Here is a 113,039-nt window from a genome sequence, read left to right as displayed (position 1 = left end):
TAAATATAAATCTGGGCCCCTTCTGTACAGTAGTTTCGATTTAGGGAAACCATCAGGTCTGCAACAAAATGGACAAAGTACCAAAACGGCTGCCTGGTGGAAGAGGTACAGTGATGCCAGTGCACAGAGGGGGGCAACTGCCTCTGTGCTCTCTCTGTCCCTGGCTTTAGCAGCATTTTGCAGGTGTCCACCTCCCCCAGATGGTATCCTGAGACCAGGGCATGAACAACGTGTCCTGGTCTTAAAGTTTTGGGGAAAGTTTATAAAAAATAAAATAAAAAGCCACAGTGAGAGGACTTACCTTGTTTTAGTTAGAGATCCAATATGGCCGATGCCAACAAGATTCTAGAGTAGGAAACCTGGCTGGTATATTAATTAACATTAATACCATATACACACACACCACTGTCAGAAGTGTAGAAAAAAGAGGACTTGATACTGAACAGAATTAAGGCAAAATGTACTAGCTAGTGGTTGGGTATTCATGCAACAGCATTGAATTCATGCTCTTTTCCAATTTGGACAATCAAAACAGCGAAGTTGAGAGATTAGGTGCTCTGGCCAAATTCCTACATGTAATATTTAGACAGAGTAAAATTAGCCCTGGTACATGGAATATTTTACACCCTGCTGTGCAACCTTTTAAATCCTTTATCAGTATCTCACTTTTTATCAAAAGGGTTGTCAACGTCTGTTCTGTGGGGATATTTTCCTAGAAATAATATAGTACATATATATTCCTTATTTTCAGTATTATTGGAAGGGAAATGCCCCATACTGCTCCACCAACTTGTTACATTTGTATTACAATGTACAATATGTCTTTGAAATGATTATTTAACAGTCTATTCTTTTGATTCATCGAATCCCAGTGCATGACATTTATTATTCAGGCGTCTTCCTCCTAAGTATCAATATGCATGTCAATTGGATAAGAGACATTTAACAATTATTTCTGTAGTCTCTCCCTAATGTTCAGGTGCTAACCATGAGTTGCTGCCTAGAAGAAATCACTCTAAGGTTAAAGGTTAAACACTTTTCATACAGTGCATTCGTAAAGTATTCAGACCCTTTCCCTTTTTTTCACATTTTGTTACATCACAGCCTTATTCTAAAATTGATTAAATCGTTTTTCCTCAATCTACACAAAGCAATAACTTTTCTTGAGGTGCAAATTTATTTTAAATTTTAAAAAACAATACCTTATTTATACACCTTTTCAGACCCTTTACTATGTGACTGGAAATTGAGCTCGGGTGCATCCTGTTTCCATTGACCATCCTTGATGTTTCTTCAACTTGATTGGAGTTCACCTGTGGTAAATTAAATTGATTGGACATACTTTGTCAAGGCACACACCTGTCCATATAAGGTCCCACAGTTGACACTGCACGTCAGAGCAAAAACCAGGCCACAAGGTCGAAGGAATTGTCCATAGAGCTCCAAGACAGGATTGTGTCGAGGCACAGATGTGGGGAAGGGTACCAAAACATCTCTGCATCATCAAAAGTCCAAGAACACAGTGACCTCCATCATTCTTAAATGGAAGAAGTTTGGAACCACCAAATCTCTTCCTAGAGCTGGACTCCCGGCAAAACTGAGCAATCGTGGGAGAAGGGCCTTGATCAGGCTGTTATCGCTGTCCAAAGTGCATCAGCAAAGTACTGAGTAAAGGGTCTGAATACTTATATAAATGTAATATTTCAGTTTTAAATGTTTTTATAATTTTGCGAACATTTCTAAAAACCAGATTTTGCTTTGTCATTATGGGGTATTGTGTGTAGATGGGGGAAGGGGGATTCAATCCATTTTAGAATAAAGCTGTAACGGAATAAAATGTGGAAAAGGTCAAGGGGTCTGAACACTTTCCAAATGCACAACATGCAGTTTGTACATGAGCAAATGAGGCCTTAGAAGTTAACAGCTTTCGAGACTCATAAACTCAGCAAAAAAAAGAAATGTCCCTTTTTCAGAACCCTGTCTTTCAAAGATAATTAGTAAAAATCCAAATAACTTCACAGATCTTCATTGTAAAGGGTTTAAAAACTGTTTCCCATGCTTGTTTAATGAACATGCACATGTGGAACGGTCATTAAGATACTAACAGTTTACAGACGGTAGGAAATTAAGGTCACAGTTATGAAAACTTAGGACACTAAAGAGGCCTTTCGACTGATTCTGAAAAACACCAAAAGAAAGATGCCCAGGGTCCCTGCTCATCTGCGTGAACGTGCCTTAGGCATGCTGCAAGGAGGCATGAGGACTGCAGATGTGGCCAGGGCAATAAATGGCAATGTCCATACTGTGAGACGCCTAAGACAGGGAGACAGGACAGACAGCTGATCGTCCTCGCAGTGGAAGACCACATGTAACAACACCTGCACAGGATTGGTACATCCGAACCTCACACCTGCGGGACAGGTACAGGATGGCAGCAACAACTGTCCGAGTTACACTAGGAACGCACAATCCCTCCATCAGTGCTCAGACTGTCCGTAATAGGCTGAGAGCGTCCTGGACTGAGGGCTTGTTGTAAGGCAGGTCCTCACCAGACATCACCAGGTAACAACGTCACCTATGGGCACAATCCCACCGTCGCTGGACTAGACAGAACTGGCAAAAAGTGCTCTTCACTGATGAGTCGTGGTTTTGTCTCACCAGGGGTGATGGTCGGATTCGCATTTATCGTCAAAGGAATGAGTGTTACACTGAGGCCTGTAATCTGAAGCGGGATTGATTTGGAGGTGGAGTGTCCGTCATGGTCTGGGGAGGTGTTTCACTGCATCATCGGACTGAGCTTGTCATTGCAGGCAATCTCAACGCTGTGCGTTACAGGGAAGACATCCTCCTCCCTCATGTGATATCCTTCCTGCAGGCTCATCCTGACATGACCCTCCAGCATGACATTGCCATACTGCTCATTTTGTGCCTGATTTCCTGCCAGACAGGAATGTCAGTGTTCTGCCAATCGAAGAGCCCGGATCTCAATCCCATTGAGCACGTCTGGGACCTGTTGGATCGGAGGGTGAGGGCTAGGGCCATTGCCATTAAAAATTCTGGGAACTTGCAGGTGCTTTGGTGGAAGAATGGGGTAACACATCTCACAGCAAGAACGGGCACATCTGGTGCAGTCCATGAAGATGCTTGTCTCTGTTACTTTTTTCTGTTAATCACATGTCTGTGGAACTTGTCTCAGTTGTTGAATCGTGTTATGTTCATAAAATATTTATACTTGTTAAGTTTGCTGAAAATAAATGCAGTTGACAGTGAAAGGATTTTTCTTTTTTTTTTTCTTTTTTGCTGAGGAGTTTATGTAGCCTTTAGTTGGTATTATGCCATTGTAATGAAATTCTCAATAGCGGGGGTTTGATGGGAACTTGGAGCCATTAGCTCTCACAGCATAGGTCTGTCTGTCTGCCGAAATGAATGGTAGACATTATGCTTGTACTAAATTATGTTGTGTTACTGACATACTTCAAATGCTAATAGCTTATGTATTTAGTACAATAGTTACTGCCTCAATACTGTCGTAATTGTTAAGCGATAATTTGTCTTGTGAGCCTTCTCCGAAATAGCTTTGAGCTTGCTGAATGGCTGTCTCAGAGAATAAGGGATGATATACTGTAGGAAATCTGGTGTCTGGTCTCTCTGATAACTACACCGTATCATGACATAAACAGCCCCCCCAAAAAACACAGCTGTGTAGCATCTGACAGCTTGAAGCCTGCCTTCGCCGGATTACAAAAACATCTCAAATCCACACCAACTGTGTGTTTGCCACAGAAAACATGATGTACATAATTGTCACGCGTAAAAGGAAGAGCTGTTGGTAACACTACTTCAAGCTAACCGGTATAATTGTACTTTTTTAAATTACTTGTTATAAGCACGCATGAGCTTTTTTATTTCTTATTACAAGGGTTACAATATGTTATGGCTTTTTATGAAGTATATTTTCAACTTGCTCACAATTGCTGTTATTTGTCCATTGAGATAAAATTAAGACTTTTTATAAGGGGTCATACGTGCTTATGACAAGTCTTACAATTAATTATAACCGCATCATAATGCATTATACCTGTCAAGTCTAAAGTGTTACCGAGCTGTTCAGTTCAGGAGGGTGCCGTACAGCTGGGCCTTGGTAAGACTGTCCTTCCTGTTAAGTCCTGTTCCTGTGCTTCCAAATTTTTGGTGGTGTTGAGAACTCTTCCTGGGAATAGCTAGGCTCAGGCTGGGCCTCACTCTCTCCCTCTGGTAGTGTTGCTGCTGCAGACCGGGGGCTTCCAGGGAGCTTTGGTGGTCTAAGGACTTGGCCAAGCTGTTGGGGCTCGCATCCACATGCTCCTTGTTCATGGTCACCCGTGCCGCTCCAGCCGCCCCGCTCTCCTTGTCCTTCAAGCTTCCTGAGAGGAACTGGCTGCACTCTGAGTCCTGGCTGTCCTCCTTGGCTCTGTAAAGGGGCTGGGGCCTGCCCCGCAGGCCCATGCTGGGGTGTTTGGGACTGGGTGAGAGTCCGCCACCACCGACTGCAGCGGCCAAGCACTGGTCCAGCACATGGCTGTGGAGAGAGACGTTCGCGTCCCCCTCCTGGAAGGTGAAGTGCTGCTCGGAAAAGCTGTAGGGAGACATGCGGCCCGGATTGCAGTTGTAGGAGTACGAGTTGATGTCCTCTACACTCAGCTGCCTCCAGCTTCCAGACAGTTCTTCTTCGGTGGGGACACCTATGCTGGCCTGGCTGTCCGAGCGCTCCACCGCCCGGGGTCCTCCTACACCCTGGTCTGAGCCCTGGCTGTGCAACGATGCTAGGTGTGGCGAGTGGTACGGCTCACTGCAGCCGCAGGACGGCGTGTGCACGTATGCTGGCGAAGAGCCGCCACCGCCTTTCGCCGGGTTGGGGGAAGGGAGCATCGCCATGTGCTGGAAGCTGTGGGACTTGGGGAAGAGGCTGAGGCTGGGAGGGCTGTCCTTCTCATAAGAAGAGGTGCTCTTGTGTTCACCGTACCCCCCATCCCGCCAGTCCATGTAGAGAGCCTGGTGGGAGGAGGACATGGCGCTGCTGGTGCCGCCGCCGCAGCCTTCCCCTCCCTTCTCCTCCTCGGAAGCCTGGCTGAAGCTGGAGTAGGAGCTAGAGAGCGGCAAGGAGCCCACAGTAAACTCTCCGTGGAAGGAGGGGGCCCTGTGTTGGGAGAAGTTACCTGAATGGAAGGCCACCTCCTGAGGGTTGGAGTTCTGGGCCTGAGGGAAGAGATCTTTGGGGAGGCCGTGGACCTCTACGCTCTGCCTGCGCTCCTGCCAGCGCCCGGGGCAGTAGAGGGCCGTGTCACTACAGTACAGGTCGGCAGTCCGGAAGGCGGTACGGCGCTGAAAGATTTCACCGACCACGCTATTGGTCACGAAATCATAGTCATGGCCCTCGTCCACCAATGGCTGGGGGCTGGTTGAGTGGGTGACTGGGCAGCTGCTGCCCGGCTCGGGCTTCTCTAGCACCTTGGCGATGACGGCGGTGGGCACAGCATCGGAGTAGGATGAGTGGCACAGTGCCATTGTGACGTCGCAGCCGTGCTTCTCTATGTGGGAGCTCACCCGCTCCTGGAAGTCAATGGGCAGCTGGAAAGAGAGAGAGATCAGGATGGTGAGGAGAAATTCTAAGAGAGGAAGGAAAGAAACCTGGATAGCCAAACAAAGGAAGAAATGGGAGTGAATTTAAGAGATGGATTCAGAAATTACAGCAATCAATAACAGAGGACTACTACTGCTCTAACAAAGTAATGTTTAAGCGATTCTTACCAGCATAACTTTCTCTACAACAAAGCATTCCTAAAAATAGACTGCATATAGATTCATACAATGCTGACAACCACTATCAAATCTCCCCATACATATTCACAACCACGCAATTATCGAATGCTTGCCACATCCACACAGCTGTTTTTGTCAATGCTGTTCCCTAGACTCCAATCTAGAGTTTGAATTTAGAGAAGTAAATTATTATTGTGTGTTTACTTAGACTAGCTCGGACACCCGTTGGGACCCTCTCTAATGAACTTGTCAGAACTTTGCTGATCACAACCCCTCCATTACTGTGCTTTGGCCCTTCTTTTTCTAATTTCTCAGTTTGAATTCAGATCAATTCTTGCTGTAGATTAACGTTGAAAATGTAACTTGGCCACTCAGGAACATTTAACTGTCTTCTTGATAAGCAACTCCAGTGTAGATTTGGCCTTGTGTTTAGGTTATTGCCCTGCTGAAAGGTGAATTCATCTCCCAGCGTTTGGTGGAAAGCAGACTGAACCAGATTTTCCTCTAGGATTTTGCCTGTGCTTAGATCCATTCCGCTAATTTGTTAAAACAATTACCATCATACCCATAACATGATGCAACCACCACTAATCCTAAAAATATGGAGAGTGGTTTAACAACTTCAAAATGCTCTAAAAGGGATATTCAATGTCTGCTTATTTTTTTGGACCATCTACAAATATGTGCCCTTTTTGGATAACCTCCCTGGTCTTTGTGGTTGAGCTGTGTTTGAAATGAAATGCTCGACTGAGGGATCTTACAGATGTGTGGGGTACAGAGATGAGGTAGTCAATTAAAAAAAATGATGTTCAACACTATTATTGTGTCCATGCAATGTATTATGTGTCTTGTTGAATACATTTTTACTCCTGAACGTATTTAGGCTCCTGAACGTGTTTAGGCTCCTGAACGTATTTAGGCTCCTGAACGTATTTAGGCTCCTGAACGTATTTAGGCTCCTGAACGTATTTAGGCTTGCCATACCAAAGGGGTTGAATACTTATTGACTCAACACATTTCAGATTTTCATTTGTTATTCATTTGTAAACATTTCGAAAAACAATTCCACTCTGATATTATTGGGTATTGTGTGTAGGCCCTTAATAAATAAATAAAACAATCACCGGGAGCAGCTTCAAATTAAATTAGACCAGTGGCTCAAGGTCTCCAGCTGAGAATAAAACAAAATCTAAAATAGCCACTGTTGTTTTTTGTTGTTGAAAATAGACACCAATCAGAAAAAATACCAGTGTTTTGAAGTATGGAGCTATTTGTTTTGTTGCAGCCTTGCTTTCCCCATTTGAGAATTGAGTGGAAAAGTAGGTGAGACTGCAGGGTTAATGAGTCTCACTCCAACACGCTGTTTTCAGCAGCTTTCCCGAGGGGCTCCTCTGTACACTATACATTTTCTCTGGCTGGGTAGCAGAGTTAAGTCCCAGTGAAAATCATACAGCATCCCTTTGGTCGCACTCGGCTATATTCATCGCTGCATTTGTGATGGATTCGTCAATGCTCTGGAATTGGTCACTTTGTCGACTCGAAAGGAGGAATGTGCTTTCAAAAGCCAATCACTGTTATTTCATCGGCGTGTGATTATGGGGAGCCGAATGAGTCCGCAGCTGTGGATGCTGATATCCTACAGTACCTCAATAACTCTGTCAATTTCATACCATAGCTGCATTACTACTTCATCCATATATGCGTGACCTTATGTTTAAAAGGTAGTCCCACGTCTTTTGAGGATTTTTTTTTATTATGAGGAACTGTGAGGATATTTCTCTCTCTCATACCTCACTTCCTTACTCCCCTTCGAGTGGACTAGATGTTGTCTTAGGCGGTTTTGCACGGTGAAATCAACCGGGGAAATAATACGTGGGGCTACTTGTTAGTGTGAGTGTAGAGCAGCGCAGAACTCACCTCGGATAGCTTGTGGGCTCTGTGGTGTGACTTGGAGCACTGGAGGAGCTGCGCTGCCAGGTTACAGTCCTTCCTGTAAAGGTCCTGGGAAATGGAAAAGATTAAACACTGTTGAGTCATAGGTTGGGTTGCCATGCAGACTAAGAAGTGTATCAATTGTAATGGGAGTAACTGACCAACATTTGTTTCAAATAGGTTGCTACATGTAATGACATGGTATTACTACAACCAAGTAGAATGGGACCAAACAGTCATTTCAGCATGTGGCGTTGCTAACCTACCAATGCTTGACAAACAAAAAAGAATGCCCCCCCGAAAAAAAATATTCCAGATTGATTTCTACATCCTGAAGCTGTTTTCCCCCTCAATCCTCTAGTGACAACCCCAAATGTTTACTCCAATTTAAAGCTCTGAGGGTCTAACACTTTGGGAGAACCCAATCGAAGTAACAAACACATCATCGGCCACGGAACAAATCCATCCACCCAGAAAATAGTGTTTGTTTTTCTCATCAGGCCCCTGTGGCGCTGACAATGGCATTAATGATCCGCAAAATCGTATTAACTCTGAGGGACTTTTTTTCAATTGCAATAAAGCTCTTCACTGTAATTTCATTACGGGGCTTCTGAAATGGGCTCTTCTCCTCTGATCTAGAGGCTAGGCTAGTAAAGCTTCCTCTCTGTCAGTCTGTATCCATGCTCTCGCTTTCCCACTGCAACTCCTCTGTGACACAGCAAACTCTGACAGCCCTCTCATAAACATCAAAGGCATTTCTTTGACAGCTTCAATTCTCCTTCTAGTTAACCGTGTGCAATTATTTTTTCTCACATACAGAACAATTGGGACTGTGGTAGTTTGAAGGCAGCACAAAGACCTGTCTCATCCAGTCATTGATGTCTCAATGTCAGCCATGTTGTTTTCTCTCAGGACTCTGATGTGAAGAAGTTCCATGCTAACTGAGAGAATAGCTTTTGGCTGCAACCAGAGGGAAATGGCTAGCTGTGAAAGCTGTTGCTAACAGAAGTAGGTACAGCAACAAAAAATAGGTGACAAAGACACATTTACCGTTCCACCCAACTCTTCCTTCCACATCTGTAAATGCAGCCAGAGTCAACCTAATGACTTATTTGGTCTTCCTCATATCAGTTCGCCATCTCCAATTAATTCAAAGCATTCCCTTATGACAAAATGTCTGCCTACTCCTGCTAACAGATAAAGTTCTCCTGTAAAGACCTCATTCTGACCCCAATCAGCCTCCCTGGATTCAAGGGGATTCTCATCATGCCCAATGGCTCAGATGTGTCTAGCTAGCACAGCAGCCCTGCAGAGAGCTAGGTAGAGTGTGAAGCTAGGCAGATGCTTGGGGATTCACATCAACAAGACTAAGACCGTAGATTGACACAGTAGGTCCCCAGGGCCAAATCCAGACTCTAGCTTTAAACCTGCTTACAGTCTCAAATCCCCTATTGATTTAGGAGTAACTACTGTACACAAGAGTACAAAACATTATGAACACCTTCCTAATATTGAGTTGCACCCCCCTTTTCCCCCAGAACAGCTTCAATTTGTTGGGGCATAAATTCCACAGGGATGCTGGCCCATGTTGACTCCAATGCTTTCCACAGTTGTCAAGTTGGCTGGATGTCCTTTGGGTGGTAGACCATTCTTGATACACACAAGAAAATGTTGAGTGTGAAAACCCCAGCAGCATTGCAGTTCTTGACACACTCAAATCAGTGCACCTGGCACCTACTACCATACCCTGTTCAAAGGCACTTATCTTGCCCATTCACCCTCTGAATGGCGCACACACACAATTCATGCCTCAAGACTTAAAAATCTGTATTTTAACCTGGTCTCCTCCCATTCAGCTACACTGATTTGAAGTGGATTTAACAAGTCACATCAATAAGAGATCATAGACTGACTTGGTGAATTCAGGTGAAAGCTATGTCAAGGAACGAGCATGTACTGTATGCTGTGTAAAAGTAATTTGCCACCTTTTTGCTACAACGACTCCAACCAAACGCTTCCTGTAGTTGTTGATCAGTCTCTCACGTCGCTGTGGAGGAATTTTGACCCCCTCTTCCACGCAGAGCAGCTTTAACTCCGCAACATTTGTGGGTTTTCAAGCATGAACTGTTCATTTCATGTCCTGCCACAACATCTCAATTGGGATTAGGTCTGGGATTACCACCACCATGCTTGACCGTTGGTAGAAGGTTCTTACTGTGGAGTGCAGTGTTTTGCTTTTCGCCAGGCACAATGGGACCCATGTTATCCATGAATGAGTTGAAGCAGTGCTGCATGTAAGAGTGGGCCAAAATTCCCCCACAGCAGTGTGAGAGACTGATCAACAACTACAGGAAGCATTTGGTTGGAGTCATTGCATCTACAGGTGGCCAAACCAGTTATTGAGTGTAAGGGGGCAATTACATTTTCACACAGGGGAATTGGGTGTTGCATAACTTTGTTAATTCAATAAGTAAAATAAGTACAAAACATGTTTTATTTGTGAACTCAGGTTCACTTGATCTAATGTTAGGTTTTGGTTGAAGATCTGATAATTCAGTATCAAAAATAGATACTTTTTCACGTGTCTCTCTCCAGACAGTACATTCTTTGAAGTGCTACTATCAGCACAGGTTTTTATGTTGGGTTCATGTTATAGGTGGCACACTTGGCAAGGCCGCCACCGGCCATTGGTCGTCTAATTGGCCGTTTAGTTGTTTCAGTGATTCCCCGATGCGCAACGACTGGCTTATACAGTATACTCACGTTGTCTCCCCTGAGCTTTTCAATGGTGATCTTGGCCTCCAGGAGGTGATTGTTGAGGGCGATGATCTCCCGGCTCAGCGCTCTTTTCTTGTCCTCATGGTGCTGGGACTAAAGGAGTGAAGGGAGCGCGAGCGGAGGAATTGAAAGACCAGGAAGAGAAAGGAGAGTGAGAAGAGGTGTCGAGCAGTCAGTCAGCCAGTCAGTGTTCCTGCTCTCTATGCCAGTAGCAGGTCTTAATTAAAATAAGACTTCACTGGCCAGTGCCCAAATAAAATCAATTATTCTGCCAGGGGGTTGGGGGGGGGGCATCGATCATAGTCCTGAGAAATTAAAGCGGTTAAAGCAATGGTCAATGTTTGACACCTTAGTATTTCCAGAGATTTAGCCTCAAACAATTACATGGCAACAAGATCCTTTCCCCCTTCACCCAATAATTGTTAATCCCCTGTTGGGGGATTAGGATTTGAGAAAGGATGCATCATTGAGTCTCCACCGCACAAGGGTCACGATTTATTTTTGAAACACGGGGGTGGGGGAGCCGTTTTAATAGAAGTCAATTATTGTCGGTTCAAGCAACAGGTTGGCATTGATAGTCAAATCCATTCTGTAAATCTCTCATTAATCTGCTCTGGCATGTTGCTTTGGCGGTCTCATTCAGGCACATTATGTGCAGCATTGTAATCACTTTTCACTCTGGGGGAAGGTGAGTCTTGCTATATACCCCCATAGGAGACTGACATGAGTCTCCTCCTGACACGAGTCTCCAAAGCTACTAACGCCTTGTCCCTGGCTTTTTTCAGAGATTTTCACATCCCAAAACCACCTCTCACAAAACTAGCCCTTCCTAACGTGGAATGGGTTTGTAAAGTTGCCAGAAAGGTATTGAGCGTGTCCACTCCAGGGAAGGTGGAAATTGTAAAAATGTGAGTTGTAGCCAGTACATGTAACTTGAATTTGAATGACTCACTTCAACTGTTTCTTGGGTTAGTTGAATACCCTAATCTGCAACCTGTTTGGATTGACATTCTGCCATGGGCTGATTAACATCCGAATATTAGAAATAGTCTAGAGGTTGCCCATAGATTAAAAGAGTGAAGGATATTATAGATTTGCATATGAAGACTGACATGGTCATATACCATCTTGGCAGTACAGTTTGAGGCTTTATTTAATTACAATTGTTGGGGTTGAGAGTGAGTAATGGCCTCCACACGTACAAGCACCTTTGGAACATCTACATTTGAAAAAAAGTCTAAATCAATTAAATATACACCATCACAATAAATCCATTGTTTATTTTAGGCAAGTTTAAAGAAACATGATGATGTGAAGAACATTTATTTCAGAAGAACAATATGAGTCGTATTACTGTACGTAATCTGGCTATGTGCCTTGCCGCAGGCTGTAGGCTTGTTCATTTAGCAGACAAGATATGTTTCTAAGTCCCGTGCCATTAATTTAATACTATATGCTTTTATAGTAAGAAGAATATAATTTTTTCCCAGTCTGGAGAGAGTGAGAGTGTGCATATGAAGTGGCCAGTAGTGGAAAAAGTACCCAATTGTCATACATGAGTAAAGAAAATGACTCAAGTAAAAGTGAGTCACCTGAGTAAAAGTATTTGGTTTTAAATATACTTAAGTATATTGACTCCTGACTGGCGTTGTGGTGGTAATATGGTCACCGCAACAGACCTAGTCATGGCCATCCAGTGACTGACTTGAAAACTTTTTTTGTTCCCCATAGAGTCGACAGTGAAGCCTACTGTACATTCATCCACATCCAGCCAAAGTTAGATAATTTGATGTGCCAATGCCTCACACAATGGGGCAGCAAGGCAATTTACAGAGGTTAGAGAACTTTTTAAATCATAGACTGCAGAATACGACTGGGCTTATGTGAATATTGGAAAATCAAATTTGTACATGCAGATGCAATCCTTGTCCCTCACTTTAGCCTCGATTTGGAGATCAATTGTGTTTTGCAGTGTGTTCTTATTATTTATTTATTTTTATATCCCCCTGCCTGTCTGTCTCCACTGAACTGCTGTCTTCACCTGGCAACAAACGGAGCCCCCCCCCCACGAGACGCAATTACTGTATACTAGAGTTGGGGAAGGGGAGAGAGAAATACAAGATTTACATGCTTCTGAGAAAAAATACAATTTGTAACCTGAAAAAAAGGATATCAGCCTCTCAAGAAATAAATAACTACCTGCTCAAAAGTTTTCAATGATCAATCTGTGTAAAATTCTCTGAAATGCCTACAAGTCTCTAAAGGATAGGGCTGGCCATATGTGACTTGAAAGCCAATTAATCTAAAGTTTGATGTGCTTCAACTAAATATTTTAGGTTTTCTTTATCTCCTTTTCCCTTCTGGCCCCAGTTCAACTCTTAGGGTGAGAGACAGTATCTTTTGAAGAAGCTTTAGTTCATGTCTTTATCTAGCTCAAGTTTGATTGCTGTTTGAGATTTTTTTTACATCAATCCGTGACAAGCCTGGCTAATGGATAACGGGTAATGCATGTTGGGTACGTGCTGAGAAAACTAGCAAGACCATAATAAACGGCTCTCTATACACCGGATGTGTACCAAACTCACTAAAAGTGGCAGTAATAAAGCCTCTCTTGAAAAAGCCAACACCTTGACCCAGAAAATATCTTTTTTAAATGAATAAATTAAAATCGGCCTATATCGAATCTCCTATTCCTCTCAATTTTATCTGAAAAAGCTGTTGCGCAGCAACTCACTGCCAGCCTGAAGACAAACAATGTACACAAAATGCTTCAGTCTGGTTTTAGACCCCATCATAGCACTGAGACTGCACTTGTGAAGGTGGTAAATTACCTTTTAATGGCATCAGACTGAGGCTCTGCATCTGTCCTCGTGCTCCTAGACCTTAGTGCTGCTTTTGATACCATCGATCACCACATTCTTTTGGAGAGATTGGACACCCAAATTAGTCTACACAGACAAGTTCTGGCCTGGTTTAGATCTTATCTGTCGGAAAGATATCAGTTTGTTTCTGTGGATGGTTTGTCCTCTGACAAATCAACTGTATACCTTGTTCCTCAAGGTTCCATTTTAGGACCACTATTGTTTCACTATATATTACCTCTTGGTGATGTCATTCGGAAACATAATGTTAACTTTTACTGCTATGCTGATGATAAACAGTTGTACATTTCGATGAAACATGGCGAAGCCCCAAAATTGCGCTCGCTGGAAGCCTGTGTTTCAGACATAAGGAAGTGGATGGCTGCAAATGTTCTACTTTTAAACTCGGACAAAACAGATGCTTGTTCTAGGTCCCAAGAAACAAAGAGATCTTCTGTTGAATCTGACAATTAATCTTGATGGTTGTACAGTCGTCTCAAATAAAACTGTGAAGGACCTCCGGCGTTACTCTGGACCCTGATCGCTCTTTTGACGAACATATCAAGACTGTTTCAAGGACAGCTTTTTTTCCATCTACATAACATTGCAAAAATCTAACTTTGTCCAAAAATGATGCAGAAAAAATAATCCATGCTTTTGTTACTTCTAGGTTAGACTACTGCAATGCTCTACCCTCCGGCCACCCGGGTGAAGCACTAAATAAACTTCAGTTACTAGCTGCTAGAATCTTGACTAGAACCAAAACATTTGATCATATTACTCCAGTGCTAGCCTCTCTACACTGGCTTCCTGTTAAGGCAAGAGCTGATTTCAGGGTTTTACTGCTAACCTACAAAGCATTACATGGGCTTGCTCCTACCTGTTTTTCTGATTTGGTCCTGTGGTACATACCTACACGTACGCTACCGTCACAAGACGCAGGCCTCCTTACTGTTGCTAGAATTTCTAAGCAAACAGCAGGGCTTTCTCCTATAGAGCTCCATTTTTATGGAATGGTCTGCCTACCCATGTGAGCGACGCAGACTCGATCTCAACCTTTAAGTCTTTATTGAAGACTCATCTCTTCAGTAGGTCCTATGATTGAGTGTAGTCTGGCCCAGGAGTGTGAAGGTGAACGGAAAGGCACTGGCGCAACAAACCGCCCTTGCCGTCTCTGCCTGGCAGGTTCCCCTCTTTCCACGGGGATTCTCTGCCTCTAACCCTATTACAGGGGCTGAGTCACTGGCTTACTGGTGCTGTCCCTAGGAGGGGTGCATCACTTGAGTGGTTTGAGTCACTGACGTGATCTTCCTGTCTGTGTTGGCGCCCCCCCCCCCCCCCCCCCTTGGGTTCTGCCGTGTTGGGAGATCTTTTTGGGCTATACTCTGCCTTGTCTCAGGATGGTAAGTTGGTGGTTGAAGATATCCCTCTAGTGGTGTGTGGTCTATGCTTTGGCAAAGTGGGTGGGGTTATATCCTGCCTGTTTGGCCCTGTCTGGGGGAATCGTCAGATGGGGCCACAGTGTCTCCCGACCCCTCCTGTCTCAGCCTCCACTATTTATGCTGCAGTAGATTGTGTCGAGGGTACAGGGTCAGTCTGTTATATCTGGAGTATTTCTCCTGTCTTATCCGGTGTCCTGTGTGAATTGAAGTTCTCTCACTTACTCACTTACTCACTCACCTGAGCCCTAGGACCATGCCTCAGGACTACCTGGCCTGATGACTCCTTGCTGTCCACCTGGCTGTGCTGCTGCTCCAGTTTCAACTGTTCTGGCTATGGAACTCTGACCTGTTCCCCGGACGTGCTACCTGTCCCAGACCTGCCCCTGCGGTTTTCAACTCTCTAGAGACAGCAGAAGCAGTAGAGATACTCTGAATGATCATCTATGAAAAGCCAACTGACATTTACTCCTGAGGTGCTGAACTGTTGCACCCCCGACAACCACTGTGATTATTATTATTTGACCCTGCTGGTCATCTATGAACATTTGAACATCTTGGCCATGTTCTGTTAATCTCCACCCGGCACAGCCAGAAGAGGACTGGCCACCCCTCCTTCCGTGGCCTCCAACTGCTCTTAAACGCTAGTAAAACCAAATGCATGCTTTTCAACCGATCGCTGCCTGCACCCGCACGCCCGACTAGCATCACCACCCTGGATGGTTCCGACCTAGAATATGTGGACATCTATAAGTACCTAGGTGTCTGGCTAGACTAAACTCTCCTTCCAGATTCATATCAAACATCCCCAATCAAAAATCTAATCTAGAGTCTGCTTTCTATTCCGCAACAAAGCCTCCTTCACTCACGCCGCCAAACTCACCATAGTAAAGCTGACTATCCATACTCAGCAAACTGGAAGCAGTTTATCACAATGCCATCCGTTTTGTTACTAAAGCACCTTATACCACCCACCACTGCGACCTGTATGCTCTAGCCGGCTGGCCCTTGCTACATATTCGTCGCCAGACCCACTTGCTCCAGGTCATCTACAAGTCCATGCTAGGTAAAGCTCCGCCTTATCTCAGTTCACTGGTCACAATGGCAACACCCACCCGTAGCACGCTCTCCAGCAGGTGTATCTCACTGATCATCCCTAAAGCCAACACCTCATTTGGCCTCCTTTCCTTCCAGTTCCAGTTCTTTATTTATTTACTTGTCTGCTCTTTTGCACACCAGTATCTCTACCTGCACATGACCATCTGATCATTTATCACTCCAGTGTTAATCTGCAAAATTGTAATTATTCGCCTACCTCCTCTTGCACACAATGTATACTCTTTTTTTCCTACTGTGTTATTGACTTTTTTATTGTTTACTCCATGTGTAACTGTGTTGTTGTCTGTTCACACTGCTATGCTTTATCTTGGCCAGGTCGCAGTTGTAAATGAGAACTTGTTCTCAACTAGCCTATCTGGTTAAATAAAGGTTAAATAAAATGTACAAAATAAAATAGCTTGGGTCCTCTCTAGGTTTATGGCCTTTCTAGAGTTTTTCCTTGCCACCTTTTTTTTAACCTTTATTTTACTAGGCAAGTCAGTTAAGAATAAATTCTTATTTTCAATGACGGCCTAGGAACAGTGGGTTAACTGCCTGTTCAGGGGCAGAACGACAGATTTGTACCTTGTCAGCTCGGGGGATTCGAACTTGCAACCTTTCGGTTACTAGTCCAACGCTCTAACCACTAGGCTACCCTGCCGCACCTTGCTTCTACACCTGCATTGCTTGCTGTTTGGGGTTTTAGGCTGGGTTTCTGTACAGCACTTTGAGATATCAGCTAATGTAAGAAGGGCTTTAGAAATAAATTTGATTTGAAGAAGCTTGGTAAACAAACAAAAATGCAGAACGGTGGCAACAATAACCCAATTTGGTGAGCTGTATGTTCTGTGATGCCTATCCCCTAGGTTTAATTTACACTTTTCATTGAAAAGCATTGACTAATGAGTGCACTGCGAATAGCACATTGAGAAATGTATGGCTCAGAAAACAGGCTCTTCTGGCACACTGGTGAGCATGGCAGAAAGGCAGCACACCCTGATGAGAACTCTAATTAGACTAAGAGTGTCAGCACCGCTCACTGCAGTGCCAGTAGGGCCGGGAGCTGCCTGCTTAGCCGGGATCTTGAAAGGCACACACACCCCTGCTTGTGTGCAAGCACACACACAAACATCTCCTTGATCACAAGAGCAATATTACCCTCAAGGTGCCATACTGTATGTGAATCATTCATTAGCTGTTAGCTATTTCGCCCCCAGATCGTGTGTGGTGGCTTTGGACGACGACAACAACAACACTAACAAAAACAACAACCACTCCAGGGGCCTCAGCCCCAATAATTACCTTGTTCACTGGTGTCATGAGGAGGCAAGCTAACCCTTCCTCATAGAACCAAGGCTTCATTAAGCTTTCCACTCTATTCTGATGGGCTAATTAAAGTAGTCATTAGAGTACACATTTGTTCTGGGGGCCTTGTATTCTACTAATCTATATACAGTTCAAAATGGTATTTTACGAAATACTATTTTGATCTATGTAGAGCTAGAAAAGTGTTAGAAATAGTTAAGGTACAGTTAATATAATATTTAATATGGTTCAGTGTGCTGCTGGCTGGGCAGCACTAGTTCAGCACCCCGCAGAGGGCCCTTTCCTCTGGCCTTCGCCCAAATGGCTTTTCAGCACTGACCGGGCAGACAGCTCCACAGCTCTGTCAACACTGGAGTCGCCACAGCCAGGGTCCAGGGAGGGTTTTTCACTGACCATGTGACCTGACCAGGTTACACTCTGGGCCGTAGTTGAGTAACATGGTCTGAAACAACTCTTGTCCCGATGCAAAATAATAGAAACCCTTGTGGAAACCTCCCACTCTATTCTCTTACTTGGTTGTTTAATCGTTTGGTTTGTAGTTTTTTTTCTAATGATCTTCCCTGTAGTTTCTCCTCCAGAACTTTTTAATTGCATGATTTGATTGAACCTCTTTATCACATAGTGTCTAAGACCATTTCCTGCTCGAGAAATATTTTGCCCTTAAAATGCCATTTCGAGACATCAAAAGGAATGGCGATCACAATGAGGCATGCTTCTGACGCAATCCTGTACTACTTCCTGTCATGAATGGCGATTAGTTACACCAAGGTCCAAGGAAGCTAATTCCTTTGAAAAGCCAACCACTTAAAAAAAAAAATAATAATTACATGACTGGAATACAGTAGAAGTGTGTGACAGAATATGATTCAGGATACATTTTGTGGCTGTTGTCTTTTGTGACAATGCAATTCTGATTACTCAGACGTGCTAAAGAGCGATGGGTGAAGAAACAGCGAATAATACACAAATACTGTAGAACTGGTGTAAATAATATACAGTACTTTGCCTGGATCAATGTTCGAAATTTGTCATATAACGACATGTAATAGATAGGCTATTGGTTTTCTTATACCTCAGCACCAATGGATATAATAGGCCTACAAAACATGTAGCCCACAAATAGGCATATCTAGGGTTAATGTTGAGACAATGTTGTATGAACAGTGTTATCACCACAATCTCTTGCCTGAGGCAATCATCTTAATCATCTAAGAAGAGGTGGTTGGGAAAATACATTAATTTCACAGTCATATTCTATTAAAATGGCCACGGAGAATCAGCCATTGACTCAAACTTCTGTTTTGATGAGATTAAAAATCTCTTTTTAATCATGATACAGTCATACAGTACGTCTTAAATATGGACCTGGGGCCTGACCAGGGACTCCTCTTGAACAGTAATGACAGTGTCTTTGGGGTCTGAAGGAGGAACGAATGGAAAGGGGAGCTCTTGTCAGGGGAGATTGGGAGAGATATGCCCAGAAAAAGAAGTTGTAGTAGTTTTCTAACAAGGTTCTATCAATTTGGACATGGATTGCACTCCGTCTCTGATCATGTAATTGCTTTTAGAGTGGTGAGAGGGGCCTCTCACCAAGGGAGACCGCATGTTCGGATCAATTATACTGGAGTTCTCATCTAAGATCTCAAACCACAGACCACATAGCCGATCACCAAGAGAGACAGATCCACCCCAATTCAGGGGGGGTATGGAATAATCAATATACCCATTCTTAGGTGTTCTTACTTTTAATATTTTCATGATAGCTGTTCTTGTTATAATTTTTACTGTTTGGCCTATGTTATATTGGCTCTATTTTACAAAACAAAGCTGGTGAGCCTCTTAGCAGTCTGTCGCACACGTCTTCAAACAAACACACACACACTCACTCACTCCTATAGCCCATCTGTCCGAGCTCCAATTACAGGGGCCAAGGTGCCTCAGAGCCGTGTGTGTGCAATTACGTAAGTGTGTGCGTGAGATTGTGTCAGATGCTCGATCAGGTTCTGGTGGGAGATATATAAGGAAAATATACTAGCGAGACTAACAAAGTTTCAAACCCCCCCTAAACGGAAGATCTCAGACAAAGCTCCACCCCTTCCAATAACGTTCTGCTTGAAATCATTGCTTGAAATCACCCCCCCCCACGTTAAGTACCATCTTCACCCAATCCTGATAAGTCAAAATAACCAGTGACGGGAAACCAAAGCACCAGAACTACGGTTGCTCGTTAGTCGTTGCATTCAGCAGTCTTTTGACAGACGTGACGCTACCATTTCTGTTATGTAGTCTCTCCATGAGGGACCAGGGTGTGTGTGATGTACGTATGCAGGCACGCTTGCGTGTGTGATGCTATGCTCCTATGTGTTGCTTAGTGAAACAGAGTTGGGGCTTTCCCCTTTCATGCACTGATGCCAGACCCTGACCAACAGGTCAGCCTTATCAGCAACATTCATATTCCAAAGCCTTTTTTTTTATCTTAAAGGATATGAGACATTAAAATAACTCCATTGTAAATGCAACATAAGGTGCACGGCGGAGGTGTAACTATCAAGACATCGACTTGACAACCATCATTGAAATGGTTGCAGGGGAAGTAAACGTGATTTCTCAATTCACTGGAGTGTGGTGCAATGGAGCTGCACCCCAGGCTGCCCTAAATAGAGCTTATTCCTTAGATGCTGTATTCACCAGGGACCCCAAGGGTGCCACCGGAGTGGCCGGTGGGGAGCGTAGAGCAAACCTCCATCCACCTCCTACATTATTTATGAGAACAAAGTGAGAGCTGAGGTACTTACAGGGAGCATTAGGACGCAACAAATCTCTCCCTGCAATGTCAATAGCAACATCTTGGTAATGCCCCTCCGCCACAACTGTGAAGAGGTGGAGACTCTTAGGAGTGAAGAAGTGCTTAAGGGACAGGACTTTATGGGCACACTAGGTGATGTAATGTAACACAGAGTAATGAAGGTAGGAATGCCATTTTAAGGTTGAAATGTTGCCAATTCAAATGGTCTTCTCGCAGGTCTCGGGAAGATTCCAGGAGACCTGAGGGTGAGCTGCTGTTTCTGAGTTTCTTCGTTGACACCAGTATAGACTGTCAGAGGCAGACACAATGCTGTTTGGGAGTCTCGCAACAAACTGCCAGGAACAATAGAGTTGTTTTTAGGTAATTTCACTGTACACCGGCTCAGTGGAGTCGAATGTGAAGGATGGCGTTACTTCAGTTCTGCTTGATTGAGCTTAACCGGCGGAACAAATCAAAGTGTTAAATGTGAAAACATTGTATAGTATTGGAAGTGGGTGTCAGCGGAGTGTATGGCTGAAGCAGCAGAGTGTATGGCTGAAGCAGCGGAGCGTATGGCTAAAGCAGCGGAGCGTATGGCTGAAGCAGCGGAGCGTATGGCTGAAGCAGCGGAGCGTATGGCTGAAGCAGCGGAGCGTATGGCTGAAGCAGCGGAGCGTATGGCTGAAGCAGCGGAGCGTATGGCTGAAGCAGCGGAGCGTATGGCTGAAGCAGCGGAGCGTATGGCTGAAGCAGCGGAGCGTATGGCTGAAGCAGCGGAGTGTATGGCTGAAGCAGCGGAGTGTATGGCTGAAGCAGCGGAGCGTATGGCTGAAGCAGCAGGAGCGTATGGCTGAAGCAGCGGAGCGTATGGCTGATCAGGTGTCTTACTGTCCTGTGCACCTTGTCCTCCAGGTCTTGATTGATCCTCTGCTGAGCTGCATAACTGCTCTGGATCCTGCAGGACAGGAAAGAGTACACATTGATGAAACATAGTCTCGAGTATGAATATGCTTTCAAAACCAAATAATTAATTGCCCTTTAATTCAAGATGATGAATATGAAAATCGAAAAACAGTTATTTGAATTTCAAGATCATTCAATGGATATATCTGATTTACTGTACTATACTGTACAGTACTTTTTAGATGTGAATCCTCACAATTGAAGCATGGAGAAACGCATTTCATGTGATGAAAGCAGAATTTTTTTTAGGAGAGAAAAGGTGATGGAAAATGCAGAATCAAACCCATAGGACTTATGCATGACTCATGAATGAGCTGAGGATTTTGGCAACATTTCAGCACAGGTCGAGGTGTGTTTCCCAGCACAAAACACTGTCTGGTCAACTTCCAAAACATTAGTGGGATTAATGGAATAAGCTGTTCTTTTACCTTCCATTAGTTAAATCATTACCCGCATTAGGCTACTATCTCTGTCAGCACACAGTGCTTTCTGCATGTTATTATCACTGGCCCCAGTCTCTTGGGGGTTTGGATACAAGCATTTGGAGATTCATTGTAAAAAATGTCTGTTATAGAAGAAGACTGTGCTTTCGAAGTGGATTTGGAGGTTATATTTCAGGCTGCTCAACAATGATTGATCTCATAACACGTTCTATATATATATATATATATATATTATATTTCTTTCTTTCTTTGTTTCCTGTCAAGTTATATTGTAGGCCAAAAAACATTTGGTATTGCAGGGAGAGACCGGGGACAATTGTAACACGGGTTACAGAATAAACAACTCCAATTAGAAGCCACTTAGAAAGGTGTTATTCAATGAGCCGATGGTTCGTGTCTTTACAAACATGACTATGAAGATTTTGAAATTCATGAATCAAGTGATTATTGATCTGTGGAACATTCTCCATATATCTAACATACAGTAGATATTTGTTATCAGTAAGATAAGGTATTTTGATGAATATAGTTCATGACAATAATATATTTTTCTTCTTACAAGCCTTTAATTAGTATACTTGGGGTTAGTTGTAACACAGTGTTACAACTTACCCCTTACCTAAAATGATATAGTATATAGACAAATTAAGATTTTTACCTAAATGTTGGCAGTGCAACTAAGATTACACCTTAGAAAAAATAATGTTGAATGCTTATACAAAATATGATTTTTAAATATAGCATGCCTAAAATATAAAATAACAATATTCTGTCAATTTAGTGTATTTTCATCCAAATATATCAGTTTCAAATCTTAACATTGTTGAATTACTACTCATTTGTACTATTAAAGATAATGTCCAATAAACTGTTTCAACTAACCCTGCTATTGGGGTTAATTGTAACATCGGGATTTCTTTCAGACTTGAGGCAGAACTGTGAAAAAGCCACATTTAGCACAGTTCTCTGAATGTTACTATTAGTTAGCAGACAAATGTACATTTTGAAATCTCTACATCACAGTGTTAAATGTACATGTGATTTTTAAAACAACTCTAAAATAGGTTTCAATTCTCCCGTCTCACCTTATTCATTGGGAATATCAATTACTTTAAGTCAGAAAATGTGACCTTTAAAAAAAAATAAATAAATAAATAAAAATATTTGTCTCTGGTGAAAGGAAAAGCCACAGTACTTCTGTTGTAAATGACTTACATTTGAATTAATACTGGCTTTTGATCATCTTGCCCTGCAGTAACACAGATGATTCGGCTAATTATGGTCCGGACTGAAGACGTTGATTAGTTGAATCAAGGTGTGTTCCTGCCTGAGACGACTCACCCTGAATTTAATTCCACTGCTCTATCGATCGCTACATACATTAAGTCTGAGACTGCCATCCTAGAAGTCGTTTGTCTGACTTCGAAATGAGGGGTACAAAACAAATTCATCAGTGATTGGATCGTCTCTAACAAATCTAACCAATCAGAGTATCAAAGTTCATAACTTCCTTATGTAGTAACCAATCAGTTTCTGGGACCAACCAGAATGTGTTCGCATTATAGAAATTGTTGGGGAGGGAGAGAAATCCAGACTAATCTTGGAAGAAGAAAAATCAGTTGGCCAGAGCAATGTGGAAGGGTAGCCAGGCAATGTTACTGCAGGGATAGGATCATAGACAATAGTTGTAGAACCTTGCATTAGATTATTCCCAATGCAGACTCAGTTTAATTAGTCGATTTGTAAATCCATTGACTCATTAGGTTGAAGTGAAAGATGGCATAGTCACGCTTTGTTAGACACAGGAGCTCTGGTAAGAGAATAAAGATGGCATAACGGGACTGACATGGAGTAACGGGAAGGACATGAGGTATAAGGAACTGACATGGTGTACCGGGACTGACGTCATGTAACAGGGCTGACATACCTGCGTAGTTTGTCAGTGAATTTCTCCAACTCTTCTTGGGCTCGACGGAGTTCCGTCTCCAGGTACTGACGGGTGGAGTCAAACTCAGACTCCACCATCTCTAGTTTGTGGGTGGTGTAGGACAGGCGCTTGTGAAAATCATCCTTGTGATCATGTAGAGAACTAGACAGGAAGTAGAGTGACGGGCAGACAGACAGGGTCAAAACAGCTCATGGTATCATGAGGTCTTCATTTAGGCTGTGCCCAAACTGCTGAATATTCTTTTAGATAATTGAAGTGCATGACGAGACATAATGTACATTAGATATGAATGAACTAAACAACATTTCACAGTCATTTAGAAAAATAATATATAATTTATTATCTACGCATGTATCAATATACAATATGTAATCTACATATCAACTATCTTCTGAAATTGTGACTAAATTCTCAAAAGGTACTAATTGTTCACAGTACTGTTGCATAACCTGAACACAGTCAGACTTTGATAAGAGCAAAAGAGAGAGGTATGAAATGGAGATTAAATCTAATCTAATCTTAAATCTAATTGTGAAAAGTCCCAGCCAAGGAAGGCCTGTGGGTATGTATTGACAGATGGAGGCTCGAGCGGTAATGATCTTCCATTGATAGCTACAGTGGGGAGAACAAGTATTTGATACACTGCCGATTTTGCAGGTTTTCCTACTTACAAAGCATGTAGAGGTCTGTAATTTTTATCATAGGTACACTTCAACTGTGAGAGACGGGATCTAAAACAAAAATCCAGAATATCACATTGTATGATTGTTAACTAATTAATTGGCATTTTATTGCATGACATAAGTATTTGCATGACATATTTGCATGACATAAGTATTTTATTGCCTTGTGCAGGTCTACAATTGTATCCCTGATGTCCATACACAGATCTCTGGTCTTGGCCATTGTGGAGAGGTTGGAGTCTGTTTGATTGAGTGTGTGACAGGTGTCTTTTATACAGGTAACGAGTTCAAACAGGTGCAGTTAATACAGGTAATGAGTGGAGAACAGGAGGGCTTCTTAAAGAAAAACTAACAGGTCTGTGAGAGCCGGAATTCTTACTGGTTGGTAGGTGATCAAATACTTATGTCATGCAATAAAATGCTAATTAATTACTTAAAAATCATACAATGTGATTTTCTGGATTTTTGTTTTAGATTCCGTCTCACAGTTGTAGTGTACCTATGATAAAAATGACAGACCTCTACATACTTTGTAAGTGGGAAAACCTGCAAAATCGGCAGTGTATCAAATACTTGTTCTCTCCACTGTATAGGGAACCAGGGCAGCTCACAATGTAATGGTGAGTCCCATTACACACATCTCCATGTCATCACTGGCAAACCAGAAATAGATTCTGATTCTATCAAGATACAATGCCATAAGGGGTTTGTGGGAAGAGGGATATGACTGGGGTTGCTCAGTTGGTGAATAAGTTTGTTCTTATAAAGTACTGTATTATACAGGAGAATACTGACAACCGCTGGAGAGTTTCTCTAACGTGCAAACGTTTTTCTTTGGTAAATGATAGAGTATGTGTGCGTGAGTGCTTGCGTGTGTGTGAGAGAGAAAGATACACAGACAAAGAAAAAGAGAGAGGCTGGAAATAAAGTAGGTCGTAAAGGGAGCGTAGAACAGGGATCAGTTTCCTCTGGGGATTTCGAGGAGACTAACAGCGCCTTGCAAAAGTATTCAGACCCCTTGGATTTTATTTTGTTACAAAGTAAATATAGTTGTTTGCTTAATTATTCAGTCCTTTTTTTTAAGTAAGCCTAAATGAGTTCATTTGTAAAATGTGGCTTAACAAATCACATAATAAGTTACATGAACTCACTTTGTGTGATTTTGTTTTGTTTTGTTTTTACGACTAAACCTCTGTCTCCCATACATACAATATCTGTAAGGTCCCTCGGTCAAGTAAAGAAGGGCAGTGATTGGTAGATGGGTAACAATAACAAATCAGACAATTGGATATTTCTTTAAGCATGGTCAAGTTAATAATTATGCTGTGGATGATGTATTAAACCACCCAGACACATCAAAGATACAGTCATCCTTCTGAACTGAGCTGCAGGACAGGAATGAAACTGCTCAGGAATGTTACCATGAGGACATTGGTGATTTTAAAACTGCTACAGAATTCAATGGCTGTGATGGGAGAAAACTGATGGATTGATCAACAACATTGTAGTGACTCCACAGTAATGACCTAAATGACAGTGAAAAGAAGAATACGAATATAGAGAATAAAACTATTCAAAAACATGAAGAAGAAAGGAATAGGGTTTTTGGTCTACTTGCAAAGCCTTGTGTTTGGGAAAATAACAACACATCACTGAGTAACTGCCTCCTTATTTTCAAGCATGGAGATGGCTGCATCATGGTATGGGCATGCTTAACATCTGCAAACACTGCAGAGTTTTTCAGGATAAAAAGTAACAGGATGGAGCTAAGCACAGGCAAAATTCTAGAGAAAAACCTGCTTTGATCTGCTTTACAGCAGACTGGGAGAGGAATTCACCTTTCAGAAGGACACATCTACACCGGATACTTACCAAGAAGACAGTGAATGTTCCTGAGTGGCCAAGTAACAGTTTTGATTTAAATCTGCTTGAAAGTCTATGGCAAGACATGGAAATTGCGGTCTAGTCATATTCCCCAACATCTTGACAGAGCATGAATCATTTTGAAAAGAATAAATGGCCAAAATGGCACAATACAGGTGTGCAAAGCTCCTATAGACTTAACCAAGAAGACACAGCAGTAATCAATGCCAAAGGTATTTCTAACGTGTATTGACGCAGGGAGCTGAATACTTATGCAACTACTATATTTTAGTTGTTACATTTGTATTCATCTTATATAAAGAACGTGCTGTTTGACATATTTTGTGTAGATTGACCAAAAAAAAATACAATTAAATCCATTTTGATCCCACTTTGTAAGACGATAAAATGTGAAGAAATCCAAGGGGTCTGAATACTTTTGCAAGGCACTATAGATTCTGACTCCGAGACAGTACCCCTGTAGAGGTTCAATATCAAGCTGCACACTGATCTCATGTCATAACAGTCCGAGGACAGCCCACTTTAAGGGACCATGTGACTTTCTCACAAACTGGTTGGCTAGTTTTGTTCGATAAATTCCTTTATATCCAAAAAAGTCAGTTTAGTTGGCGCCAATGATATCAGTAATCCACTCGTTCAACTTGCATACAAACGGATCCAAAGTTACCGGTAAAGTTCGTCCAAGCAAGTCAAACGATGTTTCTAATTAATCCTCAGGTACTCTAATATCTAAATAAATTATCATATTTAAGACGGAGAATAGTATGTTCAATAGGGAAGATAAATAATGAAGAGTGCGCACCTTATTCACGCTCCAACAAGACTACTTTTCTAATGAGAGACACCTTGTAGTTTTTCCAACTACTTGCTCATTTCTCAAAAGACAAGCCTGAAACCCTTTCTAAAGACTGTTGACATCTAGTGGAAGCCATAGTAACTGCATGCTGGGTCCTATATATTTGTATTTCCCATAGGCTAGCACTGAAATGTCCTGTGACCTCAAATAAAGAATATTCAGGATGGATTTTCCTCTGATTTTCGCCTGCCATATCAGTTCTGTTATACTCACAGACATTAATTTAACAGTTGTAGAAACTTCAGAGTGTTTTCTATCCAATGCCACCATTATATGCATATCCTAGCTTCTGTGCCTGAGTAGCAGGCAGTTTACTTTGGGCACGTCAGTCATCCGAAATTCCGAACAATAACCAGTCCCCCAAATTTGTTTTAATGGGGAGAAGTATGTCTATAATAAAGCGATGCTCTGCCTTCTGAACAACACTATCAACAAGTCAGGTCCTTGACTACTGTTCAGTCATGTGGTGAGGTGACACAAAAAAAGGACTAAGGAAAATTGCAATTGGCTCAGAACAGGGCAGGACAGCTGGCCCTTGGATGTACACAGAGAGCTAATATAAATAATATGCATGTCAATCTCTCCTGGCTGAAAGTGGAGGAGAGATTGACTTCATCACTACTTTTATTTATGAGAGGTATTGACATGTTGAATGCACCGAGCTGTCGGTCTAAACTACTGGCACACAGCTCAGACACCCATGCATACCCCACAAGACATGCCACAAGAGGTCTCTTCACAGTCCCCAAGTCCAGAACAGACTATGGGAGGCACACAGTACTGCATAGAGACATGAGTACATGGAACTCTACACCACGGCAAGTAACTTGAGCAAACAGTAAAATTAGATTTTAAAAAACAGATTAAAAAAGCACCTTATGGAACAGCAAGAACTTTGAAGCAACACAAACATTTGCACAGACACATGATAACATGATAACAAGCACATATACATGGATTTAGTACTGTAGATTTGTATTTATTTTTTGTAGCTGGGACCCTTGGGATTGCAAACAGAGGAAGATCTTGAAAGGTAAGTAATTTATTTAATCGCTATTTGTGATTTTGTAACGCCTGTGCTGGTTGAAAAAATATTTTGATGTGGGGAGCTGTCCTCAGATAATTGCATGGTATGCTTTCGCCGTAAAGCCTTTTTGAAATCTGACGACGTGGTTGGATTAACAAGCAGTTAAAATTTAAAATGATGTATGACACTTGTATTTTCATGAATGTTTAATGTTACTATTTTTGTATTTTGAATTTTGTGTTCTGGAATTTCACCGGATGTTGTCGTAGGTGTCCTGCTAGCGGTTCATGCACACAAACAGGGAGAAGTGTCACGCCTTGGTCTTAGTATTTTGTGTTTTCTTTAATTATTTGGTCAGGCCAGGGTGTGACATGGGTTTATGTTGTTGTATTTCGTATTGGGGTTTTTGTTTATTGGGATTGAGTAGGGGTGTTGTATGGGCTTGGCTGCCTGAGGCGGTTCTCAATCAGAGTCAGGTGATTCTCGTTGTCTCTGATTGAGAACCGCATTTAGGTAGCCTGGTTTCGCTTTGTATTTCGTGGGTGATTGTTCCTGTCTCTGTGTAGTTTCACCATATAGGCTGTAATTATATTTCACGTTCCGTTTGTTGTTTTGTATTTTGTAATTGTTATTTCATGTATCGCGATCCTTCATTAAAGATCATGAGTAACCACCACGCTGCATTTCGGTCCGACTCTCTTTCGACAAACGAAGAACGACGTTACAAGAAGGTCCCTCTTTGCTGCTATAACAGCCTCCACTCTTCCCGGAAGGCTTTCCACTAGATGTTGGAACATTGCTGTGGGGACTTGCTTCCATTCAGCCACAAGAGTATTAGTGAGGTTGGGCACTGATTTTGGGCGATTAGGCCTGGCTCTCAGTTGGCATTCCAAAGGTGTTCGATGGGGTTGAGGTCAGAGATCTGTGCAGCCCATTCAACTTCTTCCACACCGATCTTAAATCAAATTTTATTTGTCACATGCAACGAATACAACAGTGAAATAAATGTTTACTTACAAGCCCTTAACCAACAATGCAGTTAAGAAAAATAAGTGGTAGTAAAAAATAACAGCTAGTTAAAGAGCAGCAGTAAAATAACAGTAGCGAGGCTATATATAGGGGGTACCGGTACAGAGTCAATGTGCGGGGGTACAGGTTAGTCGAGGTAATGTGGGACAATGCAAATAGTCTGGGTAGCCATTTGATTAGCTGTTCAGGAGTCTTATGGCTTGAGGGTAGAAGCTGTTAAGAAGCCTTTTTTTTGGACCTAGACTTGGCACTCCGGTACCGCTTGCCGTGCAGTAGCAGAGAGAACAGTCTATGACTAGGCTGGCTGGAGTCTTTGACAATGTATAGGGCCTTCCTCTGACACCGCCTGGTATAGAGGTCCTGGATGTCAGTAAGCTTTCCCCCAATGATGTACTGGGCCGTACGCATTACCCTCTGTAGTGCCTTGCGGTCGGAGGCCAAGCAGTTGCAATACCAGGCGGTGATGCAACCTGTCAGGATGCTCTCAATGGTGGGGCTGTATAACTTTTTGAGGATCTGAGGACCCACGCCAAATCTTTTCAGTCTCCTGAGTGGGAATAGGCTTTGTCATGCCCTCTTCAAGACTGTCTTAATGTGTTTGGGCCATGATAGTTTGTTGGTGATGTGGACACCAAGGAACTTGAAGCGCTCAACCTGCTCCACTACAGCCCCGTCGAATGCTCAGTCCTCCTATTCCTGTAGTCCACAATTATCGCCTTTGTCTTGATCACGTTGAGGGAGAGGTTGTTATCCTGGCACCACACAGCCAGATCTCTGACCACCTCCCTATAGGCTGTCTTGTAATTGTCAGAGATCAGGCCTACCACTGTTGTGTTGTCGGAAAACTTAATGATGGTGGTGGAGTTGTGCCTGGTCATGCAGTCATGCGTGAACAGGGATTACAGGAGGGGACTGAGCATGCACCCCTGAGGTGCCCCTGTGTTGAAGATCAGCATGGCAAATGTGTTGATACCTACCCGTACCACCTGGGGAGGCCCGTCAGGAAGTCCAGAATCCAGCTGCAGAGGGAGGTGTTTAGTCCCAGGGTCCTTAGCTTTGTAATGAGCTTTGGTGTTGAATGCTGAGCTGTAGTCAATGAATAGCTTTTTCACATCGGTGTTCCTTTTGTCCAGGTTGCATCATCTGTGGATCTGTCGGGGCGTTATGCAAATTAGAGTGGGTCTAGAGTTTCTGGGATAATGGTGTTGATGTGAGCCATGACCAGCCTTTCAAAGCACTTCATGGCTACTGATGTGAGTGCTACGGGCCGATAGTTATTTAGACAGGTTACCTTAGAGTTTTTGGGCACAAGGAGTATAGTGGTCTGCTTGAAACATGTTGTTAGTACAGACTCAGACAGGGTGAGGTTGAAAATGTCAGTGAAGGCACTTGCCTGTTGGTCAGCGCATGCTCGTAGTACACGTCCTGGTAATCCGTCTGGCCCAAGGGCCTTGTGAATGTTGACCTGTTTGTAAAGGTCTTACTCACATCGGCTACGGAGAGCTTGACCACACAGTCGTTCGGAACCTCGAAGCGAGCATAGAAGTAATTTAGCTCATCTGGTAGGCTTGTGTCCCTGGGCAGCTTGCAGCTGGGCTTCCCTTTGTAGTCTAATAGTTTGCAAGCCCTGCCACATCCGACGAGCATCGTAGCTGATGTAGTACGGTTGAATCTTAGTCCTGTATTGACGCTTGCTTGTTTGATGGTTCGTCTGAGAGCAAAGCAGGATTTCTTATAAGCGTCCGGGTTAGAGTCCAGCCTCTTGAAACCGGCAGCTCTACCCTTTAGCTCAGTGCGGATGTTCCCTATAATTTATGGCTTCTGGTTGGGGTATGTACGTACGTTCACTGTGGGGACAACGTCAATAATGCACTTATTGATGAAGCCAGTCACTGATGTGATTTCCTCCTCAATGCCACCGGAAGAATCACGAAACATATTCCAGTATGTGCTAGCAAAACAGTCCTGTAGCTTAGCATCTGACACTTTCTTTATTGACCTTTCACTGTTGCTTCTTGCTTTAGTTTTTGCTTGTTTTTTAAATGTTATTTATTTTACCTTTATTTAACTAGGCAAGTCTGTTAAGAACAAATTCTTATTTTCAATGACTGCCTAGGAACAGTGGGTTAACTGCCTGTTCAGGGGCAGAACGACAGATTTGTACCTTGTCAGCTCGGGGGTTTGAACTTGCAACCTTCCAGTTACTAGTCCAACGCTCTAACACTTAGTGCCAGCATCGGTTTGTGGTAGTAAATAGATGGCTACAAAAAATATAGATGAAAACTATCTTGGTAAATAGTTTGGTCTACAGCTTAACATGAGATTCTCTACCTAAGGTGAACAAAACCTTTAGACTTCCTTCATTTTAGATTTTGTGCACCAGCTGTCGTTTACAACAACAAGAAACAGACCGCCACCCCTTGTCTTACCGGAGGCAGCTTTTCTATCCTGCCGATGCAGTGTAAACCCCCGCCAGCTGTATTTGTCCCACGTCGTTGTTCAGCCACAACTCGGTGAAACATAAGATATTTGTTTTTAATTTCCGTTGGTAAGATATTCGTGATCATAGCTCGTCTTTTTTGATTGTACTTTGGCTAATAGGACTGACGGTAGAGCATCGTAGCTGATGTAGTACATCGTAGCTGATGTAGTACTCACTCTGTCGGATCCTTACAAGGCACCCCGACATATGTCCCCGATATCTCCGTCTCTTTCTCCTGGGAATGACAGGGATGTGGGCCTGGTCGGGTGTCTGAAGTAAATCCTTTGCGTCCGACTCCGTTAAAGAAAAAATCTTCGTCCAGTACTAGGTGAGTCATTCTGTCCTGATATCCAGAAGCTCTGTTCGGTTTTAAGAGACAGTGGCAGAAACATTATGTACAAAATAAGTTACAAATAACATGAAAAAACATGCACAATTGGTTAAGAGCCCATAAAATGGCAGCCATCTCCTTCGGCGCCATTCAAGGAAATCTCGACAAACCATTTATGTATAGACCTTGCTTTGTGCATGGGGCATTATCATGCTGAAACATGTTCCTTCCCAAAACTGTTGCCAGAATGTCATTGTATGCTATAGCGTAAATTTTTCCCTTCACTGGAACTAAGGGGCCTAGCCCGAACCGTGAACAACAGCCCCAGACCATTATTTCTCCTCCACCAAACTTTACAGGTAGTGTTCTCCTGGCATCCGCCAAACCCAGATTCGTCCGTCGGACTACCAGTTGGTGAAGCATGATTCATCACTCCAGAGAACGCGTTTCCACTGCTCCAGAGTCCAATGGCTTTTAACATTTTCATAAGTATTCAGACCCTTTACTCAGTACTTTCTTGAAGCACCTTTGGCAGCATTTACAGCATTGAGTCTCTTTGGGTATGACACACCTGTATTTGGGGAGTTTCTCCCATTTCTTCTCTGCAGATCCTCTCAAGCTCTGTCAGGTTGGAGGGGGAGCTGTGTGCTTAAAGGTGTTGTCCTGGAAGGTGAACCTTCTCCACAGTGTGAGGTCTTGAGCGCTCTGGAGCAAGTTTTCCTCAAGGATCTCTCTGTACTTTGCTCCATTTATCTTTGCATCAATCCTGGCTAGTCTTCCAGTCCCTGCCGCTGAAAAACATCCCCACAGCATGATGCTGCCACCACCATGCTTCAATGTAGGGATGGTGTCATGTTTCCTCCAGACATGACGCTTGGTATTCAGTCCGAATAATTCAATCTTGGTTTAATCAGACCAGAGAATCTTGTTTCTCATGGTTTGAGAGACTTTTAGGTGTCTTTTGGCAAACTCCAAGCGGCCTGTCATATGCCTTTTTACTTAGGAGTGGCTTCTGTCTGGCCAGTCTATAATAAAGGTCTGATTGGTGGAGTGCTGCAGAGGAACTCGAGAGATTTATCAGCCAAACATCTTCCATTTAAGAATGATGGAGGCCACTGTGTTCTTGGGGACCTTCAATGCTGCAGACATTTTTTGGTTAACTTCCCCGGATCTGTTTCTCAACACAATCCTGTCTCCGAGCTCTACGGGCAATTCCTTCAACCTCATGGCTTGGTTTTTGCTCTGACATGCACTGTCAACTGTGGGACCTTATATAGAAAGGTGTGTGCCTTTCCAAATCATGTCCAATCAATTGAATTTAACACAGGTGGACTCCAATCAAATTGAAGACACATCTCAAGGATGATCAATGGAAACAGGATGCACCTGAGCTCAATGTCGAGTCTCATAATAAAGGGTTAGAATACTTGTGTAAATAAGGTATTTCTGTTTTATATTTTTAATATATTTGCACATTTCTAGAAACCTGTTTTCACTTTGTCATTTTGGGGAGTGAGTCCATACAACTTATTATGTCATTTGTTAGGCCACGTTTGACTTCTAAACTAATTTAGGCTTGCCTAAACAAAGGGAGTGAATACTTGTGCAATGACTATATTTTCATTATTTAATTTGTATTAAGTGGTAAACATTTGTAGAATTCTATTTACTTTGACATCATGTAGTATTTTGTATAGATAAATGACAAGAAATGACAATTCCTTCTATTTCAATCCCACTTTGTAACTCAATAAAATGTGAAAAACTTTCAAAGGGGTGTACACTTTCTATAGCTCTGTACGTACCTTTTTGAGGTGTTTAAAAAAATATATTTTTATTTATGATTTGGCAACAAATACAAGTATAGGAGTCAACAACATCATTTGGGTTTGAGTTAACGGAATATGAAGTTTCAAAAGTGGAATTTTCGCTGAACAGTTACTTTAATAATCATCAACAGCTGCATCCACAAAATAACAACATCCTATTGAGCATCGATGACCTGGCAAGTTATATAGATCAGCATTACAATATCCCGCGTATGGAACCTATGGTGTGTCTATTCATCACTCTCCATCTGAACTGACTGGGGTTGGGATCAGTGGAGGAGCTTGAAGAAGATGCCTAGCTAGCGTTGCTAACCTTGTCACAGTGCCCCCTGGGAGTCGTAGGTAAAAGGTCTGGTTGGCTAACTGTGAGATGGAGCTGAATAACAATAGCGACAGGCTGCTGCTTTCCTAATATTTTTACTTTATTTATGGCTAATGTTGGCTGCATGATTTACGATATGACACTAAGATAGGAAAAAGAGGAGCTTGAAGGGTGGGAGGTGATCAGACATCTCATATCCACTGATTTCTCCAACACTGACTTTCTTAACACTGATTTCTCCAACACTAATTTATCCAACACTAATCTAACACATTTTCTCCATAACTGATTCACTTAACACTGATTTTCTCTCCTTCAAACTCAAAGGAGACCGTGATGAATCTGTAGCAACTCTAATTCCCCACAGAGTTCAGACACATCTTTAGCAATTGGCTTCTAAACATCCTCTAAAATGAAAGATAAACTTCAGGCTGTCAATAATTCACTATGACAACAGTTGCAAGGGATTAGAGGCCTTTATGTGCAGGCTTGTCCTCACTCCAGGGATCTCGCCTATGACGTTTCACCTTTGCATGCTTTGACAGTTATTACAGAAAAACTCTCCACTAATGATCGCTTTTAAAGTGGTTGAGAGCATAAACAAATTTGAAATACTAAACAAACTTTCAATCCCATTAATCCCACAACAAACTCTTTTAGATGAACACTTCAAGTGTCAATTTGTGACTCCACAGAGTATTCAACATCATTCAGATAGCATCTTATTGAGAGAACGGCACAAACAAAATAGGCAGAGATACTGTCAGTGTCTAGCAATTTACCCTATAAACGATCCAGCTGCAGGCACCCATTAACCTGATAAAAACATGACAATGAAGTTATAGATATATGTGGGGAAGCGTTATCACTGTGCTTTAAGTAAATACCGAAAGTGCTGCAGTAACACTTCATCGGGGCCTTGCAGAACAGAGTTGCTGTACTACAGCGAGGCAGCAAAATGAATGTTCGTCGCCTGTCTCTTTCGCTCCAAAGACACCACTATTTTCATTTTTTTTATTTTTTTTTAATCTCCCTTTCACACTGCCTGCTAGAAAACAAAAAGGAGCCGGGATACACACTGAACACGGTCGGTCGCTAGCTGTGGTCTTCTCTCTAACCCTCAGAGAAAAGTTGCTGGAGTGAGGAATTGTGCCTGTGGCTAGCCGCCCCCCTCTTTACTCTCCGGTACTATTGTTACTCCCTCCCTGTGTGTATGACATTGGACCTGTAATCCAATACCTCAGGGGAGTTAAGAGAGGACTGGGCCTACGACATAAGACACCTCTGATGCTGGAGGATGTAAACGAACACAAGGTATGTCTCCACAGTCTTCAAAGGGCCCATGTTTGCAGCCTAGTCGTACTCCTGAATACATGTGCTACTCAACAAACACACCCTGAACAAAATATTTGTTCAATTGTCATACATTCTAATTTCCCACCCTCCACAGCACAGTAAACACATTTTCACACAACACCTTTGAGCATTCCTTCCCCTCAGAGAAAGGGGAAGATAAATGATCCTTAATTCTGCTGAACATGCGCTAAAGGTCACTGCAATGCGACATCCATCTTTAGTGTGGTGCCTAGTGCCAGCGTCAGGAGGCTATTTAGTGCCTTTGAGTCATGGATGGTAAGATAGAGATACCTCCGAGATACATTACTTTATGAGCTAATGGAGGTCTGCAATTTTAATTACTACAATGTAATGTGATCACTCCTTATAGGCTAGACTGTGTGGACCTTTCAGGGAAAACAGCATGGTCTGTTAAAGTTTTAATCAAGGAACCAGATCCACCACGTAATAACTACAAAATGCACTGGAGGAGTAGCCGTTCCACTTTACAGTGTATAGTATAACAGTTGTCGGTACTAGGTTATAATTTGTACTTACATTGTGAATGTACCTATGAGAACAAACCAAAAAAGTACATGCAACTGGTGTACATCCAAGCTTCTCCTATGTAATCCTCAGTGTGCGCCACCAAAGGCGATAAGGGCAAGCCAATGGTAACGGAATTGACTGAGACTCAGATTTGTCACCTTTTAAAATGTATGCCAAACAAAAACGAATTATTTCCTCTAGCATTTTGCTTGTGCTTAGCTCCATTCTGTTTCTTTTTTTTATCCTGAAAATCTCCCCAGTCCTTAAAGATGACAAGCATACCTATAACATGATGCAGCCACCACTATGTTTGAAAATATAAAGAGTGGTACTCAGTAATGTGTCGTATTGGATTTGCCACAAACATAACACTGTGTATTCAGGACAAAAAGTAAATTGCTTTGCCACGTTTTTCCAATATTACTTTAAACAGGATGCATGTTTTGGAATATTTGTATTCTGTACAGGCTCCCTTCTTTTCACTCAGTCAATTTAGTAATGTAGAGTAACTACAATGTTGTTAATCAATCCTGAGGATGTAGTGATCACAATATAGTAGTCATATCTAGGAAAAGTTCCAAAGGCTGGGCCTAATATAGTGTATAAGAGGTCATACAATACATTTTGTAGTGATTCTTATGTTAATGATGTAAATAATATTTATAATAATAATAATAATAATATCCTTCTGGTCCTTCTGTAGCTCAGTTGGTAGAGCATGGCGCTTGTAACGCCAGGGTAGTGGGTTCGATCCCCCGGGACCACCCATACGTAGAATGTATGCACACATGACTGTAAGTCGCTTTGGATAAAAGCGTCTGCTAAATGGCATATATTATTATTATTATTATTATATTATTAAATAATATTTGCTGGTCTGTGGTGTGTAATGAGGAGTAACCAGATGCTGCACTTGACACATTTATGAAATTGCTTATTCCAGTTACTAATAAGCATGCACACGTTAAAAAAATGACAGTAGAAACTGTTCAATCCACTTGGATTGATGAGGAATTTAAAAAAATGTATGCTTGAGGGATGAGGCAAAATGTATGGCAAATAAGTCTGGCAGCCCAATCGATTGGCAAACATACTGCAAATTAAGAAATCATGTGACTAAACTAAATAAAAATAAACTATACTATGAACCAAAAATAAATTATATAAAGAACAATAATAATAATAATAGTAAAAAGCGAAAAAAATTACATTATATTTTCAGAAAAAAGGCAAACTCGGCTCCATCATTCATTGAAGCAGATGGCTCATTTATCAAAAAAAACCACTATTGCCAACTACTTTAATGACTTTTTCATCGGCAATATAAGCAAACTTTGGCATGACATGCCAGCATCAAATGCTGACACGACATATCCAAGTATATCTGACCAAATTATGAAAGACAGGCATTGTACTTTAGAATTACAGTTGAAGTCAGAGGTTTACATACACCTTAGCCAAATACATTTCAACTCTGTTTTTCACAATTCCTGACATTTAATCCCAGTAAAAAGTCCCTGTTTTAGCTCCGTTGGGATCACCACTTTATTTTAAGAATATGAAATGTCAGAATAATAGTAGAGAATTGTTCATTTCAGATTTGATTTATTTCATCACATTCCCAGTGGGTCAGAAGTTTACATACACTCAATTAGTATTTGGTAGTATTGCCTATAAATTGTTGAACTTGGGTCAAACGTTTCAGGTAGCCTTCCATAAGCTTCCCACAATAAATTGGGTGAATTTTGGCCCATTCCTCCTAACAGAGCTGGTGTAACTGAGTCAGGTTTGTAGGCCTCCTTGCTCGCACACGCTTTTTCAGTTCTGCCCACAAATTCTCTACAGGATTGACGTCAGGGCTTTGTGATGGTCACTCCAATACCGTGACTTTGTTGTCCTATTTTGTGAAGTGCATCAGTCCCTCCTGCAGCAAAGCACCCCCACAACATGATGCTGCCACCCCCGTGCTTCACGGTTGGGATGGTGTTCTTCGGCTTGCAATCCTCCCCTTTTTCCTCCAAACATAACGATGGTCATTATGGCCAAACAGTTCTATTTTTTGTTTCATCAGGTCAGAGGACATTTCTCCAGAAAGTCCGCACTTTGTCTCCATGTGCAACTGCAAACCGTAGTCTGGCTTTTTTTATGGTGGTTTTGGAGCAGTGGCTTCTTCCTTGCTGAGCGGCCTTTCAGGTTATGTCGATATAGGGACTCTTTTTACTGTGGATATAGATACTTTTGTACCGGTTACCTCCAGCATCTTCACAAGGTCCTTTACTGTTCTGGGATTGATTTGCACATTTCGGACCAAAGTTTGTTCATCTCTAGGAGACAGAAAGCGTCTCCTTCCTGAGCGGTACGATGAATGTGTTGTCCCATGGTGTTTATACTTGCGAAATATTGTTTTTACAGATGAACGTGGTACGTTCAGGCATTTGGAAATAGTAGAGGTCTACAATTATTTTCTGAGGTCTTGGCTGATTTATTTTGATTTTCCCATAATGTCAAGCAAAGAGGCACTGAGTTTGAAGGTAGGCCTTGAAATATATCCACAGGTACACCACCAATTGACTGAAATGATGTAAATTAGCCTATCAGAAGCTTCTAAGGCCATGAAAACATTTTCTGGAATTTTCCAAGCTGTTTAAAGGAACAGTCAATTTAGTGTATGTAAACTTCTGACCCACTGGGATTCTGATAGTGAAATATTCTGTCTGTAAACAATTGTTGGAAAAATGACTTGTGTCATGCACAATGTAGATGTCCTAACCGACTTGCCAAGTTTGTTAACAAGAAATTTGTGGAGTGGATGAAAAACGAGCTAATGACTCCAACATAAGTTTATGTAAACTTCTGACTTCAAAATGAGTGTGGAAGAGGTGAAAAAAATATTGTTGTCTATCAACAATGACAAGCCACCAGGGTCTGACAATCTGGATGGAAAATTACACGGGGTGTGCCTACCGTGGGGAGCATGTGACTGGTCAGGCACCGTGTTATGGGGTGATGCTCACGGTGTCTCGGTTGAGCATTCACAGGCCGGTGTGCTCTGTGCCAGCGTCCCGCATTTGCCGGGTGGAAGTGGGCAGGATTATACCCTGATGATATACCCCGCTTGCCTGTCGAAACGTTAGATACTATATTTTTTGCATCTGAGCTTCTAGAGTGTGCGGCTCTCCTTTATTTTCAAGTTTTCTTCTCCGCTAGCCAGCACCTCGCCTAAATAGGCGTGCATTTATTTTTCTTCTATGAAGTAGGCATCCAACCAGAATGGGTTGTGCCAGCTCTGCGCTTGAGACCCCCAGTGCGACTTCATGGCCCTGTGTATCTGAGGCCCGCCCCACACACCAGGCCTCCGGTGTGTCTCTCCAGCCCGGTGAGTCCTGTGCCTGTGCCCAGAACGAAGCCTCCAGTGATGATCCATGGCACGAAGTCTCCAATGATGGTCCATGGCAAGAAGCCTCCAGTGATGGTCCATGGCAAGAAGCCTCCAGTGATGATCCATGGCACGAAGTCTCCAGGGAGGAGTCATGGCAATAAGCCTCCAGCGACGGCCTCCAGCCCCGAGCCTCCAGAGACGGCCTCCAGTCCCGAGCCTCCAGAGACGGCCTCCAGCCCCGAGCCTCCAGAGACGGCCTCCAGTCCCGAGCCTCCAGAGACGGCCTCCAGTCCCGAGCCTCCAGAGACGGCCTCCAGTCCCGAGCCTCCAGAGACGGCCTCCAGTCCCGAGCCTCCAGAGACGGCCTCCAGTCCCGAGCCTCCAGAGACGGCCTCCAGTCCCGAGCCTCCAGAGACGGCCTCCAGTCCCGAGCCTCCAGAGACGGCCTCCAGTCCCGAGCCTCCAGAGACGGCCTCCAGTCCCGAGCCTCCAGAGACGGCCTCCAGTCCCGAGCCTCCAGAGACGGCCTCCAGTCCCGAGCCTCCAGAGACAGGGTAGCTGTTTAGGCCCCTTACTTTTTTTCAATTTTTAATAATGATACGCCACTGGCTTTGAGTAAAGCCTATGTGTCTATGTATGTGGATAACTCAACAATATACACGTCAGATACTACAGCAACTGAAATAACTGCAACACTTAACAAAGAGCTGCAGTTAGTTTCAGAATGGGTTGCAAGGAATAAGTTAGTCCTAAATAGTTACAAAACTAAAAGCATTGAATTTGGGACAAATTATTCACTAAACCTCAACTACATCTCGTAATGAATAATGTAGAAATTGAGCAAGTTGAGGTGACCCTGGATTGTAAACTGTCGTCTTCAAAACAAATTGATACAACAGTAGCTAAGATGGGGAGAAGTCTGTCCATAATAAAGCGCTACTCTGCCTAACAACACTATCAAGAAGGCAGGTCCTACAGGCTTTAGTTTTGTTGCTTCTAGACTACTCTTGTGAGGTCAGGTGCCACAAAGAAGGAAAATTGCAGTTGGCTCAGAACAGGGCAGCATGGCTGGCCCTTAAAAGTACACAGAAAGCTCCAATTAATTATATACATGTCAATCTCTCATGGCTCAAAGTGAAAGAGAGATTGACATCATTGCTACTTGTTTTTGTACGAAGTGTTGACAAGCTGAATGTACTGAGCTGCCTGTTTGAACTGCACAGCTCGAACATCCATGCATACCCCACAAAACATGCCACCAGAGGTCTCTTCACAATCCCCAAGTCCAGAAAAGACTATTGGAGGCGCGCAGTACTAGATAGAGCCATGACTACATGGAACTCTATTACACATTAGGTAACTGATGCAAGCAGTAGAATCAGTTGAATAAAACAGGTAAAATGAGACACACACAAAGGTACCTGACAGGTGTGGCATATCAAGAAACTGCTTAAACAGCATGATCAGTACACAGGTGCACCTTGTGCTGGGGACAATAAAAGGCCAATCTAAAATGTGCAGTTTTGTCACATAACACAATGCCACAGATGTCTCCATTTTTGAGGGAGCGTGCAATTGGCATGGTGACTGCAGGAATGTCCACCAGAGCTGTTGTCCCATGGTTGCGGTGGTGTTAAGGTATAGGCAGGCATAAACTAAGGACAACGAAGGTATTTGCAATTTGAATGCACAGAGATACCGTGACAAGATCCTGGGGCCCACCGTTGTGCCTTTCATCTGCTTGCTGAAAGGTGAATTTATCTTCCAGTCTGTTGGAAAGCAGACTGGACCAGGTTTTCCTCTAGGATTATGCCTGTGCTTAGCTATATTCTGTTTAAATTAGTGACTATGCTATGTAAGAAAGCTAACGTTTGAGTTCCTTGCTCAGAACATGAGAACATATGAAAGCTGGTGGTTCCTTTTAACATGAGTCTTCAATATTCCCGGGTAAGAAGTTTTAGGTTGAAGTTATTATAGGAATTATAGAACTATTTCCCTCTATACCATTTGTATTTCATTAACCTTTGACTATTGGATGTTCTTATAGGCACTTTAGTATTGCCAGTGTAACAGTATAGCTTCGGTCCCTCTTCTCACTCCTCCCTGGGCTCGAACCAGGAACACAACGACAGAAGAGTTACCCATGCAGAGCAAGGGAAACAACCACGGGCTCAGAGCGAGTGACGTTTGAAACGCTATTAGCGTGCGCTAACTAGCCAGCCATTTCACTTCGGTTACACCAGCCTCATCTCGGGAGTTGATAGGCTTGAAGTCATAAACAGCGCAATGCTTGACGCACAACGAAGTGCTGCTGGAAAAACGCACTAAAGTGCTGTTTGAATGAATGTTTACGCACCTGCTTCTACCTACCACCGCTCAGTCAGATACTTAGATGCTTGTATGCTCAGTCAGATTATATGCAACGCAGGACACGCTAGATAATATCTAGTAATATCATCAACTATGTGTAGTGTGTAGTTAACTAGTGATTATGATTGATTGATTGTTTTTTATAAGATAAGTTCAATGCTAGCTAGCAACTTACCTTGGCTTACTGCATTCGCGTAACAGGCAGTCCCCTTGTGGAGTGCAACGAGAGAGAGGCAGGTCGTTATTGTGTTGGACTAGTTAACTGTAATGTTGCAAGATTGGATCCCCCGAGCTGACAAGGTGAAAATCTGTCGTTCTGCCCTGAACGAGGCAGTTAACCCACCGTTCCTAGGCCATCATTGAAAGTAAGAATGTGTTCTTAACTGACTTGCCTAGTTAAATAAAGATTAAATAAAGGTGTACATCGGCAAAATCAGTGTCCAAAAAAAAACGATTTCCGATTGTTATGAAAACTTGAAATCGGCCATTCTGATTAATCGGTCGACCTCTGGAAACAACTGCAGTGCAGTATTCCTAATCCTGGGCAGTAGGACAGCTATGTAACTCATTGTGGCACTGCTCCATGGATGATGCTTGTCAAGAGCGAAGATACACAAAAGTATGTGAACACCTGCTCGTCAAACATGTCATTCTAAAATCATGGGCATTAATATGGAGATGGTCCCCCCTTTGCTGCTATAACAGCCTCCACTCTTCTGGGAACATTTTCCACTGTTGGAACATTGCTGTGGGGACATGTTTCCATTCAGCCACAAGTGCATTAGTGAGGTTGGACACTGATGTTGGGCGATTAGGCCTGGCTCACAGTTAGTGTTCCAATTCATCCCAAAGATGTTTGATGAGGTTGAGGGCACAGGGCTCTGTACAGGCAAGTCAAGTTCTTCCACACCGAACTCGACAAACCATTTATGTATGGACCTAGCTTTGTGCACGGGGGCATTGTTATGCTGAAACAGGAAAGGGCCTTCCCCGTTCTGTGGTCCCGTTCTGTGGTCCCGTTCTGTGAGCTTGTGTGGCCTTCCACTTCACGGCTGAGCCATTATTGCTTCTAGATGTTTCCACTTCTCAATAACGGCACTTACAGCTGACCTGGGGAGGTTTAGCAGGGCAGACATTTTACGAACTTACTTGTTGGAAAGGTGGCATCCTATGACGGTCCCATGCTGAAAGTCTCTAAGCTCTTTAGTACGGGCCAGTCTACTGCTAGCTGGCGTTAGCTGTGAGGACTCGTAGCGGTACTTAAGCTCAGCACAGGCCGGTACACTGAAAAAACTTTACAACACTCGCAGGACTTGTAGAAGAGCTGCCTGAGCATGTGTGTTTCCCATTGTGTACAGCGGGGTCATAATAACTCTGGGGAGAAGCATTTCTTAACCGGGTTTTGCTATTCGAAGCTTAGCAATGAGGCTTTTGATGTTAGCTAGCTAGTGTTCACCTTAGCCTAAGACAACCGCGTGAACAGCGTTGTTTCTTCAATCTTGACTCTGTTTTGGCCATAGCCCCTGTGAGGTGTACCTGGTCAGATTAGCCAATAAAAACAAGTGAATGTTTGGTGTACTTAACGAGAGAAGCAAGCTGGCCAGTAGTAGTAGGTGGAATAACAGTTAGTTTGTAGAGCATCTACAGATGGACTATCCAAATAATCTACAGACTATCAGAAACATGTCTGTTGACTTTCAACAAGAAAGTGTCTGTAGTCCATCTACAGCTGTTCAACAAACTATCTGTAGACTAAGCAGCATTTCAGCAATATGTCTTTAACCTTTCAGTAGCATCTCAACAGTATATCTCATAATTTCCAACAAGGTAGTCTATAGTCCATCGATAGATGCTCAACAATCCATATTTAGACTATCAGCAGCATATCTGTAGCCTGCCAGTAATATTTCAACATTACACAGTATCCCTTCATGCCTAGCTGACGTGAGCTCTGTGTATGAGTGCTATAGAAGCTTTATGACACCAATGTTTGCTTTGTAGCATCTACAGACTATACATTATGGAGTCTTAAAGGAGTCCTGGGTAAGGCCAGAATGTAATAAATATGCCAACTTTGATAAATGATTCATCAGTTATGCTTTTAGATACAAATGTCAAATATATGTCAACAATCCTTTATCCCAATGACTATTATATGGATTATATTTTGTAAAAATTCCGCAAATCATGATAATTTTTTTGTCAGGGTTTTGTGAGGAATCACTCAACAGCAAAATCGCCACCTTCTCCTAAATGCATGTTCTACCTCGGGGTTAAGTCTTAAGGGGAAGGCAATTAACTCCAAGAATGTAATGGTCCCATTATCCTGACGACAACATTATCAAGGCGTTTGAGAGCAATATCTGGAAATAGCGTTCTAAATCACTCAGCGCTGTGCTAAATCAAATCTTCTCCAATCTCCCATGCTTGGCAAAGCCTTATCGTCATGGTTTTGGACATAAAGTTTCAGGTGAGGATAACAACTTAGTTTCATGTCATCATATTCTCTCTTTCTGTGGTGCCATTTTTGTAAAACTAGGGAAGTGTCTCTAAATGACAGATAAAATGCTTAGTGTACCATAATTCCTAGTTCAATTTCATTCATGATACAAATAACCTTAATGGGCAAAGGTAAAAATAATTGACATACAGAAGTGTTAACAACACTATCAAACTAACTGTAAGATCTCTCAACAACACACGGCATGAATAAATACACATGCAAGTCCACTTCCTCTATTTCATGCATTCTACAAACATAGAATTGTGCTTCTGCCTCATAATATGCCTGACCATTTACCCTGATCATCTCACCACTCAGTCAATGGTTCAATTTTCACAGTGTCAGAAAAGCAACAAGGAAAAAAGCACAACAAGGCAAATAAAAATGACTCCAGCAAAGAATTCACAATCATTATGTGTAAATTGTATGGCAGCTTTCTCTTACGCACTCACACACACACAAACAGCACACCCACTCATGACCGCATGCGTCCCTCAATCTCCTCTGCTTACCGTTTATATGTTTAACATCTAATTTTCAACCGGTACGATGACAATGTTAATAGGTCTGTGCATCTGGAGCTCTGAGCAGTAGCAGCATGCATTGAGAAATAAGCCCTCCACCAATGCTGACTGAATACAGCATCCAGGAGGGACCTCAAAGCTGAATGAAGCAGGAGGGGCAGAGATGAGTGGGAGGGAGAGAGAGGAGGGGTTTGTGGTGTTTCAGCACATTAGCACAGAGGTTGAAAAGTGAAGGTAGCCTACCTCATGTCAAACATCTCTCCATCAGAAGAAGCCTAGGAGGGTTAGATAAAAGAAAGAAATGAAAAGATTAGATGGAAAATCTGTTTTTATCCCGGTTGTTACTGAGCTGAGGCACTCTGTCTAGTATCTTTAACGAGCCACTTTTCAGTGGTAGAAGTGTCTCTCACTTACACACTCCATATCAGCATTGAGACAGAGAGAGAGACAGAGGAGAGGAAAATGACAGATTTACAGAAAGACAAAAGAAGAATGGGACCTGGTACCCCTGTGGCCATGGGTAACGAGAGAGAGATCAACTTCTACTTTTACTTTTCTTTTTTAATTGAAGTTGAAAATTACCTGCTGATTTTGCAAAAGTTTTTGGGGGTGCTGTTGCAGTAGAAAGACTGAACTGAGATAAAAACAGAGCCATAAAAAGCTGGAAAAGCTTGGAAAAGAACTAGAAAATAAATGACTAAGAGAAAATATAATTGGAGATGTCTGCTCTTCCAGGACAAAGAAAAACGTTGAAAGTAAAGTAGAGAGAGTTACCCGAGACCTTGGTGGCAAGCTTCACAATAATAGATCTGAAAAAACATAACATCTCTTATTTCACAGGGAGAGCCCCACAGCCTTCCTGTCACGCCATGGTCGAAGTATTTTGTGTTTATCTTTATGTATCGGGTCAGGCCAGGGTGTGGCATGGGGTTTTTGTATTGTGGTGTGTTTTGTCTTGGGGTTTTGGTGTGTATATATTGGCATTGTAGTTTAGTGGGGTATCTCGCAAAGTCTATGGCTGTCTGGAGTGGTTCTCAATCAGAGGCAGGTGTTTATCGTTGTCTCTGATTGGGAACCATATTTAGGCAGCCATATTCTTTGAGTTTGTCGTGGGTGATTGTCCTTGGTGTCCTTGTAACTGTCTAGTGTTAGTTTGCACCAGTTTAGGCTGTTTTGGTTTTCGTTACGTTTATTGTTTTGTAGTGTTTGTGTTTAGTGTGTTTTTTCATTAAACATGAATCGTAATCTACATGCTGCATTTTGGTCCGACTCTCCTTCACCACACCTAGAAAACCGTTACACTTCCACACTGCCCTGTCCACGAAATACCCAAAACAGAAAGAATGGTATTGGAAAAACAGATAACAATCAACGAGGACAATGACGGAAACGGCCTGTGCTTCACCTTTAACATCTACCATAACGGCACCATCATGGGTCAGAAAGCAGCCTGAGGAAGTTCCAGGAAGAATTCCATTGCCTCAGAGAAGAAGCAAAGGAGCAAGAAGCCTCTCCACAGACCAAAAGGAGAACACCGCTCCAAGCTCTGACAGCAGCCCTGTCTCTCCAAAACTCATCCAACATCAAATTGCTCATTGACAGTCTGTTTTAGAAAGAGACTTTGCTGCATTGAGGGAAATCCTTGACTTGCCTACAGGAGAACAGAGGCAGTCAGCAGCCGACAGAGGAGGAGACCAGTCTGGTATCTCACATGAAACAGCAACAGAGTAAGATTCGGGAGCTATAGTCCGCCATGAGAGAACTGGAGGAGGACAACCAGGGCCTCAGAATGGAAGTGCTGTCGCTGAGAGAGATGCTGACTACCACAGCCACCTGCATCACTAACAGAGAGAGCTGAAGGAAAAGGTCATCAGCCACCAGCCACCAGCCACCAGCCAAACAGCCACCCCCTCTCCCTCTTCCTCCCATCACACACACACACACTTTGTCCCCCTCACATCGACACACACCATGACCCACCCAGCACTGACACACACCCCTGCCCAGCACTGAAACAATGAGAGGAGCAACCCAGGGATTGCACTCGTGTGATTCTAACGGGAAGTTCATTGACCTGAAGTGTCTCTTTCCTGGGAAAAGAGTCATCAAGCTCTGGTGCCCCACCACAGACACTGCCATGGAGTTGCTCTCAGACAAGAGACTGAAAGAGGCAGAACATCCTGATCCACACCGGGACAAACAACATGACGGTATGCAGGGACAACATGGCCAATGCTCTGATCCAAGTAGCTACTAAAGCTACTAAACTGAGTTCCCACCAGCCAGTACCGCACTTCACTCAACTCCCCAGGCTAGATGTGCCCCAGCCAATCAGACGCCATCAACACAGAGGTATCACAGGCTTGTTCCCCTCTGACAAAGGTGCACCTAGTGCATCACTGGGACATTCAGCCTCACCAAGAATGGGGTTAGGTTCTTTGCAAAAGCCCTGAAAGATACTGCCCTGGACCGGACCCCCTTAAATACACCAAATCCAGAGACTCTAACCAACACTTCAAGAATCCCAGGTCCCCTCATCAACATCCAAGGTGCCCCAAGCTACAGAGAGCCCACATCCCCACTGGACCCAGTCACCACTACTCCTGGTCCCCATGAGTCATCCCTTGCAGAGCACCCAGCACAACATGCAGCACAACAGAATAGCTATGAAGCAGTGACTGCAACAGGGTCCCCAGCACCAGGGCCGGATTAAGAAATCCTATGGAATTTTTAACTGCGGCCTTCCCGACTCTAGGCGTACTGGTAACTGCCAAAATAAAGAAAACACTTGAGTAAACAAGGGATACAAGGTATTTGTTTTGGTGTGCATTGAAGCTGTTCTGGCAACTCGTGGTGGCCCAACATCCTTTTAAGACACTTTATGTTGGTGTTTCATTAATTTTGGCAGATATCTGTATGTGCTTGGGATAACTTAAGTTATCACACAGTTATTAAATTATGCTCTATGGTATTTTGAACATCGAGAGCTTGCTCCTGTTGTTGGATAACATATGTGACTTGTTTCAGGAAACTAGGCATATCTCGCACGTCACTACTTTACAGAGCACCACTTGAATGTAAACTTATTTTTTAATCAAAATGCCTTTTTTTTGGCAGAAATGCCTTCTGTTACATGTGAACTTTCATGTGCCTTCATAACACATGTGTATGCTATCTGTAAATACAAATAAAATAGTTAAATTAGGAGCCTAGCTGGTTTAGCAATGGAAAAAGTCAGCAACCTTCCCGCTAGCCATGATTGGCTGAGATAGAATGGCCTGGACATGCTAAGAGATGAGTTCGGAATGGTCTGCCATGTAGCATAGCACACTTCAGTCTATAACATCAGTATGTGTAGGTAATCCTTTCTAGCGCTTCTTTTTTGAAAGATATCACGTAATAGAACTGCATAAGTGTTGCTGTCCACTTTCTGGAGGACCGAGTTTTGAAATCAGTGGAATTAGAGTATAATAGCTAAGGAGATGGAGAAAATTCTGACAGTTGATTGCAAATATGCAGACGGAGTTGAAAAGAGAACACAGAAGGCTGTTTTATAAAACACATGTTTCCAGATTACATCCTCAAACTAAGGGCAACCATGGCATCTGTGACAGAGAGGGAGAAGCCATCCCTGTATACAGGTAAGATAGTCTAGCTAGCTACATTTTCAGATATTACACATTTCTAATTTTGACAGAAAGTTGTTTTCATTTCAAGTTACAGTGTATGATTAGCTAGCTAGCTAACTTTAGCTGGTTAGTGTTACGTGTATGAACTGTGAAGTAATATTATTTGTATCTCAGAGGCATTTCTAGTTATACCCTAACATTAGCTAGCTACCATTGAACCTGGTTGGTTAGCTACCTGCAGATTCATGCAGGGTGGTAACGTTATGAGTTGGGATTATGATTCATTGTTTAGCTAGCTAGCTACATGTCTAAACAAAAGACTCCACAATGCAAGTAACTATTTCAATAGAATGTTGTTGTCACTGCGACAATGTAGCTGGTAAATTCACTCTGTCTATCTACTCTGAATTCAGAGCACTCTTGTCTGAGTGTGCCAGAGCGCAGAATAACTGACGAATTTATATGAAAGTTGAATATGACCGGTGTCAGTAAACATTGGCAAAAAAGCGTAATTAAATTGTTGCCTGCTGCACAGTTGCAGTCACCAACGCTCTGGAAAACATAAAAACAGCCTAACCAGCTCTGCTAGGGTGAGTAAAATGGTCAGAGTGAGCTGTTCTCTCATTTATGTCTGGAAGTAGCTAGCAAGCTAGCCAAAGCTAGCCAGTTAGCTTGGGTGATTGACTGCTGTTTTTGGGGTGATCCGAGCGTTCTGACCTAACTCCTCAGCCAGAGTGTGCTATGAAAGCTCCGAGAGTGAAATGCTCTAGATTTATTCACGGACAATTTGACAAATGCCCAGAGCACACTCTGTCACTCCAGATAAAATTTACAAACACACCTGTAGTATAAACCAGACTTTAATCTTGAAATCTTTGGTTGTTTAGTCCATAGTGTCATGACTGGCAATGGCTGACAACTGGCAATGGCTGACAGATAGTCAGACCCCCCTCTCTCCCACAGGAGAGGGGGGAGTTGGGCCGGTTTTTATGACTTAACAGCCGGTCGTAAATTTAGAGAGAACTTTCTCTCTCTTGCCCTGCGGTATTAAAAATTACAGAGAGATTCTGGCAACTGTAAACTTCAACATCAAACAATGAACACTGGGACAATATCTTTCAACATCCGAATGTTGGGAATGATGAGAGATGGAATGTCGAAAATTAATGTCTATTTTGTGATGCCATTAAAATGATTATAAATACGTTATAATGAAAACATTGTAACTTGAAGAGCTTTTACACGGTGTATATCAGTTTTACACCCTTTTTGTTGTGTAGAAAATATCAAGGATAAAGAATGTTTTTGTGAAGATAAGATTGTGATTTTAGTTCTCTAACGAGATCATAGTAAATGATGATACCTTGCCTCGTAACTAGCCACGCCCCAGGGAGCCCAGAGAGTGTGTCAGCATGAAGTAAACGCCCCTTTCTACCCAAGCGTATAAGAGGTTTGAGTAAAGAATTAACATACCAGACTAGACGGACCATAAGCTGCAGCTTGGTCCACATTAGTCACGACCCCGAAAACTGCAACATGAGGTTGAAAAAGACAATGGAACCTCTAAACAATCAATGCTACAGTTGAGTAGCTGTTCTGTGTCTAAGACTGTACATTTAAGTAGGACCATCCAGTTATTCTCTTCAAATCATCGTTGTCTACACTGCTTTCATCACCACTATGGGATCATCGACACCATCCTCAGAAGACCACTCTTCCAGAAAGAGTGCAAGTAAACAGACAACTAAGAGGGAGGACATTGTGACCTTTTGTGGACAATCAGAGACTTACACCTGAGAACGAAGTAGAAGACCATCTCGAGAACAGGCCCCCCTTCTTACCAAGCGGAACCCTGCTCACGAACGCCTGGGCCCAACAAAGATACCCAACGAAGACCTTCAACATGTAAATATATACAGTCGTGGCCAAAAGTTGAGAGAATGACACAAGTATTAATTTTCACAAAGTCTGCTGCCTCAGTTTGTATGATGGCAATTTGCATATACTCCGCAATGTTATGAAGAGTGATCAGATGAATTGCAAAGTCCCTCTTTGCCATGCAAATGAACTGAATCCCAAAAACATTTCCACTGCATTTCAGCCCTGCCACAAAAGGACCAGCTGACATCCTGTCAGTGATTCTCTCGTTAACACAGGTGTGAGTGTTGACGAGGACAAGGCTGGAGATCACTCTGTCATGCTGATTGAGTTTGAATAACAGACTGGAAACTTCAAAGGAATGGTGGTGCTTGGAATCATTGTTCTTCCTCTGTCAACCACGGTTACCTGCAAGGAAACACGTGCCGTCACACTTTGCACAAAAAGGGCTTTACAGGCAAGGATATTGCTGCCAGTAAGATTGTCATGACGTTGGCCTGGGGGGTTGGTTTATGACAGTCATAAATACCTCTTCCCCCCTTTTTCCTCTCTCTACCCTACTATAAGGTTACATTCGCAAAACTCTTGGTTAACATAGAGATTCTGGGAATGTCAGAATGTGGGGGGAAATGAACTATATTCGGGTAATCCAATCATATTGAACATATGCGGTGGTACTTAATGAATATGATGTCAGTTCGGTTGTCATCTGAGACATTCTCATCAATGATAAGATTACATAAACTCTACAGTAGAAAGTCTACACATCAGAGTTATCGGATTCACATGGAATTGTTGTTCAATTTAAATGTTTGAATATGAAATTATTTGTGACGGGATGAAATGTGATTTTAGCTTCTAAAATGAGAGATGTGGGTTTTCATAAGTTAGGGCTGCTCACTCAGTGGCCCGCCTCTGTGAAGGGACATGGGCTATAAAACTTTTCAAACACGCCCTCTTCTCCCTTCCTATATAAAGCCTTGACGACAATAGAGCTTCCTGTTCCAAGGATATGAGGGTGACGGTCATATGTCAGAATGGTTCAGATGATAACTACAGAACTAAGCCAACATCAGCATGAGCTTTGGTTGCTGATGTTAAGTAGGACCATCCACTCTTATTCACTACAGAAGTGATAACTCCTAGCTGTTGAGTTAGCGACCACAGCTGCAAACGCAGAATAGGAAGGAACAGACAGAGTATCCCGTCTATCACACAACGACGTTACACAACGACGTTGCTCTTGAAAAAGAGATTTTCAATCTCAATGAGCCCTTCCTGGTTAAATAAAGGCTAAATAAAATGTAAAAAAATGTAAAAGAGCCACATAACTCACCGTGCACTATTGACTTGAGCTCTAGAACAGGTTTCTAAAGTCTCAGAGCTTTAGGTCTGACGGTTCTTTGATAGGTCGAACAAAGGTAACTGTTGCAGGCTCTGTGTGTCTGTAAGCCACTCACTGTGTTACTCCCCATTGACTGTGTGTGTGATTTCAGAAAATCACAGAAATCACATAACTCACCTTAACGGATTCGTCTGAACATGCCACAACTGGATCTGCAACTTAAAGATAAAAAAGAAGATGACGATCACTAATTGTACGATTTCTCGTAAATTGCGATAGATAAATTGCTGGTTCTTTTTTTTCCTGACACCGTAGGTTCATGTACTTTGACGTGAAGCAGTCAAATTAGTGCTCTATTTTTGTTTTTGACCTTTAACCTGTTGAGTGTAGGGGGCAGTATTTTGATGTTTGGATGAAAAACGTACCCAAATGAAACTGCCTATTTCTCAGGCCCAGAATCTGGAATATGCATATAATTGTCAGATTAGGATTGAAAACTCTAAAGTTTCCAAAACTGTCAAAATATTGTCTGTGGGTATAACAGAACTGATATTGCAGGCAAAAACCTGAGGAAAATCCAACCAGGAAGTGCCTAAGAGAAATGAATCTCCCTGTTCTATTGCATCCCTTCCCTCCATTAAAGGTATAACAACCAGATTTATTTCCCTATGGCTTCCACATGGTGTGAACAGTCTTCAGACATAGTTTCAGCCTTTTATTATGAAAAATGAGCGAGAACGATCACATCACGTCAGTGGATGGCTTTGCATGCACAACAGCTTGGAGCAGACTTTTTCTCTCTCTCTCCTCTTGAAAAAGCTACGGTCCGGTTGAAATACTATTGATTATTTATTATAAAGACAACCTGAGGATTGGTTATAAAAAACATTTGACATGTTTCTACGAACTTTACGGATACTATTTGGAATTTTTGTCTGCCCGCCATGACCTGCCTGTGGATTTCTGAACAAAACGCGCCAACCAAATGGAGGTTTTTGGATATAAAAAAGAACCTTTATCGAACAAAAGGAACATTTATTGTGTAACTGGGAGTCTCGTGAGTGCAAACATCCGAAGATCATCAAAGGTAAGCGATTCATTTTATTGCTTTTCTGACTTTTGTGACCAATCTACTTTGCTGCTTGTAATGTTTTGTCTGTTGAGAGATTTGTCCTAACATAAACGCTTGGATAGCTTTTGCTGTAAAGGTTTTTTGAAATCTGACATGCCATGTGGATTAATAACAAGCTAAACTGTGTTTTGCTATATTGCACTTGTGATTTCATGAAAATTAAATATTTTTAGAAAAATGACAAATCTGAACTTTTTATAAAACTGAAACCAAATGTCCGAGAGACTTTATTTGAGGACTTCCCGGAAGATCTGGCCCTGGGGCACGGCCCGAGGCCGTTGGTGTATTTTAAAGACATTCGCGGACGTCTAGTAAGGGACCGTACATTTGCAATATGGAGATCCTCATCAATCATACAGCAAATGCTGTTTGCGTGCCTTACGTAGGTAACACCCAGATGCAGTTACGTTCAATAAACAATGGTTTAATAGTCCAAGGGGCGGGCCTCCCAGGTGGCGCAGTGGTTAAGGGTGCTGTACTGCAGCGCCAGCTGCGCCACCAGAGACTCTGGGTTCGCGCTCAGGCTCTGTCGTAAACGGCCACGACCGGGAGGTCCGTGGGGCGACGCACAATTGGCCTAGCGCCGTCCGGTTTAGGGAGGGTTTGGCCGGTACGGAAATCCTTGTCTCATTGCGCACCACGACTCCTGTGGTGGGCCGGGTGCAGTGCGCGCTAACCAAGGTTGCCAGGTGCACAGTGTTTCCTCCGACACATTGGTGCGGTTGGCTTCCGGGTCGGATGGCGCTGTGTTAAGAAGCAGTGCGGCTTGGTTGGGTTGTGTATCGGAGGATGCATGACTTTCAATCTTCATCTCGACCGAGCCCGTATGGGAGTTGTAACGATGAGACAAGATAGTAGCTACTAAAACAATTGGATACCACGAAATTGGGGAGAAAAGGGGGTAAAATTCACACAAAAAAAATAGTCCAAGGGGCAGGCAAGAGACTGGTCAAGGCAGGCAGGGGTCAATAATCCTGAGATCGGGCAAGGGTACAGGTCGGCAGGAAGGCTCAGAGTCAGGAAGTGGTCAGGCAGGCGGATAGAGAGACAGGACAGGCGAAGGTCAAATCCAGGAGGGCAAGAAAAAGAGAGGTTAGGAAAAAACAGGAGCTGACAGGACAAATGCTGTTAAGCTTGACAAACAAGACTAACTGGCAACAGACAAACAGAACACAGGTATAAGTACACGGGATAATGGGGAAGGTGGTGACAAGCACAACGTCAGGTGAAACAGATCAGGGTGTGACAGTTATTGATGTTAGAGATATTTATATATCTTTAGGGTTTAAGTCGGGAGATATTAACACATTAAATAACTTTTCTCATGGTGTCCCAAATTCCTAATGAGTTAATTGTTACATGATTAATTTAATCGAGTATCAACTTAATATAGTAGGTAATTATTTGATAAATAACAGTCATTACATTAAGGATAGTCACGTCACGACAATAGCCTCACATGTGAATCCTTAGAGATGGGTGGGGTTAAAGCTTAGGAAGGTGTGAACGATGCTGAATGGGTGCAGACAAAGAGCTCACCAGTAGGTACTAAAACATTCAAGGGCCAATTTCTCAAAAGTGAGGTTACAAATTTATTAACTTTCAATACAAATTACTTTCCAATTGTTCTCCAACTGTAGTATAGGATACACCATTTTCTAGCTCTGAGTCTGTACTTTTATCCAATGTAAGAAACGCAATTTCAAATTTTGCTACATAACAAAATTTGATACAATTTTGATACATAACACCGATTATACAGATTATACATAACACATATTATACAGTGCCTTCGGAAAGTATTCAGACCTATAATACCCCATAATGACAAATCAAAAAGTTTTTTTGTTTGTTGTTGAAATGTTTACTAAATTATTGCAAATAAAAAACTGAAATATTACATTTACATAAGTATTCAGACCCTTTAGTCAGTACTTTGTCGAAGCACCGTTGGCAGCGATTATAGCCTCGAGTCTTCTTTGGTATGACGCTACAAGCTTGGCAAACCTGTTTTGGGAAGTTTCTCCTATTCTTCTCTGCAGATCCTCTCAAGCTCTGTCAGGTTGGGAAGCGTTGCTGCACAGCTATTTTCATGTCTCTCCAGAGATATTTGAACAGGTTTAAGTCCAGACTCTGGCTGGGCCACTCAAGGACATTCAGAGACTTGTCCTGAAGCCACTCCTCAGTTGTCTTGGCTGTGTGCTTAGGATCGTTGCTCTGTTTCGGAAGGTGAACCTTTGCCCCAGTCTAAGATCTCTCTGTACTTTTCTTTGCTCATCTTTGCCTCAATCCTGACTAGTCTCCCAGTCCCTACCAGCTGAAAAACATCCCCACAGAATGATTCTGCCACTGCCGCGCTTCACCGTAGGGATGGTTCCAGGTTTCCTCCCGGCCAAAGAGTTCATTCTTGGTTTCATCATACCAGAGAATCTTGAGAGTCCTTTAGGTGCCTTTTGGCAAACTCCAAGCGGCTGTCATGTGGCTTTTACTGAGTATTGTCTTCCCTATGGCTACTCTACCATAAAGGCCTGATTGGTGGATTGCTGCAGTGATGGTTGTCCTTCTGGAAGCTTCTCGCATCTCCACAGAAGAACTCTAAAACTCTGTCATAGTGACCATCGGGTTCTTGGTCACTTCCCTGACCAAGGCCCTTCTCCCCCGATTGCTCAGTTTGGCTGGGCGGCCAGCTCTAGGGAGAATTTTTGGTGGTTCCATACTTCTTGTAGCTCCCTTCAGTAACCAAGACCACGAGATAACCTGTAAGTCTAACTGTCAGTTACACTTCTTCCATTTAATAATATATGCCATTTAGCAGACGCTTTTATCCAAAGCGACTTACAGTCATGTGTGCATACATTCTACATATGGGTGGTCCCGGGAATCGAACCCACTACCCTGGCGTTACAAGCGCCATGCTCTACCAACTGAGCTACAGAAGGACCACAACAATGATGGAGGCCACTGTGATCTTGGGGACCTTTAGTGCCGAATACATTTTTGGTACCCTTTCCCAGATCTGTGCCTCCTGCTCGGAGCTCTAAAGTGGTTGAATACTTAAATAAGGTATTTCTGTTTTATATTTGCCATTTTTTTTGCAAAAACATCTAAAAAAACTGTTTTTGCTTTGTCATTGTGGGGTATTGTGTGTAGATTGTGTTGTAGTTATTGTTACATATAGAGACAGATATGACACTATTGAGCAAAGATAGGTATACATTAGACCACAAACAGAAAGCGGACAGGAAACCAAAGATTAAACAGACATAAGTGTAATGGCCGAAGCAATACGTGCTTTACTGTGCAGAAGGGCTTAGGGCAAAGAGGAGGAGGTGACACTTAAATACATGATCTATTATGGAAAGAGCAGGACACCATTATAAAGATTAGATAGAGAGGAACAAACCTAAGTGCTTAGGGTAAAGGCCATAAGTGCTTAGGGTAAAGGCCATAAGTGCTTAGGGTAAAGGACATAAGTGCTTAGGGTAAGATAGACATATATTAATTTTAGGACACGAGAGGGTCCTGCCACCATTGTAATCTAATCAAGAGCGGATACAGGCGTTATTAGGCATGAACATGGAGGAAGCCTGGACTGAAAGATAATGGTGGCCGATGACCTGGGGGAAGTAACTCCATTAACATATGGAATGGACTCATATACTGTGTGTGTATAAATACAGAGCCAGTGCTCTGGGAAGGTGTGTGTTCCGCGGACCAGCTAGGCTTCTGATATGTTTGTGTTAAAAGCCTATATTGAATTCACAAGTTCTTGTAAGTGTTATATTTTGAAACGATCCTCCACGACAATTGCAGAGGATTTTTTTTATTTAATACATTTTCGAATAAGGCTGTAACAACAAAATGTGGAAAAAGTCTAGGGGTCTGAATACTTTCCGAAGGCACTGTATATAGATATAGAAATAAATATATATGACTCACTGCCTGGATTCTGTCTTATGTAGCAACATTTGAAATTCTGTTTTTTACACTGGATAAAAGTAGAGACCCAGAGCTACAAAATGGTTTATCACACACTGCATTTGAGGAAACAATGGGAATGTAATTCTGCTTTGAAAGTTGATCAACTTGTATGTTTTGGTACTACTGTTGGAGAGCCCTTTGTCTACACCCATTCAGCATTGCTCACACCCTCTTAAGCCTTAGCCCCACCCATCTCTTTAAGGGTTGATCTGTACATTCTGTACTGACTTGCCAGCTACATCCAGACATCTCAGAGAGAGAGAACAGCTGTGCTGTCAGATTGTCCGTTCATAAATTCAGAGTATTTCGCATTCACTGGACGCTCTGGCCAATAAGTAGGGCTGTTCCGAAAGCTCTGACCTCACAATGATCACCAAGCGGTGATGCAACGAGTCAGGATGCTCTCGATGGTGCAGCTGTAGAACGGTTTGAGGATCAGAGGTCCCATGCAAAATCTTTTCAGCATCTTGAGAGGGAATAGGCATTGTTGTGCCCTCTTCACAACTTTGTTGGTGTGTTTGGACCATTATAGGTTCTTAGTGTTGTGAACACCAAGGAACTTGACCAGCTCCATTACATCCCCCTCAATGTGAGTGCAACACTTTCAGGAAACGAAGCGTTTGTCGCATGTCACTAGTTTAATGGAAAGGCATTTGAACGTAAACAAAAAGTATTTCTGTATGTTTTTTGGCAGAAATGCCGTCTGGAACATCTGAACGTTAATGTTCACATTTGCTTTTTCTTCCGTAAATACGAATAAAAATGTAAAATTATGAGCCTAGTTGGTTTAGCCATGAAAAAAGACAGGATCCTTCCCGCTAGCTATAATTGGCTTAGATAATTGATGGGCTAGACATGCCAGAATTTGGATTGGTCTTCCATGTAGCATTGCTTCTGTTTATAACGTCAGCTGCTCAGTATATGTTGATAGTCCTTTCTACTGCGCCATTTTTTAAATATATAACGTTAACCATCGAGAACTACAAAAGTTTTGCTACTTTTCTCAACATTGATGCCCTGAATTTAGCATACGCTGTCGACAGTGCTGGCCAAACAAGATGGAGCTACAAATAAAAATTTGTTAAATGGTTTCAGTCTGCAATGAAGGTTAAGTCGAGCTACATTTTCAGTAAGTCATTTTTGTGTGAAAGTGATTTTCATTGCAAGTTATAATGTACTATAATTTAACTAGCTGGATCGCTAGTTAAAATTACGTGTCTGATCTGTGTAGTAATATTATTTGAATCAGAAATCCATTTGTGTTTTTAGTTATAGCCTAATGTTAGCTAGCTAACATTGAACCTGGTTAGTTAGCTTTAGCTACCTGCAGATTAATACTACAGCTATGACTATGTTTGTTTTGGTTGGTAATAGTATGAGTTGGGATTATACCGGTTTATTGTTTAGTTAGCTAGCTACATATTTAAATAAAAGACTACATGTCTAAACAAAACACTTTTCCAGATTATTACATGACCCATCGTTTTAGCCAGGTGTGTTTGGGGGTGATTATGACCATCTATTTTATTTCATGAACATGTGTACATGTCTAGTCAATAGTAACCCATCGACTTAACTAGATATGGCTGGGGGTTGGTTATAGCATTTCTTTCACATGACTCATTAATTTAGACAAGTGTCTCAGGTAAGCGTCATCTTTCTGTTTTTGATAAGTAACCATTTCCCTCTACTGTTGACACTTTCTGTATCTTGTGCATGTGACAAATCAACCTTTTATCTTATAGTGTGTGTTTATCAGAGACGGTAATGTGAAGAACAGCATGACCTGCACTAAACTCAGATTAGGATATAGGCCAAGGACTAGATCAAGTGTATTTTTACCTGTTGTTTTCCCTTATTGTAGGCTACTACTTTCATAACTGGGTGTAGACAAAGAAGAGCTCTCCAGTAGGTGTACCAAAACATTCAAGGACCATTTTTGCGCAAAAGTGAGTTACAAATTTATCAACCTTATACATAAGACCGAATCGAGGCGGTTGGTCACAAAACTGGACACTGACAGTGAACATGAGTAAAACAAAAGGAAATAAATACCACTTAACCCTAGCAGAGGTCAAAATTGACCACACCACCAATTATACCTACCTCAGTCTTAAAGAAAACTCCACCCAAAAACAATATTTTGGTATTTGTTTCATTAGTCCATTGTTGATATAGTCCCAACATGTTTTCCATGTCAAAAATCTAGTTTTCAGATTTCTGTATTTTGAAAGTTACATATCTTGAAAACTTGATTGCTGACATGCAACACATTTTGGGACACTATCAACAAAGGACTGATGAAACAAATACCAAAAGATAGTTTTGGGATGGAGTTTTCCTTTAACAGCAGTGCATCAGAGGCTTCGAAGTCACTAACAAAACACTGGCAGAGAAAGCAAGGAGAGCATACTATATGTGAATTTACCCCCCCTATTAAAATCTGGCTTAAAATATTTGTCTCTGTTATCCAACCAATCCTTGTGTATGGCAATGAAATATGGGGCCCACTATTAAAGTCAAAATATACATAATGGGACAAAACACCCACAGAAAACATAATCTTTTAAGTTTGTAAAACGTCCTACACAGAAATCCCACAAACCATGCATGCAAATCAGAACTTGCAAACTTGCCTCTTGCACTGCCCTCTGAGAAAAGGGCATGTGCATTCAGGGTGCACCCAGCTCAATCATACATGTGCAGAACATGTTGGGCGGCAGGTAGCAGCCTAGTGGTTAGAGTGTTGGGCCAGTAACCAACAGGTTGCTTGATCAAATCCCCAAGCTGACAATGTAAAAATCTGTCGTTCTGCCCCTGAGCAAGGCAGTCAACCCAAGTTGATGAACCCCAAACATAGAAAAACATTAACCAAATACAGAATTAGTGATCAAAGATCACATACAAACTTGACATACAATTTTCACTAAATGCAAATACTAATGTAGTGATAGCCTGATGGCGGCATCCCACTGGGCAAAAACTGGTTGTATCAACCTTGTTTCCACGTCATTTGAACCCCAAAAAAGCAATGTGGGAAAGGAATTTCATTTCCAAAAAGTCATCAACGTGAGGGCATTTAATCTTTTTTTCACCCAACTTTTAACCTAAATCCAAGTACATGGTAAATTGTTTTGTTTTTTACAACACAAACTCCATAGCCTTTCAAAATGGATTTACAATTCTTCCAATGCTTTACGGCATGCACGGCATGCGTAAACACACCCAATAATATTAATTATGTTAAATATATTACACACACACACACATACAGTATATCAAAAAATAAAGTTCTAACAGAATTTCCATATCAATAATCAAAATGTCTGAAAAATGCAGTCCTGCAGGTTTTTGCTCCAACCCTTATATAGCCCACCTGATTCTAATAATTGGCTGGTTGATAAGCTGAATCAGGTTAGTCACAACTGGGGTTCGAGCGAAAACCTACAGGAGGGTAGCTCTCTAGGAACAGGGTTGGAGAACCCTGCTGTAAAATATTGACATGTACATTTGAGTAATTTTGCAGATGCTCGTATCCAGAGCGACTTATAGGAGCAATTAAGGTTAAGTGCTTTGCTCAAGGCAAATCGACAGATATTTTTCACCTAGACAGCTCGGGGATTTAAACCAGCAACCTTTTGTTAGTGGCTCAATGCTCTTAACCGCTAGGCTACCTGCAGCCCCCTATTATGCTGTATAACAAAACAGATTATTATAAATATCATTGTGATAATACTATTATCGTTATATTTATGACTACGACTTTAATTCAAATTGATTCAAATTAATTCAATCTCCCAACCTGTCCCCCCAACACACACCCACACACTAATAGACAGTTGCTAGTTTACTGGCACACGTTGAATTCACATTGAATTCTAATCAGGAAATCAACCTTCCCTTGATTTTAGGCTTTGTGTCCAGTCCCGTCCACCCCAGCAAAATCATACAGTTAAGTAATAATGCCAGAGAAGCTGGTGTTTGGAGGGTATGTTGGCACGGGTGTTGTTAAGCCCAATACTTTGTCTCGGACCGGCAAACCGTGCCAATATATCCCCCAAACACAAACACCGGCTTCGAGTACATCATCACTTTTATACACTTTTATAATCATTCAAATAATGATTGATATATTTTCATTAAAAAAACATTATTTTGTTTACTTTATTTATACTATTTCATCCTTCCACAAGATATAGTCCCGACACAAATCTTGGGTTGCTACCCAAGCCGGCTGGTTTTTCGTTCTATCAGTTCGGTTGCCAGAGATGTGACAGTTATTCAGTCTTTTTGTTCTTCATCAATGGCGACCCAGTCGCTCATTCTAAATTTTCCTATGCGATATTGGCTGGCAACGTTCTTATCCCGTGTTTACTAGCTAGCCAACTACGGCTAACTTACAGTCACGTCAAACAGTGCAGCCAGAATGACAACGAAGTAGCTGCATTTGCATTTGTTCAACCTGTTTTCTATCAACATTTATTTGGATACATCCATAACAATGAGCTAATGATGTGCAATTTCACCTGGCATAGAAAATGGACACTGTTGCTTGAGAGCTAGCCAACAACACAGCTAACACAATCACTTCAAACTGAAATTGGAACAACTTCAAAGTAGCTGCACTTTGTTTAGTTTTACCTGTTTTATATTGATAGTTCTTTGTATATATCCATAAATATTATGCCGATTCATGATTTCGACTGGCTGAGAGAAGCTGCCTACCTGTCTGTCTCATCTCGATTCCCGACACGTTCATTACTATGGGACAGCTGGAGATCAAATTTGAATATTGAAACAATGCTGCAAATGTCGGTAGACATTTTAGTCTAAAAGAAATGTGAGATAATGTCTAGATGTTTTTTATATTGGAGATCAAGTTTAAAAATTGCCTGGCTGAGCTGATGACAATGTATTGCGCAGTCAGCTGGAACAGAGTAAATAGGCATTTTAAGATCATAGATTTAGATGGTGGTAACAGCTGGAATGCGGTTTTAACCAATCAGCATTCAGGATTAGACCCACCCATTGTATAATAGCCTATACTACTACCCTTGTGCCCTTAGCAGTGTTAAAGAGACCACTGTTGTTAATGGCATTTCAGAAGCAGCAACGCTGGAACCAAGCCAAAGAAAGAGGATTGTGAATTATTTATGTTGGGTACCTTCACAGGCAGGTAGAATTGTGAAATGTGTTTTTAAACCATCTGTCAAAGCAGCCATGTTTCTTCTCAGCGTGGACAGTGAGTGAGAGGGGTTGTGAATAAAGCTAATGTATATTTATCGACATATGCCAAAGACCATAACCATCTGTCATGTATTGTCATGTATTGTCATGTCTTGTCCCTGTGCTTTCTCTTCTCTTCGTTTCCCCCTGCTGGTCGTATTAGGTTTCTTTCTCTCTCTCTATCCCTCTCTCTCTCTATCTACCGTTCCTGCTCCCAGCTGTTCCTCATTCTCCTAACGACCTCGTTTACTCTCTCACACCTGTCCCCTATTTTGCCCTCTGATTAGGTCTCTATTTCTCTCTCGGTTTCTGCCTCTGTCCTTGTCGGATTCTTGTTTGCTGTGTCCTTGTTCCGTCCTGTCGTGTTTTGCCTTTTCATCAGATGCTGCGTGTGAGCAGGTGTCTCTGTCCGCTACGGCCCGCGCCTACCCGAAGGGACCTGCAGTCTGTTGCCGCTTGTCCTGCAATTCTCCTCAACAACTAGAGGATTTATGTTTTCCCTGTTTGGACATCTCCTGTAAAGGATTGAGGAATATGTTTTCCCTGTTTGGACTTTAATAAACTCAGTTTCTGTTAAGTCGCTTTTGGGTCCTCACTCACCTGCATAACACCATCACCAGTATTTATATTGCTATGGCTGCTCACAGTTTAGAGGGGAGAAAAATTGTATAACTACAGTCTATTCCATTGACATTACACAAATCCATGAAAGTTTGTAAAAAGGCTTGGGTTACCTGTACAATTAGGTTGTAGTGGGAATATAATCCCATTCATAAACTTGTCAAATGTGTGTATCTGCATTTATGGCTTACCTGCAAAGTGTGAAACGTATCACGCCATTACATAAAACTCTGGTCCCTGTCCTGCCTGTGTAGTTTTGTACACCATACTGTAACTAAGTAATCTGTCTGCTCAACTGTATGCCAATACGCAAATGCGATTATTTATTCATGCAACGCTTTATTATGAAGGGGATTTTTATCCCAGCCCCTCTAACTCAAAACATCTTCCCGCGGCTATGTCCATTGCTATTAAACATGTCTATAGCATTTTTTCTGGATTTCTACACATGGGGAGAATCTTTTAGCGGGGTCTGGAAAAAAATGACTTTTATAAACGCATTTACATGATAGAAGGCATAAGTAGAATATTTTTTAATACCACACAAATAACTTAAATATGAGGCTACTCTGACAGTGACAAATTGAGAGCAATAAAAACTATGAAGGGACACAGATTTTGCAATATTAGGAGAGGAAAATATACACTGAGTGTACAAAATATTAGGAACACCTTCCTAATATTGAGTTGCACCCAGTTTTGCCCTCAATTCGCCAGGGCATGCACTCTACAAGGTGTCGAAAGTGTTCCACAGGGATGCTTCCCACAGCTGTGTCAAGTTGGGTCTGAACAGAGGGAGCTCTGCAACTGGATCCTGGACTTCCTGACAGGCCAACCTCAGGTGGAGAGGGTAGGCAACATCACCTCCGCCACACTGACCCGCAACCCAGGGGTGTGTGCCTAGTCCTCGGTGTACAAATCACTAAATACTTCAAATGATCCAAACACACATGCACAGTCGTGAACAAAGACACGACAGCACCTCTTCACCTTCAGGAGGTTGAAAAGGTTTCCTCAAAAGGTTCTACAGCTGTACCATTGAGAGCAATTTGACTGGCTGCATCACTGCCTGATGTGGCAATAGCACCTACCTCAATCACATGGCTCTACAGAGGGTAGCGCGGACAACCCAGTACATCACTGGGGCCAGGCTCCCTGCCATCCAGGGCATCTATATCAGGCGGTGTTGTAGCAAGGCCTGGAAATTGTGAAAGACGACAACCACCAATCATCTATTTGCTTCTGCACTGCAAGCGGTACCGGTGCATCAAGTCTGGCACCAACAGGCTCTTGAACAGCTTTTATTCCCACCAATAAGACTGATAAATAGCTAACAAAATAGCTACACGGACAATCGGAGTTAACCTTGTATTTTTATTGAGCTTTTAGTTTTAGTTTTGCACTGTCTTCATGCACACTAACAGGGCACTACACACAAACACACACTCACTCCATCATCTGCTCACACACATAATAATACAGTGCATTCGGAAAGTATTCAGACCCCTTGACTTCTTCCACATTTTGTAAGGTTATGGCCTAATTCTAAAATGGACTGAACTGTTTTTCCCCCTCATCAATCTACACACAATACCTCACAATGACAAAGCAAAAACAGTTTTTTAGAATGTTGGCAAATGTATTAAACATTAAAAACAGAAATACCTATTTTCATTACAATTCAGACCCTTTGCTATGAGACTCAAAATTGAGCTCCTGTGCATCTTGTTTCCATTGATCATCCTTAAGATGTTTCAACTTTACTGGTGTCCACCTGTGGTAAATTCAATTGATTGGACATGATTTGGACAGGCACAGATCTGTTTATATAAGGTCCCACAGTTGACAGTGCATGTCAGAGCAAAAACCAAGCCACGAGGTCGAAAGAATTGTCCTTAGAGCTCCAAGACAGGATTGGGTAGAGGCACAGATCTGGGGAAGGGTACCAAAAATGTCTGCAGTATTGAAGGTCCCCAAGAACACAGTGGCTTCCATCATTTTTAAATGGATGATGTTTGGAACCACCAAGACTCTTCCTAGAGGTGACTGCCTGTCCAAACTGATCAATCGGGGGAGACAGACCTTGGTCAGGGAAGTGACCAAGAACCCGATTGTCACTATGACAGAGCTCCAGAGTTCCTCTGTGGAGATGGGAGAACCTTCCAGAAGGACAACCATCTCTGCAGAACTCCACCAATCAGGCCTTTGTGGTAGAGTTGCCAGACGGAAGCCACTCCTCAGTAAAAGGCACATGATAGCCTGCTTGGAGTTTGCCAAAAGGCACCTTAAGGACTCTGACCATGAGAAACAAGATTCTCTGGTCTGATGAAAACAAGATTCAACTCTTTGGCCAAAATGCCAAGTATCACATATGGAGGAAACCTGGCACCACCCCTACAGTGAAGCATGGTGGTGGCAGTATCATGCTGTGGGTATGTTTTTCAGCGGCAGGGACTGGGAGACTAGTCAGGATAGAGGGAAAAATGATCAGAGCAAAGTACAGAGAGATTCTTGATGAAAACCTACTCCAGAGCGCTCAGGACCTCACACTGGCGCTAAGGTTCACCTTCCAACAGGACAACTACCCTTATCACACAGCCAAAACAACGCAGTGGTGGCTTCGTGAAAAGTCTCTGAATGTCCTTGAGTGGGCCAGCCAGACCCCGTACTTGAACACGAACAAACACTTCTGGAGAGACCTAAAAATAGCTGTGCAGCGACTCCCCATCCAACATGGCAAAGCTGGAGAGGATCTGGAGAGAGAAATGGGAGAAACTCCCCAAAAAACAGGTGTGCCAAGCTTGTAGTATCATACCCAAAAAGACTTGAGGCTGCCAAAGGTGCTTCAACAAAGTACTGAGTAAAGGGTTCGAACATTTTTTCTATTTTTTATTTGTAAGAAATTAAGCAAAAATGTCTAAAAACATGTTTTTGCTTTGGCATTATGGGGCATTGTGTGTAGATTGATGAGGAGGGAAAAACAATTTAATCCATTTTAGAATAAGGCTGTAACGTTACAAAATATGGTTCATGTGAAGTGGTCTGAATACTTTCTGAATGCACATTTATACTGACTTTACACACACACATACAAGCTCCTACTACTCTGTTTATTTTATATCCTATTCACCTTACCCCTATACATATTTACCTCCAACATCCCTTCACATTGTATTTATTTATCCATTATTTTACCAGGTAAGTTGACTGAGAACACATTCTCATTTGCAGCAACAACCTGGGGAATAGTTACATGGGAGAGGAAGGGGATGAATGAGTGAATTGTAAACTGGGGATTATTAGGGCTAGATGGCCAGATTGGGAATTTAGCCAGGACACTAGGGTTAACATCCCTACTCTTATGATAAGTGCCATGGGATATTTAATGACCGCAGAGAGTCAGGATACCCGTTTAACATCCCATCTGAAAGACAGCACCCTACATAGGGCAGTGTCACTGCCTGGGGCATTGGGATATTTGTTAGACCAGAGGAAAGAATGCCTCCTACTGGCCCTCCAACACCACTTCCAGCAGCATCTGGTCTCCCATCTAGGGACTGACCAGGACTAACCCTGCTTAGCTTCAGAAGCAAGCCAGCAGTGGTATGCAGGGTGGTACGCTGCTGGCTAATTGTAAATATAGTATTGGAACTGACCCTATATATAGTATGCATACTTACTTTCTCATATATTATTGTGTTCTTCATATTTTGTCTTATTTCTTGTGTGTTTTCTTCTAGTATTACATTGTTACTGATTATTGCATTGTTGGGTTTTGAGTTAGCAAGAAAGGTATTTCACTGTACTTGTGCATGTGACATTAAAACTTGAATTCCGATGACCTTTGGCTGGTGGACAATTCCTGATACACACAGGAAATTGTTGAGCGTGAAAAACAAGCAGCATTGCAATTGTTGACACACAAACTGGTGCGCCTGGCAACTGCTACCATATCTCGTTCAAAGGCACTTACATCCTTTGTCTTGCCCAATCACCCTCTGAATGGCACACATACATAATCAATCTTTTTCAATTGTCCTAAGGCTTAAAAATCTTTCTTTAACCTGTTCCGTCCCCTTCATCTACACTGTTTGAAGTGGATTTAACAGTTTATTTATTTTATTTGTATTTAACTTTTATTTAAGTAGGCAAGTCAGTTAAGAACAAATTCTTATTTTACAATGACAGCCTACCCCAGCCAAACCCTCCCCTAACCCAGACAACGCTGGGCCAATTGTGCGACACCATATGGGACTCCCAATCATGGCCAGTTGAGATACAGCCCAGGATCAAACTTGGGTCTGTAGTGATGCCTCTAGCACTGAGATGCAGTGACTTAGACCGCTGCGCCACTTGGGAGTATCAACAGGAGACATCAATTAGGGATCATAGCTTCCACCTGGATTCACCTGGTCAGTCTATGTCATGTAAAGAGCATGTTTTGTAGACTAAATATTATAGGCTACTAAAAAAATTTAAGCCTAGCCTACTCACCGGTGATGGCCAGTGTTGTGGGGTAATGCGTTACTTGTAACTTGTTCGAGTACTCAGATAACGGTTGTGTGGTAACAAGTAACTTAACATGTTAGTTATTTAATTTAAGTAATCAGTTACTTAGTTACTTTTTCAAATGAGCAGGTCATTAATTTTACAATGTTATTTCCCTATTTTTTCCCCTGCCAAAAAATAAAATAATACCTCCCCCTACAATATGCATGTGTGCGTGTGTTGGAGTGTCAGTATAGTATGTGTGAGTGTGTGGTTAGAGTTGAGTCTATGTAAGAGAGTCAGTGCAAAGAATAAGAATTTATACAAATAAAATAAGGGGTCAATGCAAGTAGTCTGGGTAGCCATTTGATTAACTGTTCGCAGTCTTTTGGCTTGTGGGTAGAAGCTGTTAAGGAGCCTTTTGGTCCCAGGCTTGGCGCTCCGGTACCGCTTGACATGCAGTAGCAGAGAAAACGGTTTATGACTTGGGTGGCTGGAGTCTTTGACAATTGTTTGGGCCGTCCTCTGACACTGCCTGGTATAGATGTCCTGGATGGCAGGAAGCTCTGAACCAATGATGTACGTGGCTGTACGCATTACCCTCTGTAGTGCCTTGCAGTTGCAGCTGTAGAACCTTTTTCTGTACGCACAAAAAGCTTACTTCTCTAAAATGTTGTGCAAAATTGTTTATGTCCCTGTTAGTGAGAATTTCTCATTTTCCAAGATAATTGATTAAACAGCATAATCATTACACAGATGTACCTTGTGCGGGGGACAATATAATGGCATTCTAATATGTGCAGTTTTGCCACACAACACAATGCCATGGATCTCAAGTTTTGAGGGAGCATGCAGTTGGCATACTGACTACAGGAATGTTCACCAGAGCTGTGGCCAGAAAATTGAATGTTCATTTCTCTATCAGAAGCCACATCCAACATTGTTTTAGAGAATTTGGCAGTACATCCAACGGATTTCACAACTGTTTATTTACACTTGAAATGTAGTGTTTTTGTGTGTTTTTTTATTTGTACATATAGTCCACAGTTACATAAACTAATGAAAATGCTATTGTGTTCTTTGAAATATATTTTCTTTCATATTCTAATGTTACCTTCATAAACACAACTAAATTATTATTTTTGTGATAGGCATAGGCCTATATGAAATGTATTTATTAGACTGTTAGAAGGTTGCGGATTCAAGTCATTATGCATCTCTGTAATCTGGTCCCTTCTGCTCCCCAGTTTTTTAATAACGGATCTCTGTTCTGCTCTGCTCAGCAGGGTCATTGCTAAAGAATTTGCATTTGTTTTATGATGTAGTCCTGTTTAAATTAAATGTAGAATTCATTACCATAATTAAGATATTGTAATCCGGAGGAATGTATAACTATGTGTGTATGTACGGTTTTCTACAGGGTACTACTCACTGTGATAGGCAGAGAAGGCAGAGAAGTGGACCTGTATTGGCATTTGGAAAATCCTTGTGGCCAGGACAAGACGGGACACAGACTTGGGCTTCTCAGTCCCTCGAAGCTCACTCGAGGTGGTTCAGGACTGCCACACATGATTCTTCTCTCCCTTTCCCTCCCTCTCTCCAGGGAGCCATTAAACTCCTGTTCATCCTGTCTCCTGACAATGTCAATGTCCGTCTCTACGGACTCCAGCTCTGAGTAGAAACAGCTTTCTCCCTGGCCTACTTTCCTCAGGCCTTCTCCAGGGTCCAGCACCTTACAGCTGGGTAAGCTGTACTTGCTCCACTGATGCATCAAGTTGACACAGTCCACCCTCGGGTCTTGTAGTTGCAGTATGGTCTGTAGAGAGGAAGACATTGGGCTGTACCAGGAGGTTGCACCTGCAGCTAGTTCTCTCTGTTGGACTGGGTTGAAGGACTCCCAGGGACTCCCGGGAATCAACACCCTGTTTGTGACCTCATCCAGGAACTGGGAGAATTTGAGCCGCTCGTCCACTTTCTGCTCCTGCTGTGCTGAGAAGGTTACAACCTTGGCCTGACCCTGGTTGCTGGATGACGACAGACTTTGGGTTGAATCCCATTTTACTTTCAACACTTGTGCCGGCCCCTCCTGGCTCTCAGCTCGGTCTGTTCTGCTATGAGTCTTGTAGTTTCCCATGGTCTGGTAGACGTTCTCTGTAGATGTGTCGCTGGCCTTATCAGTCCTGCCACCAGGACCAGGTGAGCTGGCGTGTGCCCGGAACACCTTGTTTCTTTGCTGCTTGATGGAGGTGCGCAGCAGGCAGGTGGCCCCAGAGCTCCAGGTGTTGGTGTCCCAGCTGTCATCCTCGCCGGAGCTGCAGCTGCACAGGCTGGAGCTAGAGGTGCTGTGCAGACTGGGACTAGAACTTCGCAAGCTGAGAATGGAGCTGCGCAAGTTGGTGCTAGGGCTGAGTCTAGAGCTACGTGGACACAGGATAGAGCTACGGAGGTACGGGCTGGAGCGATCCAGGCTCGCCAAAGAGTGCCTCCCAGAGATGGAGCCCTTCAGGCTGGGTAAGGAGCCTTGGAGGCTGGGTAAAGAGCCCTTCGACGTGGGACCGGATGAGTGGAGACTGGGTAAAGAGCACTTGCGTCTTTTGCCGGACGAGGTTAGGCTGGAGACAAATTTGTGGAGGCTGGAGTCGGAGATAGACGAGTACAGGCTGGAGGTGGAGCCCTGGAGGTTGGGAAAGGAGAGGCTGGAGGGACAATGTGAAGGTGGGTCCTCCTCTTGGTCACTATGCCTGCCAGAGAAGATGGGACAGGAGGCGGTGGAGGAATAGGAACTGCGCTACTGCCGCTGCAGGGCTCCTGTGTTCAACATCGTCCCTCGACCCGTCTTTGATGATCCATTCGCTAATCCTTTTGCAGATCCATTTTTTGATCCGTTCTGCATTTGAGGGCTGGATTTGGAGCTGCACCCTTAGTAATCGCTCGCACAGGCAACTGAACCATGGCCAGCTGAGTGGGACAGATTTAAAACAGGTTTTCTGTCCTGTAGCTTCTACATCACTGGTCGTCCTAGATGTGTTGGCTTCCCATTATGATCTCTGCCTATTGCTGAGGACTGACAATGTTTCAACCCCCAGATGGGTAGAACTGGATTTGGGGATGTACTTCCATTATGGCCCCGCTGACATTCTAAACATAATCTATTCCTGTTTGCAAAAGGCATTAGAAAGCTCAAGTGCATACACTCTGTGGACAGTATTTGTAATGAATATGTGTAGCTATTTATATAGGTTTTACAGCAGAGCCCAGAATGCTTTCCAGGTCATTGGCTTGGTGGGGCAGAGACATTGATCACAGATACCATGTGACATCTGGAATGTGGGCATCCAAACAAAGTTAGACTGCCATAATCATTGACTCTTTGGGGGTGACAGTTTTTTATGTGGCACAAAGTAGGTGTTATTTGATTTTGGACAAAATAATGGACACACACAGCTTGGTCAACTTTAGCTTATTACAGAACCTAAGTGCTTGAAATTCAACTGGCACAGCTGCCGCTGTCACGACTTCCGCCGACAGAGATCCCTCTCCTTGTTCGGGTGCTGTTCGGTGGTCGACATCACCGACCGACAGAATCTCTGACCACACTATGGAGTCACTAGGAGAGGATACCCCTGCCATTGAGGTGGAGGAGTGCGTCCAGGAGCATGCAGCAATGCTTTACCAACTTAGCACCACCATGGATCGCATTGTCCAAACTATGGACCGCTGGGAGAGACAGGGAGTTTTTCCAGCGCCTACACCAGCCCAACCTGGGTCTCTCTTGAATGCCCCTTTCCCGCCTGAACCAATTGGAATCCGTGAGTATGGTGACGTAGGGGGGTCATACAGAGAGAATTAGTCTCTTCCTCATTGACTCTCCTGCGTTTCCTGTGGTGGTGGGCCTACCCTGGTTAGCCTGTCATAACCCCACTGTTTCTTGGCCACAGAGGGCTCTTACGGGGTGGTCGCGAGAGTGCTCAGGTAGGTGTTTAGGGGTTTCCGTAGGTGCGACAACGGTAGAGAGTCCAGACCAGGTCTCCACCGTGCGCATTCCCCCTGAATATGCCGATTTGACTCTCGCCTTCTCCAAAAAGAAGGCGACTAATTACCACCGCATCGATGGGGAGATTGTGCAATAGACCTCCTGGTAGACGCTGCACTTCCCAGGAGTCACGTGTAGCCTCGGTCACAGGAGGAGATGGTGGCTATGGAAACATATGTCTCCGATTCCCTGCATCAGGGGTACATTCGGTCCTCCACTTCACCCGTCTCCTTGAGTTTATTTTTTGTGAAGAAGAAGGATGGGGGTCTGTGCCTGTGTATTGACTATCGGGGTCTGAATCAGATCACTGTGAGGTATAGTTACTCGCTACCACTCATAACTACAGCGATAGAGTCAATGCATGGGGCGCGCATCTTCACCAAACTAGATCTTAGGAGCACTTACAACCTTGTGCGTATCCGAGAGGGAGACGAGTGGAAGACGGCTTTCAGTACCACCTCTGGGCACTATGAGTAGCTCGTCATGCCGTACGGGTTGATGAATGTGCCATCAGTCTTCCAAGCCTTTGTAGATGAGATTTTCAGGGATCTGCATGGGCAGGGTGTAGTGGTGTATATTGATGACATCTTGATATACTCCGCTACACGCGCTGAGCATGTGTCCCTGGTGCTCAGAGTGCTTGGTCGCCTGTTGGAGCATGACCTGTACGTCAAGGCTGAGAAATGCCTGTTTTTCCAACAGTCCGTCTCCTTCCTAGAGTTTCGCATTTTCACTTCAGGGGTGGAGATGGAGAGTGACCGCATTGCAGCCGTGCGTAATTGGCCGACGGTGCAGGAGGTGCAGCAGTTTTTAGGGTTTGCCAATTATTTATCCAGGGTTTTAGTCAGGTGGAAGCTCCCATTACCTCACTGCTGAAGGGGGGCCCGGTGCGCTTGCAGTGGTCAGCTGAGGCGGACAGGGCTTTTTGTCACCTGAGGGCTCTGTTTACCTCAGCTCCCGTGCTGGCCCATCCTGATCCCTCTTTGGAGTTCATAGTGGAGGTGGACTCGTTCCAGGCTGGAATAGGAGCGGTGCTATCTCAGTGCTCAGGTACACAACCGAAGCTCCGCCCCTGTGCCTTCTTCTCGAAGAAGCTCAGCCCGGCGGAGCAAAACTATGATGTGGGGGAACGGGAGATGTTGGCTGTCGTCAAGGCCTTGAAGGCGTGGAGACATTGGCTTGACGGGGCAAAACACCCTTTTCTCATCTGGATTGACCACCGTAAACTGGAGTACATCCGGGCGGCAAGGAGACTGATCCCTCGCCAGGCAAGGTGGCGACCGTTCAACCGTTTTGTATTTACCCTTTCATACAGACCAGGCTCTCAAAATGTTAAGGCAGACACATTGTCCCGGCTGTATGACAGAGAGAAGCGGCCCATGGATCCCACTCCCATTCTCCCGGCCGGCCTCTTGCCTGGTGGCACCGGTAGTGTGGGAGCTGGACGCGGGCATTGAGCAGGCGCTGCGTACAGAGCCCGCTCCCGTTCAGTGTCCGGCTGGGTGCATGTACGTTCCGTCTGCTGTCCGCGACTGGCTAATCTATTGAGCCCATACGTCACCCTCCTCTGGTCATCCTGGTATAGGTCAGATGGTGAGCTGTCTTAGTGAGAAGTACTGGTGGCCCACTTTAGCTAAGGACGTGAGGGTTTATGTTACCTCCTGCTCAGTGTGCGCTCAGTGTAAGGCTCCTAGACACCTACCCAGAGGTAAGTTTGAACCCTTACCCACAACGGCCATCGTCGCACCTGTCAGTGGATTTCCTAACTGATCTTCCTCCTTCACAGGGAAACACCACTATCCTGGTCGTTGTGGATCGTTTCTCTAAGTCCTGCCGTCTCCTCCCTCTGCCCGGTCTCCCTACGGCCCTACAGACTTCGGAGGCCTTGTTGACACACGTCTTCCGACACTACTAGTGTCTGATCGAGGTCCCCAGTTCACTTCAAGTGTCTGGAAGGCGTTCATGGAACGTCTGGGGGTCTCGGTTCGCCTTACCTCAGGTTTTCACCCCGAGAGTAACGGGCAGGTGGAGAGAGTAAACCAGGATGTGGGTAGGTTTCTGAGGTCCTATTGCCAGGACCGGCCGGGGTAGTGGGCAGCGTTCGTGCCCTGGGCAGAGATGGCCCAAAACTCGCTCCATCACCTTGTCACTCCTCCACAAATCTCACCCCTTTCCAGTGTGTATCAGCTCGTTCTGGCTCCTTGGCATCAGAGTTACACCAGGGCTCCTGTGGTGGTTCATGTGCACCTTCAGTGGGCGCAGACCGTCACCGCAGTGAGGCTGGTCTGGCTCTCGACCTGAAACCTGTCCCTTCGCCTGCCCTGCCTGAAGCTGGGTCTGTGGTTTGTGGGGCCATTTGAAGTCATGAGGAGAGTGAACGAGGTATGTTATAGGTTACAGCTACCCCCCGATTACCACATTAACCCCTCGTTCCATGTGTCTCTCCTCAGGCCGGTGGTGGCTGGTCCTCTCCAAGACTCTCTGGACATTGAGTGGGCACCGGCGTACTCTGTTCGTTCCATCCTGGGTTCGAGACGTCGGGCGAGGGGCCTTCAGTACCTCCTGGACTGGGAGGGGTATGGTCCGGAGGAGAGATTCTGGTGTTTGGCGGTCGACGTCACCGACCTTCTAGCCATCATTGATCCATTTTTAATTTTCCATTGGTTTTGTCTTGTCTTCGTACACACCTGGTTCCAATCCCATTCAGTACATGTTGTGTATTTAACCCTCTGTTTCCCCTCATGTCCTTGTCAGAGATGGTTTGTTTCTATGTAGGTGTGTTATTTGTTCTGGTGTGTGATGGGTTTTGCACCCTATTATGTTATTTTTGTATACTTTGGTTTTCAAAGGTTTTTTGAATGTTGATTAAACAGCTCCATTTTTAACAAAGTTCATTCTCCTGCGCCTGACTTCCCTACCACCAGCACGCACCGCATTACAGCCACACAGAGTTTTGTTTTATATTCCATGTGTTGTAACTAAGCACCTGAAGGGTACACTACGTATTCAACTATTAAAGCGGAGATGCAATGAGTTTGAGACTTTCAAAACAGTATTTTAATAGAAACGGTGCATTGTGCTGTATTTGCTATAATTGAAATATGCTTCCGGTAGTATTTCATTATTTTATATCATACTACCTATTTCCCATTGACAGATCACCAGATCAAAACAAGATACAAGCGGGTAAGAACCATTTTTTCCCCCCTTTCACTTTCCCCACCGGTTTTGTACTTTAATAAGTGCCATAAAAGGTGTGGCTCACTAGAAATATATGGATTTAATGTTAAAGACATGGCATGGTGGATAATTAATTTGAGGCCAACATTTTACATTTCAACCAGCAGAACTGATGCCCATAAGTGAGAAATACATCCTTAATGGCCAGGTGTCTAGACAAAGTTACATCTGTTGGGGTGGGTCTTTTTTCATCCTCACTGTCAGCAACAGCTGCTATCCTGGAAGACACCTTCAGTTAGACTGCTCTATTTAGATAAAGGGGCTTTGCATGCACCATCATAGAGGTTTTGGAGAATTCATACACACACAAGTATTCACGCCATTGTAACCAGGCCATAGCAAAACAATCTGAAATTCACTACTTTCATTCATCTGCTACTTTCATTCATCATTCACCCTCTTATTTAGCCTCAGATTGAAGTGTTTCACAATTGTCTTTGTTTATTGACATTCACAAATGTAATAATGCCTGCAAGCAAAAACCTGATAAATGTTTTATTTATAAGAGTGCTGTAAGTACAGAAATGGGTGGCTCAGTGGGAAATGAATATCCAGCTAATCAGACAACTGTGTGGAGTTTGGAGTTTGTGACAGCAACTACGTAAGCCTATTACAACATTATAGACCCTATTTCATGTGTGGAAATTGGTAACATTTCCTGTAGTTCAACCAGTTCGGACTTTAGAGATGTTTCCACGAGAACAACTGATTTCGGGATGTCTCCTGGTCTCATAAACTACACTCTAACTCAACCTCCATCCATAGCACAGGCCTGTGGATACTAATGGGCGGATCCAGGACAAATAGACATGCCAAATGACGCGTTCTGGAAGACTGTAGCTGAATCAGGCGACTAAGGAGGTGTTCAGAACCAGTCCAAATCACGGATCCGTGATATTGGGAATGATGGAGTTTTTAAAGTGGGACTGGTGGCTAAAGAAATGTTCAAATAGAATCACATCTTTGACAGTAACAGTCATGCAGAACTTATGTTCATTTTAGGAGTTTGAAACCAATTTGCACATGGGTATGATGTCCATGTAAGAACATCAGTCTTATGTCTCAGAGAGGTTCGGAAAGTCTCAGTCAGTGGGGTAGTGGAAGGTAAATGCACGTAAATGCTGTTTTGCATGAGCAGTTACCTACCTTTTGCAGAAAAATGCATTGAAAGTATGGGGAGCATTACGGCGAACGCCGATCAGTGATTTTGGAACTGCTCTGGGGTAAACAAAATGTTGCAAATGGACATACTATGTTTCTCAATTTTGATTGGTGTCATGGACAGTGTGCTGTATGCTTGGTACAGTGGTTCCTCCTTTAAAAGTTTTGACCTTACACCGCGGGACTTAGAGGTACCCAGCGTCAAGGCTGAATTGCTCCAGACTCCCACAAGAGGGAGTTAGAGCGCTCATTATGCACTTGGGTCCCAACGTTTTTATATGACCAATCATATCGAGTGGTTCCAATAACAAATTTGATGCGAGCCGCCCGTCCCTTGTGACTTTCTTCAGCAAAAATACCTGACAAAACATTACGCGGGAAGCAAATGTAAGTAATTATAACGTCATAACGAGTCAAGCAAAAACATTACAATTGAGAGGAATATGTTAGTTAATGTAGCGACAAACGATTGTGCATATTTCTTTGTCATAAAGTTAATTTACAGAAATCATGAGAATGACATTGTAATTCGTGTTGTTTAATGTTTTAGGGACTCCTGCGAAAACCAGCAAACCAGGCTGTCGTCATGGGAAACAGTGGATGTAAAGAATCTAGCTAGCTAAAGCATTTACTGCAAATTGAATGTATAATCGTGTAAGCTTGCCTTGCCGTGCAATACAGCTGAAGTAACATAGCTAGCTAACTATTTGCTTGCTTATTGTGTAATGGAGGATAACAATAACTGTATGCCTATGGATGTGTAGCTAGCTACGGTATGTAGCCGATCTGTGTAAAATGTTAGGTTCTGAACTAATATTAATACCAATCTATGAACCTCAGCTATCATAGTTGTTGTATCATCTTCAAGTCTGAATGGCATTAATGAAGCCTATGGATAGAGTAGAATATAATAACTTTATTGTGCCAAGGATGCAAGTCCTATATACATGTACTGTAGCTATTACCACTCATGAGATCCCCACATTGTAGCCTGTACATTGAAAATATTCACTGATCATGTACTCTTCCTTGGCATATTAAGATGTGGTTCAGATGTGAGACATAATTTTTCAGTCATATCCAATACCAGGTTTATCAAACTCCATTATTTGAATGATGCTGTGTCTGCATGTATGTATTACAATTATTACCACTCCTGCTCCTGGGTGTCACGCCACCGACCATAGAGAGCTGTTTATTCTCTGTTGGTTGGAGCGTGATAGTGACTAGGGTGGGTCATCTAGGTGATTAATGGTTTATATTGGCCTTGTATGATTCCCAATCAGAGACAGCTGTTTATCGTGGTCTCTGATTGGGGATCATGTTTAGGTAGCCATTTTCCCCATTGCGATTTGTGGGATCTTGTCTACAGATAGTTGCCTGTGTGCACACCAGTAGCTTCACGTTTCGTTTGTGCTTGTTTGTTTTGTTTGGTGAGTTTCTATTAATTAAAATATGTGTAACTCTACGCACGCTGCGCCTTGGTCCAATCATTATGACGATCGTGACACTGGGACATCAATGATTACACATTGTAACTATGCAATAGACTAGAAACATGATTTAAGTAAAGGCTGATTTGTAATTCATATATACATAAAAAAACTATGCATATCTAACTCCCTTCATCTACAATAATCTGAGGACACAGGATAGTATTTCAATTAGATACTTAATTTCAACCAGTGGACAACCAATGTGAAATGCTTTATTGAAAGAAGTTCATTATCCAGGTGGTATATATACATACTACATGCACATTAATTATGATAATTGTAATATAATATAATATAATTATATTACAAGTTCAATCTGTACTTCAATGCACATATGGTGTGCATTATAAAATGAGGAAGAAAGATGAGGTAGGGAGAGAGATGTAGAAGACAGAAAGGGAAAGAGGTAAGAACAGAGGCAGACAGGATATGATTAATGAATTACAGTGCTACCCTAATATTCTCTCAGTTCATCACAATTACAGTGTCTCTAGCGGTGTCTCCTAACCAGCCTTGTGCCCACAGTTGGCCTGAATGTTTTCTCTTTTTTTCTTCTTTGTTGGGGGAATTTTACCCCCTTTTCTCCCCAATTTTGTGGTATCCAATTGTTAGTAGTTACTATCTTGTCTCATCGCTACAACTCCCGTATGGGCTCGGGAGAGACGAAGGTCGATAGTCATGCGTCCTCTGAAACACAACCCAACCAAGCCGCACTGCTTCTTAACACAGTGCACATCCAACCCGGAATGTTTTTCCTGGAGAGAGGTGGCTTCTTTGCTGCCCTTCTTGACATCAGGCCATCCTCCAAAAGGCTTTGCCTCACTGTGTGTGCAGATGCACTTACACCTGTCTGTTGCCATTCCTGAGCAAGCTCTACTGGTGGTGCCCCGATCCCGCAGCTGAATCAACTTTAGGAGATGGTCCTGGCGCTTGCTGGACTTTCTTGGATGCCCTGAAGCCTTCTTCACAACAATTGAACCGCTCTCCTTGAAGTTCCTCACGACGCCAGGACAGCGGAGTCAATCACCACCTTCCAGAGACACCTGAAACCCCACCTCTTTAAGGAATACCTAGGATAGGTTAAGTAATCCCTCTCACCCCACCCCCCCTAAGTTTTAGATGCACTATTGTTAAGTGACTGTCCCACTGGATGTCATAAGGTGAATGCACCAATTTGTAAGTCGCTCTGGATAAGAGCGTCTGCTAAATGACTTAAATGTAAATGTAAATGTAAATGTAAGTTCTGGATGATCTGATAAATGGTTTATTTAGGTGCAATCTTATTGGCAGTAATATCCTTGCCTGTGAAGCCCTTTTTGTGCAAAACAATGATGATGACATGTGTTTCCTTGCAGGTAAACATTGTTGACAGAGGAAGAACAATGATTCCAAGCATCACTCTCCTTTTGAAGCGTCCAGTTTGTTATTCGAACTCAATCAGCATGACAGAGTGATCTCCAGCCTTGTCCTCATCAACACTCACACCTGTGTTAACAAGAGAATCACTGAAATTATGTCAGCTGGTCATTTTGTGGCAGGGACTTTGCAATTAATTTCAATTCATCTGATCACTCTTCATAACATTCTGGAGTATATGCAAATTGCCATCATACAATTTGAGCCAGCAGACATTGTGAAAATTAATATTTGTGTCATTCTCAAAACGTTTGGCCACGACTGTATATTGCATGCTTTTGAACAGGTGAAGAGTAGTATTCCAGCAGACTGGGTTTCAGTCATAAATAGAGATGAAATTAGGTAAGATTTGTATGTATTACCGAATCTATATATTGGCAATGGGGATAAATGGAAATCATTATCTTGTGTCAGAACAAATGTTTTTTATAAAATGTTACTGGTTACTGACAGTTGAAAATAAAAGAGAGCTGCACACTCTAGGAGCTCAGATGCAAAAAAATCTCTCGTTTTAACAATAAATTATCAAGGTCACCCCCTCTCCTAGGGAACGAGAGGCTGTCTGGATCTTCAATTTAAAGACCCTTGCGCCCTTCGGTCTCAAGGTAGACTGACCTAAAGCCATTCTTGTGATTATTGTGACTTTGCCATTGTAATTGTTTGTAAACTTGTGTAGTCAAATTAATCTATGATCGTATGCTATCCATTTGTTGTTTGTATGCTGTTCTTTGTATGACATTTTAATATTTGATTATTAACCAATGATATTAGGCCACTTTTGGCCATGATTACAGACACCTGTGTCTTTTGACACTATATAAACGAGTCATCCCGCAGTGTTTGTGATTATATCCTGATGAAGACAGCTTGGCTGTCGAAACGTTGGTATTAATTTTTTTTGCATCTGAGCTCCTAGAGTGTGCGGCTCTCTTTTATTTTCAAGTTTATATTCCGCTAGCCAGCACCTCGTCTGAATAGGTGTGCGTTTCTTTTTCTTCTAGATAACTGGTTACTGACAGGCCTGCTGCTGAGAAGATGTGGGTGGAACTGTTTCTGAATTTGGATGTTAATCTATCATGGAAAAATGTATACTTACCTGGAAATAAATTGGAATGTAAAAATAATTATTTTAAAATAAGATATTCACAAAAGTATTGTTGCATCAAATTAATAAAGAAATAAAAAGAGAATGTGATATATGTGGTAGGATACCGGAAAATGTATTACACTTATTTGTAGAATGTGAGGAATTAAACATTTGTTTTGGAAAGTAAAGGAAATGAGAAGTAAAAATTGGGGGAGTGTTTTTTTGTGAAAGTATGTGTGGGAGGAATTGGTTTTATTTGGTGTGTGTGATGAATGGGATGGGGTTCAAGTGAATTTGTTGAATGTTGTTTTGAGGTTGTTAGGTATGCTATTTTTTGTGGGAGAAATTCTGCGTATTTTGAGGGGAAGGGGTTAAGGGTGTGGAGTATTTTTATAGCATCGTTTAATATAATAATAATAATAATATATGCCATTTAGCAGACGTTTAAGAAGCACATAGATCTGTTTTATTTTTATAGAATGGAACATTTGGATTTTGATTAAGCTTTTGTTGATGGGAGTGGGTTAGTTGCAAGGGAGGATGGTGGAGGAATCACATATAATTTTTGAAAGCATTGTTTTGTTATTTTATTTAGTTTCTATAGTTGATAGGGGTTTGCTTTTAACCTGTTTCTTTTTTGTTTCTTTTTGTGAGTGGAATTTATGTCTTAGTCTTGACTGTATTTGTATATTAGTTTTTATTTTTATTTCTTCGAGTTCTTTGATTTGATAGGGGGTGAATTGTTCACCTGCCGATGTTAGTCTAGAGTTTTGTGTATTGTTAATTCTATAGATATTGTAATTGAATAATTTTTATATAAATACATTTTAAAAATATGTCTGATTTTGTCTGATCTCGGAAGCTAAGCATGGTCAGGTCTGGTTAGTACTTGGTTGGGAGACAGCTTGGGAATACCAGGTGCTGTAAGCTTTTTGCCCAGTTGAGGATACTCTTCTAACCACAAATATATATTTTTTAAATGGAATCGATATTCTACTTCCTCAAAGCTTTTTGAATTACATAAACTTGAAATAGTCTATCCAACTCTTCTTCCATGGCTTACGGCCATACTATCCTGAAAAGCAGGGGCAGGCTTGGTTGGGTGACCGCTTTGGAATATCAAGTGCTGTAAGCTTTTTGCCCAGTCGAGTATACTCTTCTAAACACAATAATAATATAATGGCCATTTTTAAATGGAATGGCTATTCCACTTCCTCAAAGGCTTTTGAGTTACATAAACTTAAAATAGTCTGTCCAACTCTTCATCCATGGCTTACGGCCATTACATCATGAATATGCCTGATCGACACATTATTCCATTTCTGTTAGTCACGTCTGTGGAACTTGTTCAGTTCATGTCTCAATTGTTGAATCTTGTTATGTTCATACAAATATTTACACATGTTAAAATTGCTGAAAACAAACGTAGTTGACAGTGAGAGGACGTTTCTTTTTTTGCTGAGTTTATAATCATATACATCCCCACAAGGGGACTGAGGGATAACATAGTGGTGATACAACATAACACTATCCTTCATCGTCGTGTGTGTGTATATATAAGGCCGTGTAAAACTCAAATTAAGGAAAAAAGAAAAGTACAAATGAAGAAGGAGCCAAAAAGAGACACCTCTGACGACTGTGTGGGACTTGCCTTCCTTACAGCAACACTACAGATCTAGAGGGATATAAAATGCAAAAAAATGCTAAAAGTCGGTACTAGGGGTTAACTGTTCACGACTGTACAGTGTGTGTATATACAGTTGGAGGTTTACATACACCTTAGCCCAATACATTTAAACTCAGTTTTTCACAATTCCTGACAATTAATCCTCATAAAAAATGTCTGTCTTGCGTCAGTTAGGATCACCACTTTATTTTAAGAATGTGAAATATCAGAATGATAGTAGAGAGAATGATTTATTTCAGCTTTTATTTCTTTCACCACATTCCCAGTGGGTCAGAAGTGTACATACACTCAATTTGTTTTTGGTAGCGTTGCCTTTAAATAGTTTTACTTGGGTCAAACGTTTTGGGTAGCCTTCCAAAAGCTTCCCATAATAAGTTGGGTGAATTTTTGCCCGTTCCTCCTGACAGAGCTGGTGTAACTGAGTTAGGTTTGTAGGCCTCCTTGTTCGCACACACTTTTTCAGTTCCGCCGACATATTTTCTATAGGATTGAGATGAGGGCTTTGTGATGGCCACTCCAATACCTTGACTTCATTGTCCTTAAGCCATTTTGCTACAACTTTGGAAGTATGTTTGGGGTCATTGTCCATTTGGAAACCCATTTGCGACCAAGCTTTAACTTCCTGTATGGTGTCTTGAGATGTTGCTTCAATATATCCACATAATTGTCCTGCCTCATGATGCAATCTATTTTGTGAAGAGCACCAGTCCTGCAGCAAAGCACCCACTCAACATGATGCTGCCACCCCTGTGCTTCACGGTTGGGATGGTGTTCTTCAGCTTGCAAGCCTCCCCTTTTTCCTCCAAACATAACGATGGTCATTAGGTCCAAATATAACTTTTTTGTTTCATCAGACCAGAGGACATTCCTCCAAAAAGTATGATCTTCGTCCCTATGTGCAGTTGCAAACCATAGTCTGGCTTTTTTATGATGGTTTTGGAGCAGTGGCTTCATTCTTGCTGAGCGGCCTTTCAGGTTATGTCGATATAGGACTTGTTTCACTGTGGATATAGATACTTTGTATCTGTTTCCTCCAGCATCTTCACAAGTTCCTTTGCTGTTGTTCTGGGATTGATTTGCACTTTTCGCACCAAAGTACGTTCATCTGTAAGAGACAGAACACGTCTCCTTGCTGAGCGGTATGACAGCTGCGTGGTCCCCTGGTGTTTATACTTGTACAGATGAACGTGGTACTTTCAGGCATTTGAAAATTGCTCCCAAGGATGAACCAGGCATGTGGAGGTCTACAACAATTTTTTTCTTAGGTCTTGGCTGATTTCTTTTGATTTTCCCATGATGTCAAGCAAAGAGGCACTGAGTTTGAAGGTAGGCCTTGAAAAACATCCTCCAATTGACTCAAATGATGTCAATTAGCCTATCAGAAGCTTCTAAAGCCATGACATAATTTTCTGGAATTTTACAAGCTGTTTAAAGGCACAGTCAACTTAGTGTAAACTTCTTACCCACTGGATTTGTGATACAGTGAATTATAAGTGAAATAATCTGTCTGTAAACAATTGTTGGAAAATGTACTTGTGTCATGTACAAAGTAGATGTCCTAACCGACTTGCAAAACTATAGTTTATTAATTAACAAGAAATTTGTGGAGTGGTTGAAAAACGAGTTATAATAACTCCAACCTAAGTGTATTTAAACTTCCGACTTCAACTGTATCTATAGGTGCAGTGTTCTGTGTGTTTTACTTTCCTTTGTTGTAGTCTTGGTTGAGTTTGTGGAGCAAACCGAGTGGAGCGAGTGGTCGCATCTGCACGTCGCTCCAACGGGTAGTATAACTTTTTCATTATATTTCATTATATCACAACGGTTTGATTTGTCTTATCTTAGCAATTTCTTCTCAGCTAGCTACATAGCCGTCTTTGTTTCAAAGATAATTGCGTAATTATCGTAGTCTTCACTAGCCAGCTAGCTAACGTCCACTGATTAGCTGCACTGGAGAAACTATTACACTCAACTGAACGACTTGATTAGTTTAGTGTTAGCTAGCTACATAGCTGTCTTTGCTGTCTTCGTATCATCGTATCCAAGATAATTGTGTTGTTTAGGTTTAGAGTGTGTAGTCTTAGAGTGATTATCTTAATTTACCGAGGTTAGCTAGCCAGCTATTTGTCGTCCTTAACGTAGGTGACTCTGCTAGCTAGCCAACAGCTAGCCAACGCTAGCCAACGTCTTCTGTATAGAACTCAACTACCCGGTCGCATTCACAGGTAGTATCACATTTTCACTTCATTTCATTACAGTACAACGGTTTGATTTGTTTGATCGTAGCTAGCTACTTAGCTAGCTACATAGCCGTCTTTGTATCAAAGATAATTGTGTAGTCTAGAGCGATTTTCTAGGTTCGCTAGCCATCTATTGTCGTTCTTTTAACGCAACGTAACGTAAACAACACTGCTAGCTAGCCTGCTAGCCCCCGAATAGCAACACTGCAGAAACTATTACACTCAACGGAACGACTTGATTAGTGTAGTGTCAACAACGCACCCACTGCCAGCTGGCCTACTTCAGCAGTACTGTATCATTTTAATCATTTTAGTCAATAAGATTCTTGCTACGTAGCTTAACTTTCTGAACATTCGAGACGTGTAGTCCACTTGTCATTCCAATCTCCTTTGCATTAGCGTAGCCTCTTCTGTAGCCTGTCAACTATGTGTCTGTTTATCCCTGTTCTCTCCTCTCTGCACAGACTATACAAACGCTCCTCACCGCGTGGCCGCGGCCACCCTACTCTGGTGGTCCCAGCGCGCACGACCCACGTGGAGTTCCAGGTCTCCGGTAGCCTCTGGAACTGCCAATCTGCGGTCAACAAGGCAGAGTTCATCTCAGCCTATGCCTCCCTCCAGTCCCTCGACTTCTTGGCACTGACGGAAACATGGATCACCACAGACAACACTGCTACTCCTACTGCTCTCTCTTCGTCCGCCCACGTGTTCTCGCACACCCCGAGAGCGTCTGGTCAGCGGGGTGGTGGCACTGGGATCCTCATCTCTCCCAAGTGGTCATTCTCTCTTTCTCCCCTTACCCATCTGTCTATCGCCTCCTTTGAATTCCATGCTGTCACAGTTACTAGCCCTTTCAAGCTTAACATCCTTATCATTTATCGCCCTCCAGGTTCCCTCGGAGAGTTCATCAATGAGCTTGATGCCTTGATAAGCTCCTTTCCTGAGGACGGCTCACCTCTCACAGTTCTGGGCGACTTTAACGTCCCCACGTCTACCTTTGACTCTTTCCTCTCTGCCTCCTTCTTTCCACTCCTCTCCTCTTTTGACCTCACCCTCTCACCTTCCCCCCCTACTCACAAGGCAGGCAATACGCTCGACCTCATCTTTACTAGATGCTGTTCTTCCACTAACCTCATTGCAACTCCCCTCCAAGTCTCCGACCACTGCCTTGTATCCTTTTCCCTCTCGCTCTCATCCAACACCTCCCACACTGCCCCTACTCGGATGGTATCGCGCCGTCCCAACCTTCGCTCTCTCTCCCCCGCTACTCTCTCCTCTTCCATCCTATCATCTCTTCCCTCCGCTCAAACCTTCTCCCACCTATCTCCTGATTCTGCCTCCTCAACCCTCCTCTCCTCCCTCTCTGCATCCCTTGACTCTCTATGTCCCCTATCCTCCAGGCCGGCTCGGTCCTCCCCTCCCGCTCCGTGGCTCGATGACTCATTGCGAGCTCACAGAACAGGGCTCCGGGCAGCCGAGCGGAAATGGAGGAAAACTCGCCTCCCTGCGGACCTGGCATCCTTTCACTCCCTCCTCTCTACATTTTCCTCCTCTGTCTCTGCTGCTAAAGCCACTTTCTACCACGCTAAATTCCAAGCATCTGCCTCTAACCCTAGGAAGCTCTTTGCCACCTTCTCCTCCCTCCTGAATCCTCCGCCCCCCTCCTCCCTCTCTGCAGATGACTTCGTCAACCATTTTGAAAAGAAGGTCGACGACATCCGATCCTCGTTTGCTAAGTCAAACGACACCGCTGGTTCTGCTCACACTGCCCTACCCTGTGCTCTGACCTCTTTCTCCCCTCTCTCTCCAGATGAAATCTCGCGTCTTGTGACGGCCGGCCGCCCAACAACCTGCCCGCTTGACCCTATCCCCTCCTCTCTTCTCCAGACCATTTCCGGAGACCTTCTCCCTTACCTCACCTCGCTCATCAACTCATCCCTGACCGTTGGCTACGTCCCTTCCGTCTTCAAGAGAGCGAGAGTTGCACCCCTTCTGAAAAAACCTACACTCGATCCCTCCGATGTCAACAATTACAGACCAGTATCCCTTCTTTCTTTTCTCTCCAAAACTCTTGAACGTGCCGTCCTTGGCCAGCTCTCCCGCTATCTCTCTCTGAATGACCTTCTTGATCCAAATCAGTCAGGTTTCAAGACTAGTCATTCAACTGAGACTGCTCTCCTCTGTATCACGGAGGCGCTCCGCACTGCTAAAGCTAACTCTCTCTCCTCTGCTCTCATCCTTCTAGATCTATCGGCTGCCTTCGATACTGTGAACCATCAGATCCTCCTCTCCACCCTCTCCGAGTTGGGCATCTCCGGCGCGGCCCACGCTTGGATTGCGTCCTACCTGACAGGTCGCTCCTACCAGGTGGCGTGGCGAGAATCTGTCTCCTCACCACGCGCTCTCACCACTGGTGTCCCCCAGGGCTCTGTTCTTGGCCCTCTCCTATTCTCGCTATACACCAAGTCACTTGGCTCTGTCATAACCTCACATGGTCTCTCTTATCATTGCTATGCAGACGACACACAATTAATCTTCTCCTTTCCCCCTTCTGATGACCAGGTGGCGAATCGCATCTCTGCATGTCTGGCAGACATATCAGTGTGGATGACGGATCACCACCTCAAGCTGAACCTCGGCAAGACGGAGCTGCTCTTCCTCCCGGGGAAGGACTGCCCGTTCCATGATCTCGCCATCACGGTTGACAACTCCATTGTGTCCTCCTCCCAGAGCGCCAAGAACCTTGGCGTGATCCTGGACAACACCCTGTCGTTCTCAACTAACATCAAGGCGGTGGCCCGTTCCTGTAGGTTCATGCTCTACAACATCCGCAGAGTACGACCCTGCCTCACACAGGAAGCGGGCAGGTCCTAATCCAGGCACTTGTCATCTCCCGTCTGGATTACTGCAACTCGCTGTTGGCTGGGCTCCCTGCCTGTGCCATTAAACCCCTTCAACTCATTCAGAACGCCGCAGCCCGTCTGGTGTTCAACCTTCCCAAGTTCTCTCACGTCACCCCGCTCCTCCGTTCTCTCCACTGGCTTCCAGTTGAAGCTCGCATCCGCTACAAGACCATGGTGCTTGCCTACGGAGCTGTGAGGGGAACGGCACCTCAGTACCTCCAGGCTCTGATCAGGCCCTACACCCAAACAAGGGCACTGCGTTCATCCACCTCTGGCCTGCTCGCCTCCCTACCACTGAGGAAGTACAGCTCCCGCTCAGCCCAGTCAAAACTGTTCGCTGCCCTGGCCCCCCAATGGTGGAACAAACTCCCTCACGACGCCAGGACAGCGGAGTCAATCACCACCTTCCGGAGACACCTGAAACCCCACCTCTTTAAGGAATACCTAGGATAGGTTAAGTAATCCCTCTCACCCCACCCCCCCTAAGTTTTAGATGCACTATTGTTAAGTGACTGTCCCACTGGATGTCATAAGGTGAATGCACCAATTTGTAAGTCGCTCTGGATAAGAGCGTCTGCTAAATGACTTAAATGTAATGTAAATGTCTGGTTGTCCCCCTGTAAAGTTGAGGTGTGCGGCTCCTCTAGTGTTTGGTGGGCATGGCCCAGGTGTTGTGGGTCATTTCGATTGGTCCGTTCTGTTACTCTGCCTTGCGGCAGAAAACAGGTTTTGGGTTGAGGGGTTCAGATTGAAATAAGAATTTCAGTGGGATGCAATTAAGGTTGGTGTAGGGTTAGAGTTAAGGTCAGTGAAAATGTGTGTATATCTGTAGGTGTGGTGTTCTATGTGTTTTGCCTACCTTTGATGTAATCTTGATTACATTTGTGGAGCAATGTGTTTCTGGTTGTCCCACTGTAAAATTATGAGAAGTGTGTGGAAGGGGGTTTGCTGCTCCTCTAGTGTTTGGTGGGCGTGGCCCAGGTGGTGTTGTGAATTTTTGGTTGGTCCGTATTGTTGCTATGCCGTGTGGCAGATAACAGCTTTTGGGGTAAGGGGTTCAGATTAAGGGGAGAATTTGAGTGGGCTGCAATTAAAGTTGGTGGGGGGTTAGAGTTAAGGTCAGGCACACATGACAACAATAAATTGGTGACCCAATATGACAAAAGTACAACCTTGTAGTAACACAAGGCTTGTTAAAACGCTATTCGGTATGGATAAAACTATGGGGTGTGACAAAATGGGGATCGCAATACATTATAAGGGGCAGACAAGGTTAACAACACGAGGTCAGGCACAGAGTTTGTTTTGATATTTCAACCTGCGTGTCGTGATCGTTTTTGGTGTGGGGGGACAAAATCAATTTGCACACAAGCACGTCCAGATTGGGATGGGGTTAGGGCTAGGGTTGGGATGGGGGTTAGGGTTAGGATTAGGGATGGGACGGGACGGAAGTTAGAATGGGGGTTAGGGTTAGGGTTAGGATTAGGGTTGGGATGGGGGTTAGGTTTAGGATTAGGGTTAATGTTGAGATGGGGGTTAGGGTTAGGTTTTATATTTGGTAGGGTTAAAATAAACTTTATTTTTTTTAGGTACACAGGCCTATTCCTATGTGCCCCTCCAATGTCTCAATAAAATGTGTTATTCAAATGCAGTATATGAGTCGCTAGATGGCAGCATAGGATCATAAATAAAACAAAGATGGTACTGAGAGAGTCTTAAAAGCAGTAGGCCAGGCCTCTGGAGGGCCAAATTTTCTAAGTCATGAATAAACAAGTGCATGCTCTAAAATCAATCCGTTTTAGAACTATTTATTAACAGAGAAACATACACATTATCCATCTAACCATCTTTCTTTCATAATAGAAATTTTTGTATTACAACTAAAAAGGTTCAATCCCTCCAACCCCTCCCCACAGCCCATCCCTGTTTCTCATTTAAACCCTCCAGTGTTATGGTTTTTAAAACTCTGATCCAATTGCGTTCTGCTGTCTCCCGGTCCACCCAGGCCCCGACTGTGATTAACCAGTAATGTCTGTAATTATGCTTGTTTGATGTTGTACAGATGTTGTTTAAACCGGGTTTCTATTGTATGTTTTGCTTGACCGATATAGGGTTTATGGAAAATTGTACAGGTGATAATATAGATAACATTGGAGGTGCTGAGGGAGAGGCTATCTGTGATCGGGGCAGAGGTGTCACTGTTGGGATTGGAGATTCATTTTCTCTTTCTGTAGTGGGTGGTATGGGGTTTGTGGGGGTTGTGGTGGTATGTTACTGAACTTTGTAAGTCTTTGAGATTTTTAGTCTTCCTGAATGCTGAAATGATTCTGTAAGGTTGAAGAGGTGGGTAAACCTGTTGTACTATGGAGAAGTTGTGTTTTATTGCTTGATGTAGGGGTCTGACTCTATGTGCACATGTTGATACCAAGGGGATGAGTATTTTCTGTTGATGGGATGATGAGGAGGAAGGGTTAAGGTTGGGAGCGGGATGCGAACCTGGGTTAGGATTAGGGTCGGGGGTGGGTGTGGAATGCGAACTCGAGTTAGGGTTAGGGTTAGGGGTGGGAGTGGGATGCGAAACCAGGTTAGGGTAAGGGTTAAGGTTAGGGGTGGGATGCGAACACAGGTAAGGGTTAAGATTAGGTTTAGGGGTGGGATGCGAACTCGGGTTAGTGTTAGGTTCTTTGCTAGTTGTGGAGTCGGTTGATCCATCCCTGCCATGTGGAAACCGGAGGAGGGAATAGAGAGGGTGACTCCACGGCATTGACGCATGAGCCCGTGGGCTCCGGGTACACCCAGCCAGAGTTGTAGACCCCTTGGTTGCCCACCTGTAATTTTTTTATATTTTATTTTATTTTACATTTATTTAACTAGGCAAGTCAGTTAAGAACACATTCTTATTTTCAATGACGGCCTAGGAACAGTGGGTTAACTTGCCTGTTCAGGGGCAGAACGACAGATTTGTACCTTGTCGGGGGTTTGAACTAGTCCAACGCTCTAACCACTAGGCTACCCTGCCGCCCCGGCAGTGCGATGGCTGGGCGTTAGGGTCAGTCTGTCAGTAGGGTTAGGGTTGGGGTGAGGCTACACACACAGTATGCTTAAAAATATCTTCCAAACGTTTGTTCTTACAAAATCGAAAAATGCGTAAAAAGGAATTTAGTCCTTTGTGTACACCCCATCATGAGCATAATGTGCAGTCTAAAGTCTCAAATAGTGAAATCTGATAATGTGATGAACACCAATTGTTTAACGATTAACTAAATGTAGTTCCTTCCATAATCGAACTTGAGCTGTAAACCATGTGGTGCACTGCACAGAAAACGTTAAGCCTTGATCTTGGACTTCCCTTAATATCACAATGTGTCATATGCAGGCACAACCCTTGCTACATCCAATTTCCCAGAACCAAATACTTCATTTAAATTGGTTGAATTTACCAAAGACACATCAGCCATTGGCTTGTCAATACAGTTATGAACTAAACTCAACAAAAGCTAGTGTGTTTTGAATTATAATGACCTAAGCGAAGCTGGGCGGGCTATTTTTTTCCGCTTTGCGGCCTCGCTCAGTTAGAAATTGTCAGCTTAGCCTGGCTGACATGCAACCCACATGACTAAACACAGCGAGCTGTGACTCACTGGTCTGCTATATCAGACTTGTAAAAAGAGAAGTTAGCAAAAGATTTGAGTGACTTTGACCGAATTTTTGATTGGTTCTCCTATGCATCTAATTTTCACGTCCAATGCCCCCCCCCCCAAGCTACGCCACCAAAAGCCAAGCTAAAGTTGTGCTCTGAAAATGGAGCTTTCTGAAAAAGAGAGAGATGACACTGCCACATAAGTTATAGCATGTTAGCAGATCCCATAGACTTCCAGTCACTGCGCTGACGCTAGTTAGCAATCGTGCTAACACTAGTTAGCAACTTCCTTCAAAATACACGCAGAGACGCAAAAAGGGTATCCATCTGATGCTGTGTAAAATAATCTTGCACTATCCCTTTATGTAAACTAGCTAACTGCCTGGCTTTCCTTAAATGTTATGACATCTACGTAGACAAGTGTTATGTGTGCATTTTAATGGCCTTTGCATTGTTTGAAAGTCCCAATCACACCATTTGTTTTAAAGACATTTATTTTGGTCATTTTGCTTTACATGACATTAATATTTGGAAATATAACAATGTTGTTGGTAAACAATTTACATTTGTATGTCAGTATTTTGTGATGTGTTATATTTGGTTTTATTTCTTATGCTCAATTTGACCATTGCCATTTCACAATATTCAAGTCCCATACAAGGAAGTCAGGTACAACATGGTGCACAGAAAGTAATGAATGTATCTGATTGGTCACCAAAAAAAGGTTGTACAAAAACACAGACATACACAAAAACAAGAATCACTTGCTGTAATCAGTAAAAAAAAAGAAAAAAACTGAAATAAGAACATTTCAGGACACAACATAGCCATAACACCTCAATTTCACATGTTGCCTCCACTCACAAAATAAAACTCTGAATCATTGGTAACTTTGTTGATTGCCTCCCCATCCCTGATAATGTGTTAGATTTCCTTCCTCTTAGCACCCACTTCTTGTATTTTCAATTTGAGATACTTCTATTCCTCAAAAAGGGAGAACTGCCTGGTCGGTAAAGACAGGGAGATAACTTGTTTGATAAATAGCTTGCGGATTTTGTTGTGTGGTTATTGGGTGACACCGATATCACGTTGAAGCGATAAGGAACCCAGAGAAAGAGCAATGGACGTTCTCAGCGGCAAAGACGCCATTGGCCTCATCATCAGGAATCTGAAGGTAGACTGTGTCATTCACATCAAGCATAAGGACAGTGCTACCGGACATCTGGTCCAGGAAGCCCTTGTTGTACTCATCATAGCTGAACATGACCGGCTTGACGTTCTTGTACAGAGCCACCAGAGCATGAGCCCCATTCACGTGAATGGTGTATGAGAAGTAGTATACTCCAGGGACCTGGCAAGTGAACTTCCCAGTGGTAGTGTCATAGTGATTCTCTGCATTGTACACCTCATTGTCAAACTTAATGGGTTCCCCAGATGGAGGATAAGGACTAGCCAGGGAAACAGAGAAAGCAGAAATTGGGACCTTGACAAGAGTAGGCACCATTACCTCACTCATGCCTATGCTCTTCTCAAAAATGACCTCGCCAGGAGGACCAGGTGGGCCGGGAGGTCCAGCAGGGCCTTGGCCACCATCCTGACCATCACTACCAGGGAGCCCAGGGGGACCCTGAGGGCCGGGGGTGGCCTTAACGGCAAGTCCAGCTGGGCCAGGTGAGCCAGGGAAACCTGGGTGTCCTTTAAGGCCAGGTGTACCTGCGGGACCAGCAGGCCCAGCCGGGCCTCTGGTACCTGGGGCACCAGCAGCTCCAGCCTCACCTGCCTCACCATTGCGCCCTGGGAAACCTTTGGGCCCGGCAGGTCCTGGGAGACCTGAAGCACCAGTTGAACCTGTGTGGCCAGTGTCACCTTTGTTACCTGGAGCTCCAGTGGCTCCAGTGGCACCAGTTGGCCCTGTTGCCCCAGTATAACCTTGCTTGCCCTGGAAACCTTGTGCTCCCTGATCTCCCTTATATCCCTTTGGTCCCTGGGGTCCCATTGTACCTGTGTCACCTTTGGGACCCATTGCCCCATTATCTCCCTGGAAGCCTCTTGCACCCTGAGGACCAGTGGGACCCATGGGCCCAGTAGCACCAGTAGCTCCAGTGAATCCATGTGCTCCTGGCTCACCCTTCTGACCTGTTGTACCTGAGCTTCCTACAACTCCCCTTTCACCTTTCTGTCCATTTGCTCCTGGCTTTCCATATCCAGGGATACCAGGAGCACCAGTTGATCCAGTTGCTCCCTGATGACCTTTAGGACCAGATGAACCAGGCATACCTGGAGCGCCATTATCACCTGGTTTTCCTGGCTGACCTACACCAGGAGCTCCAGTGTGGCCCTTAGCACCTGGCAATCCAATGGGACCAGCGCCCCCATCCCTACCTGGGCTACCTGATTTTCCTGCCTCACCTGGGAATCCTGGCTTGCCTGTCTTTCCAACACCGACTGCTCCAGGCTGCCCAGCTGGTCCCATAGGTCCCACAGCCCCTGTCTCACCTTGTGCCCCTGGGATACCCACTCCTCTGTCCCCTTTAGCTCCTGACAAACCAGGCACACCTGGATGTCCCTTAAGACCTGTTTCCCCCCTTGGTCCCATTGCTCCGGGCAGACCGTGAGGTCCAGGTATGCCGGTGGAAGAGATTCCAGCAGGTCCGGGGCTTCCAGCAGGTCCAGGCATGCCCCTGGGACCCTGAAGTCCAGCTGCCCCCATCTTTCCTTTCTCGCCAGCTGCACCAGGAACACCAGGCTTACCAGGACCACCCGGGGAGCCAGGTTTGCCAGGTGCGGAGTAGCCAGCAGGTCCGGGTGGTCCGGCAGGGCCCTCTGGTCCGGGCTGTCCCACAGCTCTTTCCCCTGCGGGGCCAGGTGGGCCAGGGGGGCCCTCTGGGCCGGGCTCACCTGGGGTACCGGGCTCTCCTGCCACTGACACCACTGTGGAGAAATACAAGTCACCTTATTAATACAACTGATGCCAAGTGATCCTCTTGTAGTAAATGTGTTATTGGAAATTGTCTCTACCTAATTATAGAATTATAATTAAGTCAGCTACTATTGTCGATCATTCTCCATTTATTATTCTTTTAATTTAAGACTAGGAGCTGAGATTGGTGTGCCACTCCTGAAGTGTGCATTTGTCCACTCCTCCATACATATTTTAAAGCATTGGAAAGGTGTAAGCATATTCATATATTTTTCCTTTTGAATCCATTAAGTATATATAAGTGCACATACTTGTTCAGAAGTGTATAGAATTGGGAGGCAGAAATGTAGTGCACATTAAAAGCACAATTCTTTGACTTCCATTACCCTATGTGGGCACCTCAAGGTACTATGAGCACATTTAGGTGCCAGGATGTAATAAAAAAAAGAATACTAAGATAATACTAATAATAACACTAATTTACAAACAAGTGGGGCACCTTATCCTATTTGTTGTGTTTTATTGGATACGGTGTAGATATAGAGGTGTAGAGATGAAAGAAAGGAGGAGAGAGGGTGCTAGAGCACTGAGCTCACAGCTGCACAGTACATATGATCAAAGGCAGCCGATTAGACCGCTAGACCACCCCAGGCAACAAATTGAGGCACTTTTGGTCTTTGTACAGCAGGGGCATAGCCAGAAATACATTGGTGGATTGTGGATGGAGTATTGTTTTCATAATAACGTATTCTTGTTTTGTATTTGCTCAATCTAATTGGGTGGGCCTGGCATGGCATGGACAGGCCCTCCTATTTGTTTGAGTGATGGAGGATGGACATTTTAATTTATGGACATGAAAAATGAACAGGATTAGAACTTATTAAAATAAGTAAAGTATTGTGTTACACTCAGCAATTGTCAGAGGAACGATCATATTTTTTTTCTCTGTTCTGCTTCCATATTCAAATTTCATGTACATTTGGTGGAAACCTTATTTGTTTATACTAGGATTCCCAGAATGGAATTCACCGCATTTACCAAAATGGTGTACTACATCTTTGTTTTGGGTAGGCAGGATAGTTAGCTAGCTAGACAGAAGTAAGTAGTGTTTCCCAATTTAACCTCACTCTGGTTTGACATTTGGTTAACACCCCCTTTTGCTGGAAACATGGGAACCTGAGTCCTGGGGCTGTATGTATCAAGTGTCTCAAATTAGGAGTTTTGATTTATGATCCATATAATCTGATTCATTGTGATCTGATCCAAAACTGATCCTGAATCAGCACACCTACCCGGAGATGCTTGTTATATATGGCCCCCAATCAACTGCAAAATGTCGGGGTACTCTCTCCCTCAAGGTCATCCCAACGATTTTGGCACATTTATTCAAAATGTTTATCAATGAAATTGCCCTTTTGTCCATGTATGTTAAACCTGCATGGGGAGGAAATCGCCTAATAAGGCAAACTAGAATATTAAATCCATTTTTTTTTAGGAATTGCCACTTTGAAAGCATTGGGTATGATAGCATGAACAGTGCAAGTCAAACCTGCATAGACATTTAAACCTGTTGAATTATTAGCTCGAAATAATTTTCTCAAGAGTTCAATCTGTTCTTATTTCACCATAAAAAAGAGAAACTGTAGTATGGTGAGAAAACAAGCAGTTGTAAAGCAGAATGATGAATTGTAAGAGTCTTTTTCAAATGAATTGTTTATGTGGTCACATGACCCAGTGTGTAATCGACATGTCCTTGGTCAAATGTAGAAGCCTAGTTTAGATGAATCAAAACATATGTCTCTACTTTTTGAAAGGCACACCTATACATGTCTGGGTGATTGAACTGTAGTTGACGGTGTAAAAGTCGTATAATATTGACAAGAGGCACGTACTATTTTACACACTACTTTATATGATATGAAAATACAGTTGAAGACAAGTGAATGTCCATTTGCTATGGCAAGAAACCAATGATGTTGAGCTGTCTATAAATTATTTAATCGTTATCTTCTAGATCTTCTATTGTCATGAATAGCTGACTTTGTCCTACCCAACTGATGGTAACAGTACTGATACTGGATTTTAAAAAGTCATATATATATATATATATATATATATATATATATATATATATATATATATATATATATATATATATATATAGTTAATTAAAACAAACATAAGAAGAATCATACAATATGTGTCTTTATCCTTAGTAATGCATTAGCTAACTATATCTATGACTTTAAAAAAATCCAGTATCGGTACTGTTATCATCAGTTAGGTAGGGCAAAGTCAGCTATTCATTACAATGGAAGATCTAGAAGATAACAATTAAATAATGTATAGACAGCTCAACTTATTGCCATTTTATAAATGACTGAAATGAGCCATCATCTGTACTGAAGTGTCCATTTTTTTAAGGTTAAATATTTTTAAAAAGACTAAAATATCAGCACATATATATTCCCCACTAAGTTCTATACAACTGAACCACTGATCTAACTGGGGATCCTAATATCAATCAACTGCTGAATCACTGCTCTAACTGGTCATCCTAAAATCACTTCTTAAGACCTAATGAAGGCACCAAGAGATTGACTGAGAAAATTTGATTTAAACTAATTTGAAGTGAAGATATCGTGAAGATATTAAAACGCTCAGTTGGAGAATTGTAACAAAATGACTTGAAGAAATAGGGCTCCTTAGCCTGAGTGAGAGCATAACAACTGCATACACAGTATACTCACTTCAGACAGTATGCAAGATAATGTGATTCAAGTGTTACTATCGCTGTGTTCCTATCGCTGTGTTACTATCGCTGTGTGTTGATGTGTCAATTGATCCCGTAAGGGATGGGTTGTCTACTGCCAATATGACACAAAAGTAAAATGTAATGTATTAATTCAACTGTATGTCTGAGTGTCCCTGTGCAAGAAATGAAAGTGGACATCCTCAGATGGAAATCACATGTTAAGTGGAAAAATGTGCACATATATATGCATATTTGTGGTAAAGTGTGAAGATGTTAGATGTATCATTGATTATAGTTGAACTCTTACATTGTCCATTGAAACTATCACAGGATTTTCAAAGACATCACCTGTATCATATTAGGCAATGTAGACTAGGATGTTGGTTCTTACCGTGGCTCTTCACAGAGTAGGGCTGGTACTGGGGGGGAGGCCTTCATGACCTTCTTCACTATATATGAACCACTACCATGGACAGCTGTCAAGCCCACCAGGAGGAGGAGGATGCTCAGTACTCTTACTTCCATTTTCTGAAACAGGAAAATATTCAGTACTGCTTAGCTTTAATTTTGAAGTTGCTGCAATGACTCAAGCAAGGACATTTTTTGTAACACTCTTCTCTCTGCACACATATACTGAACTCTGAACTGCACACATAACTGAATTACACCCCCCCCCCCCCCGAATAAGCACAACAAATGATATAGATAGCAAGGAAATTCATTTGAATACTGAGTTTCAGCCTGTTCTCCTTGAACTCTGGCTATCCTGCTTGGTTTTTATAAGGCACCAACATCTCTTCCACCTGCCCAGTCCTAGCTCATCCCAGTGGGAGTAGGAGTCAGGCCTCGGAAGGGCCCTATTGTTCACTGCGCCAAGAGATTAAGAGGATAGAGAGGAAGAGCACACATACCAGCATGCAGTTGAGTGAGTTGGAGTTCCAAAAAGGGGTAAGAAATCTTCAGCACCACTGTCCTCCTACTGCTGCTGTTTATCCTTAGGTTAGGAGCACGTTGGAGAATCTGCTGCCTCCCAGTACAATGATGTGAGTATTTATACCATATCTGCCCCTTGCATCATAAAAAATAGCCCCAACCACACAAGTACCTCCCTTCTCAGAGCTATGCTGTAATTAGCAAACAGATCTGCCCAATGCAGGCATGTCACATACTGTAAGGATGCCTATTTGCTTTGAATAGTTAGACACATGATTAGGACTTATTTTAGTCTAGCAAAATAATCACGTTTTAGACACCAAAATGTAAAATAGTTTACCGTTTGGTTTGGAGATTTATTTTAATTATTGCTCTTGTTCATATGGGTTTTTCCTGTAAGGTTTTTCCTCTACCTTATGTGTGGTGAACAGATCTGGTAAATGTTCTTTGAGATTTTGTCAGTTTTCTGTCAATATTACCATAAGAGTAAACAGCAAAATCTGTGTTAAAAGTGTTAAACTAACTCGCTGTAGTGCTCATTTTAACACTTTTGCCGTGTGTATATGCATCCACTCTCAGCAGAGTGAATTTCGTACTTTCAACATGGTTCAAATGTCAACTTTCAACATGGTTCAATTTTTCAGTAACCCTTTACAGAGTAGATAATTTACACTGGCTGTGTGAAATTCACAATACACTGGAGTGAACTAATAGGCATTTCACTCTACACTGTAGTGAACTAATTATCAATCAATCAATCCAATTTGTCACAAAGTGCTATACAAAAACCGAGCCTAAAACCCCAAAGAGCAGTGGGAGGCCCTGGTGCACAACTGAGCAAGAGGACAAGTACATTAGAGTGTCTAGTTTGAGAAACAGATGCCTCACAAGTCCTCAACTGGCAGCTTCATTAAATAGTATGGGCAAAATAACACAGACACTGGACAAAGATATGGCTGTTTCTTTGCAACTCTGCCTAGAAGGCCAGCATCCCGGAGTCGCCTTTTCACTGTTGATGTTGATACTGGTGTTTTGCGGGTACTATTTAATGAAGCTGCCAGTTGAGTACTTGTAAGGCTTCTGTTTCTCAAACTAGACTTCTGTTTTTCAAACTATGTACCTGTCCTCTTACTCAGTTGTGCACCTGGGCCTCCCACTCCTCTTTCTATTCTGATTAGAGACTGTATGCTCTGTTCTGTGAAGGGAGTAGAACACAGCGTTGTACGAGATCTTCAGTATCTTGGCAATTTCTCGAATGGAATAGCCTTCATTTCTCAGAACAAGAATAGACTGATGAGTTTCAGAAGAAAGTGCTTTGTTTCTGTTCATTTTGAGCCTGTAATCAAACCCACAAATGCCGATGCTCCAGATCCTCAGCTAGTCTAAAGAAGGCCAGTTTTATTGCTTATTTAATCAGGACAACACGTTTCAGCTGTGGTAACATAATTGCAAAACGGTTTTCTAATGATCAATTAGCCGTTTAAATTTATAAACTTGGATTAGCTAACACAACGTGCCATTGGAACACAGGAGTGATGGTTGCTGATAATGGGCCTCTGTACGCCTATGTAGATATTCCATAAAAATTCAGCTGTTTCCAGCTACAATAGACATTTACAACATTAACAATGTCTACACTGTATTTCGGATCAATTTGATGTTATTTTAATGGACATTTTTTTTGCTTTTCTTTCAAAAACAAGGACATTTCTAAGTGACCCCAAACTTTTGAACAGTAGTGTATATTTTTATGTATATACTGTATATATATATATATATATATATATATATATATATATATATATATATATATATATATTTATTTTTGCTAAAAATGTGGGTCTCAAAACAGAGCCCCACCTGCCCTGAATGACGGGTAATGTTTTCATTTGAAACTTCAGTATGTGGAGAATAGGGCAACACTTGTAATTATATCCTGTGATCTGCTGTACCAAGGACAATCAACACATTGAAATATCACTGAGTCACTTGCTATAGATGTAGATGACAAAATATAAATTTCAGATATAGATTATCAATGACAAATATTCTTATTTATCAAAGACTAAACACATTGCGACTACGTTTTCTGTTTCTGTTTCATTTTTCAATGACCCTCTATGCACATATCCAGATACTAAAACAAATCTAAAATTAACCCCAGGTTTTTGATGCCGCTACAGTGGAATCATTGCCTCAGCAAGATGGCAGGATATACATCCCCAATATATATCTGCCCCACCCTGTCTGTATTTGACAAGCCTGTTACCTTTACTTACTGTCTGAACATCTCCCACATAGTCCTATGAAAATGTCAACAAAAACACTGGAAGGGCAGCGGAGGTATGGCTCCTCTCTTAACCTAATATTACAACAGTCAGAATAGGACCTAAATGTACACCTACCCAAGGCTAAACACACTTAGCCCTTTACCCTAAAATGAACATAGCAGCATGGATTCTGTTTGGTCGAGTACACAGTGAACCTTTCATTTCATCCACTATTTTAGGCCTAACAGTTTATAGTCCTTAACTTGTGTATTTTTGTTCGTTCTTCAGCCTCGAAACAGCTAATAACGCTCTCAAAATAAGTACTGGAAAAGCCATTTGTGTTGGACTTGTTTTTTCTCTGCCTGGTGAATGCAGTGTAGTGTGTGGTTGGCCAGTGCTCTTGAGCTGAAGTGTCAAGACTTGAACACCAGGGGGCAGGTTCTGCCATTCAACTTCTGTGGGAAGTTGAATGGCATACACCCAAATAATCATAGTTTTATAACACACACGTGGGCATAAATTATGTGTAGGGTACTTAATATACAGATTGCGTCCAAAAACGTTTTGAACATAGTACCATTTATGGTTGATTTCCTCCATCTTGAATGCACTGGCTGGTTTATATGTCTATTTTCGTCACAGAGGCAAATAGGGGTGAAGACAGGGGTGAGTGGAAGGGGTATGCTATAACAGGATTCTGTGGAGGATTTTTATATTAGCTGTGACACGAGAAACCCCTTCCACAAAGGATATAATTAAAAATTCTTAGAACATGAAACTTGTTTGAACTTTTCCTATTTTAGAATTAGACCAAATTAACTGCAATTTTCTAAAGTGCTGCCTTGCATAGTTGATAGTTCTAACACTTAATCGAGGTTGACACGTGTTGTTTAAGCATGTTGTCACTATCAAATGAAAGATCATGTTTTATATGAGCTCAGAACACTGAAATATCCCAGATTAAGTAGTATAAAGATGTCTCGTTTCTAAGACATTGGAATTAGAACAAAAGGAATTGTGACATTGGATCATTCTATGCAGTTAGCCAAAGACTTACTTTCAGGCACCCATCATAAATGCCAAGCGTGTTTTTCATTCTGTTCATACATGTTCCCCCTTTGAACAAGGCTGCTTTCATTACTATGTGTTGTCGAGTGCTGTGAAACAGTTGCTGTACCTTATACTGTGGTGGTATATAGTATATTCCTGTGCCACCTATACTGATATGCCTTGGCCATACTTTTATATCAAACTCTGTGTTTATGACCCACATAAGAGGACCGACCATCCCAACTTTAGTCATATTTAGCTAAATGGTAGAGCAAGAGAAGATGGAGTCAGGATTTTATACTTTTCTAAGTTCAGATAATTCTAGTTTATTTTTTGTTATTTTAAACATTGCTAACCACAAAGAACACATAAAAAATAAAATGTATGATGCTCCAACTGTATATCTGAAGGAAACTAAGTACATGATGTGCCTTAAAGCTAACAGTGTAATTTGGTTACTTTCTATGTTTACACAATATGTAATTTTGTCCTTTTCTACACTAAAGCATTATGAAGGGCTTAATGTCCTTATACTTGTTGGTGAAATCCAGTATTATAAGACTTTGACAGTGTATAACTTATTCTTCCTTCGTCCTCTGTTCAACTCACAGTGGCATGATGTGGTAGCATTGCCTCCATCGTGATAACCATCATGGATTAGGGTAACTGTTGTAGAAATTAACATCAGTGACAAAGCTTTTATGTTGTCTATTGCTGTGCATTGTAAAATACTTTAAACATAAAGTATCAAACTCTGTCACCCCCCCCAAAAAAAAAAAAAAAAAAAAAAAAATGTACCACACCAGAGGACATAAGGAGAATGTTAATGCCCCAAAATAAATAATTCTTACTCCTGCACATACATTACATACAGTTGAAGTTGGAAGTTTACATACACTTAGGTTGGAGTCATTGAAACTCGTTTGTCAACCACTCAAGAACAAGGCAGTTAACCCACTGTTCCTAGGCCATCATTGGTAAAATAAATAAATCTTTGTTTGCCATCATGGGAAAATCAAAAGAAATAAGCCAAGACCTCAGAAAAGAATTGAAGACCTCCACAAGTCTGGTTCATCCTTGGGAGCAATTTCCAAACGCCTGAAGGTACCACGTTCATCTGTAAAAACAATAGTACACAAGTATAAACACAATGGGACCACGCAGCCATCATACCGCTCAGGAAGGAGAAGCGTTCTGTCTCCTAGAGATGAACGTAATTTGATGCGAAAAGTGCAAATCAATCCCAGAACAACAGCAAAGGACCTTGTGAAGATGCTGGAGGAAACAGATACAAAAGTATCTATATCCACAGTAAAATGAGTCCTATATTGACATAACCTTAAAGGCCGCTCAACAATGTAGAAGCCACTGCTCCAAAAAGACTACAGTTTGCAACTGCACATGGGGATAAAGATCATACTTTTTGGAGAAACAGAACTGTTTGGCCATAATGACCATCATTATGTTTGGAGGGAAAAGGGGGAGGCTTGCAAGCCAAAGAACACCATCCCAACCGTGAAGCACGGGGGTGGCACCATCATGTTGTGTGGGTGCTTTTCTGCAGGAGGGTCTGGTGTACTTCACAATAAAATCAGTCAGGAAGTCACAAATGGTTCTTCCAAATGAACAATGACCCCAAGCATACTTCCAAAGTAGTGGCAAATTGGCTTAAGGACAATAAATTCAAGGTATTGGAGTGGGCATCACAAAGCCCTGACGTCAATCCTGTAGAGAATTTGTGGGCAGAACTGAAAAAGCGTGTGCGAGCAAGGAGGCCTACAAACCTGACTTAGTTACACCAGCTCTGTCAGGAGAAATGGGACAAAATTCACCCAACTTATTGTGGGAAGCTTGTGGAAGGCTACCCGAAACATTTGACCCAAGTTAAACAATTTAAAGGCAATGCTATCAAATACTAATTGAGTGTACGTAAACTTCTGACCCACTGGGAATGTGATGAAAGAAATAAAAGCTGAAATAAATCATTTTCTCAACTATTATTCTGACATTTCACATTCTTAAAATAAGTGCTGATCCTAACTGACCTAAAACTAGGATTAAATGTCAGGAATTGTGGAAAACTGAGTTTAAATGTATTTGGTGAAGGTGTATGTAAACTTCAGACTTCAACTGTATACAAAAGTATGTAGACATTGCTTCAAATTAGTTGATTTGGCTATTTCAGCCACACCCATTTCTGACAGGTGTATAAAATCAAGCACACAGCCATGCAATCGCCATAGACAAACATTGTTTGTAGAATGCCCTTACTGAAGAGCTCAGTGACTTTCAACGTGACACCGTCATAGGATGCTACCTTTCCAGCTAGTCAGTTAGTCAAATTTCTGCCCTGCTAAAGCAGCCACAGCCCTGGTAAGTTATGTTATTGTGAAGTGGAAACGTCTAGGAGCAACAAAGGCTCAGCCGCAAAGTGGTAGTCCACACAAGCTCACAGAATGGGACCGCTGAAGTGCGTAAAAATCATCTTTCCTCGTTTGCAACACTCACTACCTATTTCCAAACGGCCTCTGGAAGCAACTTCATCACAAGAACTGTTTGTCAGGAGCTTCAACAAAATTGGTTTCCATGGCCGAGCAGCCATACACAAGCTCAAGATCACCATGCACAGTGCCAAGAGTCGGCTGGAGTGGTGTAAAGCTCGCCGCCATTGGACTCTTGAGCAGTGGAAACACATTCTCTGGAGTGATGAATCACGCTTAACCATCTCGCAGTCCAACAGACTAATCTGGGTTTGGTGTATGCCAGGAGAACTCTACCTGCTCCAATGCATAGTGCCAACTGTAAAGTTTGGTGGAGGAGGAATAATGGTAACTGACTAAAATTTCCTTTTTTGAGAATAGATCTGATAAAAGGTGAAGATGTGGAGGAATAAGAGTGGGAAGTTGTGACTTGGCAAATTCTCTCATGACCTTACTGGACTTCTCCAAACACTGTCCTAAGGAAATCCTTGGTCTCTTTATTGTTGTAACACACAGTAAGAGGGTTTAAGACCTCTTTTAACATTGAATTCCAAGCAGTGTTTCAACTTGTGGGATGATAACAGTGTCTGGACAAAAGGTTTCCCATTTTGTATGTTTTTGTGCGCATCAAGAACTGATGTTTCAGTTTTTTTCTCCTGCTGACCAGACCCAAGAGGATAATATATTTGGCAGTTGATGTAAGGGAGGCCAAACCCAGCACGTGAGCATAAGGCTAAAGATATCCCATCATGGTTAGGATACGGATTTAACGTCTCAATGTACCACTAAGAGCTACTTTGAGAGTTATGAATGGAAGGGTTGATGGGGGCCCATGTGACTGATTGGTAGTGAAATTACAGGGTCCCAAAGACAAACATCCCCAAATGGATACGGAAGGGGAACGGTCCAGAGGAGTGGCGTTTGCTAAAACAGGGACCAAAACACCAAAAAGAACATTCCTAGTTATCACAAAACATTGTGTTTTAATTGGTAATTGATTTAAATGTAATGCATTATTTAATAACTTGAAGATGTTAGCTCTTGAACCATTAGATTGTTATGTTGAACGTGTTATTCTTATTGAAATAGTGATTTTACTTATATGGTTATGCTACTATTTATATGGTCACCAAATCCTTTGTTTGCTGCTACCAGAAGAAAAACTTAAAAGGTGATTGAGTTTGAGATGACATTTATAGATACACTACATGACCATAAGTATGTGGACACGTGCTTGTCGAACATCTCATTCCAAAATCATGGGTATTAATATGGAGTTGGTCCCCCCTTTGCTGCTATAATAGCCTCCACCCTTCTGGGAAGGCTTTCCACTAGATGTTGGAACATTGCTGCGGGAACTTACTTCCATTCCGCCACAATGGAATGGAAGTAAGGTAGGCTTGATTACCAACAACGACGAGACGGCCTACAGGGAGGAGGTGAGGGCTCTCGGAGTGTGGTGTCAGGAAAATAACCTCACTCTCAACGTCAACAAAACTAAGGAGATGATTGTGTACTTCAGGAAACAGCAGAGGGAACACCCCCCTATCCACATCGATGGAACAGTAGTGGAGAGGGTAGTAAGTTTTAAGTTCCTCGGCATACACATCACAGACAAACTGAATTGGTCCACTCACACAGACAGCATCGTGAAGAAGGCGCAGCAGCGCCTCTTCAACCTCAGGAGGCTGAAGAAATTCGGCTTGTCACCAAAAGCACTCACAAACTTCTACAGATGCACAATCGAGAGCATCCTGGCGGGCTGTATCACCGCCTGGTACGGCAACTGCTCCGCCCACAACCGTAAGGCTCTCCAGAGGGTAGTGAGGTCTGCATAACGCATCACCGGGGGCAAACTACCTGCGCTCCAGGACACCTACACCACCCGATGTTACAGGAAGGCCATAAAGATCATCAAGGACAACAACCACCCGAGCCACTGCCTGTTCACCCCGCTATCATCCAGAAAGCGAGGTCAGTACAGGTGCATCAAAGCTGGGACCGAGAGACTGAACAACAGCTTCTATCTCAAGGCCATCAGACTGTTAAACAGCCACCACTAACATTGAGTGGCTGCTGGCAACACACTGACTCAACTCCAGCCACTTTAATAATGGGAATTGATGGGAAATGATGTAACATATATCACTAGCCACTTAATGCTACCTAATATAATGTTTACATACCCTACATTATTCATCTCATATGTATATGTATATACTGTACTCTATATCATCTACTGCATCCTTATGTAATACATGTATCACTAGCCACTTTAACTATGCCACTTTGTTTACATACTCATCTCATATGTATATACTGTACTCGATACCATCTACTGTATCTTGCCTATGCTGCTCTGTACCATCATTCATTCATATATCTTTATGTACATATTCTTTATCCCCTTACACTGTGTATAAGACAGTAGTTTTGGAATTGTTAGTTAGATTACTTGTTGGTTATTACTGCATTGTCGGAACTAGAAGCACAAGCATTTCGCTACACTTGCATTAACATCTGCTAACCATGTGTATGTGACAAATAAAATTTTATTTGATTTGAATGGCATTAGTGAGGCCTGACTCACAGTCAGCGTTCCAATTCATCCCAAAGGGGTTCGATGAGGTTGAGGTCAGTACTCTGTGCAGGCCAGTCAAGTTCTTCCACACCGATCTGAACAAACCATTTCTGTATGGACCTCACTTTGTGCATGGAGGCAATGTTATGCTGAAACAGGAAAGGGCCTTCCCCAAATGGTTGCCACAAAGTTGGAAACACAGAATAATCTAGAATGTCATTGAAGGCTGTAGCTTAATATTTCCGATTTCTGGCAGGTAGCATTCTCCTGGCATTTGCCAAACTCAGATTCGTCCGTCGGACTGCCAGATGGTGAAGCATGATTCAACACTCCAGATAATGCTCTTCCACCGCTCCAGAGTCCAATGGGTTTACACCACCCTGATGCTTGGCATTGCGCATGGTGATTTTAGGCTTATGTATGGCTGCACGGACATGGAAACCCATTTCATTAAGCGCCCAACGAACAGTTCTTATGCTGAAGTTGCTTCCAGAGGCAGTTTGGAACTCGGTAATGAGTGTTGCAACCGAGGACAGACGATTTTTACGCGCTGCACGCTTCAGCACTCGCCGGTCCCGTTCTGTGAGCCTGTGTGGTTTACCACTTCATGGTTGTGCCGTTGTTGCTCCTAGACGTTTTCACTTCACAAAAACAGCACTTACAGTTGACCGGGGAAGCTCTAGCAGGGCAGAAATTTGACAAAGTGACTCGTTGGAAAGGTGGCATCCTATGACGGTGCCATGTTGAAAGCCACTGAGCTCTTTAGTAAGGCCTTTCTACTGCCAATGTTTGTCTATGAAGATTGCATGGCTGTGTGCTCGATTTCATACACCTGTCAGCAGCGGGTGTGTATTTTCTTTATACAGTGTTCCTGACAATGTATTGTAACCAAGAATATATGTAATCAAGAATACACTTTCCATATTAAATTTTACTTCCAAATCATGATCTTGTAAAACAATTACCATTATGTTTTTGAATTCCACTCTCCTGTGGATTATCTTCAAGAATTCCCAATCAAATAGAAGACAATCTTAATGACGGAAAGGGAGGCAGAAATGAATGCTTATTGTGAAATAATTTAAGGGTATCAAAGTTAAATAAAGCCATCTTAATGGGTTTTTCAGCACATAAGTGTTGGTGGTGGAGACCTGTATTTAAGGATAATAAATAATCAAAGACAGAAAGCCTACGAAAATTGCAGGTTTAGCTGTCTGCATGGGATAATTTCTGCAATTTCACAAAACTTGACAAACCTGTCAAAGTGTGAAAGAACACCAGCATGCAGCTGTCAGTGTGAAAGCCAATGCCATAGCAGACTGGAGTGCCATATTAGACAATGCAGAATTAACTATGATGAACCCATGTGCAATTCTATTTACTTGAGTTAATATGAAACAACCCGAAACTCTGTACTATAAGGTTAACTTTACCCAAAAGGTATGGGTCATTTCCATTAAACTCATAATTACCTTAATTTTTGCCTCAATTGTACAAAAAGGACCATGAAGTATCATTCATATGGTACCATTTATGTTTACCATAATTGATTTGACTTTACTATCTAAACACTGATGATTCAAATGGATATACTTCTCCATTTCCTGTAGCTCAAAATGTATGTGATGGGACAGACAGGAAGTTTAGTCGAGACACTGTCACCGCTCCTGTTCACCCTTCTCTCTAGATTTGAGACTATGCATTGCACCATAATGAGTCATCGAGAGAGAAGTGCTGTTGTATTTGAGACCAGCCATGTCTGTCTCAAATTATGGGTGCTATAAAATAAACCTTGCCCACACAATTCACATATCTTTCATACTGTACACAGATCCACTGTCATATGAAACCACCAAATATAGTGTATGACAGTGTAAAGTACCAAGAAAGAGGCTGGACCCTATGTGGTTTGTAGGACTTGGTGGCTCACCATTGGAGGCTGTGTGGGAGTTGACACTTCTTGTGGTGTTGAAAACCTCACACTTTCTACGAGGCACACGAATATAACGCACATGTAGGATACACTTATAGCACATTATAACAGTTGATGTCATAACGTCTCATAAGTAGTTATGAAATCCTTACAATACATCGTTATGATGCATTATGAGACTATGGTGCGTTATGCAACATGCCCCATCTACATACAGTGCCGTGAAAAATAATTAGCACCCTTTCTGATTTTCTCTATTTTAGATTTGTTTTTATGCTGAACTTTATCAGATCTTCAACCAAAACCTCCGTATTAGATAAAGGGAACCTGAGTTTACAAAAAAATACATATACTTATTTTATTTATGTAATTAATAAAGTTATGCAATACCCAATTCCCCTGTGTGAAAAAATAATTGCCCCCTTACACTCAATAACTGGTTGTTCTACCTTTAACTGCAATGACTGCAACCAAAATGTTTCCTGTAGTTGTTGATCAGTCTCTCACAACGCTGTGGAGGAATTTTGGACCACTCTTACAATTGTGGGTTCTCAATCATGAACGGCTCATTTCAAATCCTGCCACAACATCTCAATTGGGATTAGGTCTGGAATTTGACAAGGCCATTCAAATACTTCAAATTAGTTGCTTTTTAACCATTTTCATGTAGACTTGATCGTGTGTTTTGGATCATGGTGTTGCAGCATGAACCAGTTACGCTTCAGTTTCAGCTCACAGACGGATGGCCTGACATTCTCATGTAAGAATTCTCTGATTCAGAGCCGAATTCATGGTTCCTTCTGTTGAGGCAAGTCGTCTAGGTCCTGAGGCAGTAAAGCATTCCCAAACCATCACACTACCATGTGACTGTTCGGTAGCGAAATTCCAGGGTCTCAAAGACAAACATCCCTAAATGGATACCATTCCACAATCTCATCCAAAAACTTGACTAAAGCTTGCCAAAAAGCACCTGGAAGCAACTGAATGATCATGGACAGATGAGTCAAAAGTATAACTATGCCTGGCGAAATGTTTATTTATTTACAGTACAACGTCAGGTATTTATACGAACAAGTATAACACCTGATCAGAGAAAACACTGACTGTGCTGTTTCCCACTCATTGCCACCATTGGTCTCCTCCCGATGTCGCACCGGGTGGTTACTTTTCAGGAAGTGCATCGAAGCACTGTCCAAGTTCGTGAACATTACCATTCACCATGTTATGTGAAACTCTCGCAAGGGTGCAGCTTTTGGGTTCAACATCATAGCAGCCAAGGCAGGCAGTCAGCTCACCAAAGTAGGGTTATGATGCATTCTGGACATTGGTCTTATAATGCTTCATAGTACTGTATTCTAAGGATGTTATAACTACTTATGGGTTGTTATGACAGTGTATAGCAAGTCTTACCAAAATGTGTTAATTTGTTTTATAAGACTTTCATGGGTTACTCTTCGGACTCTTTCGTACTGTGTACCTGTGACAATTGTAAGGATTTTTTAACCATTCATAGATGTTTGATTGACACATAGATTTCTCTGAAGAACAAACCAAGTGTTTGAATATCTGAAAAGACAGAAAAATGTTTCTAAGAATGTGCAAACAAGTTGTCTGCAGCTGAATTTGCTACTGGCCATTCATGGAAAGAAGGTCAACTTAAAATTGATCAAAAAAAAAATTATACTTATAATGGTTTATTCATTCAAACGGGTTTGCACGATCACAGTGGTCAGCTTCGGGATCTGTTTGTTTAGGGGTTTTGGTTTGACCAAGCTCTTCATTTGTGCAAGATATTTTGAACAGTTGCAAAGAAGGTGGCATTTGTAGAGCTCTAGAGTTGTCTGCATGTTTCATGTCTCACGTGGCCACAAATTGAGGCATTGGAAAACTGTTCTTAGTACAGTGTGTCTTGATTGTTTCTTTTGAACAACCACTATACGGAAACCACAATGCTAAAGTTATCTGAAAAAATGGTCATCTTTGGGTGAGACCGTCTTAGCCATACGTTCAATATACTATAAAAACAACATAGCCCTATTACTCACACAATGACATGCTCAATGCCTGACTGCTGAGTAGACTCTAAATGCTTCTTCCACAGTAATGGGATTCTATGAGGATATAATGGAACAGCTCAAAAGCAACTGTTGTATTGTGTATTGCACAGGGATGTTGACTTTGGCATAGGGGAAGTTGTTGGAAAATCATAATGTCATAAATCTTTTTCACAATGAAAAGTCAAGGCTACCTCCACTTTTACTGTTCTAAATGCATCTCCTGCTGTCTAAACACATCTCCTGCTGTGTGTTTTTGCAACTTTTTACACCTGATTCACACTTTCCGAGATGATCAGAGATCATCCGCCTAGCGGGTGTATTCTTCAAACAGCATGCACGACAGCAGTTGGCTGTTAGCCAATGTCAAAGCATGCTAGTGAGAGCTACCCTCCCTCGATTGGCTCTCACACAGTTGCATCAGTGAAACATACATCAACTCTGTGTGTCTCCTCATGTCTCCTTCCATTGCAAATAAGTGGTCACTGGTATCTAGGTTGCTGATGATCACTGCAAGTCTGATAGGGAGGTTAGACCTTACACAAACCAACAACCATACTGTATGTTAGACCTAACCCAGATCAAGTCCCAATGTACTGAGATTGTGACAAGACCTAAACTGGTTTAAATATGGAGAAAGAAGACTCCAAGACCCAAGACTGATATCAAGACCAACTGATCCTAAACAATAAAAGTTAAGACACTACCAACACAATTAGCATCTCATTATTACACCAGCTATGTGCAGGTCTGTGTGTTTAGTGTGTGCAAGTACAAGAGAGATTTGAAACCGACTCAACAAGCAAATTATCTTTGATTACACAAATATGATGGTCTTAAGAGGTTTTAAGGACTGTGATAGGATGACTGCTTGACTTGGCTAGTTACTGTAGCTAGCTGGCTACCGCTAGAGGGCGAATGTTTGGATTTGAAATGCACCTTCAGAAAACATTGACTTTTTGTGTCGCCTGCTGGTTGCTGTAAGGATGAGTGCGCAGAAATGACAGAGGAGGGTCGTTGTGGGGACTGTTCCAGTCCACTACAGATGTGTGGTGGGCTTTCTGCACTTTTACAGCTGCAAGGGCATCACCCAGGCAAAAAGTTTTGAGAATGACACAAATATGAATTTTCACAAAGTCTACTCTCAATGTGCAAGGCACTTAACCCTACACATGGGGTGGGGGTGTGTGTCTTTTTGACAAGAAGAGCTGGTGCGTGATATCAAATATTAAAGAAGTCTTGAGGTATTGCTCGCCTGATGTACAGTACCTTATGATAAGCTGTAGACCACATTATCTACCAAGAGAGTTCTCATCTGTATTATTCGTAGCCGTCTATTTACCACCACAAAATGAAACTGGCACTAAGACCGCTCTCAACCAACTCTATAAGACCATAAGCAAAGAAGAAAATGCTCATCCAGAAGCGGCGCTCCTACTGGCCTGGGACTTTATTGCAGGAAAACTCAAATCAGTTGTCCCTAATTTTTACCAGCATGTCACATGTGCAACCAGGGAAAAATAAATCCTAGATCACCTTTACTCCACACACAGAGATGCATTCAAGCTCTCCCCCGCCCTCCATTTGTGAAATCTGACCATAATCTGACCCGATTCTTGCTTACAAGCACCAGAGTACCTCGCTCAATACGACTCGCTCAATACGAAAGTGGTCAGATTACGCGGATGCTACACTACAGGACTGTTTTGCTAGCACAGACTGGAATATGTTCCGGGATTCATCCAATGGCATTGAGGAATACACCGCCTCAGTCATCGGATTCATTAATAAGTGCATCGATGATGTCGTCCCCAAGTAACTGTACGTACAAATCCCAACCAGAAGCCATGGATTACAGGCAACATCCGCATTGAGCTAAAAGATAGCTCTAACGCTGTCAAGGAGCTTATAAGAAATCCTGCTATGCCCTCAGACAAACCATCAAACAAGCAAAGCGTCAATACAGGATTAAGATTGAATCCTACGACACCGGCTCTGACACTCGTCAGATGTGGCAGGGCTTGAAAACTATTACGGACTACTAAGGGAAAGGCAGACGCGAGCTGTCCAGCGACGCGAGCCTACCAGATAAGCTAAATGCCTTATATGCTCGCTTCATGTCAAGCAACACTGAAGCATGCACGAGAGCACCAGCTGTTCTAGATGACTGTGTGATAACGCTCTCGGTAGCCGATGTGAACATAACCTTTAAACCTGTCAACATTCACAAAGCCGCTGGGCCAGACGGATTACTAGGACGTGTACTGAAAGCATGTGCGGTCCAACTGTCAAGTGTCTTCACTGACATTTTCAACCTCTCCCTGACCGAGTCTGTAATACTTGCATGTTTCAAGCAGACCACCATAGTCCCTGTGCCCAAGGAAGTGAATGTAACCTGTCTAAATGATTACCGCCCCGTGGCACTCATAACGGTAGCCATAAAGTGCTTTGAAAGGCTGGTCATGGCTCACATCAACAGCATCCTCCCGGACACCCTAGAGACCCACTCACTCCAATTCGTATACCGCCCAAACAGATCCACAGATGACGCAATCTCAAACGCACTCCACACTGACCTTTCTCACCTGGATAAAAGGAACACCAATGTGAGAATACTGTTCATTGACTACAGCTCAGCGATCAACCATAGTGCCCACGAAGCTCATCACTAAGCTATGAACACTGGGACTAAACACCTCCCTCTGCAACTGGATGCTGGACTTTCTGACGGGCCTATAGGGAGGAGGTCGGAGAACTGGCAGTGTGGTGCCAGGACAACAACCTCTCACTCAACTTGAGCAAGACAAAGGAGCTGATCGTGGACTACAGGAAAAGGTGGGCCGAACAGGCCCCCATTAACATCGATGGCGCTGTAGTGGAGCGGGTTGAGAGTTTCAAGTTCCTTGGTATCCACATCACCAATGAACTATCATTGTCCAAACACACTAAGACAGTCGTGAAGAGGGCACGACGAAACCTTTTCCCCTCAGGAGACTGAAAAAACGTGGCATGGGTCCACAGATCCTCAAAAGGTTCTACAGCTGTAACATCGAGAGCATCCTGACCAGTTGCATCACCGCCTGGTATGGCAACTGCTCGGCATCTGTGCGTAAGGCACTACAGAGGGTAGTGCGAACAGCCCAGTACATCACTGGGGCCAAGCTTCCTGCCATCCAGGACCTATATAATAGGTGGTGTCAGAGGAAAGCCCATAAATTTGTCAGAGACTCCCCCCTCCCTTTTGTACACTGCTAGTATACATTTGGGTTTTAAAAACCTTTTATAGCTCTACAGTCTTTCTACTGTGGTAATGGGTGTGATCAAAATGTCTAATTATGTGTGTTCCTACATTTGAAAGTTTCTCAGGGTACAGTAACTCAGACAGTGTTTGCCTTGTAATCAGTGATGTCAAACTCCAGATGAGGCTCAGTCTGAGAATAAGGTTAAAATCTAGCTGCGGTTTAGCGGTCAAGCAGACATGTTTATCCTGATAGCATAATGCCGGCTTACTTGGTGGTGCCCCTTGTGGTGTAGCAGACTCTGGGGCCTTTCAGAACATGTGTGTATATATATTGAGATCATGTGACACTTAGATTGCACACAGGTGGCCTTTTTTAAACTAATTATGTGACTTCTGAAGGTAATTGGTTGCACCAGATCTTATTTAGAGGCTTCATAGCATGGACTAATTTGCACGGACCAATTTTTTGCAGAATTTTCCATTTTTATAAATCTTTGAAACAAGTTATTTTTTTCATTTCACTTCAACAATTTGGACAATTTCTTGTATGCCATTACATGAAATCCAAATAAAAATCAATTAAATTACAGGATGTAATGCAACAAAATAGGAAAAACGCCTAGGGGGATGAATACTTTTGCAAGGCACTGTAAAACATTCCCATCAAAACCATATATATATACAGAACATATTTTGATTTGTTTAACACATTTTTGGTTACAACATTATTCCATATGTGGTATTTCATAGCTTTGATGTCGTCACTATCATTCTACAATGCAAAAATAATACAAATAAAGAGAAACCCTGGAATGAGTAGGTGTGTCCAAACTTTATATACAGTACCAGTCAAAAGTGTTTTACTGTTTTCTACATTAGTAGAAAATTCTACACATATGGAATCATGTAGTAACCAAAAACAAGTGTTAAACAAAATATATTTTTTATTTTTGGTTCTTCATCGTAGCCACCCATTGCCTTGATTACAGTTTTGCACACGCTTGGCATTCTCTCAACCAGCTTCACCTGTAAATACTTTTCCAACCGTCTTGAAGAAGTTCCCACATATGCTGAGCACTTGTTGGATGCTTTGCATTCACTCTGCGGTCCAACTCATCCCAAACCATCTCAATTGGGTTGAGGT

The 113,039-nt window shown here is 42.7% G+C and overlaps 2 protein-coding genes across 2 annotated transcripts; both read right to left on the bottom strand.

Annotated features, from left to right (window-relative positions):
- Nucleotides 1-3,683: 3,683 nt before the first annotated feature.
- On the bottom strand, nt 3,684-68,909 carry LOC124046909 (brain-enriched guanylate kinase-associated protein-like). Its single transcript, XM_046367678.1, has 7 exons — nt 68,319-68,909; nt 23,352-23,494; nt 20,907-20,973; nt 10,495-10,602; nt 7,717-7,800; nt 5,395-5,607; nt 3,684-5,361 (listed from the first exon to the last, which is right to left on the bottom strand). The coding sequence occupies exons 1-7, from the start codon at nt 68,907-68,909 to the stop codon at nt 4,108-4,110; spliced, it is 2,460 nt and encodes an 819-aa protein (XP_046223634.1). The 3' UTR covers nt 3,684-4,107.
- A 21,245-nt stretch (nt 68,910-90,154) lies between these two features.
- On the bottom strand, nt 90,155-95,878 carry col10a1a (collagen, type X, alpha 1a). The gene is given in 3 exon segments (XM_046366403.1): nt 90,155-92,609; nt 95,745-95,781; nt 95,783-95,878. Coding segments are annotated over 3 exon segments (1,980 nt in total). The 3' UTR covers nt 90,155-90,762.
- Between the last annotated feature and the right edge of the window lie 17,161 nt (nt 95,879-113,039).

This window comes from Oncorhynchus gorbuscha, linkage group LG10 (genome assembly GCF_021184085.1).
Source record: "Oncorhynchus gorbuscha isolate QuinsamMale2020 ecotype Even-year linkage group LG10, OgorEven_v1.0, whole genome shotgun sequence".
Taxonomy (NCBI): Eukaryota; Metazoa; Chordata; class Actinopteri; order Salmoniformes; family Salmonidae; genus Oncorhynchus; species Oncorhynchus gorbuscha.
Note: the sequence above shows the minus strand (reverse complement) of the source record. Positions and strands in the feature narration are given on the sequence as shown.

Excerpts from the sequence above, each read along its gene's own strand:
- LOC124046909 (XM_046367678.1), bottom strand. The coding sequence starts at position 68,909 with ATGGGAAACTACAAGACTCATAGCAGAACAGACCGAGCTGAGAGCCAG. Across the intron at positions 20,974-23,351 it reads TTCACTGACAAACTACGCAG|GATCCAGAGCAGTTATGCAG; the intron begins GTATGTCAGCCC and ends CCTGTCCTGCAG. Across the intron at positions 5,362-5,394 it reads AGGGCCATGACTATGATTTC|CGCCGTACCGCCTTCCGGAC; the intron begins GTGACCAATAGC and ends GAAATCTTTCAG.